This window comes from Pseudopodoces humilis, chromosome 1 (assembly GCF_049639895.1).
Source record: "Pseudopodoces humilis isolate 2021_Gansu_Grassland_sample_001 chromosome 1, ASM4963989v1, whole genome shotgun sequence".
Classification (NCBI taxonomy): Eukaryota; Metazoa; Chordata; class Aves; order Passeriformes; family Paridae; genus Pseudopodoces; species Pseudopodoces humilis.
This window is the reverse complement of record NC_142200.1, coordinates 63,371,185-63,499,982: the sequence shown is the minus strand read 5'-3', so window position 1 is coordinate 63,499,982 and position 128,798 is coordinate 63,371,185. Positions and strand designations below refer to the sequence as shown.

The 128,798-nt window shown below is 38.7% G+C and overlaps 2 protein-coding genes across 3 annotated transcripts; both read right to left on the bottom strand.

The window, feature by feature from the left end:
* Positions 1–8,944: 8,944 nt before the first annotated feature.
* Positions 8,945–32,898, bottom strand: CLPTM1L (CLPTM1 like). Its single transcript, XM_005517357.3, has 17 exons — positions 32,695–32,898; positions 31,695–31,795; positions 30,156–30,345; positions 29,234–29,376; positions 27,223–27,301; positions 22,963–23,080; positions 22,402–22,496; positions 20,792–20,876; positions 19,349–19,452; positions 17,870–17,935; positions 16,815–16,865; positions 16,092–16,174; positions 14,260–14,294; positions 13,917–13,972; positions 13,791–13,835; positions 10,582–10,697; positions 8,945–9,476 (listed from the first exon to the last, which is right to left on the bottom strand). Exons 1-17 carry the CDS (start codon positions 32,866–32,868, stop codon positions 9,398–9,400), a joined length of 1,620 nt encoding a protein of 539 aa, XP_005517414.2. The 5' UTR covers positions 32,869–32,898; the 3' UTR covers positions 8,945–9,397.
* Positions 32,899–39,505: 6,607 nt separating this feature from the next.
* LPCAT1 (lysophosphatidylcholine acyltransferase 1) lies at positions 39,506–104,670 on the bottom strand. 2 transcript variants are annotated; one of them, XM_005517356.3, is made up of 14 exons: positions 104,513–104,667; positions 98,900–99,042; positions 97,099–97,313; positions 87,387–87,499; positions 86,013–86,073; positions 83,676–83,734; positions 78,820–78,854; positions 76,284–76,338; positions 72,690–72,772; positions 62,048–62,173; positions 56,305–56,458; positions 55,342–55,440; positions 51,312–51,450; positions 39,506–47,039 (listed from the first exon to the last, which is right to left on the bottom strand). In XM_005517356.3, exons 1-14 carry the CDS (start codon positions 104,627–104,629, stop codon positions 46,855–46,857), a joined length of 1,584 nt encoding a protein of 527 aa, XP_005517413.2. In that variant the 5' UTR covers positions 104,630–104,667; the 3' UTR covers positions 39,506–46,854. The 2 variants fall into 2 exon arrangements, with proteins under 2 accessions (XP_005517413.2, XP_087909359.1); XM_088053233.1 differs by lacking the exons at positions 39,506–47,039; positions 51,312–51,450 and adding an exon at positions 54,102–54,905 and having other exon boundaries at positions 104,513–104,670.
* Between the last annotated feature and the right edge of the window lie 24,128 nt (positions 104,671–128,798).

Below are 128,798 nucleotides of genomic sequence, written 5' to 3'. Positions count from 1 at the left end.
GATTAATACACCAAACCCTAAAAATACCGAAGTAGCCCGCCCTGTTTTTTTTTTCATCAAACTCATGAGTGAAGAAGCCAATCACTTGGGGTAGTGTGAAACCTCCTACTCCAAATTTGCCTTAGTATCTGAAGACTTCATGATAGAAAACTTGATACCAGACTGTGAAAGGGATTTCAGCAGAGTCCTGGAGAAATACAGGTATCTAGGCATGTGTGTTCCAGGTGAATAAGTAGAAATCCTCAAATTATAGCATGGTTTGGGTTTGAATGGACTTCAAAGGTCGTCTAGTTCCAACCCCCTTGCCATGGGCAAGGACAATATATGTGAAATACCTGTGCAGTAACAGGATTAGGGGATGCAGGGAGAAATACAAATTGCTCAGCCAACACTGTTCCCATAAGGAGTCCTGCCCCTGAGTTCTATCAAGTGTTGGAAAGACATGAACATTATGGTCATCTGGTTGATATATGCTACTTGAATTTCCAAAACACCTTTGCAAGGAAATGTGGCATGACACATCACAAATTAATTCAATGAACCCAGGACTTCTGAGTAAATGTTTGGGCAAGATGGAGTTAGCATTCTGCCATGCAGGGTGAGGTGACCGTCTTCTACCCAGGCTTCACAGATAGGTTGCTGTGAGTGTCCTGCAGAAATATAACAGAGTTCTCTCCTTCCTAAAGATTCGAGAGTACCTTATCTTTGAGAGGAATCATCCAACAGATCCCACTGTGGAGAAGGTTATTTTTTTCAGGGGTGTCACTGTGGAGATGTTAGTGTCCCCATGGTCATGGACAGTCTTGTCCCTGGTCATGGTGGTGCCATGCAGTGAGTAACTCTCACCAGTGACAGGGACAGACGTGTAGAAATTACTGGTCTGCTGAGACAGAGCAATGTCTACCTTCCATTCCTCAAGTGAAGCCTCTACAGACTAGGGAGTGAGGTCAGCATCCCACTGCTCAAGGAGGACTGGCCTCCTTTCCTACTCTACCAATGAATTTCTTCCTGGGAGCAAAGCAGCTCATCTCGTAACATCAGCATGGCTGAGGAGTCAGCTCCCTGGCACCTTGTGACCTACAAGTTGAGGCATTCCTACATCACTTCCAGTTCAGCACTGCCTGCTTGCCAGACTCTTTCAGCCCTTAACAGAAATAGGCACCAGCTGGCATTCCCAAGGGAGGGAGAGCAATAACACCAGGCTTCATGGGACCTCAGTGGGGCTGTAACTGAAATATTGCACTGCCACTGCATACTGAGAGGCAGGGGATTTGTAGACAGTCTGAATCCATCAGTATCTCCACCTAGGGTAGGGATAAAGCTGATGCCCTTGGTCCAACCCCTGAAGGATCTATTTGACATGTATTTCCCCCCATTTCTCCGTCACTCCAAAGGTGACAGCACCTTTAAGGCAGAATGTTGCCTGTGGCAAACACATGGTTCACCATTTCCTGTGAGAAATTTGTTCAGGAAGTAAGAGAAAAAGGAAGAAAAGGAGGTTAATTAATCTCTACCAGCTGCTGGCAGGTCCCAGCCTGTGCCTCTTCCTGATGCCTGCTTGGTGGCAATGACCACAGCAGGGGGAGAGGGCTGCTGCAGCCAAGCTAACAGGGGCTTTTTCCCCTTTTTTTTCACAGGTACCACAAGTTTTTCTGTATGTCTACCATTGGGCTAGGGAGACACTTCAGGAGGGAGAGAGGGAATGAAATAACATGGGAGAAGAAGAAGGTTGCTTTTTTTGGCTTTTGGGTTTTTTTTTTGGAGGGGTGGCAGGATGAATAAAGAAAATAATAGAATCACTGATATATAGAATAGCTGAGGCTGAAAGAGCTCTATAGAGGTGTCTAGTCCACTCTGCTGCTCAAAGCTGGGTCACTTAGAGCAGATTGCCAAGTACCATGCCAAATCAGGCTTTAATACCCTCAGGGATGGAGACTCCACAACCTCACTGGGCAACCTGCTCCACTGCTTTATCACACTTTAAAAAAAATAAAAATCAATCATGTTTAAATAGGATTTATTCTATTTTAATTTGTGCCAGCTGCCTCTTATCCTGATATTGGATACCACTGAGAAGAGTTTGAACCCATCTTGTATTTATTCACTTTGATATGATCCCCACTGAGCTCTTCTGCCTTGGGCTAAAAAATCCCAGCTGTCTCACAATCTCCTCATATGTCAGATTGTCCCACTTCCTAATCACTTTAGTGACCCTTAGTGGAAAGTTCTCTGTGCTCACTACAATATATCATATCTCTCTTTTACTGGGAGCCCAGATCTGGACAAATAATGGGATCACAGTTCTCCTCAACAAATTTTATGCTTCAAGGCATACCTCACCCACACCATGCTTTAGAACCAGTTTCAGTGAAAGGGAGTTACCCTGGGAATGGAAGATGATAGTGGAAAGATAAAAATTAAACGCTGTTTTTATGGTCAAGCAACAAAGTGAAAGAAAATGAGATGTTATGTTTGAGATTTTATCCAACTTCAGTAATGGCCATTTAAAGAAGCAAGCTTTCTACAAATGTGCCTCTATTTTCAAAGCTCCATTTGAAAAGGCTAAAGGAAACTCTTACAAGAAATGTCACAAGATGAAGAAATAAGGGGTCTTTCAAAAACCTGAAGCTGTGTTCAAATAGAAAAGTGAAAAACAAATCAAACAATATCAGATTAGTTTGATGAATAACTTCTCAAAACTTAAAGAAACATGAAACATCAGAAGTGGAACAGCTTGCCAGGAAGTTAATAATGAAATAATAGAGAAGGAACACTTAGGACAATTGTGGCAATAGTGAGGAACTTGAGGCTGGCTCCTGTGTCAAATCTTCACACACAGCATGAATAGTCTCAAGCTTGAGTACTGTGAATTTTGTTGTTTCAAGAGGAAAGAAATTTTCAAAAATCAGTGAGTCTCTATAATTAGACGGTAATCAGCAGTGAGTTTAAAGGAACTCAGTCATTACCCATGTCAAGCCAGAAAGTTTCTATATCACAAGCTATGAAAATATGTAACCTAACATCAAGAATCCCAAAGGATATCATGGGAACTACTTAGCAGTAAATTTGAGGACTCAGCTGTGAAAGTTGACTAACCTGTAGTAGAGAATGGATTTAGTAGACACGTGGATAACTATGGCCCATTGGAGGAGTCAAAATTACATCTGCTGATGACATTATACAAGGGGACATTCCTTTGGTCAATTCAGGTCAGTTGTCCCAGCTGTTTCCACTCCCAGTTTCTTGCCCACCCCAGTCTGCTCATGGTGGAGGCAGAGTGGGAAAAATAAATCCTGATGCTGCCCAAGCGCTGCTTAGCAATACCAAGACGTGGGCGTGTTTTCTGTTAGTCACAGACCCAAAGCAGAACACAAACAGATTGCTTAATAGAAAGATAACTCTGTCCTTGCCAAACCCAGTACAATTTGTCAGAGTAAGACCCCTGTTTGGCCCATCACATCCAACAGTCTGAGTCATCACTGTCTAGGAGATCTTCAGCCAGTGTGGCTGATCTTGGTGCCAGTCTCACTTGAGGCTATTGCTTGAGACAGATCATACAGTCATGTGCCTCTAATCAAGGACATCCCTTCAGCTTAACCAGCTGCTCAGTGTAATCCTTTTTTACAGCATCCATCATGTGTCATGTCTTTTATCTGCTGTGGAATTAAGCCTGTTGTGACAGTGACTTGCTCTCTTTGTTGGCTTGCATCTGCAATCTTTGTTTTCTTTCCAGTGGTCTTGGTAAACGGAGATGTCATTTGGTTCTCCGGCTTGCCCTGTGCAGAGGGAATGTGGTGTGGGGAAGCAAACCATTTCTAGCACTATCATCACAATTACCAGACTTACATGGGTCTGGCTCTTCCCATGTCTGTTCACCACGACCCTCTGGACTGGGATTCTCCCTCAAAGATGCAGTGGTCTCTTCACCTCTTAAATGTTTTTTCCAGGCCACTGTGTATCTCTCACTGTGATGGTCCCTGAATGCCATCAGTCTTCTAACACCAGCCCCAGACTTACTGTTTGATTCAGCTTTTCCTTACTTGCCTATTGCTCCTTAAAACACATGTTCAGCCCTTCCTTTTCTCCCACATTTGCCTCCTCAAAGTCAGGTCTTAATTGCATCAGATATACTTTGTGCCCATTAAACACCGAACTTTTCTATTCTATTTAATAAATGTTCAGTGCTGCTTTTCACACATCAGTCCCAGTATTTCCTCTCCAAGCTCTTTGATCCTTATCTCAGCCTCTCGGCTGGCAGCCAGCGATGCCCAAGGGTATCACATTTGGCTCTTCCTCAGACACATTCTTCCTCAGGTTTCATACTCCCTTTCAGTACTAGTGAGTTTGAGAGGAAATTAATTTTCCATGCGCTCGTTTTGGCTGGGGTAGAATTAAATATGGTCATACTGGTTATTATGTTTTGAATTTGTGCTAGAAAGTGTCTTGAAAACACAGAGATGTTTTTGTTACTGCTTAGAAATGTTTACAGTGTCAAAGCATTTTCTACTCCCTTCACCAGTCCACCAGTGAGGAGGCTGGTGTGCACAGGAATTTGGGAGATGGCACAGCTGGGAAAGCTGACCCTAACTGACCCAAGGGATATTCCATATCATATAGTTTCACACTCAGCATAAAAAGTTGAGGGGAGATTGCGGGGTGGGAGAGAAGGTGCTCAGGGAGAGACCCATTCTAACCCCCTCTTCTATAATATCTCATTAGTGGGGAAAACTGGCATTTTTCATTCCCAGTTGCTCCCTGGTTACATTTGGCTTGTGATTAGCAGGACCAAAGCATGCAGATGAACCACACCAGTGAAACACCTACCTGGCTTTAGGCTGCTTGACACAGACTAACTGGGGCTAGAGACTGCTACAGGAAAATAATGCCTGGTAAAAATGTTCAGAGTCAACTTTTCAAAGTCCAAAATAAGAGTAAGATAGTCCACAAGTCTTTGCAGGTGTGCAAGAAATAGGAGGACAAATCACCCTAAAGGCAACCATCAGACCTCTCTCTTAATATGGATTGTGGAGCTGTAGAGGAAAAAAGAGAACCTTAGGGGACAGAAACTGAGAGGCAACTACACCCAAATACATACATAGACTCAAAACTGCTTGCAAGACTTATTATGGGTACCATATGGCAAGAACTAAAAGGACACAGTACCACTAAGCTGTAGGCACCAGGGGAGAAGATATCCTACTCTTTTAACCAAACATAGGCAGGCATGTTGGCCCAGTGTTGAAAGTGCCTTTTGAATCTATTTTGCTCCTTCTGATGAAGGGGATTGGGGGGGGGGGGATAGTTCTAAAAAGAATAATTAAAAAAAAACCCAATGAAACCAGGATTTTTAGGGACCCACTATAAAAAGGAGCAATAAGAAATAAAATGGTTTAAAGAAAAAGCTGAAGCAAACTGATTAGCTCCAGATAGCCTTAAAAAGGAGACAACACAGTTCTCCATTCATACGAAAATTCTTAAATAGAATTATAGAGTATGTTGAGTTGGACAGGACCCAACAGGATGACCAAGCCCAACTCCTGGCCCTACCCAGCACCATTCCTAAGATTGACACCATGTGCCCAAGACCATTGTCCAAACACTTGAACTCTGTTACACTGGTGCTGTGACCACTTCCCTGGGGAACCTGTTCCAGCGCCAGCTGCTCTCTGGGTGAAACACCTTTTCCTGATAGCCAACCTAAACCTCTCTTGACTCAGCTTCACTCTGTTTACTCAGGTCATGTCACTGCTTGTGACAGTGAAGTGATCAGAACCTTTCCCCTCACAAGGAAGTTTTGGACTGTGATGAAGTCTCCCCTCAGTCTCCTCTTCTCCAGGCTGAACAGCCCAAGCTGCTCCTTATAAAGCTTCTCCTCCAGTCCCTTCACCATGCTCATTGCCCTCCTTTGATGCCAACAGCCTAATGCCTTTTTTCTATATTCCTGTAACCACTGGAAAAGTGCATCAATCCTCACACAGGACCAAACTTCTATTAGTGGGAGAGGGGGAACATTTAGAGACTGTCATTGGGCATGTGGGGAGGCTGAGCTCTTTCTGGCTCCATTTCTCAATACCTATAGTTACATTTATTCACTCACTCAGATGGCTTTACAGGACTGTCAGAAAAGCATAAGCATTAGCATTGTTAGAGTATAAGAGGTTGTGCTGGTAGTGGGCAGACTCCTGAAGTCCCTTCCGCCCTGTTTTAGATTGTACTATAAGGAAAAGCTGAAAGCTGTAATGTAAAGGGTACCACCATTACCAATAAATTGCCACGTTTCACTTCTTCAAGATGAGATTTATCTTCTGAAGGAAAAAACTGGAAAGCATGGTGATTGCAGACAAACTACAGAATTATTTCTTAATGCTTCTGTTGCTCAGCTGTAGGTGCTGTAGCTGAGTTACTGGAGTGTCATTTAAAAGGGAACATGTACTGGTGCTAAGGCTGCAGCTTAGCAGTATCCACAGCCCCTGCTCCAGAGGGACAGAAGCACAGCAGAGCAGACTTCTTGAGCTCTGCTGGAAAGAAAAACCTGCCTGTGCTGCTGCTGTTTTGTAAACCCGTTTAAACCAGTTTAGCTCCTGGGCAAAGAGTCACAAGGGTAGAAGGTCACCTCCTGGAGAATAGCAGCAGGAAATGATAAGCAGGAAGCAGCAGGGTATGGAAGTGAAGAGCTGTGCAGGAAGAGAGCATAGTCTCTGTCACAGCTCAAAGGCACTGTGCCATGGGCCACCTACACCCACAGAGTCCAGGCAGTTGCCTTTTGTCACTTATGTCCTTAGAGAATGAGGACTGCAGTGCTGAGTTCTGGGCAAGAGCAGCTTCCAGAAGCATATGATGGTTTTCTCAATTAATTCTAAAACAGCCCCAACCCCAAATCACAGTCATCTTTTAATTTCCACAGCCATTACAAGTCTAATGAAGAGGAGAATGTGAGATGGTCACCTAGTTGCTTACAACAGTAAATCCCGTTAGAAGTGAGGAAGTTTTTAAATTACTCCTGGGACACTTAAACAGATTCTAGATATTGATTATCCAGCATGAGCTGTCCGCATACAGAACCACATTTTTAGCTGATTACAACCAGAAAGTTAAAACATGTAATTCAGTATCTGCAAAGTTACTACTTACAGGTCTTTTACCACTTTTCCTTCCAGAAACAAAAGGTAACTCTTTATCCTGTATGCCAAGTCTTTTATTTGGAAATGGAATACATAAAACAATGACTTGAACAGGAAAGTCGTGCTCATTTTAAAGACTTAAGGTGTTCTAATTTTATATGATTTATGATGATTGTATAGGATATCATGAGGCCAGTGTTAAGAAATACATGACAGAAAACCAGTAAATTCACAGTACATGAAAGTGCAAAAGCAATTTTTCAACAGCTGTGTACAAAAATGAGCAATGAAACATCAGAAATACCCAAATATGGTATTCTGGACTTTGAGAAGCTACCCTAGAAGAATCAGTGACTTGTTTTGAAATGGCACAAAAAATGGAATGCGCTATATGCATTCTTTATATCAGGAAAGCTTTTCATACACATTTAACTTAATGTGAAATATTAGTTTGCTTAATGGCAAAGAGCTTGTTCCAAACAAATTCAAAACAGGTACAAGATAGAGCAAATGCAAACCCCAGTTTTGCATAGACTTACTTAGGTGTGTGTTTAATGCTAAAATCAATGATCTGTAGTTACAATAAACAGCATAACAAAACTTTAACATTAACAGGGGATAAATATTCACTTCAAGACTCCTTTCCATTCCCAGCAGTGTGTAAGGAGGATTTCAGCATAGGAAAGACTGTAGTCTGTAGCAAAACACAATGGGCAGGCACACTTCTTTTTCTTTTTGGGACCCGAATATTTATACGTTCAGACTTTTGAAGTATCAGAACTGGATAAAATCTACTTCACAAAGTAGTTACAGACCACAGGAGCTTATCTGTGTTCTTCAATGTTATTCAATGAATATTTTCAATTCACAATAAATTGGGGTTAAACAGCCTTGCACAAACAGCATGCAATTTAATTAACGTAAGCATCATTATGGTTTATTTGTAAATTTACTGACCAAAGCAAAACTAGAACTGGAAACTAGAATTCTGCCTTCTGTATTTTTTTTAACTGCACTTTATTTGCTGCTGAAAATAATGCACTCTGTATTTCACTTACTGTTACTAAGAAACTTGTTTTTAAGAATCTTTAAAAAAATTTAAAATTTTTCTAACCATTTTTAAAAGTGGTTTCTAGATATAGCTGTGGAGTTTGGATTTTGGAATAGTAATTCAGCCTGATTATTTTTTGCAAATTTGAAAGAAACAGATGAAAATACCTCCCTTAATGAATTCTATTCCCAGGGAATACAGATTTTAAACTGTATGAAAGGTATGAATTGTTCTTTACCAAGCTATTTTTTTTTCTCTTCTCTGTATCTTTGTAGTTTGTTGAACCTATACTTGAGCAAAATAATTCCATTTGAATGATGTGTGGTTCATTAAAAAAGTATTATGGGGCAGCAAGGGAGAAGAATTATTCCCTTTGAAACATAGCAGAATTGCCTAGTAGGTCACTGTGGTACCAAATGATGAAGAATTTAAGAAGTGTTAAGAGACTTTCCCAGCACATAACAATGATTTGTATTACATGAATACCTGATATGCCAAGAAATCATGTTTGTCCACAATGGAGAAGGATTTCTATAAACTTGCATACATATTGAAAGAAATCAGGTTACAGTTTTTTCACACCTTCATTCATTTTAAGAAAACTGAAACCCTCTGCCATTTGGTGGGCCAAGAAATTGGTGGAATTTGAAGTTTAAAAGTGCCATCTAACTTATCCTATATTTCCAACAACATATTTTTTTTAGCTAGGAATTCATGATTTCTACAATTTCCATTACGTCCATTATCAAAAGAGAATGATTTGTAAGTAGAATATAATCCAATGTTATACCTTTTATTTTTGACAGTGCCCAGTTTGGCAATAATCCTTGATTCTGCTATAACACAGTATCTTGTTTTTTTCAGTTTTCAGAGTGTAGTGGCACGGGCACCACAGTTCCATTTTGTGAGTTCTCTTAAAAACACAGATTTGGATCTTAATTACAATGGTCAGGATGCTTAGGTTTTCACTGAAGAGAAGCTGAAATGCAGGAAGTTTATATAATGTCATCTGGCAGACTGTAGACCTTGTGAGGACAGAAAAGGGTCTTGAAAGAGGAGGGTATCAAAACTAGATTTTGGCAATATAGAAGATGTGTTGTCCATGTAGTTCTGTCATAAGTTTTAAAAATACTCTTATTAAATAAGTTTTTCCTTCCTTAAGACCAGATAATACACAAAGCAAGTAAGAGTCCAGGGGTCAGAATCTTCAGTTCTTAATTATTCTCTATGAGCTTTTTTTTTTCGACTTTTCTTCGTAAGATTCTCCATACTCATTTACTCTGCTCTTATCCACAGGATAAAGCCTGGCAGAAAAAAACAAATCTTTAGTTACATTACAGTCTCCTATCTGAAGGAATTAAGTAGGTCAATGATGCTTAATTTTAAAAGTGAATTTCTTTGTCATCGTATTCTCTATTTCCATTTGTGGCAAAACCCAACATCTTTAGAGATTTGTACAGACATATCAGCTTCTTCACAATATGACTCAACCACTTGTGTCAGAACCTCATAAGAGACATATTAGTTCCCCTAAAGCTTGGCTGGAGTCTTTTCCCAAGTAATCCAAACTACCTCAAACTTCACTATGAACAGTATTTTCTAAGTAGTGTATACATAGTGCATTCTTTCTCATCTGATTTTAGTTACTTAAAGAATCTGAAACTCAACAGGTACTCAGCTTACAAGAGAACCTGATAATTTGTTTTTGCAAAACAGATGAACAGAAAAGCAGAGCAGGGCAGTCCCCCATCAGACAACACCCTTCACTACTGCCCTGCATAACCCTGGAGAGCATTTCTCAGACATTGAGCATATGGAGATGGGGCCCTCAGCAAGGGTTAGAAGCCCAGAAATCCTAACTGGGTTTGTGAATACAAGCTTAGGAATCTTTCTCCTTCCCCTTACTTCAGGTATTTATGTCTCACATTTGATTTGTGGGTTTTTTCGTTTGTTTAGAGTTTTTTTGTGTTTTTAATTTTTGTGGTTTTTGCTTGGTCTTTCTTTTGGTTTTGTTTCTTTTAGGAGGTGGGAGGTTTGTGACTTCCAAATCTGGTGAAAAGAAACCTGTTGTGGGGAGGGAAAAGGGGTAACTGACAAAAACTCTGGAGTACTGTGAGAAGAGGAATTTTTTGACTACTCTGTATCACATCCAGGATTACTGTCAGGTATGAGAAAATGTTTCTGTTCCTCTTATTTGTATTGAGATCTCCTTTGCAGGGTGCCCTGCTCACCATTCCCTTCACTAGGCACATACATAACTAACATTATCCAGACCATACTATACTATAGATTATCACAGTATAAAACTTCTGCTTCAAGTCTATCCCAATCTATAGTTCTTTATAGCAACAAGACTGCAACCATCTAGAGCACTGTAAAAGACGTAATGAGTATTAAAGAAAGTCATACCATCTTTGGTAGAGATAGACCAGGAACACAACATCATCTCTAAAGCATGCCAGCCTATGAGATGTTGGCATAGTGATGATAAAAGCAAATATATCATCAATAAAGGTGTTGAATGCCTAGAAATAAAAGAAAAGTATACTTCAGCTGGCTGTGAAGAAAAGAAGTCATCAGTCTTACAAAGTTCAAAGCTTGCTATGTTTTTCTGTGGGAACACAGACTTCTTCCATATTTATAACAACACTTAAAAGGTTATGCTGCAAAACTAATTAATGCAAATGTTAAAATGCCTCCTTTTAATGAAGACCATACTGTCTACTACAGACCACAAGTTACAAGTAAAAAGGAAGTAGGACTGTTTCAAGTAAGTGAGAGTATTGTCATGGGAGGGGAAAAACACAGACTCAATTTCAGAGAAAAAGTCAAAAGACACTGGAAAAACCCCCAGACTTTTGTTAATTCATTACTCAAATGGCAAGATTTACAAAATGTCACTTCACTTCCATTTTCTCTAGAATTTGTGTAAAAATTTGTTAATTTATTGCGCTTAAGAAGATTAACTTGGAAAGGCTTTAAAGTATTTTCAGTGCTTTCCTGGAAGTAACCACTTGTTGAATAAGGCATGGAAAATTTTCTAAACCGTTTCAAATCAACAAGGCGTACTAGAGACTCTATTTCTGCAGCAATAATGAAAGGTAATTTAACCAAAAGGCAACTTGTCTGGATCTGGCTCTTGGCTACAGGGAGGTTGAACACATCAACTCTTACAGTGCACCAGCTCTAGTACTCATGTTGCAATAAACTGTTTCAACTCACTAAAAACATCAGGAAACAAATATTCACTGTTGGGTTAACAAACTGAGTTAGTAATGTGGCTCCTTTCAGTTTAGCAAGCTGTATGCTAATCCATACTATAAGAAGGGGGCAAGTGATATAAACACAAAACTCACCCTACAAAATGAACAAACATTTATGTGATGGAAGAAAACACCAGCAGAAAATGGGGGTGTTGGACAGAAAAGTGTTCTGGTTAGTTACAACAGGAGAGCTCTTTCTGTCAGGTCAAAACAAATCCATCTATCTGAAGTGACTCAGGAATATAGCTGACACTTCTCAGGCCTGTGCAAAGATTTGTCATGGAACAAAACCTAAAACCTTGGCAAGCTGGAAAAGACAGCCTTTCCAAGTCAACACCCAAATGATTGATCCTACAATGACGATGGGAAAAGCTAAATGCTCCATGCTTCAGGTACATAGGCAGTCTTCATAAGCCGCTGCAAGTGAATGCACCAAGGCAGTCCATCCAATAGTGTTTAGACTGAATAATTTTCTTTAGAGATTACCTCACTTGAGGCACTCTTTAATAACAATGAAGGGCATAAATGTAAAACGCACAGAAACTGGAAAGTCAGAGTTCAAATTAAAGGAAAAAAAATGAAGCACTCTAAAACAATGATCACAGGTGAGCCCTCTAGACTCTTCTTTCCACTTAAAGTGAAGAAGAGAGCAAGCAACTTTAAATAGCCATTAAAAAAATTAAAACACTCCCTTCCAAAGCTCTCTAAATTAAACATAATTAAAAACAAAAATAGACTTCTTTCTCCACACACACAAGTCTTTGTTGTGGGTAGCCAATGGCATCTGAACAGGAACCATAAATGCTCTGTAAGAAAAGGGAGTTCAGCAAGGTTGTGCTGATTTAAAGGTTATTTGCTTGAATAACCTCCCTCTGTTGTTTATTTAACTGCTGATGTCTCTGCTCAGTTATATTCTTTGGTGAAGTAGAACTGTGAAATTACTTCACCAATATACCTTTTACTCCCTCCTCTTAAGAAACATGCTGATTTGCCTAGTATATGCCTGAAACAGTGTTTATTGTCATTTTTATTTCTATTTCCACATCAAACACTGCTTATTTGCTATTCTACTACCAGCTACATTTCAATCTGTTCTCCTGGATACACCCTGCTTCCTTAAAAACAGTAAGGCAGCAAAAGGTTGCACAATTGCTACAGGCTGATAGAAATGGAAAAGCTTTTGAAGTCTCTTTAGATGTATGTGTTTTAGTTCTTTTGTCTCAAATCTTCTGTTCAGAATTGGATACCATTTCTTGAGCAGTTTAATTTCTTTAGCAGTTCTTTAACACTGTTTCTTTTAAAATACAGATGTTCTGGACAATTTTAATATATCAACACAAAGGAAAAATGAAAACATTTATGAGCGGAAGCACAAATAAAAAGGGTACATGGTGATGGCATCAGGGTCTTGATGATCCCAGCACATCCAGCCAGGGTTTCTCAGGACACAAAGATTGGGAAAACAAAGCACAGTACAAAAATCCTAATGACTGGGATGAGTGGGAAATGATAGTCAAAACACTATCAGCTCTTTAGGGGTACAAGAACAAAACTAGCATACAGTTGCTAACTGAGGGAGAACATAGGAGACATGGGAACTCAACAGTGGCTGTCCTTTGTTATCCATATCAGCACATGGAACCCTGACTGGGATACTTAGGTCTATCATCTTGGTGTTTGAATACTATGCAAACTACTTGGATACACAAGTGGATGCTAGAGGATATACAGCTATCAAAAGGTTAGTGAGCTGATTTTGATTTTAAATAAACTCACTTTCCCCTCCAAGGTCTGCTATTGAGCTTGGCTGCAGCACTGCATTATTTCCTACCAGGGCAGTCTAGGCAGTGGGGACACCACAGTGCAGCCCCTCTTCACCCATGGAACAATCCCTCTCACATTTGCCCAGAAGCTCACAATTCCCACCCTCTCACAAACACTGTGTGCATTACTTCAGTCTCTGGTAGCTCCTGGAACCTGCCAAAGTAAGGTCTTTTTGCATTCCTAACTCCTTCTTGAGAGCTATCCCCTGTCAGTGATGCATTCACATCTTCTTAAAATGATGCATTTAACTAAGACTGATAAATTTATCTGCAGGACCAACATTTGCACTCATGCAAGATAGCTGACAGTACAAAAGGCAGTATTACCATAAAAACTAGGTGCAAGTATTCTCATCATATGGAAGTCATTATGAAAAATGAAAATCTGTGTGGTTTTTTCTTTTTTAAGGACAGCTGCAAACAAGTTTAGTTCTTAAAACAAAAAAAGTACTGACATCCTCAAGCTATTTATTATTAGGCTGTTTCTTACAGAAAACAATTTTCAGAATTACTGCATGCAGCTTTAACTTACTTTGTATGTGAAAGCCTTCCATGGTAAGTGTGCAACAGATTTCATCTAGAAATAAAAATATCAAATTGTAATAAGGTCTGGAAGAAGAGACTAGAAAAATAGACTTCCATCACTTTTCAATCTTACCTTGTAGTTTACAAATAGTTGGGGCAGCATAAACAGGAATCCAAAAGCATACACTCCTGAAGATGAAATATGGAAAACAAACAAATGCACAGATGTTCACCACACAATTGTAATTTTGTAATTAGTAATTTGCACTCATTCTTTTCTAAAGAGTGAAGTTGCATCTAATTCTTTTGTTCACTTTGGGTTGAATCTTCTCCCTTTTCCAATCACTGTGATAATTTAATAATAAGCTACTGCTCTGTATTACACTGATCCAAATTATAGCAATTAATATTCTACTTTTAAGTCCTGGCCTTCATCTGAAGAAATATGAATAGAAAAAAGAACAGAAGGGACTCACCATTGACAAAACTGTTAATCAACCAAGAGTACCAGCTACAAACAAAGAAGAGAGTACAGTTATATTTCTCTTCAGCCAAAATTCTATCACATCCTATGCACCACAGTACACTGACTACTCCAAGAAATGGCTATGTTACAAATTACTCCATGCAAGAACTAAATATGTCACATCTTCCTTGGATTAGGAGGGGCTTCAGAGAAATCGATGCTTATCACTCTATACAAGAAGTTTTGAGAGGTTTATCACCTATTTTTATACTTTTATAGACCATTTTAAGACTTATGTTTCAATAATCAGATAACTGACATGAGATATGTGCACTGTGTGTGTGTAATACTGTGCACTGAACCCTGACTGTATTAAGGCCTGCAAACATAACATTGTATTCTAAATATTAAACAGTCACTTAATATGACAGTAAGGACTAAACAAATTTCAAACAAGTACCATTCAGTGGAAACCACAACAGTAGGTACTTACAAAAAAAGTAAATACAAGGAATCTATGTTTTTTCCCTCCTTACACCTAATAATCTTCCCAGATGTTCAATGGAGCACAATCTTAAGAAAATAATGGTAGTGCTACAGACAGTGATCTAATTCCATACTTCTGCTTTGCAATCCTGAGAACAGTTAATAACTATCATGCTCTGGTTACATAACTTAAAATTAAACTTGCACTGCTGTGTTACTTGCACATTAATAGCAACATGACAATTGTAGCAACATTTCAGTAATCCACAAACATTTAAAGAATGCATCAAAAAATGTCTCCAAGATTAAAGGATAATCCACTCCTAACATTACTTGTTCTGTCACATTTCCTTACCAATTTAACAATGGCAAGAATTCTATTATATGAATTGTTTTCACTTCTTTAAGGTGCAGCTTATAAAATACCTGAAATACAGTCTTTTGGAATACTAAACATACTCAAGAATTTTGTCAGAAAAGCAGAATTTTAAAATGCTGCATATTTGTTACATATTACTTACTAAGACAAAAACCTTTTGAAAAAAACTGCTTTTCTAATAGCCCAGAAATTGCCCCAGTTTCTCCTATGAGTGTTACAATTCATCTATGCAGCAACAGCTAAAAATAATATTAGGAAAAACTACTGCTTGTTTTCTCCCATCCCCTCTGGGTCTAAGGACTATAAAAAAATGCCTACATGACCATCACTATGCTTGTGTTTGCAGGTTTTTCCAACAACAAAGTCTCATGGCTGCACACTTGCTTGCATCTCTCCACCACAAAATGAACCAGCTGTTTTGAGTGAGAGGGGACAAGGGTTTCATTTGCTCATGAAATATTGAGTGTCCAGCTCTTGTTGAAGTATTACTATGTTGCAGGAAGTCCAGGGCCCTAAAGGAATAAAGAGCCCTTTCTCAAAAATGCTTTTGCTTGCTTGCCATTGTAGCTATCATATTTAGGAACAGAGAAGCCTCTTGTTCAAAGCAAATAATTTTGTGAAGGTTTTTGCTTCTCTCTGCTATTGGACAGGTTCAACCCCTGAATTCCTTTCATGTCTCCTATCACTGACTGGTCCTCTGATCATCAATGACAGCTTTCTTCCCCCTCTTCTGATTGACATGTATGCAAGCTATTGAATTATATGCAAAAGTAATATCAGGTTACTTGTGAAATACAACAGCCTGTTGCTTACAGGATGTTAAAAAACCACCTAGATTCTTCAGCTTTAGATAGACAGCATAAGGAAGTTTCCAGTTCCTGGCTCGTGCATCAAACTAACAACTGATTTCCATAACCATGTAGAAAAAATGGGGAATGTTTCAATTCCATATAAGATCATTTATAGAGTTACAGTACCTTTTGTATTTGACATTCAGCAAGGAGTAACCTGCACCTCCAATACACAGTGGATAGAGCAAATATGACAAGTATTTCATAGCCTAATAGACAAGGAAAACAGTTTGTTAGTTCACACTCTATATGAACAGATTTTTCATGGCATTAAATAGAAGACAGCCACATAATCTTTCTCCTGAAAATCTTTTTCTATTCCCAAATGTCTGCTACAATTCCCACTATGCTTGCACTTCCAGTGGTGGTGGTGAAAATTCCAAAGCCCAGTTCAGACAAGCAACCACCTTAGATAGTGTAGGCACCAAGAGACGGCACAAAGATCAGTGTCTAAAAGTAGCTCCCTGCTTAACAACAATGTTGTCACCTATGCTCAACTCCTTTCAGAAATCAGGAACCACATGAACTTGCCTTCAGTAAAAATAACAAGCACAAATACCAGCTTTCAAATTTGTGAGTGGCAACCCTTTCAGACCTCTCTTCACATCAATTACTTGGAATTCTGCTTTTCAGAGCAATGCCTCAACCAGATTGAACAACTGAAAGAACTATTTGTTTCATAAATTATCAGAATTAATTTTCACTATCTGATCATCTACACAATGATGATCCACTTGACAACTGTGAGGATGTGGAAAATACACTTGCAGAAAAAAAGAGCAAAACAAGTCAATCAGCACGTAACATATACGGACTTTGTAGATCAGAAGTGATAGGATTCCCTCTTACCTGGGCATCATATTCTTCGGTTTTCTTTTCAGAGTCATTGTATGCACCAAACTGCAACAAATATGAAAACCATAATCACATCAGAACATAGGGGGAAAGCATTTGCTGTCCAACTTCTTATATTAAGAAGGTAACAAAGCTTTTAAAAGCTTCTATATAGGTGAGTCATATATTTGTCCTGCGCAGCCTACTAAATATAGGGTAGGCAAAAAGATTCACCTTTAACCTCATATTTTACACCAAACTTCCAGGACTTCTTTGCTTAGAAAAATGTTGTTGAGACAGCAGAATTTGCAAAGCAAAAGCAAAGTCAAGTAGCTAAAAATTTGTCAGACACAGGAAGCATTTATTAAAAGCCATAACCATAAAGAGGTCAGTTTTGGATTATCTCCACATGTCCAGAAATTCTGCCTGCTTAAACACAGTTCCTTGATTACTGACACAGGGAGAAGCAGAGCCACCAGTCACACCAGACACATAGACTTCAAGCAGCACAAAACCCCAGCACTTCTCGTGAAGAAACACTGAGTATCAGACAACTGATTCTTCTACCAACAAGATAAACTTTCAGTGTAGACTGCACTTTGTCACTGCATGTTCTGCAGTCTCAGCAATTCATTTTACCCAAAAGAATCATCTAAGAGTGTACTGTCTGCAGAACATGACACAACTGCTAGTTCCACATTGGAGAAGTTACAGGTTCATGAAAAAGCCAGTTTCTTATTTCAAAACATGATGTCACTTAAGAGTGCCTTTCCAACATAGGGGCAGCAGCACAGTCCCACCTATACAGATTTAACAGGACTGACAGAGAAGTTCTGAAGTTTCTTGCATCATAAATACATACAAAGAGCTGCTTCTTCTAAAGAACTCAAAGAAACAGGTTTGTAAATGCTCATCCTGCTGTTGGATTAAGCCATTCATAGAGAGATGCACACAAGAAACTTTTATAATTTAAAAAAAAATTCTTCATTTCACTAGAAGCCAAGTTGCACAGTAACTTGGAAACGGATGACTCAAGAGTGTAATCATTAACAGGGCAATGTCTACTATACCTGAAATTTGGGTCTCAAACCTTGCCACCTGATTGTCATTTTCAAGGCCTTCTTCACCTTCCAGAGCTGTGATTAGCAAAAACAAAACATGCACATGAAAGATTATCATCCAAAGGGACATCTTGTGAAGGATTCAGATAATTAGAATCATGATTCCAGAATACCTATTTTAGTCACCCATTGCATAAAGCAGTAGCAGCCTGATTGCAGCACACACTCCTGGGTCTACACAAACTGAATGCCATGTTATCAAACAAGTACAACATTGTGATCCTGGACAATTAAGCCTCTTTATCAGATGATGTAGTTCAAGTGAAGTAATGTAGTCATTCCAGGATATCTGAATTGCAGTGCTTAAGTGTGGTTAGCAGCAACATGCAACCCAGGGCATTTAGAAAATTTCAGTAGTCACCTGCCAAGCAAGTTTTCATGTCCCTTCGATGAAGGTGCCTCAGAACTCCTAACAGTGATTAAGCTGGTGCTTACACGGTCATTACATTTCAGTAGTGGACTACAAACAAAAATCAGTGAATCTGCTGAATTATTTGGTTACTTACTATATTAAGTATAGTAAGTTACTTAGCTGTAACAGCCTGACCCTAATACAAACCAAAAGTTTCAGTTGACCTGAAAATTTGCTCATGTACCCACATTGCTATACAGATTTGACAACTTAGGCAATGCAGCTCCCCAGGAGAGCTACACTCTAGTGAAGCTTTTTGTGGACAAGGCTCATTTGTTTAACTTTAGATACACCAATATTCTCACCCACCATATATTCCAAACAAAAACAAAAAAGGGGGTGATAGTGTAAAGATGAACCTTTACTGTTATCTTTGATACAAGAGAAAATTATTTTTACAGAATCATTGTCACTACTAGTACTACATGAGAAACAGGAGTTAAGTCTAAATTGCGAATAAGTTCCTCTTAGCAGGCAATTTCCTCTGAGATGCACAGTCTGTATGATTGTTGTCACTTTGAGACCGCTGTGCTACCTGCAACACACTGACTAGATGTGGACTTGTGGAATCATGTACAGGCAGCAGTTTCCTCTTTCCCCTATCACCTCAGTCCTGGCACTCAGAATGAGCTGATTGGGGACATCAGGACTGAGATGATTGGGGAAGGAGGCAAAGGGCACACAGCCTGCTCTTTTGACAATGCTTCCATGCAGGCCTGTTGACATGGTTATACTCGCTTGGCCAGGAGTGAGGCCTATCAGGTGATGTGATAGGTGGAACCTCATCATCATTCTGTGTTTGGTTTCTACAATATCGGCTGGACCATCCCAGAAAAAACTAATACTTCCAGTTTAGTTATCTGATCAACGGACACAATTTCCTCCGTCACTGAAAGCCAAGGACACGTGAGCTACAGCAGTATTTTCCAGTAACTAATTTAGCTTTCTTTTTCTATTATAAACTATGCATGTTGCTGCAAATACTGGTATCTGGTGCTACAGCTTTAAGAACTCACCTCAATCACTGCACCCACACCTGCTGGGATCAGTACCAGTAAACTTGTTTGTTCATCCAAAAGGAAAAGAAATATTACCACAGTACTAAAGCACCGCCAAAGCACTAGACAGAAAAAATAAAAATGGAAGGCTTATTAATATTTAAATGAACAGCTGAGATGACAGAAGACTGATGGCCTATTTAGTGCTATTCTGTCTTACACAACCTAAGCATGAATTTCTTCTGTGTACATCTTGATATATCTAGTAGTCCTAGAAACAGCCAGTGATCTCTGGGAACAAGAACATTTTATGCCGTCCTTATCACAGGAGATGAAATAAAATTGGAACATTTAATGAAGAATTCTGTACTGAAGCAATTCAGCAACATGTGAGTACAATTAGGAACTACATTTATGATTCTTGTGTCCAGGAAGCTGAAAGGCTGCAAGACAATATAATGTCAGTATTCGAAACTCATTTATTATTTGTAAATGTTAAGTCTTTTGAATTTGACTTTACTGAGTTTTGAAACTGGCAATTGACTCTTTATTTCTGAAATTCCATGGATCATTTCAAATTTTTATTAACTTTTTGGCATACACTTGCCAACAGTAGTACAACTGCTTTAAAAAAACAAATGCACTCTCATAAAAATTGTATATGGGTTCACCACACAATAGAAACATGTTTTTCTTCATAAATCCGAATGCCTTCTTTTTTCCCCTTGGGACTGATATACCTTACGTGTTTTAATCCATCTGTAAATATGACAGAATTTGGGATAGTCTCAGAGGTCAAGTGACTCCAGGTCTACAATTTTGCTTCATAATCAAAATTGGAAAAAAGCTATTGGAAAAACCTTCATCTGTTTCTAGGACGGCAGGCATAGATCACTATGTCTCTCTCATGTTTCCTATACACAAATCAAGTCAATGCCCCCATGCTGTCCCCCACCCCCCACGCCAGGAGCCTCTATTGCTCCTGTTTACATCAAAGCCCAAATCAAGCAAGAGCATTACAATACAGCACTTTCCACCCACAAATATTTTCCAACCTGCAGTTATCTACAAGGAACACAAGGAACTTGCAGAACAGCATTATCTGTGAAAGCACATTCTCTCCACCCACAGAACTTTTTCTGGTCTTCGTTTTTTTTCCCAAAGTTCTCTCTGTTCCTTCAGCAAGGAAAACATGGTAACTGACTCAATATTAATCTAATTCCCAATTCCAACACAGTCAAACCTCAGTAGTAACATAAGTGCTTAAACTCAAGTGACACCTGAGCACAGAACTAACAAAGTTAGAACCATCTGTGTAGACTGTTGGTCATCTCTTCTTTGTACAGAAGTCATCTCATTTTGCTATCTCCGTAAACCTACGAAGTGTCAACTTAGATCAAGACTGGAAACACACCAGAAAACAGACAGCACACAGACAACACTTGGCATTCTAGCCCATACCTGCTTTTGTAGACATCCCAATCATGCTCCTCTTTTTCTTCCAAAAACTGATGTCATTTTTAAATGCAAGGAAATCAAAGAGAAGCTGCAAATAGGAACAAACATACTCATTTGCTTGAAACACGCACTATTTACAGACTGAAAATGTTAACAATGCATTCAACATGGTATTAAAAAAACACCTGTTTTAGCAGCTTCTGAAATGAAAATTAAGACTGACGAATAAAAGCTAAAAAGAAAAGTTGCTACAGAAAATCCAGGCTCTAAAAGCACTGCAAAGTGACAGGATATATTTCAAATACTACCACTGCAATGCTGCACAAATCAGTGTTATGCAAAGAAAGAGACCCAAGACAGGGTAACTCATCACAGAAGTTGAAGAGTGAGGACTGTGAGGAACCACACATCTCCTTGAGAGAACAGGGAAAATCATAATAAATTAAACTAAAAATGCTCTGTATTGGATTGATAGTCAATTTACATTTGGATAATATCAAAACTTTAGTAAAAAACATCCTACAATACAGCAAGCTAGGTTTCCTCTGTATTTTGTCACTATGTTGACCTAAATTTCCAGGACATTTTAGAATTCAATTTATTTGTACAAAGCTTTTTTATTTTCTTCAGTATTTTCATTTAGTATAGTTTTTGGTATGTCCTTTAAGCCTTCACCATCTAAAAAAAAAGTAAAAAAAAAATGAAATGCAGATTCCATAAATTCTTGCACCAATGGACTTGAATGAAGAAATTTTCAGTTGTTTTGGTGAGATTTGTTTGTTTATGGGAGGGGGTTGTTGTTTTATTTGTTTTTTTTTAATTTTTGGGAAAATGATACACAAAAGAAAAAAGTATCAGAAAAGCCTGTCCCAGTCTAGAGATACCTTGCAACCTGATAAACAGAGTGGAAAAGTTAAATTAAAATGTCATAGAAATCTAAGGCTTTCCAAACAAGTTAACTGTATGCAATGTGAGTATAAAGAAACATAACATTCCAAGTTCTTATCTCCCCCAGAGTATGGGAACTGTTGAGTATAACTGTAGATTACAAAAATGTTGCCAGTGTCTAAAAAAAGTTGTTCATTTAAACCAAGGTTCAGATTTATGCCAATGCTAAGAAAGGGACAAATAACAAGAACAAAAAATAATCATGAGTGCTCCACACTTTACAGGAACATTTTTGGAAGCAACTTATATCAGCTGATCTAAGTTCCTCCAGGGATTAGAAGTCAGACACAAACCCTAGTATACATCCCCAGCTATGCCACTGCAGTGGTAAACCTTGTGAGAAGTCAACAAAATTTGAACCAATGTTGACAGTCATACTAATTCTAGGGGCTTTGGTTCAATTACAACATAAAAAAAGTGATAATGAAGGTAAAGTTTTATATTTAAGACTGCGAGTTTCTATATAATTATCTCAATTTTCTGCCTTATTTAAGGTTTTTATATTAACTCTTTATTGGAAATAAGCTGACTTGTTTCCTTTGCTCTACTGAAATTACTGTTTTCAAGAATAATTCTTAATAAATGAAACACCTGAAAGTCAGACACATGCTCCCTTTCCTCTTTTTTTTCATATTACGTACTTCCTAAAAACAAAAACCACTTACATGGAATGCTGCTACGAAGAATGTCAAAGCCAGAAAGTACAAGTTAGTATCAACAAAAATTCCTTTTACTTCATCTGCATCCTTTTCTGAAAATCCTACAAAAAAAGAACAAGTCACTGTGCAAAAAGTGCCAGATAGTTCATTGCTGTTATGCTCAAGTCCAGTACGAAAGGAATCTTATGTCACCTGCACAAGATCTGTTAAGGAATCATAAATCCAAAACACAATGGAAGCTTTATTGATAAGATCTTAATCTACCTATATATTGGAAGTTATTTAGCTTGCCATAAACAAAACCCATCAGTTACAAGCCTTTAACTTATGCAATTACAATCTGTTTTGTAATGTTTTCAAAACAGTTAATTCAGCTCTGTATTCTTATTCCCTACCACATGCCAACATATTTTTATCTTTGACTTAAGGAGAAACAACACAAGATTTGTAGTATTAAATCTCTTTACCAGTTATCCAGAAAAAAGAGTGTCACCTGTGCACATGAAAGAAACAAACTGAGGGGTTAGTTGGTGTTTCTTGGCCTAAAGTCATTGAAGGTAAGCATACCAAATTGCTGGAGGGAGTACACAGCATCCTGCATGTGGATCCAAAATCGCAGTTTTCCAAGAGATATTTTGTCATATGACACTGTAAGAGGTAGCTCTGTTGTTGAACGATTTATAACCTGCATTTCAAAAAATAAATGTTTCATTTTTAATAGCAGAAAAATAGCAACAACTACTTCCACTCATTTTAAAAAAAAAGTGATTGTATCACACTATAATTTAACCACACTATTTCAAGAACTGTTTTTTAAAGGGAATAAGATCTTAGACTTCTATACCATGCTTGATGTTTTTGTGTTTTTTCCAAGAAATGTTAAATTAGCAATTTGTTCTGTTCAAGTTCCTATAGCAACCTCACTGCTCATGTATACAAACGCCTGAGATGGCAGCACAAAGGGGTAAACGTGTGCTTAAGATAATTCTTTTGACAGTTCTTCTATGAATGCATATACTAAGATTACCTAAACTAGAATATTGTAAGAAAACCCAACCAACAAATAAATTGTATCCTTAAGGCCACAGCCACAAATTTATTACATTGAGGCTGATTTTGAGAGAAATTGAAAGGGTGGGGAAGCAAGATAATGCCACTAGCTCAGACTAGTGAAAACACCACAGCTAAAGCTAAATCAGACAACTTTGGGGTCTGGGGTATCAAAAAAAACTTCTTCCTCAACACCAAAAAAGAAATCTCTGCTAATCCTACTGTATCATCTACATGTTACTTAAGATGGAAAAATAAAAAATAAAAGAAAATTAAAATAATTGCATCAGTTCCTTCTGCATGATAACTGTCCATTATCCAACTCTCAAACAGGTTTAAAAAAACCAAAAAAAACCCACCTTGTCCTCTCAGATGTTAGAATACTCAGCAGTTACCTCAGTACAAGTTCAGGCAGTATATTTTACATTTCCAAGGTTAGCTCAGGACTACAGATTGGCAGGCACGCTTTGCAGGAGTTCAAGATCTACTGCTTCAGGCTCCTAATTACTCCCAATCAAAATTCCCATCTCAGACCTGCTACTCTACACTGCATCTGTTTCTACAGTAATTAGTTAGCTGACACCTAACTGCTCTGAATGGGTTGCTTCTGATTCTTGTGACACAGAGCACAGTTTCAGGCTCCTCACACATCAGTCAGATGTAAATTGAGGGCTTCGTTCATTCTCCCATTCACTCTTTCCTCTAGTGAGTACAAACAAATCTCAATTTCACCACCCTCCCAAGACCCTGTAAGCTTTTCAGACAGTGGCAGAACATACAGGCACATGAGGGAGGGGAAGGGAAGCTGAGAAAGTTTTATGAATACAGCAGAGAGAAAAGCTTGAGAAACCAGAACAGTGTCAGGGATCTCGGAATGGAATGGAACAAAAAATCAAGTGTGGTTAGAATTGACTGTAGAGAACACTGTCAAGATTCTACAGCTGTTTACCAAAAATTATATAAAGATCTTCCAGACTGCTTCTCCTTTTCAAAGGATTCCTGTAATTCAATTAGTCTCCTTTCAATTTCTCAGTCTATCAAAAACAGTATTAACATTAATGGGGAAAAGAATTTTTATCTGTGGAGGATGAACAAGTAACAAAAATTTGGCAAATGCCTGGGTGTGGACCTGATTTTTCTGCGCCTGAGAGAATTACAGCCTGTCAGTGGCTGATCTGTTCCCAAGGAAAAGTCTCTTGAGAGTGTCTCAGGCTCAAGGTCTATCTTTGCAAACAATTTCATTTTCTCAAAACAGTTCTGTACAGCTGTCGTTAGTGTGTTTTTCTCTTGTCCCATCAATGGGACAAGAGGTGGTGTTCACTTTTCCAATTATGTTAAACCTGTAGCGTAATATCTACAAAAAGGCTGAAAAGTTTGGGGAATTGGGGCCTTTCCTAGCAACTCGTTTTGGTGTGGTGCATAGAATCCACACTTCTACATTGTGTCCAACAGCGACACCTGGGTACGCAGCATGTGGCAAATGCACTCTCCACAGAAAAAGAATTACTACGGAGGAGTTAGGGGTGAGGTGGGGAGAAAATCAGATTGCAATAGAAGACAGAGACAGGAATTCTCCAACACCAAAAGCAATCTAAAATAAAGATATGATTAGAAGAATGAATTCTTTCTCAACAAACAACTAAAAGCCCACAAGTGATGCCTCACAACCTCGATGTGAGTGTGGCAGTTACAAAGCTTTTGAAAGCTTTGCAAGGAATGACCAAGTCCCTGCAATACAACCTACTCTTGCAGTATCTCATCAGAGCATCACACGTTACTTCTAGCACTCTACTTAATCAACACCACAAAACAGTGTGCAAACACTGCGAGTAAGTTCAGTGGTATGAATTTTAAAATTATCTCTTTATTAAATTCTGTGCAATCCCCAAAACTCCAGAATTTAAGCATATTTAAGAACACGAGGAACATCTAATCTCTAGACTGCAGTACTTACCACAGAAGACCTATATCTTGATCAAAAAGAGTCAGTTGACAATCTATACAGCCCAGGACAAGCAGGAAAAATGCACCCTCAGCTCCATGATTTTAGGTCAGGCACAGAAAACAGACACTGTGCCCCCATTTACAGTCAAATGTTAACCTGGCTCCACAAAAGCTGTATTACCTCATTTCCTCATTCTTTCCTGCTCTTCACTTACCCCTTATTCTCTCACAGAATGTTTACTACAAGACTACAATGTTTACTTTCTGCAGGGCTTGAGAGCAGTTTGGCCAGTAACTACTGAGACATCACATAGGCCAGTGCTGAAGGGGAAGTTTGCAGTTTTAGTAGAATAGTTTTTGCAGCACTTCCCAGGACCTTTAATGACTTTCTAAGGCAGTGAGTTTCAACAGCATTAACTGTGGCATGCATGACAACTGCAGGGATGTCATTAGTAATATGAGAATGCTGAATTTATTTGTAAACAGGGTACATGACTTGACCAGTTAGAAGTTCATATGAATGTACTGAATTGGACTGGATGAGCTGTGATAAAACATTAAAACAATGTTTTAAGGACAATGACTACTAATAAAGACATTACAAATGTATATATAAAGAAATACTGGACAAAATTATCTTCTATCAAGACATGTAGCAAATGCTCAGGAGTTTATTTTGCTGTACAAATTCGGGGTGTAAGGGACGCAAATTTGTAAAGATTATCCTGAACACAAAACAAAAAAATCCTTTGTCTGAGCTTAAGTGATGAATTGGAGAGACAATTTAGAAGGTTTATGGGAAATTTACATCTACAAAGGCTTCCCAGGGCACATTCAACAGTTTTGAGACATTCCTCAAGACTGTTCTTCTCAGTAACTCCAGTTGCCAGACAGTGCAACTGAAAAGAAGTGCAAGGCTTAACTAAGAGCTGCTAAGATCAACATTATTTAGACACATGGGACTGCCATGCGTAACCTCTAGCAAAGGAGCTGCATGATTTTCTACAAGAGAAGAGTTGGGGATAAACTAAATACAGAATTTTTTATTTTTTTTTTACTGCTGGAGTGACTGAATAGTAAAGCAGGTTGCCCATAGAGGCTGTCACCTCTCCATCCTTGGATATAACCAAAACTCAACTGGAAAAGGTCTTGAAAATCTCACTCCATGTGATCCTCCTCTGAAAGGGGCACTGGACTAGCAATCTCCAGAAATCTCATCAACTTCATCCTTCTGTACTTCCATTACTGAAGTTTCAAAGTCCTGATTTATCTGAGTGCACAAAATCATCGGATGTACTGTAACACCAAACTTCCAGGTGCTCAAGTTACTCTAATGTGATAGAGAGCAACACCAAGAAATTTAACCACAAGTGAATTTTGAGGAGATAGGAGAATAGCTACTGACTTAAGTGCAGCTCCACTATCAGCTGTAGAGGTTGTCAATATGTCTAGAAAGTATGAGAAGCTACTCTGGGATGCTAACACAACTTCTTCATATTAGGAAGTCAAACTACTGAGGAGACTGCTCCTGCCACTGCTGGTGCTACATTAATGTCCTCCATATCCACCCAAAAGGCAGAAGCAGCGAAGTCCAAACATATTTGGTGGAATACAAGACAGTGACTGACAGATACTTCAGAGGGAAGTCTCAAAACCCAGATCCAGCTTCTGCAGTTACCACAGTAGGTCACATTAAGTTAAGTGGTCATTGAGTCCTTTTGTGCATTTACTTTTTCATGACAGCAAACAACCTATGAGAAAATTTTAATTAAAACAACATTGAAGATCACTGTTAAAATTGTTAAATGTAATTAAAGGTATTCTATTACTCACCATCAAATCTTTCACTCTGTTGCTTAGCTGATCAATAAATAATATTGGAAGGTAATGCACTGTCTTCCCCAACTGAACCCTAGGATGTTTAAACATGGATTTTATGACTGTAGTGATCTAAAAAGAAAACTACTTTTATTCAAATTAGCACTCATTTATCACTTTCAGATCTACCCATGTAGAAATTTCCCACCATCTTTTCAGGCACATTTTCTTTTAACACACAGAAAGAAATTAGCCTAGAATCAATCTTTCACTGAAAGACACCGGTATTGAAAATTTTTTGTTTGCTTCCTCTGTAGAAAGACAGAATAAACAAATAAAAATAGAAATGAAATTGGTTGTGATGATGCTGAAGCTTTTGTATGACCAAGGGAAATTTAAAAGTCTGTGGAAGAGAAACATGCTGAAGTTTACTGCCATATATTTGTATCCATTGTTTCAAATATCCTCCTCCTACTGTGAATATGACACCGGTGCACCATCTCTCCCCCCATTCATCAGGGCCTGGCAGGACATCAGTCTCAAGCTCTGGCCCACATGAGACCATGAATGTGATGGCTGATGCACAAATGCGAAGGTCACGTACTACTGCAGGGACTGTACAAGGAACAGAAATCTTCTCTGCCATCTACAGAAGCTCTCGTTTGGATTGCTTTTGATTGACACCTCACCAACCTGCATGAATCCAGTATAAACTTCCTAGCCTTCAAGCCCTCTATCAAATTGGTTACCGTAAAGTTATTTAGCAAATTATGACCTACAAGCAATTGGTTTGTCAGCATCTTAGAAAAGTATTTAGCCAATGCCCTAACAGAGATAAAATCTTTAAGTCTTCACTAGAAAGGCAGTTATCTACACTGTGATGTTCTTGGTAAAAATCCGAGGAAGCAGCATGATGGAGATTTTTAGAGCCTGAAAGTTGAATTTTAGCTGTTGACAAAAGAAAGAAACATCTATGCATGCTAAGAAAGACTGCATACTAAACACACAGTGTGCAACAGTAACACTGAAAAGTAACTGAGGGTCAGAAATACTGCTTGGTTATTTAACTGAAGTGATTAAGATGTCTATGTAATAATTATGATTAAAGCTATTGTTAGTGAAGTTGCAGCAGGTTATTTCATATCCAAATTATTTTCCTGTATAATGCAATAACAACACAGCACTGATGCAAATCAACCAGAAAAAACTTCACAGCCCAACAACCCCTTCTTGCTATGGGTCTAGCTATTCTGGCTGGCAAGCTACTCCAGAACGCCAGGGCCTGCTGGTTAATCAACTACTTTGGATTTAAGAGGGTACTTGTAGAGAAAGGCATCAACACACAGCACCACAAACCTACACAGCACTACTTATATGCTTGATACTGGAAGCGATTGAAGCAAGCTGTGAGCAGAAGCTACTGCCTGCACCTAGAGGCCTAAAAACCCATCCCTGTTTGTTAGTATTTTCTTGAGTAAAATGACAGAACGTAGGAACACACACTGTCAAAATAAAATTAAGCAAATCATAAAGGGAGAAAATATATCCTAGGTGATCAGCTGTGCCTCTTCAGCACTTGCAGTTTGTAAAGTTTGTAACTTGCAGATGAAGGATAATTAGAAAAGGTCAAGGGATGGCAATTGCTCTGAAGGCCAGAAGGACAACTGGAGAACAAATGGATTTGAAGTCTGCTGTAGCATTTTACCTGTGTCTTTGTAGTCCTGTTTTGCCTTACTATGATAACTCCACACAGAAAAAGTATTCTAAACTCTGTGCTGTCCAGGAAGCAGGTATCTCCAATAAGGCTTCTGAGTATGTAATATCTTAGCAGCAATTTGTCACTACCAAAATGCAAGCATTAAGATCATCTGTTCTTGTCTCTAGGTACCCATTTAAACATAAAATACTAAATACTAAAATACTATATATATACATACTAAAATACAAGAAGGTCAAGGAGGACTTTTGAAGAAATGTGCCATAAGTTTTTAATAACATATCTGACAAAATTAAGTCATTGACTTACATTTTCATGTAACGGTGAACATCAGCAGGAAGGGATGATCCATCAAACACAAAATCTTCCACCATGACATTTAAGGTCAGTCTTGACCTCCAGTGAGAGACAGGCTCATCCAAGGCATTGGTGTCTTTTTCTGCTTCAATTTGCTTTTAAATAAGAATAAAAATACATACTGCTAACCAACACAAAATTTTGAATAGGGTAATAATATAACTCACAGAATCCAGGGAATCATTAACTATATCAAAAGCCAGAAACCCACTAAGAAACAAAAAAACCCAAAATTTACCTTAATTTTGACCAGATTAAGTATTTTGCTCAAATACAACAGAATGGATTTTAAAGACCCACCAGAATCTGACACTGAAAAACTTCAGTGTCCACTCACTGCCTGATTCATTAAGAAGGAATATTCATCTAATTAACCTTCATACCTTGGGAACGTGGATAGTAATAAGAAAAAATCACTTTGAAATTAGGACTGTAATCTGATGCTACTTCAAAACAGTCAGAAGGATGTGGATGATCAACCAAACGTTATCAGTTTGTCTTCATATCTTACTGTGCTATTTTACAACAGCAAAGCATATTATTTTACATCAATTCACTATGGAAAGCAGCACCATGCATTTACAGAGCAATATAGTTTTTTGGTAGAAACCAAAAGCAATGAATCCTTGAAGTAATTATTGTTAACTAGGGAAGTGCTTTAATAACTACCCAGCATTTTAAAGAGCTCTGCCTCTGCTTTGCTGAGTGTTCTACTATTAACATGATAATCAAGAAGAGGATTTTGATTTTTTTCTTTCTGTTGTATCATCATTAGTATAAAGATGCAAGCACAGCAGATATTAACACCAGAAGTGTCTATAAAGCAAATTACTTATTTTGCAGATGTTCTCCTATAGATGGAGCAGGCACCTACCTGTGTGGCTGATTCACCAGTGAGCAAATGAATCTCTTCTGGCTTGGGGACCATGTATGTGGTCAGAGGGCTTACTATATGCACATGCTTATCATCATACCAAGGCAAAATGCCAGCATGATGAAGAAATACAAATGCATATAATGTGCCATTATTTCGGGTTTTCTTTGGTACAGAGACATTCACTGTCCTAAAATATAAAATAAACATATAAGATGACATAACACATGGTGAAATATTTAGCTATTACTAAACACTTGGGTTCCCTGGAACACAAGAATTACTTCTGGCTATCATGTTCCATGGCTGGATGGGGTCATTTTTTATACTCCAGTATATATCACAATATATTGATTCCCAAAGATTTACTATTTACTATTACATTAAGATAGTTTAACCTTTTTTATCCTAGATAACACAGGACTACATCATCAATTCTTTTGTTGCTTTCCCCCACTGACAGGTCACAGGGCCAAAATTATGACTGCACTTGTTAAAAAAAAGCCTCATGTGCTGAAGATACATCACAGATCGCATACACAATACGAAGTTTAAAAAGAAAATCACAAAGTTTTGCCAAGCACTTTGCATTAATAAAATATCTTCTCAGCTATGGCATGCCAAGCACAAAACTCTAAACTGGAGCCCCAAACCATGAAGTCACTCCCCTTGTACTAGCCAAGAAATCATCCTACTTGCACCCTTGCATAATGCCTCCTCTCTTCCTGTAGTCTCACTCAGCTTATTCTGCTCTGAATACTTTCAATGGATTAACAGACCCTGTCAGTAAAACAGTTCTTATAATGTCTCTCAAAGATGAAGTTCAATGTGACCTAAACTGCAACCAACAAGTTCTTTAGCCATAGAGAATGAAGAGAGTAAAATAACCTTAGAGACGACGATAAGAGTCTAGAATGCGGCAATTATTTTAAACAAATAAACAAAACAAAAGTGAGACAACAAATATGAAAAGCAAAACAAGTAATTCCAGTCATTTTAATTGTTCAGAGGCATATGTAGAGTGCGGTGTTATACTAAAAAGTTTCTCTAAGGGCATAGTCTTGGCACCAATATCCTTTCAGAAGATCCTCAAACCCTAGACTATCAGAAAAGAAGGTTTTATTGCGTGATTTTAGCAGAGAAATAGTTATGGAAGAGCATGTTGCTAAAACACATGAAAGAACACGGTTTGACATCTAAGTCCTGTCCCAGGTCTGACACCAGAGCAATGAAGAACAAAACAAAATGCGTAGCCAGTGTCCTACCTGTGTGATTAGAGGCAAGTCTCAAGCATTTCCAGGCACATTTGTCTTCAGATTTTCTTAATGGATAGTAATTTTTACGATTATGAGCAAGGCACACTTCTGCAAAATGTTTGCCTGTATGGCTGAAAACAGCACCCTGATCCAACCTAACCAATAGTGAAATCTACCTTGGCTTCATGCATACTTCCATCCATGTAACTCCTAGTTAGGATGCACGCTTCAGAATTCAACAAAGAACTCTGATACCTTGCATACTACTGGCCCAGATCCTTACCTTTCAAATTTGGACTCAATATCAAAATCCTCCACATTCAAAACGAGATCTATATTACTCTCAGCACCAATGCTTGACCGTGTGGTAGTGTACACACTTAACTGAAATCAAAACACAGCACAGAGAAATTAAGAGTATGAAAACAAATTCATGCATCACTATGTTTTGGAGCATAGGTCTGTCTTTCAGCTTCACTAATTCTCCCAGCTGCAGGAATGTTGTATACGCAGGAAACGAAAATAGTGTACTTAAGTCTTTCAGCTCCTTTTGGGGGCAGATACACAGTCACTAAATACATTTTAATGGGATGACCTGTTCTGGAAGTTGAAGGAAATGGAGCCATTTCATGGAACCACAAATCACGTCAGTAAAGGAAAAGGTCTCTGTCAGGGCTGGAAAGGACCTGTGGAGATACCCCCAACAAGGCAGGGTAACACAGGAAGACATTTAGTTTGGTTTGGAACGTCTTCAGACAGGGAGACTCCATTATCTCCCTGGGCAGCCTGTTCCAGTGCTTTGCCACTCTCAACATAATGAAGTTCTTCCTCACACTTTAGTGGGAATTCTTGTGTTTTAGTTTATGGCCATTATTCCTCCTCCTGTCACCAGGCACCACTTAGAAGTGTCTGGCACCATCCCCTTAGCACCTATCCTTTGAAATATTTATATGAATTAATGAGATCCCTTCTCAGTCTTCTCTGGACTAAACAGGCCCAGCATTTCTTCCGCAACGCTGCTCTAACCAGTACGTGCGTGGCAGCAGGAATATGAAATCAATAAGAAACACGAACCCTAGTCCTACCCGTGCAACAGCCAAGGGAGCCCTCCCCACACCACCGAGAGGGCGTGGGAGCGGCTCGCCCGGGAGGGAGCAGCGACAGGAGGCAGAAGCGGGGACAGAGGGCACGGACAGTGACAGAGGGCAAGGGGCAGGGACGGGGTGGTACCGAGGAACCCCTGACTTGGGCAGTGCGCCGAGGGCCGTGCCCGCCCCGCTTACCTGAAGCTTGGGCCTCTGAGCCAAGTAGGGCCAGACGCATCCCCCGGCCGCGCCGTCCGCCGCCGTCGGGCAGGGCCGCGTGTAGACGATGCCGTACATGACCCAGCAGGTGTGCGCCACGTACACGGTGAACACGCCCACCACCAGGCTGGTGAAGGAGCTGCGGCTCAGCATGGTGACGGTGCCGATGGCGGCGGGCGCCGCCCCCGCCCCCCGCCGCAGCCCCGCTCGGGATCTGCCGCCGCCGCTCGCGCATCCCCCACGCGCCGCCCGCCCCGCCCCGGCCCGGCTGTCCGTCACTTCCGGCGGGCGCGGGAGGCACCGCCTCCTCCCCCCGCTCCCGCCCGGCAGTCGCTAGGGGGCGCTGTGTGCAGGGCCCGCCCCCGGCTGCGCTCAGGGCCTGGATCAGAAGGGTAAAGATAATACTGGTGATAATGATGATAATGATGGCAACCAGAGTCACTCGGGATCCATGCGGTTGGAACAGGCCTCTGAGAACATCAAATCCAACCTATGACGTCAGCTAGACCCTGGCACAAAGCGGTGCTTAAACACCTCGCAGGGATCCATCATCCAACTCCATCTCCCTGGGCAGCCCATTCCAACATCTAATCACCCTTTCTGCGAGGAAAGTCCGCCTAAAGTACAACCTAGACTCTCATGTGCAGCTTAAGACTTTGTCCTCTCATCCTGTTACCTGGGAGAAGAGGCTGACCCTCACCTGGCTGCAGCCTCCTTTCAGGCAGTTGTAGAGAGTGATAAGGTCCCCCCAAGTCCCCTTTTCTCCAGGCTAAACACCCCCAGCTCCCTCAGCTGCTCCTCACTGGACTTGTGCTCCCGACCCTGCACCAGCTTCAGTGCCCTTCTCTGGACTTCTCCAGCACCTCCGTGTCTATCCTGAATCGAGGGGCCCAGAACTGGATACAGCACTTAAGGTGATGCCTTAGCAGTGCTAAGTACAGGGGGACAGTCACTGCTCTGCTCCTGCTGGCCACACTACATCTGGCACAGGCCAGGAGGCCATTGGCCTTCTTGGCCACTTGGGCACACACTGGCTTATATTCAGCCAGCTGTCAAACAGTTCCCACAGGTAATATTAACAGCAGCAACAATAATTGTTGGAATAATAACAACAGTAAGAATAACAATAAAAATACCCTTAGTCTAACAAAAAAATTACCTTTGGTATGCAGGCATAGCCTGCAATGTAGTGCAATGTGATGAAGAAAAGAAGTCGGGGAAATGACAGGAGCAACATTTCAAGGCTCAGGGGTCCTTAGCAAACTGGTCTACTGGAAGATGTCCCTGCCCATGGCACAAGGATTGGAACTGGGTGATCTTTAAGGTCTTTCCAACACAAACCATTCCTGCTGTACTCTGCACTGGTGTGGTCTCACCTCGAGTCCTGTGTTCAGTTTTGGGCACCATAATATAAGACAGAACTGTTAGAAAGGGTCCAAAGGAGAGCAATGAAGATAGTGAAGGGCTTTGAGGGGAAGCCAAGTGAGGAGCAGCTGAGGTCACTAGTCTGTTTAACCTGGAGGAGACTGAGGGGAGGCCTCATCACAGTGTATAACTTTCTCATCAGGAGAAGAGGAGGGACAGGCATCACTCTGTGGTGACTGCTGAAAAAATCCAAGGGAGTGGCCTGAAGTTGTGTCAGAGGAGGTTTAGGTTTGGTATTAGAAGAAGGTCCTTTGCCCAGATGGTGGCTGGGCACTGCAATCAGCTTCCCAGGGAGTGGTTACAGGTGTCCAAGTAGTGTTTGGACAGTGCTGTCAGGCACATGGTGTGATTCTTGGGGATGTTCTGCACAGGGCCAGGAGTTAGACTCTATAATCCTTGTGGGTGCCTTCTGACTCAGCATATTCTGTGATTCTGTGAACATGAACAAGCAATGAAGGATGGGCAGATCCAGAAGGGGAGTGTTTGGTGCCCATTCATGAGCTGAGGAAGCAGCCCCTGAGAAGCACCAGGCTGTCAGTCACACTCTGCTCTCATAGGCCTGAGCTACCAAACATTGTCCTTCAAGGGAGCTGGGAAGGCTCTTCCCATCCCTGTGCTTGGACTGAAAAAAGAGCGTTTCTTGTGGTCCTTGCATGTCTGTGTGTGGGTCAAGCAGAAGAAAGTGATGATGTGAGTACTTACCTCAAGTAAGCACTCCTCAGCTGAGGAGCTTGGGCAGAAGGTACCCAGGGGCAGAAGAGACACAAGCGCGAGTTACAGCTAACTGCCCCAGCAGCTCAGTGAAGTGGCACATCCAGGAGTTTCCTTGCAACACTGAGAAGAGAAAACAGACACTTGGGTAGGTGAAGGGCATTCAAGCCTGTCCTGGTTTCATCTGGGATAGAGTTAATTTTCTTCCTAGTAGCTGGTACAGAGCTGTGTTTTGGGTTTAGCATCAGAATAATGGTAGCACACTGATGGTTTGGTTGTTGCTTAGCAGTGCTTACCCCAAGTCAAGGACTTCAGCATTCTGTGGCCTGGCAGTGAGGAGGTGCTGGGAGGTAGCATAGGTGCCTATCCACAGGGATATTCCATGCCACAGAATGTCATGTCCAGTATATAAACTGGGGGGTTACTGGGAGTGGCTGATCACGGCATCAGGCAGCATGTGGTGAGCAATGGTATTGTGCGTGAGTTGTGTTTCTTGGGTTTTATTCCCCTTTCTCTTTTTTTCTTCTATCAATATTATATTATTATTATTATTATTATTATTAACAACAACAACAACAATAATAATAAACAACTTTACTTAAACAACTTTACCAGCTAGAGTTAATCTACAGCACTTCTTTTTAGCATCTGATATGGGGCCCAGCAATAATGACAAATCTGACTAGAATGCATTAGAACAAATACAAGTATTCATTATATTAGTTTCGTAGTTGCTGGTCATAATGTTTACTTATTTGCTCTCAAAGTTGGTGTGCTTTTTCTTAAAGTTGCATTATGTGTTACCTCACTTGCAGTACGTGTTCCCTCTTGTGCTGTTTATCACCCATGGGAACAGAGACGAGGTTATAATTTTGTACTTTGCAACCCTGGTTTAGGATATAATGGAATAATGTAACGGCCATGGAACTAACCTGGTGTTTGTACTCAGCACTGCTGTCAGCTCTGGACTTTGGGAGCCATCTGTGAAAAACTATTACTAATTATGCCTTTCACCTTTTCTCCTTGGAGAATCAATCCATGGAGGAGACACCTTCTAAAAATTATTGCTGTGTGTCCTGCATGTGTTCTAGGTCTGGTGTAAGGTCAAACAGCTATTTAAAAATCCTACCCAGAGACGTGCCCTGGGACTGGATACTTCCTAAGTGGCAGGGTGTAGAGGTGTATTGGGTTTGCATGGCCAAGTTTTGGTAGCAGGAGAGGGGCTGCAAGGGTGGCTTCTGTGAGAAGCTGCCAGAAGCTTCCTCCATGTCCACTAGAGACAATCCCTGGTAGTCCCAAAGCTGGGCATGCTGCTGGTCAAGGCAGGGCCAATTAGAAATGGTAATGCTTCTGTGATAACATTTAAGAAAAACAAAAACAAAAAAACAAAAAGTTTTTGGGCAGCTGTAATTGGAGCCAGAGAAAAGAGGGGTGAGAACATGTGAGAGGAACAACTATGCAGACACCAAGGTCAGTGAAGAAGGAAGGGGAGGAGGTGCTCCAGGTACCAGAGTTGAGATTCCTCTGCAGCCCATGGTACAGCCCATGGTGAGCCAGCTGTGCCTCTGCAGCCCATGCAGATCCACAGGGATGCAGATATCCACCTGCAGCCTGTGGAGAAATCTGACACCAGAGCAGATGGATGCCTGAGACAGGCTGTGACTCCAGGGGAGGCCCATGTAGAGAGGAGCCCATGCTGGAACAGTCTGTCCTGGAAGGACCGACTGCACCCTGCAGAAGAGTGACCTGTGCTGCAGCAGTTTTGGGAGGATTGTTGCCCACGGGATGGACTCATGCTGGAGATCTGCCAATTTGGCTGATCCTACCCAATCAAAACTTTGATGTACTTTCATGTGGAAGGTGATAAAGTTCCTGTAATGCATGTAAAAAATACTCCAGTATGTAAAAAATGTAAAAAATACATGCTCTGCCAATGAGGAGGTGCACAATAGGTTGGAAGGGAGCATGTCCAGGGCAGCTGACCAGAACTGTCCAACGGGGTACTTTTTACCACAGAAGGTCATGCCCAGTATATAAACTGGGGTGAGTTGCTGGAAGGGGCTGATCACTGCACAGTGAGGGGCTGGGCATTGGTCGGGGGTGGTATGTCGTTATGTTGTGCATAATTTGTTTCTCTTGAGTTTCATTCCTGTCTCTATTGTCACCTTTTTCATTGTTATTTTATCTTATTTCAGCTTTTAAACTGGTCTTATCTCAATCCCCAGGTTTTTTCCTTTTTTTCCCCCAGTTCTCATCCCACCAGGGGTGGGGGGAGAGTGAGCAAGTGGCTGCACGTTACTTAGCTGTCAGCTGAGGTAAACCACAACAATTCCATCACTGGAAATTAAAGAATAACATTAAGTAAAACACTAACAAGTCTTCCCTTGAAATCCTCATATCATGCTGAATGTCTGTCATTTCTCTGGTGAGCTTCCCAGTGTTTCACTTTTATTCTTGATACTGTTCATATTAATGGTTCAGCTTACACTCACCACACCTCAGAGGATGCCTTTTTTCCACCCTCCATTAGCAGTTTTTCAGGTATATATGTCTGGAGTTTCTTGTCTGTTTCCTGGATAAAAAAAAAATGCAGCCAGAGCTAATTCAGTCTAATTTAGACAGACTTCTTCTCCTGGAATTCTGAAGCACCTTTTCTGAATATTTTTTGATCTTTGTTCTTCTTTAAGCACATAAAATAGAACTGGAGACAATATCGCTGTCACAGAGGGATATTGTTTTTTCTCTTTCTATTTTTACCCCTTTCTCCCCCTTTAAACCCCTGTATTCCATCCTCCCAGTCAGATAAACACTCTTTTCCTATACACACTGACACAGAGAACACACATCAACAAAGCATGCCTAAACATACATGGACTCAGTCTTACTCACAATTATGGTTTGTATCCTTTCCCTTATTGTAAACCCTGTTGTTAAAAAAAAAAGAAAAACTGGAAAGAAAAATCCAGAGGAAACCAAGTTTTTTTGTTTCATTTTTTAATTTGGCTTCAAGCTGAAAATTTAATTTACAAGCCATTCATGAGGACAATGTCCAGTTGGGCAGAATGAACCATGACTGCGTAACTGCACTCAACACTTGTAGTGTATCATTTAGGTCCCATTCAGTAAATCATTGTACACCTTCTATAGCGGTTTAAGCACCTACATCATATGCTCACTTCATCACACCCTATAGTCCATTTTAACCTATCAGACAAGTAACAAGAGAAGAATGCTCAAATTGAGGTATTTCCTTTAAAAATTTACTGATCACCGGCATTCAGAGGTAATGTTAAATCATATAGTTTTAAACATTGAAAAAATGTACAAAAACCAAGTTCATTTTTAAAAAATATTATCCTTAGTCTTCCATGCATGTTAATAAAAAATATAAAAATCAAATTTATAACACTGAGGCTACACTTTTTGTTTTGCAAAAGTATTTCCACAATTGGAGCCACAAGGTATGGTCATCTCTAGTACAATACTTGCTTTTGCTCTTCTTTTTATGAAGCAGTCAGTTCAGTGCAAAGGTAATAGTCTATGTACACATATCATTGGAGCCACATGAGGGAAATTTACAGCAGAAAATATGCATTTAGATCATTATTATCCAGTAGCACTATATAGTTACAGATTTACACTGCACATCCAAGGGCTCTTACAGTAAAACCTTTTTTTATTTAAACACACCAGGTCTGTTTGAGCAGCCTTGAAGCCAGCAACAGAAGTTGTACCACTGATGGAGCAACCACGTGAAACCTCACAAGTGAGTTCCTACAAAACAGCTTCCTGCTCTGTCAAAACAGGTTTCCAGCAAAAGCATCCTTTTCATGGCAGTGCCTAACTTGGATTCAGTAGCAGTACAAAAAAATTCCAAAATGTGATCATTTCAGTGTTAACTTTTTCAGTTTTGCATTTCAAGTTTCAAGTGTGTTCAAAAGCATAGCAATCTTTTTTTCCCCCAAAATATAAAAATGATATCCTCAATGCAAGTTTAACAACAGAGATCAAAATTATTTTTTTTCTGAGTTATTTCTCAGCGTGTTGATTACTCAATTTTACTTTTCCAAAAAAACATGAACTAGTACCTGTGATCCAATTAGAAATGTCTCACACACCTGGAGAGACGCTGGGAATTATAAAAAAGTTTAGAAAGTGGTCCCGTTGAATGGATGTCAAATACTTTCAGCACAATGCTGCAACATTTAAGTAGTATAGTACATAATACAAGGTTAGCTGATGCTTACTCTTGGTCCTCTTCCAGGAAACAAATTCTACCACTTCTAAAGAAATTCACTTCTGACTTCTATTTCTAACATTGCTGATTTACATGGACTTTTAATACCCTTAGAGCAATCTGAAAAAGCAATATAAACAAATCACTAAACACAAACAACTATAGAGACAAGCAGCTGCAATGGGTTTGCTTTTTGTCTAAGTATATACAGTTGCTAAGGAGACATGTTTAACTTAAAGGAATTCTAATTCACATATTTAAAAATACAATTTTATTTTTAGATGTTTACTTTAAAACTGCTTTTGTTGTCTGGAAAATACAGCACTGGCTAACCTAAATGTCGTTTTTGAAATATAAGAAATATTTTGATTGAAGTTCATTATAAAAGGAAACATAGGACAAAAAATATATACTTAGGCCATAAAAGATCTTTCAAAGTTTATTTCTTTAGCATTGAAAATACAAAATTGTCTTCATGCTGGATAGTGAATAAAAGACATGTATTTGGGTTTTCCCCATATACATTCATAGACTTAGAAACTACCTATTGTCAGATGAATTTAATTTCCAGTACCATGGTAGGATGAAAAGTGTCTGAGTGTCAGCTTCTTCAGTATCCATGAGGAGGCTTTGTTTTCAATTACATTTATAGATCCTGTGTTTGTAACATGGAAGTGAACAGGCTTACACTGAAAGTGATATATATATATATATATATAGCAAGTCAGGAGTCAATCCAAGGTTTCACTGTAAACTTCTAATATTTCTAAATTTAATTTCTTCTTACTCACAGAACAAGGAGAATCTCATAAGCTCTTTCAGACCTCCTGTCACCTGGACAAACCTGCAATAGTTGAAGTGTATGAAAAGAAAAAGCAGTTCTGTACCTGATGGCAGGCACAAGCTAAAATAGTACATGGGCTTTTAGTTTTGGGTAACATTACCAGAAGAGGACTTGAATATTCACCTGCTGCTCCTGGCTCAGGGAGAAAAGTCCATGAATGTCACTTCAGCTTAAGAGGCAGCAGGGTCTCCCTCTGGCTGCAACAAACCTACAAAGAACAGTCAGCACAAGCAATAACTAGGGATACAGAAAACTGAATTCAGCAGCCCAAGAGGCAGAAAAGAGCCTTCTTTGCTGTGGGAAAAGGCCAGTTGCAGAGTGAAAGCTTTGCTGCCATGCTGGGCACACATGAGATTTTCTACTTGCTGGTTTGGGATCAGAAGTCCAGCCTGATTTTCCTTCAGCTGACTTCGGCTCAGAACTGGCACTCTTAAATAACACCCCATTGACAGTATAGAGTATTACAGAAGCGATGACTTTTTTCTCTTGCTTCTAACATTTTTGGTCAAAGTGAAAAAATTGAAATGTAACACTCTATCAACAGATTATCATACAGCACCTTTTTTGAGATGCTCAGGCTATCTCAAGTGAGCTCTGATATTCATATGGCTCTGTGCAACTTAGCTCAGAATAAAGCATGATAACTGTGTTAATAAAAAAATACCCCAAAGAGCTAAGTTGTGTAACAGGAATAACTTACTGAGGTGCAATCAGTGTTAAGGTGATTCTACTGCTTCTATTCCCAGAGACCGATCATCTGAAAACTGTAAATACATCTATACCCCAAGGCTGGCCTGCACAGGAGTACTCTGCTCTGCCATCCTGCTAAGGAAAGTGGAATAAACAGCCACTACCATCACACTAGTAAAATCACCAACTAGTGAAATGATTTTGTATAATGAACTTGCAAGACAATCTAGGCAGTGTCAACTACTGTGCAGAAATGTCTCAGCATATCTCACAGAAACATAAACCCTCTATTTTATAAGCCTCTTATATCCTCTGCTCTCTTGGTATCACCCACTTCAGTTTAAGCACATTACATATGATAAAGCACACCACACCATCCGGGGAAAAAGAAGCTGCTTTCTACAAAACAAATCACTCTTCCACTTGAAGAAGTCAAAGTAAATATTATCTTGAAAGAAATCTGAAATGCTTCCTAGAGAAAGAAACTCTCTCAACTTGAGCACTATGAGATGCAGGAAATACTCACAGACTCAAATTCAAACACATCTAAAGGATATCCTGTTTGCTGCTGAGTTTTCTCAGTAGTTTCACCTCTGTATTGCCATTTATACATGGTTTGACCACAAGATGTTGGTGACTAGCACTGTATACCCAGTTCCCCACCATAATTATTCCACAGAATGATCACCTTTGTGCCTCTGAGGTGGTGCTGGAGGGTTTTTACCTGTAAGAAGATCTTACAGGATTCCTATCATGGTTTGAATACTTTTCTCCATAATTCAAAGAAAAAAGGCAGGGTGAGAAGATGAAATCTCACTATCTACACTGTGAGTGACCAAGACATTACTGGGATGTTGCAGTACCTTCAAGTTGCTGCAGTACCTTCATGAAATCACTCTCTGAGTAAAGACCGCCTGGCTTAAATACTACCTAGTCAGGATAGCAAAATTATCTGAATGACCATGTCAGCCTTCCTGCTTATATGTGAAACAGATATTGCAGTTTTGCTGGACTGACCAATCAATAATTTAATTATTTAGTAACTAACTCTTACTTCCTATTTTGTATTCTTCCTTTTTTTTTTTTTTTTTTTTTTTTGTAATGATCTATTCAGGATAATTTATTAATTTAAGTTTTCCTAATCAGCTGAAGTTCAGATACCTAAAAATTAGCAAACTATTTGAAGTGCCTGGTTCACAGGGAAGTTTTGTGCCTCAATATGGTTTTAGGACCCAAATTTGAATTTTACTAATGTAGAACGCTTGACCAGTGTATTTATCATTTACTTTTTCTAGAGCACTCATGAAAGCTCTGCTAGAGGAAAAAAACAGTGACTTCACATTAAGTCGAATGCAACATTTCAGAAAATCTTATGACCCACACTCTGACCTAAAGAAAAATTGAACTTAGTTGGTTAGAGCTTTTAATCAGAATTTTGTTTTTCCTCCAGCCTAGTTTAGTCCTGTAACATACACAAAGCTGTGCTTACAGATTTTTTTTTCCTGAGATCACAGGATCTACAGCATATGCAACTACAGTTCTGCAAGTAGTATTTTTTCAAATCAGGGCAGGTTTGTTTGTTTGTTTTTTTAATTTGTCCTTTAATGAGAATACTATTTTTGAATGTTATTTTGAAGGAGCAGAGAGCAGGTGACTAAAACAGTTATTTAAAAAGCAATAATTACCACATGATAATATAAAAGTAGGAAAAACAATTCAAAGGCAATACCAAAGATGAACTTACCAGGGAACTCATAAATAAATAAAGCCACACCCACTTTAAAAATTCATCAGATGTTGAATTGCAACAATGACTTTTCCACAAAAACATTTACTGCATTTTAAGAAGACAAAAATACTCCAACCACCCCTAGGCCTAAATTAGCTAACAGAGGTATTCAGCTTGCATGAAGATATTAATAAAGAGCTCTGTGTGACACTTGGCTACTTACTTCTGGCAGCTGTGTCACTAAAGAGGTTGCATCACTTCCCTACTGCACACGTGTCCTTTTCAACCCCTGTGACCTAAGGATTTATACCTTGAAAACGGGATTAGTAAATACACAGGTCTGGTTGCTATTTATCATACCTAGATCATGCTAGCTACAATAAATGCATCAAAACATATAGTGCAATCAATTAATATAAAACTAAGTGTACAGTCTAGTTTCTGCAGGCAGCTTATAAATTTCCTATGAAGCATTTAAAATTTATCTGCTACAGCAACAGACTCCCCAAAAAATCTTTAATAACACTTGCCATACTTTGCTAGAGACAGTGGTTTAAACATGCTTTGCACCTACTAAGCATTTGTTTGGTCTTAGTGGGGTTTTATTATGTTTGAAAAAATATAAATGAAGCAACAAAAAAAACCAAACCAACCCCCCAAAACTTCAAATATTTTGGATTTTGTAGTTTTCTGGGTTACGTTAAATATTTGTTCAGGCATGTGAGAAGAGACAACCAGCCTTGGCTGAGTATCTCACTCAATATGTAAAAATTCATTCTGGGTGATGCAAGAACTCTACTGGCAAGAGATGACAGTGTTACATAAGAGTACAAAAATCATCATCAGAAATGTCAAATGCCTCACACCCCTGGCATTTTCTGTGTAAGGATCATTTAAGTTAAACAGTTGCAAAGAACCAAAGTAATTTCTGCATATGTCTCCTTGTAAATTTAGAGGGTGTTTATACTACTTGTTTAAATATAACCATCTGCCTATAAAATCACTATTTTAATGGAAAGCATCAACGTTTGGTGAAGGGGAAAGGAAGTTTTCACTTCTACTCTGACTTTACATCAAGTCACAGAAACTTGAGTGTTACAACCCAGCTGCTGCACATTCAGATGCCTCTATAAAGGCTTCTCATTGGGAACTACTGAAACACTTCTGCAGTTGGGGTTTGGCCGATGAGTTGTAACAAGTATTGCTGCAGTCATGTGATGTGTTATGGGCCTCGGCCCTCCAGGGCCTGAGTTTACCACCCTGTGGTAATGCGGCTTCTCTCTCACTACAAGGCAGTCTAATATTATACACTACAAATGCTAAAATTAATGGAGTTGTATTAATTAATCTCAACTTTTGTGACAGGGTATGTGATCTAACAATGTTTCCATACAAGCTGATCCTTAATCCTGTCGTTCCTCCTATTATATCTGATTCAGTAGTTTCTCAAAAGAGGGAGAACCACATTTCCTTCCAGAATCTGTTTTGTCTTATGCCTTTTTTTTTAAATTATTTAATCCACCAATTTGTATATGAGTTTTAATCCACCAAGAGTACTTGCTTGTGACTTGTGTTGATCACCAGCCTTCTCCAGCAGCAGCTCTGGACTGAGGTCAGTGGTACACTGGACTTTCAGTGCCTCTTCACCACACAACGTGGCACCTGTTTAATGGCCCATCTACTACAGGCTGCAGTGCCTTTCAGTGTACTCTGTACAGCTTAGGTGCACACAAGTACAGCTATTACACTCACCACAATAACAAAACACCTCAAATAAAAAAAAAAGTCAACAAACTGATGGGCTTTCATAAAACAGACCCCCAAGTTACTCAAGCCATACGTGCAAATTAGACGCACTCATATTCAGCCAACTTCAATCAGCTTTCTTTGCTCTTTCACAGATGTGGTCAATGTATCTCTTCCTTTGGAGCTTCTCTCACTTCAGAGTTGTCCATGGGTTTCTAAGCTCACCTCTTTCTTCTCTTCAGATACGTATCGGGGAAGTTTCTCCTTCCCAGCATTCTCAAATTCTGAAGCTCACGTACAAAGCAAAAGTATCTTACATAGCCAGCTTGAGCCACGTGCCGTATTCTTGTAGAGATACAGTATGCCCAGACTATGCCTGTCTTCCCTCACATCCTGTAATAACTACAGAGAACAGACCTCAGGGACATCTCCCTGTAACCCTGGGGTGTGATCAACAAAATCAAGTGTCTCTACTGTAGCTGTCTTCTGTTTTCAAAAACTCCAGTGAAGGAAGGCAGGCTTTTCACCACACCTGAAGAAACCCTTCTCCACAGCTTAACAAGGTGTATTGTAAGAGACTTTTCCTAATGCTTAACTTGCCTTTTCAATTAATAACCAGCATCTACCATTCTTGTGGAGAAGAGTGTTCCTATTTTCTCTATAGCAACTTTTTCCATATTTAAAGACTGTTCACATCTCCCTTCAGTCTCCTCTTCTTTGGATTAAAGCATACTTTTGATCACTTTTTGAGTGCTTTTTTTGCCTTCCACACTTTATTCAGTTACACCCGTCTCTCTCAGGTGCCCCAATATGAACAGATACCTCAGGTAAGACCTTATCACATCTTGGTAATGTAGAAATACCACCCTGCTTCTCACAGGCCACATGTTGATGCATCCCTCTATCACAAACATCTTCTCTGCAGCAATGAGTTAACAATGCTCAGTTTGACTTATTCTGTGCCATCCCTGCCTCAAGATATAGCACACTAATACTCACTCCCTCTTCTGTGCAGCTGACTATTCCTAGTTAAGTGTAGTTCCTCATCTGCCTTACTTTTTCAATCAATTTCTCCTATTTTCCATGATCAGTTTTAATTCAAATCTTCCCAGACAGTCTGCTGCTGCCCTGTGAGCTTGGCTTTTGTTACCTAGATAAATCAAATATTTAATTATTACCTCCACATACCCCCATGAAGCATATTTTCTTACATTTTTTCCTCCTACCCTCTTTATTAAAGCCAGTTCCAGTTTGGAGACCTGCCACATACAGTTCGGGATTTCTAAGGACACATTCCAATACCCTAATGAGCTTTAAAACACCTCCTGCTATTTAAGAAATAGTTATAAAAGCACGTGGTACAAACAGATGTCCTTAGCTAAAATTATTCCCTTTCAAATCTAGCTTTAAATTCCTTTGTGGAAGACTCAAATCTCAAGTTTTCCATGCACAAAACCCTACAAAACTAGTCAGAAATGACTTGAAAAATTTTTTTCTGGAAGCAGAGATGCCATCACAGTTATTTTGCGACAGAGTCCTCCTTCCTACTCCTTGAGGCTTTTGTCACATTTTCTAATCAATGAAGCTCTGTGGCTTAATAATAATAATAATCTAGATTTTTCTCTGAGACCTCCAGTAGCAGTTAAGGCATCTGGCTTTACAAAAGGAAACATAAGTATTACTAATACAAGTTTGGTATTTTTTTAACACTTCTAAACTATTCCAAGCTTCATATATGTTCTATGAAGTATATGTAATGTTGCTATAGAGATTTAACTAGCACTTCTTCAGGATGTTCTGAAACTTGTTCCTGGCTTGGCCTTTGAAGTGACTGCAACCTTTTCCAACTTGTGCTGATACACCAAGGTTTGCATGATGTATTCCATGCTATGTTATCTGTACAGGCTTGCTACAGAAGAAACCTGTGATTCCTGATAAATCTAAATCACATGTAGCTCTGTAAACATCTCCCATAAAATGTTGTGTGGACATGATTTGAGCTGGTTATAAGACAAAAGCACAAATAGTTCAGTTATGTATTTTCAAGCAGTATGTGGCATGTCAGTTTGGAAAGAATTCATGTTTAATTGCATCCGGAAGATTACAGTAGAAAAGTGTTGGGGGGTGAGGGGTAAGGAGCCTTTCCTTTTCATTCTACCATGGAAAGAGAAACAATTTCGTCATTCAGCAATAAAAATAAAAAGTAATCCTTAGCAAGTTTTTGTATTACTGTTTCCAAACTGTTCACTGAAACCAAAACAAAGGGCCAAAGTATGCTTGCCTTGCTCAAGAGAATAATCCCACTGAAATCAACAAGACTGACTATTCAGATATGGACAGCACAGTTTGGCCCCAGATAAACATCCCCATAACTAGGGAAAACACTAATCACCAAAGTGCACTTTACACCATAGTAGCTACAGTTTCTTTATACATGCACAGTTTGTGCGACACTTTGTACATGGAACTAGCCAATGGAATATAAATAAGTTGTGCCGCTTCCTTTTAAATATGAACATTAACAATGAAGCACATTCACATTTTTGCCTTTCAAAGATCTTTTCAAAAAAAATAAAAACACCCTTCCCAAAGTAACCTGGAACATGTTGTTAAATATAGCACATATGATTCAAAGGATGGTATTCAGGTAGAACTTTCACACACAAAACTGATATTTGTTGTATAATTGGAGTGACTTATGAAAATCCCAAGAAAATACAACCCTCTCACCAGGAGAGGAAGGTAACAGTTGTAGTGTTAATTTAGTTTCTTCTGCAAGGGCTTCTTTCGATCTCCACTATTGTCAGGGCTGAAGTCAGTACAGATACCATTAGGTGCAGAAAGAGATGAAGTCTCCAAGCCGCTCTCAGCTCCCATATGATCAGCATAGAGATAGTCTTCTGCAAAGTGTGGGTGCAACACAGCAAATGTGTAGAAGTCATCTAAAAAAAAAATTGTTGTTGCACAGAATCAGCTCTTTGAAACAGAAGGGTGCTAAATTTGAATACTTACACATATATAATCACATGATTTCTTTGGAGAAAAATAGCAGCAGTTAACATAATGCTATCCCCAGTGCTTGTTTTAGCTTCTCAGCATAAGTTTACCATATTCACAGAGCTGAGATGCTGCAAAGAGTTATCTAAGCCCTCTGAAAACACTTCAGGCCAGAGATTAGCTGTATGAAGGGTAAACAGGCTCAGATTTGCATTAAAATGCATGATGAGCACCACATGCCCTGACATAGCATTTCACTATTCACTGGGGAAGTACAGAAGCCCTCCAGCTGAAGATCACTGAACATCAAGTGTAGTCATTTCTTAAATTCTTAAAACTCTGGCAAACATGCCCTTTAATGCTTTGCACTCATAGTTTGCTTCAACCTAACAGCGGCTGTCATTGCTGCCTTCCGCTTTCAAGATTTCAGTATTTTAAAAGTCCCAATATTTTATAGAATAATATTGAGGAAATAATTTATAACTCAGGAAAAAAATCCTGATTTTAATAAGATGATAAGAAAAACCAGATTAGTTCTTGGGGGAGTGGGGAATCCTTAGCATCAAGAAGTAGCATTTTGTGTTGAAAATCAGACACTGAAACTTTGTCTCAATTTGTCCATATGACTTTTTTCAGACAGGATTTGAACACAAGATACCGTACAGGATCCAAGCAACAAGAAGCTATTCTTATAATGTAAACTGACACTAGAAAAATCTGGGTGTGACTGTTTTCACTGATTCAGTCACCTACAGTGTATCACACACCTCCCACTCAAATTCACTGTGCTATCCCAGAACTCATGATCGGATGATGATGTGAATTCCCTGAAGTGCAGAGCAGATGACACCTGAAGAAGCCTTTCAAAGGAGTGAAGCCCAGTTCCTCCTACAACTAGGCTGGTATGGAAGAAGGGAAACACTGCAGCTTTCCACTCTTTGCCACTCTGAGGTGACATGATTTTTCAGTACTGCAAAGGGCAAGAAAGAAAGGGAATGCCATATGGCTCACAGGAGTACTGAAATTGTAGGGCAACCCTGCCTCCGAACTATTGCAAAAGGATAGACAAGGAGAAGGCAATAAACGTAACTTTATCCTTCCCCTCACAAAGAAGTGGATACCCTTTATCCACAGTTTATATGGATCTAGAGCATTCTGCACCTGTAACTTCAACAAAAGTTGATGAAGCTTAGGTCATGAAAACCAACATTACCATCTATGTTGAAAAACTGTACCACAGGCTGATGGATCATATAAATGATCAAGTTTTCAGGAGGAAAGGGGAATCCAAACTCAACAGAGTAACATTTTGGATAGATCTCAGTAAGCTGACATTTTGGGTCCTGCTGAAATAAGTCCTGAAAGTATTAAGGAATATTTATTGAAGTTGTGCTCAGCAGAGTACAACTAAAAGTGTTTGGAATCCCATTTGCCTTGTACATCAGAAACGTGAAGAAAGGTGATGTAGAAAGAACCAACTATGCCAGCATTACTTCTAATTACAGGTCTCATCTTGGAGCTCAAACTGAAAGCAACTGTTAAGCATTAGACTGAAGGAAAATATCAGCTCAGTCATTAACCTGGGGAAAAAGGTGATTTTGCTTCCCACCTCTACTAAAAACAAAGATACATAAAGGAAGAAAGAACTCAAAGCAGAGTTAAGACTCATGTCTGTATCTTTGCATTAAGTATGCATATGTACTACAAGAACTTCAAGAACTTTTTCTCCTACCCTTGAAACACCCTCCTACTACTTGATGCTCCTCCTGGAAGCTCTATGTTCATTAATCTTCTCTAGCTTTTGTTTCCACTAAGCTAAATAATAGGATAATCCTGTGGTTAATATATAATTATTTTAAGAAAATAATTCTTCCTTCCCTGATTCTTCATCTATACAGATAGTCCAAATACGGCCAATTCCCCCTTTTTTTCTGGCTACAGCAAGCCAGAAACTAGTCTTCAGAACATTTTCACAATCTGAATTGTCTATCAAGAGCTAGTGGAGAGTTTCCTAGAATTTGACATGCCCTCCTAGAAATTAGAGAACCTAACCAAACCCTCCAGAATCACATTTTAAGTCTAATAAATTTTGCCTCTGTCTATATTAGACTGAAAGGATAAGCTTTGCAATCAAAGTGCATCTGAACAACTAAGCCAACTGCACACTGCTTATAAGAACCGATATATAAGATCTCCAGTGTGCTTTCAACCATGCAACAAAAATCCAGATTTCCAGCTCTTCAGATTGGTAATTGTCAATCTAGTTACACAATCTTGATTTTGTTCTTGGCTATTCTGTTTACCTGCAACCTGAGCTTTTCCTCTGGCATGAGATCTGTGGCTTCAATTAGGTTGATACTTTAGGTATTTTATCTTTCGTTCTTATAAGTAAGACTCAATATTCCTGCTTTAAATTCCAACACCCTAGAAAGGAGATTGTCAGTAGACCTCAGCTGTGCATATCCAAAATAATGTTATTTCCACCAGATACAATGTTTTGATTTCTGTTCAGAAAAAGCAGAATTTTTCAGAACCATGTATCTTCAGAACCATGTGGTCTGCAAGTTTATTCACCTCTCCTTTCTAGTAAGTAAGTGCAACAAAATGAGCATGTATGAAGTTCCACATATTCTCAGGAAAGGCGAGAGGTTGAATATTGATGGCAGCAACTTTCAAGACAGAAATGCAATACCAAAAGTTTATTAGCAACTTTAATTCCCTAATCTAATAACTTGGATATTTACTCCAACTATTAAACTTTCAGATATGTTAAAAGGACATGTTTCTACTATAAAATGAGCACTTCTCTCAGAAAAAGCACTAAGGAAAGTTTCAAAGAAATTATGTAAACACCGTCTTACTAGCTACTTTGTGTTGCATCACAAAAGACTATTCTTGACTACAGGATATAAAATAGTGAAAATGAGAGCCAAGCACTCCAGCAGCCATTGCTGTGATTTGGTGGTCCAGATTTTCTTGTGATGGGAACATACAATGACCACTTAGGGGAAAAGTGCAGATTAAACACAACTATTAAAGATGAATATTAAAAAATGAATTCTTTGGTAACTCACATGACCTGGTCTGAGTTCACTTGCACATGACTACAAATTTAGCTATTCTCAAACAATGAAATGTGCCAAAATTAAAATTCTGCTATGCTTACACCAGTTTAAGATTTGTGCTGGTATTTTTGAAGCTGGTGATTGGGAGGTGGAGGGAAGAGCTGAGTCACTGCACATTATGAGTTAGAAGATGAGAAGCAACATAACAGTGATAAGTAGGAAAAAGGCAATGGGCAGGATGGATGTGGAAATGCTGGGGATGTGACAGATAAGAGGCACAGAAAGGAAAGGGGTAATACAACAGGAAGGAAGCAAGGAGACAAGACAGTAACCAGGAAAAAAGGAAAGGACAGTGACAATGATACTGATTTCAGTAACTCTAAAATATTAATGTATTTGAAGCTTTACATACGTAATGTATGATTGAAACAGAGGAATTACTAGTGTAGAAACTATGATTTACTATCACTGATGTATTATTTTGTAAAATTTTTACAAATTAAATACATGCTGATTATCCTGAGGGAAAACAATTAGAACAGGGTATATCATAAGCACCTCTACTGGAGATACTTAATATATTGGCTATTAACAACTCAGTTCATACTCAAATGATGCAACTAAATTTAGACCCTTACTGCATAAAGCATAAAAATTCTGAAATAACATGTAAGTACTCTGACTCCCAGCACAATCTATTCACCCAGGTCTCAATTTTTCAAATGCAACTTTCTCGCCTCCATTCCACCTACATTACAGACTATAGAATAGGAAGCCTGGTTAACCCCCTCATTTCCTACTCCCAGACACAAGAGACAAAACAACAAGAGAGAGCTAAGGCAGCTTTCTTTAAAAATACACATTTGCATACATGAAAGTCACGGAACAGAATATGTTGAAGGAGCTAATCCTTATATTATGTGATTTGATGTGGAAGGGAAAACTGAAAACATGCAAACGTGGCATTTGATACCAGAGGTGAAACTTGTTTTTCCAAATGAAAATTGACTTTGTTTGCTGTGCTGTTATCAGTATTGAAGTCACCAAGCCAACTAAAAAAGGTAGAGTTTAATAAAAATGTAACTGCTTTGTCAACATGAGTGCAGGCAATTTTGACATTTTGTGACAGTTAAGATGCGTTAGAAAACTTACCATATGTAATCTTTCCTTTTTCTTCTTCATCTACAGCTCTAAAAAGATGTGTAACATCAATTTGTGACACGCCCATGGCAGTCTTGAGAATACAAGCTAAATCCTCTTCTGTTACAGTTCCGCCTCCTGACTGGTACAGCTATGAATCAAGACAGCAAGATAAATCATTGCAAAGCTGAATGCCAACTCCTATGAACAGCACTACAGTGAAATAAAGCAAAATAAAAATTTGGTATCAGAAATTCTAGTCACTCTCAGACTGATGAGATATATTAAGGATTTCAGATTAGTCTGGGTAAAAAATATCATCATCAGTTCACCTGTGTATGCTTAGAAAGGAAAGCTTGCTATAATCAGAAAAAAGTCCTGCGTTTACATGCCTAATCACTGGAATTACCATGATGTTCAGTGACAAGCCTGTCAAACACTAACATGTTTTGCAAACATATAGCTGGGAATAATATTCAGTCCATTAGGCTACATGTCTAAACTCCAAGACAATCTATAATATCGGGACATATATTTAGGTTAGCCTAAATCAGATACCATTTCCAATTGGTCAGGTGTAAACCTCAAGATTCCTTTGACCAAAATCCAAAAGCCAGCTTGCAAAAAATTTCTGTATCTAAATGGTATTAATCAGGAGAATCCTACTTCATACACCAGTGATGGGCACATAATTTTCTACAAGTATTTATTCTAGAAAACAATCATATGCATAATCTTACATTCTAAAGAGTTACCTCACAGAGTTAGCTTTACTATTGACAGATTGATAACTAAGAATTGCTCACAAACTCATTCCATCTTTGCATATGTACAGTGTTTTAGCCTGAGAAATGAACCTGAATACTTCAAATCATCTGCACCAAATTATTTTTTCTTCATTAAGCTTTCTTAAAATAACTCAATTTGCCTGTACAATGCAAAGTGAAAGATAAGAGTTTTTGAAACATTTATGTCTCCTTTTCAAGCATGATAGCATTGAAAATATCAAACCATGTAAAAAGTGCTGTTTTGGAAACTTCCTTTTAATTTCTCTACATCATTGGGAAGGTGGGAACTGATGAGATTGAACAAAACAGGCGTAAGCATGTATTTTTCACACAAAAGCTGTTGCCACGAGACAGCACACCTTAGGGGAATAATACCGAAGTTCCATGGAAGATATGCTCAAACCAGGAATCTCACCTTTTGCACCCTGGCACCTAACCTGCACACTCTTTCACAGGAATAGGGAAAAGAACAAGACATTTCTTTAATAAAACCTGCTACATTTTCACAGAACAAGTAGATAATATTGGGTGGTCAGTATAAACACCATATTGACAAGATTTATAACAGCCTTTAGTTTCTTTAGCAGCTTGGAAGAAGTAGTACTTAGAGTGCTGCTCTTAGTCCAAATGCCCTGCCAAGGCAGGGTCACCTAGATAGCCTAGGTATCCAGAGGCAGGATAGGAGTGCATCCAGGTGTGTTTGGAATGTGTCCAGAAAGGGAAACTCCACAACCTCCCTTGGAAGCCTTCTCTGGCACCCTCAACATAAATAAATTCTTCTTCATCTTGAGGTGGAACATCTTGTAATTTAGTTTATGGCCATTGCTCCTCATTCTGTTATTGGGCACCACTGAAAAGAGTCTGGCACCATTGTCCTGACACCCACCTTTGAAGTACATACATGCATGAATGAGATCCCCTATCAGTCTTTTGTGCAGACTAAGCATCCCCAGCTCCCCCAGTCTCACCTCTTTATAGAGATGCTCCAGATCCCTCATCATCTTTGTGACCTTCACTGGACCCTCTCTATTCCCCCCTTGTCTTGTGCTGAGGAGCCCAGAACTGGACACAGCACTCCAGATGTGGCCTCACCAGGGCCGAGCAGAGGAGCAGGATCACCTCCCTTGACCTGCTGGCCACACTCTTCCCAATGCACCCCAGGATCCCACTGGCCCTCCTGGCCACCAGGGCACTGCTGGCTCATTGTCAACTTGCCATGCAGCAAGACTCCCAGGTCCAGGTCCTGTTCTGCAGAGCTGCTCTCCAGTAGGTCACAGCCCAGTCTGTGCTGGGACTGGGGCTTTTCCTCCCCAGGTGCAGGGCCCTGCACTGGCCCTCATCGAGGTTTTCTCTGGCCAACTCTCCACAGCCTATAGAGGTCCCACTGAACGACAGCACAACCTTCACATCTATTTCCCATTCCTCCTAGTTTTGTATCAACTCCATATAATGATACTATTTTTCAAGTTCCTCAGTCATATACTAAACACTTTAACTTTGAAAACTTGTAGCTATATTAAATGTTGCACTTTTCCTGAAAGACCTAGCACATGGCAGAGGACAGCACTTGTTCAAAGTCATACACTCATGAACTAGCTAGGTCCTTCAATGGCTCCAGGTAAGCTGTGTGAATATCTCATCGTATGTGAAGTCAGGACAGGAGGTAGAAAAGAATTAAAAAAGGTTCTCTTTGCTTTTTTTAAATCCTAGAATAAGCAAAATTTCCTCAGCTTGAGACTTCTCTTAACCCATTCACCATCACCAGCAGGATAAAATAAGCCGTACCTGCTTCCCCTTGCTGAGTACTTCCCCTTCTTAATAAATACATAAAGCTTCTTCGCAGTTTTACATCTAACTTTGTACTGTGTAGTTAACAAAGTGACTCCAAATTACATGAGTTAGAGAGTGAAGCAGATAATGAAGAACAGCAGTTTTTCTAAGAAACAGTTTAATTAACTTCAAGTGCTTCCAGAAAGAAAATAACCATCCAATCTGAGCTTTTCATCCTCTTAAATTATATACTTATATTGCACATTATAAAACATGACAGTTAAATTAAACAAAAAATATCTCCCCAAACCCCCTCTACATTTACTTCAAATTTGTTCATTTTAGAATGAAGACACAGAACTGACCAAACAGTACCTGACTATTTTTCTATGCCATTTTATAGCTGAAATGGACTGAGTTAGGCCAGAGACCTTTCTTTCTGCTTTTCTCTCAGAGGCAGCAATAAATGCATCTACTAATGAGAGATTTCCCACAATATTTGTAGGAACCAAATATTTTTGCTCCTTCCTTGTTTGACAAATTTATTGGATTCTGGCCAAAAGGTAAGAACGATACATGTGAACACTAAGCATTCAAAGGAGTCTCATTTCTTCAGCAAAACGTAGTTAAAGTCGTCATGCTGAAGAACCTGAATACAACTACATAGAAAGTAAGGCTGCAGTGTAGCACCATGCAACTGAATGCTCTGAGCACAATGCATTGTCTAGAGAAGACAGCATCAAGACTTAGCACTTCTCAGTTTCAGTAACACTGAAGACTATGTGAATTCAAGGCAAAGGGAAAAGATGATGCAGGATGCAGCAGAGTTCGTATGTTGAAACAGTAAAATTAAAGAAATTAATTTAAAAGTAATTAATCAGAAACCCATTGGTTAAGCATTGCTGCTGTCACTTTTCCAAGAAGCTCGCTTTAACAATCTATGGTGATGCTACAACAAACCACTGAGGCTAGAGCAAGATCAGGAGCACTTCTGGGAACCATCAAGTCTGGGCAAAGACTGCAGGACCACCACACATACATGGTAGGACTAAGGGAAGAAAATTTTAACAAGAAAAAAGGAGATAAAAATAATCTCTATTAACACGTAGGAATTATTAAAAAAATACTTTAACAACTTGAAAAATTAGATTTGTTGAAACATTCTAAGAGCAGCAAGTACAATTCAGCAGACTGTTTAGAGGAATCAATACAAAGGACTTGAGCTTTCAGACTTAATTTGCTAAAAAGGATTCTACCAGAGTTCTACAAAAAACTTAAAGCAGCAAGCTTTCATAATTTTACACAACTTACACTTGCAATGTATTCCCTATTAACACAAACTCTTAATCTAACTTTCCGTTAATATTATTTTAAAATGTAATTAAGTATTAAAAGGAAATGTGGAAACTTCTATTGAGTCTAATGCCAGTATTAATAGTTTCTAAAAATAAGCAAACTATATAGAACAAGAAAATGCAGCTTACCTGAAATGCCAACTGAATTGTTTCCAGAGTTTTGGATGGCTTACAGACAACTGACAGAGCAATGACAAATTCCCGAATGTCAATTACACCATCTTCATTCTGTGAAGGAAAACCTCCCCTCAAAATAGTGCAGTGTCTGAGAATTTTCATAAATAACTAAGTTGCTAAAAATGCAGAATACTCAGAAAGATTGTTACATGTGCTGTGACAAAAAAACAGTCTCACTGAAATGAAATCACACAAGGACAAGAACCTGGGTGAAAGCTCTGCAGATTCTTTTCATAGCCTCAGTCAAAAGTCACAGTTTAAATATTCTTGGAAGACAGTGCTGCTACTGTCACCCTTCACTCGCATATTTAAGATTTTTCCATTGAACCATCTGAATCACTGGGCTGAAATTAAAACCAGAGAATCAGAGGACAACGCACCCTAATTTAAGCACTGAATACATGACATCTGCTCCAAGAGAGAACACTGTGGACATATCCACTTCCTGGTCCAGACAGCACCTCATCCAAAGATAATAATCGTCATTTCCCCATTCTGACTGATTGCCAGAGGAATGAAAAACTGGCTCATTCACCAAGATCCTTCAGGTTTCAGGCCCATAGAAGAACAGATCATTTATTTACAAAGTAAATGAAATATCAGCTAACAGACACTGCATTCAGCTCCAATGAGCAGCAGCAGAAGTCTAGCCTGACCCTACCCTTCCTCCTCTTTTTTACATCTAGAAAAAATACAGTTTTTGTCCAGGTGATATACCTTTTAAGTTCTACCTGAAGGAATGCTTTATTTAGCTGGTGATAGGTGCCCTTACCTTGCTGAAAGGGAAGTGCTGTAAGAAATTTTATGGTGAAGTACTCAGAAATCAAACCTCAGTGAATTCAATTTACACAGGAGTAGGTCAAAGTGAAGTTTACCAAAGGTAGTAAAATTTTTAAACTTAACGTTGTTTCTTACCTCATCAAAAAGTGAAAACATACTTTCTAATGTCTGAGAAACTGGAAATTCCAAGTAGGCTGAAAATTCTTTGAGATCAACCTTTTCTTTCTTCATTTTCATGGCACTTGCAGCATATTTATTGAGATCATCTTCAAGTGTTTCTGGCTTCAGCCTATAAAGCATATTATTTTTGCACATTTTAAAAATCAACCTAGCTTTAACAATACATATTTCAAAATATCAAATGAAAAAATGGATAACAGTGTAAAACATTACAAAGTCTGGATTAAGAATTATTACACAACTTTATTATAAAAGAATGTATTTCTGTAATTTTAAATCTCCCATTAGTTCTCAATTTTTATTAGGAATTACTACAAGGGCTTAAGAAACGTGGACAAACTCATGTCCTTCAGTCTACCTTGATTACAAGCCATATGTGTAATTAGTTCAACAGGAAGAAACACAGTCTAGAACTAGCTAATAAATTCCAAGCATGGAGAACTAGGTGGAAGTTAGGTCACCTGAATATGGCTGTATTGTAGGACAGTAACATAAACCAATTATGTTTCCAAATTTACTAATGTCACTGAACAGGAAGGACATGATGCATCTTACCTAAAAAAAAATTCAGGGATTACGTAAGAGTGATTATACTGTTAATCCTGTTTATCGGTCCTCATTTTTCACATTCAGTCTTGAGTTGGACACCATTATGAGGTAACCTAAACAAAATTCTTGCAGTTCCTACAGTGACAGAATTTCCTCAGTCCTTCCCCATTGCAAAACCAGACTTTGACTGATGAATGAACAGCTTTATACTTAGGTAGATATCTACTGCATGGTTGTTGGTTAGTTGTTTGCCTAAGTCAAGCTTCCTGTTTTGCCTTTGCTAAAAAAAAAAACCCCAAATAACAAAAACAACAAAAAACCCCCCAAACAAACAAAAAACCCATACAGCCCATAAAGACCAAACAAAGCCTTATTGAATAATCTTACTAGGGATAAAATAAAGGGTACTGGAGGTATGATGAAAAGACAAGCAGCTTTCCCTCCTAATACAACATCAAGCAGATCTAGATCACGTCTACTCTGAACTGATTTGGGGTAACTTGGGTATCTTTCCACTCAGAAGACAAAAGATACCAGTAAAGTCTCCTACAATGTCCTCCTGCAGTTGCCTGCTTTGCTGCTTGCTGCTGCAGGCAAGGAAGAGTAGTAATTCACACAACTCAAAAGCTAACACCAGAACTGTTCTTGGACTGCAGCTGGGACTCCTCAGCAGCTTCCTCTCAGTAACAAAAATGAATAAAATGCTTAATAACAGCATTCTGAGTAGCTTCTGAAAAAAGATAAGAGCATTTCTGATAGGAAGATGATCTGATACATCAGCTCCAGAACTTGATTGCTTGCTGTAGTGACCCTTCCTAAACATCACAACTCTTAAGTAAAAATTCAACTCCCATGTTGTCTGTTGTGACCTATACTGGCTTACCGATATGTACGAACTAAACCATGCCACAACCTGTTCTTTCTGGAAGACCTGAACATGTAAGAATTCTTCCAGAAACCCATGGCTCCTATAGAACATTCACAAGTTCTTCATTCTAGCATTAAAGCATCTGAAGATTTAGTCCTAGACAGTGTAAGAGTGAGACAGCCTACTGCAAACATTCATTTTTCTTGATCAAGTAAAAAAGTAGAAGGAACAATAACAAAAAAATCCATAGAGGATTTGAGATATACCCAGAACTCATCTTCTCACATGCAGGATTACATGCAAGAAGTGTCCACTGATAATACATCCCAGACTAGAGGCTGAAATGGATTTTAACTGTAGCACAAGGACAGCTGGCATCTAAATCCTCCCTTGAGATAAGCCCCCACTGACGCAGAATATGTAGTGTAACATTTGTCTCTAAATCAGAGAGATTTTCTTTGCAATTAATTGTCTTCTAGAACTGATGGAGCACTCATTTGGCGAGTAACACTCAAGACTTGCAAGATCTCTGCTTCACCATTAAATAAGCCTGAAAAGCTATAGAAGCTTGAAGGCAAAATCTTGTACGGGAAGTAACACAGCTCACCACAGATCTTACAGGCATCTTGTGGTTTATATTTTGTAAATACAGAAAGAGATGTGAGGCAATCTCAAAAGCAGTATGTGGATCAGTGAGGCAAACTGTTTCAACTTCAGTATGACTGCATTGTACTTCTGGTAATGCAAGGTGGGCTCACTTCCCTCTAGCCCTTCAAAACCAGAAAATAATTAATATGTTGATGACCATAAGCTGCTAAACTGAAGTCTTCAGAAGCCACGTGCAAATCTCATAATGGATTCTGAACCAATATGAAAAGGTTTGAATGTCCCAATTCCTTTACAATAGTTACTTTTATCCCAATGGAGGCCAAAAATTATAGAAAGCCAACAGCAAATGTCTTCCCTCATGAAACCATGCTTGTTGGCTTAATAGTTGCCATGCAAGATCTAGGCTTTATGATATATAAAATTATTTTCTGTTGTGGTGTTTTGCTTCATTTTTCAGGTCAGTGCACACTAAAAAGAACAAGAAGTATTCCTGAATCCATGAAGATGGAAAGGACATTTTTCAAGATTAACAGCTCTGGACATTGAATTCTTCACAGCAGACTTCACAAGGAAAACCAGATCCCTGAAGGTAGAATATTTTACAGCATAATTATCACTATTTTTAGCAAGTAAGCTAGTTTTAGCTGTATTTGACTATTTGAAAACAAGCTCATTTCTTGCATGCTGGGAATCTGCCAATAACCTTCTAGTGTCTCAGAGAGCTGGAAGAACAGCTGGATCTTGTAGCTAGCTACTGTAAACTGCAAGCACAGAGAAATATGCCCTAAGCCAGAAAAGCACAATACATTCACTTTAATGTCTGCTGACATACTTCTGTGCAACTTCTTGCCATCATAGAGCAAGTATAGTGCAAAAAACTGCAAAACAGACCTTCTTGAATACTCTTGGCATACCCTGCCTTGATCCACAAAAGCAGGGGCTACCATGGTTGGTATTTGCTGTCATGCCTGATCCATGATCACCTCCTGTAGTAGAGAGCATTGCTTTTATCACAAATTCAGATGGTAAACATCCTCCAGAGCATTTCCCCTTGTTGTAGATGACCTCTGAGCACTCTGAAGTCACAGCACAGGTAATTAGCTGTGAGGGTTATCACTCTGGGGATACAAAGTTCTGCCTTACAGTCTGGACTACCATTTCAGGCACACATGGAAAGCAGAAATCTGCATTGTTGTCTGGATGGTAGAGGCTGTTGAGCAAGAATAGACAGGCAACAGGCCTGAGGTCCTTGCAGATCTTGGTAGCCTACAGCTGATTTGACTAAAAGGATACTCATGGTCAACTTGATGATGTAATATTGGGAATTAGAACAAACAGAAGCTTGAAACAATAGGAACAAATCAATTCAAATCAGAACTCAAGGATCTCCTTGCAGGCAACTACCCTAAAGCAGCTCATAAGAAGTATCTCATAAAAAAACAGAGACTAGACTTAGTTAGCTGTATTAACACTTCCTGAAGAAGATATCCAAAGAGGTCTTTAGTAAGGCACAAAATCCAAACAAAATTCAATGGCCAGAACATAGCAATAGATCCAGTTCAAGTAAAACTAGAGATTCACTTTAAACAGTGGGGTAATTAATTATAGATTAATTAAATGAAGCAGAGGATTTACATTGTATGAAAAAAGATATGAAAGCTATAACATAGACTGCACATAGTTTAGCAATTAGCTCGTTGGTCACATAAATTATCAGACTGAAGAGAAACATGACTCCTTGAGGAGTAATGAAGGCACAATTTGAGAAGATAAGTCTATGATCAATTGATCTCATTGATAAAGCAGTCATTTTATCACAGAGTTTGGTACAAGCCAGCTGTACAGCTCTGTTAACAGAGCCCAAGCACATCCTTAGATGAAGCATGAGAACTCAGTGCTGTGCCTGCATGGATTCTGGACTGGATCCCATCCAGCTGAACACAGGCTAACTGAATTTTACAGACAATGATAATGAATCCTGTAGACACAATGTGCGCAGAAGTAACTCTTCAGTACAGCAAACTGAGGTGTAAAATTGATTTCAAAAAATCTAAACCAAAAAGAACTCTGAATTTACCTTACTATAGGAATCTTAAACCTGGGCATTACCTCGAAAGTACGTCATTGCTCAAAAACAAGTATTAAGACTGAATGAAAAATCCATTGGATAAAATTTACTGTTCTAGTTATTTAGGGATGCTAGTGGATGATCTTAATGCCTCCCTGGCCTCAAAACCTTTGAATAAACAGCAAAATGACTACATTATTATCAAGTATGCATTAGAGATGAAGTCATATTACAGTCTTCATCCAATTGTGCCAGAAAAATACCGTCATAATATCCTTCTTATTGGCACATGCCCAGATTCAGAGAGGATTATATTTCACCAGTGATTAATTGCTCATACCAGAAAGAGAACTTCTGGGCTGCAGTGAACCTCACTCACAAATGCATGTAACAGTTTCAGAGGCCAAAACAAAACCCTAGAAAAGCATAATTTGAAAGAACAGCTTTAAATTGAGCAGACAGAAGCCAGACAACTTAACAAGAGGATTAAACTGAATCCTGGGATTATGAACTGCATAATAAGAGACGTGGGTGGTTGGTTTGTTTTGTTTTGCTTGTTTTTCTTCCCTAGTAGTGTAAATGCAAAGCCTTTTAAACAAAGTAAGACTCTTCCCTTAGAAGTCTCTCCTATCCTAATGGAAGTTTTTCAGATGGAAGTCCTGACAATTGATTAATACATGCTTGTCTTCTGAATTCATGATGTGTGCTGTCCTACATTCTTTATTCTCCAAGAGAGCTTTTTCTTCTTTATTTTCATTTATGTACAGAAGCTGAAGGAAAAATTAGTGAAAGGAAATAAAATACACAATGGAAACATTAAACTACACTCTGTACTTTCAGGCGATGAGACAAGAAAATGAAAAAGGGTGTTTGCATATTGAGAGTTAATAGGATGAGGCTGTACATTTAATTCATGGTTGCTCAATAAGATGACTGAAGAAGCAGGAGAAAAATTTGAAAACAGCAGCACAGTCTACTATTTGGTTTATGTAAAATTTTCAGGTTTGCTGAGGTTTTTTTGAAAGGTAAAGCCAGCAGGAAATGGCACTATGGGAAGAAAGAAGAGAGGACCCACGCCACATGCACTGACCTACAGCTGCATTAGAAAGTCCATCTGGCAGTGACCTGCTCAAAAGATCAACCACCACCTTCTCAGCGAAGGGTGACCCCTCTGTCCTCACTATTACAAGGTTAATCCAGTCACAAGATTGCTATTGTCAGCCCTTGTTTTCCCTCCACAGATGTCTCCATAGGAAATGGCAACTGACTCTTTAACTGTATCAAATATTGGGAATCCCACAGTACTCCTGATCCTCTTCATAAAGTGTCTTCTAGCTCAGGAATGAATGCTTCAGACTCACTCTGCTCTCTTGTCAGATGGAAAATAAGAACTTTACAACCTCCTCTAGTCATTGGGATTCAGGGGTGCTGCTTGAAAGTTAAGTACAGTATTGTTTCAATTTTATACTGGTGTTTCCCTGATTGTGTGATGACAACATTCCATATATATTTATAAATGCAATATTGTTACATGATAGGAAAACTATATAAACATAGATATACAATAAATATGCACCTTACATATAAATATTGTATATGCTCACCCAAGGCTCCTCACAAGCTTTGCAAATTCTAAAAGACACGTATCTGAAGGTAGACGAAGCTGTCCTTCAGCCAAAGCCAGCTGACAGTCTTCAAATGTGTAGTCTGTCACTGAAACTCCCAACGCCCTCAAATAAACCAAAGAAACACTGTAAACAAGACACTCCAAGAAAACTGACCAGAATAATCACTTTTTTCACAGCAAAAAATCCTATAACAACTATGCTCTCCATTCTGAAAAAATATAAGGACAAGCTCATAAAAGTAAGTTTACACAGAGAGAATGAAATATGGTACACGATCCATTGCAGAGCATCTGTTTTGACTGAGTCAAAATATGCAAGAACACAAGGCAAAAATTAGGCAGTGTAAAGACTTTCATAGATGTATTTCATATAAGTAAATAATTAGGGTTTCAAGATTTTTAATCTAGAACACAAAAACATATTTATTAACAACTGTGTCCAATATTTTTATTATTATTAATTTATTGATGTGTTAGCGCAATCACCTGAGCAGAACAACTATTACCTTCAACGAATCTTATTATACAAAAGGCAACACTTCTTTATAAATAACAGCTAGAACACAATATATAAAAACAAGTAGAGTTGACCTCTAAGCAAGCAAGTTATTTTTAAATGTATGACATAAGAAAGGTAGCAAAAAAAATACACCCAAGCCTTTATTCACCAAACAATTTAGTATTGGTTTTTGCTCCACTTATAACTCGATGCTCTGTAGTAATTGTAGTGCCATAAGATAATTGATGGAAATCCTGATATTATAGCTGCCCTGCATTTGCTGTGGCAAAGTTGAGAGAATGACAGTGTGATGTGAAAGAGGCCTTTAAGAATTCAGTATACAAACATAAGATACAATTTAGAAAGCCAACACAGCTCCATATAAACTACTCATCTGCCACATTTTTTATTTTACTTTATTTTACTTACTGTAATAAGGAGAATTATCTCCTTTATGCAGTCTTTTTTAGTTTGATGAAATCTTTGCAAATTTTTTTTTATTTACTTACCTTCATTCTTTTCATCTACAGTTTGTCTACCTTACTGCTAACGACCTTTTTCATATGGGAAGTTAATATACACTAAGGCAAGATTGATGCAAAACCCTGAGGCCCGCCACAGTAATTTTTGCTTTGAAAACTCTTGTGTTCAATTCTATGCTTTATTGTAAATAGCTTGATCTGTAATGGCAGTTAGCTCTTATGCAAATAATTTCTGTCAAAGTCTCTTCCTCAGAATCTCATTCTAAGGCTTTTGAATACCAAAGTAAATAACTAACATAAGCCAGTTCTCTTCTGTCCACCAATTATCAAACTTCAGGAATTCTGATAGATAGACGTGCACTAAACTTTAAAAATTAAAAAATTTAAAAAAAGGGTTTCTCTCCTCTTTACAGCTGAGAAAGTCAAACATTCAGGAAGAACACCTCACTAATAAATATTCAAGTTCAAAAGTACCAAATATGGCAAAAAAATAGATAGTATTTGTAAGCTATGCACAAAACAAGGAATTAGAAGGTAGTGATCTTCGCTGAATAGCCTCCCCCTTCCTAAGAAGAAACAACAAAGAGAAAGGAACAAAAGGATAAAGCCAACTAAACCAAATGATTTAGGTACATAGAAAAGTCATTTTAAAAGCAGTGTTGAAAATTAGATTGTCTCATACTGGTGATCTAAGCAATTAAATCCAGCTCCTCCAAAATTTTCTCTGCTTGATCTCTTTATTTCATCAATCCACTCCTACTATGAAGTATTCCAGCAGTATTTTTCAAACAGTAAACCACCTTAATGGAATGGACAAGATTCTTGTGATACCTTACCCCAACCCCATCCCACAGATGGGGGTTAACATAGCAACAAATGTGTAAAACATAGATTAAGAACTCCCCCATGCTGTGGGGATTTAAATCCATTTCCAAGTTCAGCCTAAGAGATAGGTATTGTGAGCAGGTCAAGACTTCTGTTTTATAGTATTCAATATAGTGTTGTATTATACAAGATGAAATCACTGGTATTTTACAATACAAAATTAGTTTTCCTCAAAAGAAGAAAAAGGAGTGGATGAAAGAAACAGAGTCCATCCAGCCAGTTGAGATTACTTCCTATTCCCCTCTTTTTTACTGTCTGTGCACTTGATCATCCCTACAGACATCCATGTCAGCTGTCTCCAGCAAGGACATGCTACAGGCAGTACTACCCAGTGCAGTTCCATAAAAGAATAGGGCAATAAACAAAGATCTAGCCCAGCCAAGCACATTACACCAAAATTCATCAGCTCTCCAGGCCACACTAGGTACAGCATGCAACAGAAATACAGGAACTTACAGGCGATCAGCTGAAGCACATGGGAGCTACATGCAAAAGGAGAAGCTTGTTAAAAATAAGTTAGGAAACTGAAAGAGTAAAGTGTTCCTCTATTGGACATATTAGGGAATCAGGAGAAGTGATAAGACACCTAAATTCTGAAAGGACAAAAAAAATAAATCATTGAAATTGATTAAAGGTGGCAATTAAAATAAAGAGACTTTTAAGAAACAAAAGAAACTCAAGTGATCTCTCGAGGGAAACAGGGAAGATGGACAAGTTAAAACATAACCATAAGGTGGCAAGCCAAAGCAAGAAACAATAGCTTGTTAAAACCAAAAGCAAGATGCTTTCCCAACACATCAAAAGAAAGATGACTAAGAAAGATCAGGGCACTCAGCCTGCGGGGAGGGTTGAAGCTTGACTGGCTGCCAGCCCAGCACCAATGCCAGATTTAAATAACTGTTAAATAATGGTCCCCAAATACGTTGAAGGAGCCTAGCCAAAGAGGAATTCAAAAAAATCTCCAAAACAAACAGCCAACAAAAAAATCATAACCAAACTTAAGATACAAAATAAATTCCAAACAAAAGCCGGGGTCATTGCAGGTTCAGCTGAACCACGAGGGGAAGCACAACCTGCATCTTTTTATAGCTCTGTGCACCCCTTATAAAAGAGGTGGTAGTTGGACCAGACTTATATTGCTATCAATAAAGGAAAATCCCCACTACAATTAATACCTACATGTATGTTCAATGTCAACATATACATAAAATGGGATTCAGAAAGACAAAAGCAGATTCTCTTGTTCACCTGCTGCAATTTTCTTAAAAAAACAAAACAACTTAAAGAGGGTACATATACATCCAGACTTTCATAATAACAAAGATCAAGTGAGGAAGGAAAGAAACACTTTTGCTCAAAGTTCAATCATAGAATCAGCCAAGGCCAGATAGAGTTCAAGGGGCTCTTGAGTTCAGAAATAAAATCACAACCTGTACAGGGCTAACAGCTTAAAGCACCTTGATGTCAGCTCAGAACGTTAAGAAACTGCAGCTGAGGGAACATATAAAGTATAGAGTTCATTATATATCCTAAGACTTGTCAAGTTTTACATTTTTTAGAAAAAAGTCTGGCATATTAGAGTTCACTGTAAGGCCTCAGTACAACTGCAACTCAGAGGATTTTTCTAAAGAACAAGTTATCAAACTATTCTAAGTTATCCTCCAGGGCAATCTTTTTCTACTTCAGTTGGGGAAAAAATTCAAGTAGAGATGCAAATCACAAGTACAATCCCATATTTTTAATAAATTAAAAATAAAACAACTTTTCCCATATCTTCATTTGAAAGTATTTCCCTGCACTCTTTTCTTCACATTACTTCTGCTTTCACTCTCAGTTAATGTGAGCCTGGCCTTTTTAAAAGTCCAGCAGATTTATATCTGACATGAATGTCTGGCCTGACATAACTTGAGACTTTTTTCCTTTCTTGCCCTCCCCAAGATGCTGGCTATTTACCCATCATGATATCACACTACATGAAGTTTCAAAGTCAGCAAGTCGCTTGCAAATAATAAACTCAAATGAAACAAAACCCCAAAAGCTTTCCTGCAAACCCAATCTGTTAAACACAAGAGCTGTACTTGTTATATCCTGCTTTCTGACACCAAGCAGCTCCCTATGTATAATATTTGTGCAGTCAGAATATAAGATGAATTATTAACTTCCTCATTTTCTGCATACCAATCCACTATGCATGCAAAATGCCAAACGTGAAACAGAATGTGACTGCTGGAATATTATGTAAAGTGAGAGAAAACAGTACAGGTTATATTGTGACATTTGGAATCTACATTTCAACAAAAACATTCTCAAAATGTTTTACATTGTGCATAAGCAGAACTGTGAACTAATCAAGAGAATGTTCCAAAGGCTGCTCAAAACCCCTTTAAATCAACTATAATCTTTATCGGGTGATGAAATCATTAGGATTGTATCTAAATTGGTATTTTTCTACATTATGGGATGTTCAGCAAAAAGACATTCAAAACACAGTGGACAAATAACTCCAATTATTAGTAGCCATCTGTACATAAACTTCCTGAACCAGAGACCTTTTGTACCACTGTTTCGGAATCACTAATTAACCACATGTTTTTTACAGTATATCTCAGCTCCGATTAAGTAATTTTATCTGGTAATGAATTTTGCCCATTTTAAAGACTTATTCCATTTACTTTCAGCTGATCTGCTGTTGAGTGCTTTCCATCTCTTCTGCTATGAAAAGTAAGACTTCCTTTAGTATGCTTTTTCAGAACTGATGATTTTCCTGACCTCCAAAACAACCCTCCACTCTTTTTTTCCCCATCCTTTCCCAAGCTGAAGAGCTGCCAACTATTTAGTTTTGGAAGACCAGAGTAGATTGTCCCTTTTTTATCCTCAGATTACTACTTTGTGACATTCTCCAAGCAAAAGAAGGTCCAGTCATGAGTCTGAAGTTCACATAAGGAATCTATTATCTCATAATGGTTTAATTTTTAGACAAAAAAGAAGCTGCCAACAGCTGTATTTCTGCCTGGTGTTGTTTGAAAATGGGTCCTGTAATTGTTGGTCTTGTAGACTTGCACATCACAAATCTTCAAGGGGTAAAAAACAAAGGAGGCTCTCCTCGTGTTGTCAGCATTCAAAAACCAGTTAAAACCAGACTGTTGCAAAGTATTGCTTAACTTTAAAATATTTATTTCTTCCTTGAGAAAATAAATGTAGCAAGAAGCTGCACAGTTAGCCTTGTTCTGTGACTAGGTTCTCCAACTGCCACACTCGCAGTATTCACAGAAATGAACAGAGTGCACAATATGTTTCTCATGTCAATTTTTGTATATGGCCTGAAATCCAAACAATGCGCAGAATCTTTCAAGTGGGAAAAGACCTATGACGTCATCAAGCCCAACCTTTGACTGATCACTGTCTTTTCAACTAGACCATGGTGCAATGTCCAGTTGTTTCCTGAACATCTCCCTGGGCAGCCCATTCAGATATTTAACAACACTTTCCATTAAGAAATTCTTCCTTATGTTCAACCTGAACCTCCCCTGGAGCAGCCTGAGGCCATTTCCTCTCATCCTATCACTGGCTGTGTCAGACAAGAGGCCAACCCACAGCTTAGAACAACCTCCTTTCAGGCAGTTGCAGAGAGCAATAAGGTCCCCCTGAGCCTCCTTTTCTCCAAGCTAAACAGCTCCCTCAGCCACTTCTCACATGATTTATTCTCTAGACCCTTCACCATCAATGCTTCAAATGGATGCTTGTTAATTCTGGCACTACAGTAATTCCACTTATATTGATGCTTATGCCTTTGATGGTATAAAAATGCCAAAAAAACAGTTTGGATTTCAAAGTTGAATGCTGAACATCCAAACAGTACCTGTGCAGAATCACACATGGAACTTCAGACAGCAGAGGCACAGAGCATAGAAGTTTATCCAAAGTTAGATTCAACAGGCCACCGAATACAACATATAGCCATGAATCAGACCAGTAAGCGACTGTAAACTCACAACCTCAAGGCTACTCTTTAGCAACCAGCATTACTCTATCACATATACTGGCAAAGATCACATTCTGATGTCAGAGCCTGCAAGAAAAAAAAACAAACCCTGATTTTGACTGTGTAGAAGATGACAGAAGGGAAGATGGACACAGAAGACTACCTGTAATGTTTTTTTTTGCATTCATCAGCATGCTGGATTAAAAGTACTCATTTCTCAAAAGCAAAATGTAATGCTCATATGTCAAGCTGGTAAGTCAGTGCTTTAACTGTATGACATGCTCCAGCATAGGGAAAGTGATCCTGGCAAGTACTTGACAGAAAACATCAGGAAGACAGATGTTTCAAGTTTCATGTCTAACACGCTTAACTTTAATCAATTTCAGCATCTACTGCAAATATAAAAACACATCTTTAAATGTTTATGTAAGTGAGGAAGAAAACAAAATGGAAAAATTCAAACTGTGTATGACATTTTACTATTTCTACAGGAAGGCTGCCTTTCTGGGCTCACCAAAACTCAGAACCCCTGTGTCACATGTTATTACAATGCTGAGTTTAACAGTCAAAAGATCTAGGAAAACAAAATGCTCAGATCACGAGTACTGAAAGAACTTTGGTTCTGAGGTGCTTACAGTTTTGAAAAACAAAGAGGTAAAGGTGTCTGGTTTCCATCAAGTTTCAGTCTCAACATCTGCCATGTGCAAAAAAAAAAATTAACATATTTGCAATATTTTGTCTTCCATTTTTCCCCAAATTGTACCACCACATTCTTCCCTATTTTAAAGATAGTCTTTAACAGAAACTGAAAAAAACCCAAATTGTATTTGCATGTTAATAAGTGACCTGTGGGTCTGTGTATCGTCATTTAGTCAGCTTATATCTGTAATTACAGATTATGAGGTTACTTTAGACTTGCACAAAGAACCTGCAGTGTAGATTTTCACAATCAGATGCCTGGATTACCACTGGCTTATCTTTGTACGAAATTAATTTTTGCAATTAACTAGAAGCTAAGCTACTGACATACCTCTTTCAAACATATCTGAATCCTAAAGAACAGCAGGGTAACAAAACTTTTTATTCCCCTCAAAGTGGGAGTAAAAGTTATTTACTTTTTCCTTCAAAGAGAATTTCTATACCCTAAACAGCACTTTGATTACAACTAAGAGATGTCTTTCAGAATGCAGTTGTTAATGGAAATTAGGCATTTAAGAACAGTAACAAATGGGTACAACCCCACAATGAAAAGAGGCAACTAATTTATTTCTTTAGGGGAAAATACTCCAAACAAAAATATCACAGAAAATATAATTCTTTAAATAGCTATCAGTAAATTAGGAACTATGATGCAGCAAAACAACACAGAAAGGTAAAAATGGATAAAAAGTTGCAATTGATGCAGCTAAGAAGCATAAGTTTTTAAAGCATAATAAAAAATACAAAAAATAATATAACTACTAGCTAAGGATAGAAAAATTGTCATCAGACAAAAAAACCCTCTGTCATGTGTAATACTTTACATTGGGAAACAAGATGACAAATCCTATGAATAATAGTAAGTATTTCCCAATGTTCTAAGAGATATTTCCTCTACCACTGAGAAATTTTTAGAAATAAATACTTGTGATGGTGAGGTCAACTGATTTGTTCCTGTTAATTCTGGAAAAGCTGGAATTGAAGTCTCAAGTGGTTGACAAGTTTACAACACTAACATAGTTCCAATAAATTATTATTTATTAATTTGAAGATTAAAATAAAAACACCAAGAAACAACATGGGACAAAAAGATTGACACTCAAGCAGAAAATATAGAGAGGAAACTGTGGAACTCGATAAATTAACAGATCAAAATGACCCATGTTGACTACCATCAACGTAAGATGATAATAGTTTATGCACATGAAGATCAAAATGATGGTTTTGCTTAAGTAATACAAAAGTAAGGCAACATAATATTTATCAACATGACATTTCTTAGTAGGGTGGTTTCAGAATTTTGTTAGAGCAATAAAGAACACATGAAGTGAACTAAAGGTCAGAACAGCACCCCACTTTATTTATTTTAAAGAGAACTGGCCGAGACTGTTGCCATATTTAAAAGCACTCAACATTTTTAGTGATTTGAAAGTGATTGTAAACACAGCTCCTGATAGCATGTTGTGGGTGACATGGGCATTGACTAAACTGAGTAGGAGTCAGAACAAGGCCAGAAAGACCAAGCAAGACAGACTCACTCCAAAAATACGTTGTATGAGAAAATTAAATGTGAAGCATATCGTTAAGGTGTAAGTAGGGACCATATTTTAAGCAGCAGATTAATCTATTCTGCACATACCCTTTGTGTATATTAGGAAAATGTCCCAAAGGATGGCAAGCATGTTCAGCAGCTGTGGCTATACTATATGAGTGGTTCCAGTTCTGATAACACAGGCACACTTTGGGTTTCACTTTTTGGGCAAATACATTCATCCAACGTGCAAGAAACTAATGTCCTAAAGAAGCAAACTTCTGTGAATGACAGCATCTCCTTAACAAAATAGTTTGTGTTCACTTATACCTATAAATTGAGTATCTAGAGACCACCATCACTCACATCTGTGTCCAGCTACAGAAAAGCTAGTCAAATATAGGTAAACCAAAAATTCTTCAGAGTCAACAAGCAGAAGCAGCCTAAGATACAGTCTTGTCAAATGCTTTGTTCAACGCTAAATAGAAGCTGTTTACAAATCAAGATTATTGTGAAGGCAAACAATTTCAAGAGCAGAAACTGTATCTATTGCTGCACTCAGGAATTTTATCAACTCCCTCTGAAATCAAGAGTGGAACACAAGGTTTCCACAACACTGGCTCTAGACTCACATTATTACCTGGGAGTGTCACCTTTGATGCTGTAAAATATCCAGTGGAATTAGACTCTTCTGCCAGAGAAATGATGGGGAGGAGGGGTAAGCAGACATCTAAATAGATCCCAAAAGGACCTCTTGACTACAAGATGCTACATCACTACTGACTCAATCCTCAAGAAAAGCAAGACAAATCTAGATGAAGCAGTAATATTGTCCTTTATCCAGCAATGCAGAGTGCAATGCTAGCACCCAACAGCACCCGAGGTACTTGAGTTGCCACTACTACAGTTCCAGAACAGCCTTGACAGCATTTGAGATGGAATCTACTGTACCAAAAGCTGCATGAATAAACTGGGAAAGTCTGGAGAATTGACACAAGAAGAAAGCATCTGGAAGTGGTCATAAGTAAATAATTTTTAACTATGTTGATGTTAACTGGTCTACAGTTATCCATGGTATCCAGGCATCAACATTCTGTTTCATTCCCATCTGCATTTTAACTTCAAAACTTTGATATCCAAACACATTTGTTTTCCCATTCACATCAACACAGCATCTACAGCCCCTGCCTCATCCCAAAGCAAGTATTTTTTGACATCTCTCATTCTGACAGTCTCCCTGTTAGATCTGCATTCCTCTTCTATGACTACAAATGCTTAATTCTTCAGGGCTGGGAGAGAGAAACATAATCATGTCTTTCCTTTTCTAAGTGCACTTAGAAGGGAAAGCTTGTGACATGCCAGTTGTCAACTTTTGTAGGCTTTCAAAATTTTTCCTTATAGCACACAATCCCTGTTATCTAATTAGAGCAGAGTTCAGAATGAAGATTCAGTAACGTGGCCTTCTACACAAAGTCTGAGGACAACACTTGGTGATGGTCTTTAATTAACAACAAAAGTCTTTGAGGCCAGTGCCTCAAAGATTTTTTGATTCCAAGACAAGATGATTCAAACAAGTCCTTTTGTTCTTTTCTCTTGTGAGAAATGTCCTTTTGTAGAATGGATCTATTATTATATTATCCTCCCAACATCCTTAAGGAAACTCACAGACCCAGGTTCAAACAGATAAGAATTCTCACTACCTACAAAATGGCCTTTGGCTTAAATCAGAAACTTAGAAATGGAAGAGAAGTTAGAAAAAAGAAATTATGATTTCACAAGTTCTTTCAAAATTGGGATTAGGAAAATACATAAACCTATCAAGAGTTATTGGTGATCACAGGCCTGAGGGTTCACTGTAAATATGGAAAAGAGTTATGTACTGACTAATGAAAGGTTTACTGAAAGAGCAAAAAAGAAATGTAAAAGACATTAATAAAAATGCAACAAAAGAGTGAATGTATTAAATGTTGCCTTTATTATACTCTATAGACAAGTGTTTTATCTGTCAACACATTAAATTCAATTAATTTGCATTGTATCAGTCCTCTGTTTCCAATGGAAGTAAAGCCACTTAATGTGCTTATTTCACAGTTTGAAATAGCCACAGGGTAACAATGGATACATGAAACTATTCTTAACCCTGTTAAAACAGTCACAGCTTAAAATGACACCCCAATAGCACAGAATTCAGGTACATTAAATTTCCTAAAACTCAACAATACCCTTCCCCCTAAAGACTAAACACTCACTGGAGCAAGCAGAACTGGCTTATTATATGGAGGCATGTTTAAAAAAACCCAAAACAACCAACCAGAAAAAAAAATTCCAAACCCATCAACTCCTACACTTCTTGCTGTATTTGTGGCTCCCTGGCCTCCTCAGAAGGGAAAGTAACTGCTGTGTAAGAGGTCTTGTGGACATTCCTGCAGACTACAAGGTTCTTTGTAGGCAGACAACCACACTGCCTGGATTTCATAATATTTTCTTCAATCTAAACTTAAAACCACACATCTATTTTATGCAGAATTATAACATACTTACTCTGCCATTACACGTCTGACGTTATTGGCATACAAGACTGGATTTTTTCTTTCTTCTTCTGAAGGAATATACACGGGTAGAAACTGCATACAGAGAACTGAATTATACCAAAAATATTTAACATTTTAAACGATCTCTTACAGCACTACGGTGAAAATTGTATACAGTTTGTTGCTATTCACAAAGTTACATTAAGACTACAGAAAACATTAAAAATTAAACTTTTAAATGCTAAAGTATATGTCATACTTCTAGAAATTCATATAACATTAACTGCTTATTTCTTACCGCATGGAACCTAAGCAGAGTTTTATCTTCATTTCCTAAATGGAACTCAGAATTTTAAAATAATTTAGAAGTAATACCATTTTCTTGCATAAACCTCACTTACATCCAGAATTGTTCAGCACTTTCTAGATAACCAAAAAAAGAGCACACACTAAAGGAATATTCCTCTAGATTAGGCATCCGAATTTTAAGGACATCAGGTACTTATTGTTCCCCCTGCACATTTTGAAATCATGTATGACTGCCTAACGTACATATGACAAGTGTTTTTATTATCTGCTGTTGGATGTTTTGAAATTTTTTTCCCTTAAAATGGACATCAGCCATTAACACTCCATTGAAAGAAAAAATCTAAATGAATGCAGATGACCAGAGAACCAAAGAACAGTTGATGTTGGAAACAGGAAAATTAAAACAGAACTGCTGGAGAACCACAACAGAAAGGGCAGCTTTCAGAACAGCATGGCCTACATTAAAATATCTTCCAGTGTATTAAGCTGTTTTTAAGTGTCCATTGAAAAATTACATAAGCCCCAAGATCATGGCCAATCTCACCAATAAGAACCTCCAAAACATTTAGTTCTGCCAAGTAACTAACTTCTCAGATGGGAGGAACAAGAGGGGGTTGCTCTGATGACCACTCCTACTCAGTACCAGACAGACAGCTCTCTTACTAGCACAGAACAATGGGATAATTTATGCACTAAGAGAGCAAAATTATCATAATCCTGTGTAAAGCCTCTGAATTAGAAAACAAAGCTGCAAGAAGTTTAGTTGTAGCATATGTAATTACCTATGGGTAGTGAAAATGGGAATTATGACCCAGAAATTTCACACTGGTCTTTAAAATAGAAACTAACAATTGGGTAATGTTGTTAGTCTCTATTTTAAAGTTTATAATTTCAGCAAATACTTCTCCATAACCATGAAGCTAGCTGTGTTTTTAAAATTATATAACAGTACAATCAACGCTACCCAAACACTCATTGGATATTCATCTGAATATATTTTATTGAATTTATTTTGTGTTTTGCTGAATTTTCCCTATATGCCCCATTGCAGATGAAAACATATGACTCTTCTCTTCTAGGTTTACATTACAAGCAGGTACAGCAGCCTCATGTAATACACAACTTCACAGTCTTTGTGGTTTTAACAGACACGGAAAGACTGTTCCTTCAACTTTCAAACCTCATCCCAGTTATTTGAGTTGCAAATGGCTATCAAGTAATTTGTCCAAACACAGGAGAAGTTTGAATATGAGGTGATTTCAGAGGTGTTCTACGTGTCTGTGCCTAACTCAACATAAATAGCATAATCATTTCAACATCACTAACAAAACTAAGAGAAGAATTCTCAGCTGCTGCAGACTGTCATGGATGTATGAACACTGAAGTTGACAGGTCAGTAAAACAAACAGACATGAGCCAAAAAAAACTACATGTGCAGATAATCATATATCCTTTCTTCTTCCTAACATTGCCAGCATGCCAGTTCTAAGTACAGGATGGGTGGATGGGCCAATATTTACAAAAATTTATTATAAAACCTACATAGATGCTCACTTCTCCATACACAAACTGAATGACACACACAATATGCCAGAACATATAATATATGCAGAGAAGCTCAGACTAGCTAACTTTGGATTCTGATTGCTGGCTGTTAAACCTTACCAGCTATCATTTAATCAAAAAACCACTGAAGCTGTGTTGTTTTGTAGTATGTCTCCCTGAGTTATTGGATCATCAGCACTAACTGTGGTATCCAGGCTGGCAGGGATTTGCCAGTATCTCTGTGTTGATGGAACAGAGCAGGACAACCAACAAGCTTCAGAGACCAGGGAAAGAAATATGACTTTGAACACAAAACAACTAATTTCTCCTGTATGTTACCAGTCCTCATTGCACTTCCTTACAAAAACAGATTCAACAAGTAGCTCTCAAGTATTCTGCCTCATACTTGAGAGCAATCTTACAAACAGGTCTGCTCCTCTATCACCTGCCAACTCCAGCTTTAGTATGGAATATTTCAGAAGGTCACTAGCTTTCTTCCCCCAAGAGCTACCGAAGATCATAGCTTGTTATGCAAGATCTGTAAGAGCTACAGAAACTCAACATCTGCTAGCAGCTGCTGCCTCAAAAGTCAAGAAAGCTCAGCAGTGTTCACTCCTGTGTGTAAGAACCCATTTTACTTGCCTAGGGCAGAAAACCATGCTCCTGAGATAGGGTAAAAATTCTGCCAACCAGCTGGTTTGTCTTAGCCCTGCGTGAGCAGTCACTCCCTGGCCCTTCTGCAAAACACAGGCCACTTTTCTGGAAATTACATTTGTTTTTTATTCAACTAAATTGATAACACAAACCACAAATCTCTACAACACATACAACTATTGAGTGGCTGGTATTTTGCAAATTCATCAATTTTGAGAATAACTGATTGCAAAAATAAGCAAACACAGAGCAATGACAAGTACAGTGATTAGCATGCAATCTATGTTACTATTGTAACAGTGTATGTAAACATGCAATAGTTCTTCCTACTGTTTTACCCTGCCATCAGTTCCATCTGTCAGAGCTAAAGAGATGCTTTATTATTCAAAAGGCAAAAGAACTGCGGAACATCTGTCAAATATCCTATATGACACTTTTGAAATATGTAATTGTCCACAAAAATGTAATTACTCTGTGTAAAATGAATAAGGACAAAGTTGAAAGGAAAGGCTGTAATTGTTTCCACATTTTCACTGCAATAGTCTTCAGCCTTAAAATTATTTTTCTCCATACAAAGTTAGGAATATAGATAGATTATCTTTGTATTTTCCAATTTAACATTTTGAACACTACAGCTTAATAAAAAAATTAGCCAGACATTAAATAACTTATGTGGCCTATAAGAAACCACCTACAATTTTTCTCTACAAGACAGTCCTTAGTTTGTATAAGAGCATTCACACACTTGAATGTCTAACATATAAAGTTGGTAGACTACTTAAAACAGCCATCAGGCCATTAGAAGACAAGAAATTTGTTCTCTAAGGACTCTTAAAACTGAGCCAGAATTTTACCTACTCAATTCAAATCAGTAAAGAAAGAAAGCCTTATGCCAACTGGAAAACTGTATTTTGCTATTCCACTTTTAGACTATATTTTCAGATGCAGAAGCCATTTGTCTAAAATATAAGTGGTATCTTAACTTGTTTTTACAGACATACATACAAGATTTGAATGCAAACTTTTACTGCAGAATTAAGTACAATATTATGCATTCTGCAACTGCTCAGAATACACTGGAGTTTTTTTTACTGACCTCGATTTCCACAGAATTGTGAAATTGACATAAAGTAAGCCACAGAATTTCAAACCTAAAAGGGGAAGATAGGGAAGGATGGAGGAAAAAAAATTATATGTAGTGAAACTGTAATACATTACGGTCCAAAGTCTTCATATAGCATCCTACTTGTAAGTATGATCATATTCAGAAGCCTTTGAAAGTACTTCTACATATTACATTCTGTAATGTGGAAAAAAAGTAGTTTACGCTGAATTGGCATTTAAAAAATAGTCAAAACCAGGAAGAAAAACAGTGAAAAGTAATATATGCAGTATGTGTTAAAGGAAGAATAACTGTCTCAGAAAAATGCTGCATTCAGCACAGAATTGGCAAGATTAATTATGTAACCACAGATTTTATCACTACCTCAGTTTGGAATCAAAGTTCATTATACTTCCAAAGTCAGTTAATGAAATGCAGTACGTGTGTTTTAATAGCCTAAGATACAAGATAACTGGAATCAACTTGACCTTAGAAAGCATTAGGATTCAAATCCAGGCAAGGATTTAGTAAACCTAAACTAAGGAGCAGTGTCAAGTAGCCACATTTTCATACAGTATCTATATAGTTACAGCAGTCAATCATTGTGAGGGGACCAGTGGTCAAAATCCTCTTATGTAGATAAAGCACAGCTCCGAGAAGCAAAACCCTACTCATTTTGTTATACACCCATATAGGGTTGCAAAATATTTCCCCCTCTTCCTTCTTATTGAGCTTCCAACACATTAAAGCAAAGAAAATAACCAGGAACAATGAAGTCTGGGATTTGAAGTTTACGTTCCCAAAAGAAACACAAAAGTCTGGTTTCTAGATCCTTGCTCAAGCGCATTAAAAATCCTCAATAAGTTACAAGTAAACTTTTCTCTCTGTCATCTCTGTAATCCTAAAAGACTAAACCCTGAATTTAAATAAAAATTTAAAACTGATAGAACCTGTATCTAACTCAACTACAGTCATTCTTTTTTTTCAAGGTGGACTCAGTTGATCTGCACTGAATACTGTCAAAGTAGTAAAAGTGTTACTTTCAATGAGTGTAAGAGTGTTCAAGTTTGCATGTGACAAGTTTTCAATCCATCTGACAAGCTACAGCACCTTTAAACAAACAGAATATTCCTACATACAGAAACATTTCTAGATTATGTTTTGGCTAACTAAAACAGAAAAGATATGTTTGCTGAGAAAACGAAGCCTGTTATCAGTCTTAATAGTATTTTCTGCTATGACATCACAAATACATTTTAGGTCACCCAGGAGAATTAATCCTAATTAAGCCAAACTGTAATTTAAACTGACCCAGTCAATTTGTATAATATCACATGCTGCTGCAGATTCTGATTCAGCTTTAATTTAATTTAATTTTATTAGCAGAGGTCAACACTTCAGAATAAGGGTTTTGTAGAAATGATAGTGATTTGAGGCAACACACAAGTTTCTTCCCTTTTCCTCTGTGCTCCTCAGTCCTTAGTTGGGATACTAAGGTGGAAGTAAGCTACTCAGCTGTCTCTTCTATGGCTGAGTTACATTTTTACAGAATTGCAGTGCAAATGCAAGGGAAGAGGTAGGAGCTCATGAGAACAGAAAGTCCTTTATGCAGCAAATGCTGCAGTGTCTATATGCCTTATATACAACCATGGACTCATCTACTTCCAATGTGACAAATTAATTGTAAGCTGAACCTTTGGAAGTGATCAATGATTTCCTCAAGTCTCCAAATCATGTCCTTAATTAGACCTGGTTCCTAAGTGCAAAACTTAATTGACAAAATTCTAAATTACTTGAATCTTGGCTAATCCCCGTAGTTTCCTCATTACGACTAAAACATAGGATCTCACATGGGACGTTCAAAATAATACAAAGCCTTAACCACAGAAGCCAACTCCCCTTTGTTTAGGGTTCAAAATTTGTGGTTTTCATCTTCATCTAAACATTTTGGAATTTCTACTCAAATCCCAATGAGAAAATAAAGCTAAAAATTTTGTTTTAAACAAGCAAGAACTGCTTTGCTTAATATTTTATATTACATGAATTTGCCAAAGAACCTCTAGAATAACATTTTGTTTAAAAAAAAGGTTGAAATTATATTCAGGCAAGATAATGGAAACAGTATGTCCAAATTCTTTGAGTGGATTGACTGTTTTCACGAGAGTAGACCAATTTCAAACAATAGCCTTAGATTTTATACAGTATGATACCAAATCAACTTGCAGTCAATAGAATATGTCGAGCAGAAGCAAGTTGCTTTACTTCAGGCACTTGGCTAAAAAAAAACTAAAACTGAAATAAAAACCTAAAATTCATTCTGCAAACCGACAGAATCATAACAGCAGAAGTACTTTGTTTCTACCTGGAATCCTCTTAATGACTATTAGAATAATTACAGAGTAACAGATAAAAGATAAATTAAACCCAAAGAATAATCAAATAAACAGCAATTGGTTGACTATGTAAGTCATATAAATAAAAACTAATTGAGGAAAGCAATGATAAAAGCAATAAAACATTAACCACTTACGCTCCTGGCCCTTGCCATGTCCATGTGATTGTGTCCTAAGAAAAGAAGTGTGACATTTGCAATTAATTATTGTGCTTTCAGCTTTTTACATTGCACACAGCATAACTAACAATATATGACTGAGAAGTTTTCATGGAAATTCTGTGCTTCCTTTGCAAAGTTCTTAACCCTGTGAGGAATCAGCCCATCTTCTATACAGCTATGTGGCCAAAATGAACACTGTGTGAAACACTAAGAGAGGACAAATAGCAGTAAAAGAAGCAAACAAGATGCAAATAGCAAAAAATGGAACAGAGACCTGTAAAGGAACATATAACAGGTAGTAATATGACAATAAAAGTCATCCCATTTTTAAGTAATACTAAGAAATAGCACAGGAAAAAAAGTTCACTACTTGGAGATGTGATTTAAGTGTACAAGAAAGAATTTAAAAACCTGGAAATTAGTTCTGTTCTAACTGGGAAAAAGAGTTCAAGTCATTACTGTAAAGACAAGAGGACTCATTAAATTCAGGTTTCTGAAAGACCTGATCAGAAAGCTATTTTTTCAACCTATTGAACACTTTCTAGTTCAGTTCTATGCTACAATCCAAATCTATTCTAGAGGTTTCAGGTGATCACATGTGCCATTGACCATGAAAAATCAAGTTAAACTCAAGTTTGAATTACCATTTAGAGCAAAAGGCTACCAAAAGTAAAAATAAAAGAAAGCAAACCCATCCATAAAAAGAGAAAAACATTGTTAATGATAGAACAACAGCTTGGAGAGTAAGGTCAATATGTCACAAAGATCCACTAAAAATTTAAAACTTGACATTTAGCGATTATTTCCAATCAAACAAAATATAATAAAGGATGAGTCCATCTGCAACAATCAATTTATCTGTATTGAAAAAACCCATCTCCATGTAGTTATCTTTCAGAACTATAATGTGCATAGTTTTACTGTTACACTATTTCTGGCTATTTTGATGTCTCTGATAACACTACAAGTAAACACATTATGAGGTTTGTCTTTTTCCCCTGAGGAGCTTTCATTATAAACCATGAGAAACCAGTGTAGATAGCTGATAACTTATCTAGAGACTTGATCTGCTTTACAGAACACCAAGCACTATACATCTCCAGCTCAGCTCTCTAAATTGCAACAGCACAGAGGGAAATAAAGAAAAATGTGATCACCACAAAATTGTCTGGATCATTGAACAGTGCATAGATATTTTCAGAATCCAGCCTCATGCTGGCTAGCTGGCAAGTCAAACTTAAGCAAGCCACATATCTATCAACAATCCTGCAAGAAATTCCCGATGTGAATGTCATAGTGGAGAGGCATGCTTTTTCTTGTAAGAACTTCAGGGTGCCTCAGGGATAATGGCCAGAAATGCCATCTAGGGGAAAACAGGATTCTGATCTGCAAGAGGCAGATCCATGTTATAGGAGACTCCTACCAGCATAACCAATATCTTTATGATAAAAACAACAAGCAGACAAAGGGAAGTAGGATTTTTCCTCACATAACTAAGTTTTATATTTATCACAGCTACCAATGCTACTGGACAGCATTCTCTTTGACAGCATTCTGAGTACACTTTCAAACTACTGTATCTAAGTAATGAATACTTCAAATTGTGTGGAAGTACATAAAATGATACAATAGCTTGGCTTGAAGGGACCTTTTAAGGCCATCTATTCCAACTCCCCTGCAATGAGTGGAGATGTCTTCAACTACATCCTGCTGGCCAGAGCTCCATCCAACCTGACCTTGAGCGTTATCCCCTCTGTTATTTCCCCTCGGCATGGGAGGAAACAGGGAGAAGAGCCATCTTCCACAGAGTGTATTTGACACAAGAAGATACCGAGACTCGTATGCCAACCTTCAAACAGGAGATTGGCCGTGTTTTTACAGGTTCAGTTAACCCTGATATACCAAAACTGGGTAAGAACTGCTGCCAAACCTCTTATCAAATAGCACAGTTACTTGTGGAAGACATTTGGACATAAAATACATTTTAAATGGCTCTGTAATATTTAAACAGGTATATAGCTTATATATTTTCATAATTTCTTAAGTAACAACACTCTGACAGAAAATTCAAATGAAGAAACAAAGAGAATAAGTAAAAAATTATAAAAAGGATTGCAGTAGAGAACCTATGGGTGAAGACATTAGAGCATTTATTCTAACTAGAATACAGGTAATAGCTCTCAGGCATCCAATACCTAAAACATTACCAATCTAGACAGCTAGTAGCAAATATTGACTTTCAGGTCTAAACAACATTTATAGCCTTAAAATTTCTTTCTGCTCATGTATCAAGAAGAGCAACATGCTAAAATATTACTACCAAAAAGCACTGATAGAGGACCAGAGATATCATCTAATACAAATAGTCAAAAGCCCCAAGATGATTGTTATTCAGGGAGCAACTCAACTATTAAAAATATAAAACAGAGTTCTTCACAGCAACCAGAACTAGATTTATTTGCTAGAAAAAAACTTGAATTTACTTCTTCACTTTTGCCATGTTTCAGCACACTGCAGAACAGTGGTGCTTTCCCTAGCTCTTCAATAGACTACAATGAAATAAACATACCAGAGTGCAGACACCTACTACATTCTCCACAGGCTCTGATCTCAAAAAGCCTCTCAAAACAGCCAGATGCACTCAAATCTAAGACTGTCCTCACCTATGCTGTGGAACTAAAAGCTCTGAACATAGATCAGGCAATCTAAACAAAACAGTGGGGTGACTGAACACAATGTATATCTGGAGTTCACTGGCTAAGCAAACATCTTAACATGTTCCTTTCTAAACTAAAATTATACTATGCATCAGTCAAACAAGACAATAAATAGAAAGCCAGGGACATTTAAAGTTAAATGCTAAAAATGGTATGTTAGTGTATGAACACCAATATTCATTCCCTACTCTGTTCTTACATGTGTTGTGGTTTAATCCCAGCTGGCAACTATGCACTATGCAGCTGTTTGCTCTCTCACTCCTCCACTGGGGTGGGCAAGAGAATTGAGAAGGAAAGGTAAGCTTTGCCTTGCAGGTTGAGATAAGAATAGCTCAATAATTGAAACAAAATCATCTAACTCCATATCATAACCATAAATCCATAACCAAAATAAACCTCCTCTTTGTGTACCACATCATATTCCTTCCGCCTCTCCTCCTTCTAACTCTGATACAAATCTTCTGCAACCCCTAAGCTAACGTAAAAATAAAGCATTAATAGCAATTATCATCTCTGCCATTAATGCTTAGGCCTTTGGAAGGTCTCTAGGAATTAGATCATAGAAGGTTAAATGACTCAGTGAGGCACTGAAAACTAAGTGTTTCACAGCAATTAAAAGTAGTAGGAAAAAGTAAAGTCCCATACACAAACTCATGCCAGCTCACAGTGGATATATATATAACTAGTTACAATTTTTTATGACATTTTTGCAGTAACAAAAATTATGAAAATTTTCATTTATGTTTATATTGTTTTACCTCAACATTAAAAGTTCACAAATTTCTGTTAATAAAGTGTTAGGAGCATTTACTATTGGTTTAAAAACATTGCATATTAAGTACTACAGGCAATAATGACATTTCAGTATGCACCTGATTTTGAAGATACTTACAAAATAACATTTGATAGCTTTATACTGCTATGAGCTTAACAGTAACAAAAAGTTACAAGGCATATTAAGGATGACATAAGCTATGAGCATATTTGCCATTTTAAATGGCAGTGCCATCAAAACTTCAAACTATTTTTAGAAAAGAATCTTTCTTCCTGAAAATATAACGATTATGTAATGAAAAGTCCCAGGCAGCCTGCTACTATGCACTTGATACTATGCAAGCATATCAGGCTGCTATTTTTGTCACAGCATCTGCAAAGACAATTTTTGGGTTTTTTACTGCAAACTATTTGCCATTACACCTTGTCTCAGCCAAGAGCAAATGGTGGTCTGTGTAAATTAACTTTGCTTGGATCCTTTTCTTTTTTAATCAAGCACTTGTTTAATATCAACCTGTAAATGACAGAAAGAACAATGGATGGAAATATTTGTAAGCTACTCAGCTACCAAGAAGAAACAAAATTCTTCCTTAGAACAAGGGTTATTATTTTTGTTGTTGTTGTTGTTAATGGTCTAGTCAGAGATCTTCTGATGTGACATGCATGAGTAAAAGAGACCAGGTGGTCCTTATTTTACTTCTGACACACTTGACACCCTCCCTAAGTAACTTCTACTTCAGAAGGGGACAGACTGGACATGAAAATAGCCCCAGCAGGCTCAAAAAGAAACTTCAGATATTGTAAATAAGCACTATAACCTGCATTTTATCTGAATGTAATTTACATTGGAGGACTGCTCTAAATTAGCTAATTCCTTAGCCAAAGGCATGGTGAATGTAAACTAGAGATGACACTTCATAAAGGTGCAGAGATCCTCAACACATTATCCTATACCATTCAGCCAGTCACAGGAATTCGTGACTAACACCCCCAAAGGCAGGAGATGCAGAAACATCTTCCAGCAATAAATGGCATTAAAACAACTCTCCAGCACACACTGGAGGAACAAGGAGCACTTTGGAACACAGATCCAGGGCAGAAATTGCCATTTGCTTCATAGTTTGCGGAGTGCTTCTTGTAACAACCTGAACAACTTTCAGCGCAGAAACATTTAAACTGTCTCAGTTAAGACTCCCTATATTGCATGAGACTTAAGAAATACTTAACCAACAATAATTTAGTAATGACTTTTGAATTTTTAAACCTAAAAGGTTACACAAGGGCCAATGCACTTAAAGGAAAATGCCCTGAATTTCCAATGACACTGCAAGCTGAACTTACCAGTTTGTTTGGATAACGTAAAACAACCGGCTGCACAGGAACCCCAGGAATAAACGCTCCTAGAAGGCACATATGATACATAATTAACTTATAGTGCATTTTGGTAAAGAGCAAATTTACTGCAGCAAGAAAAAGTTATACAGCTAATGGACTCCTAAGAAGTAGCTGATGGTGAAAAAACAGGATCTGAAAGTAGCCTCAAAAGTAACTAAAAAGCATGTACTGGAGAATGACACTGTATATCCACCTTTACAGCACACAGGCAATTAAAAATGTTTGCTTCCATTATCTAAATTATCCTCTAGCACTTACATATATTGTCATTTACACAAGTCAAAATACACATTTACACAAGTCAAAGCTAAGAATTCAGCTCAATAAATGAATAAAAAAATGAGCATGCACTAGATGGTTAAGTTAATTTATTCCCTGTGGTCAACAATATTTGACCTTAGGCTCTTATGTAAAATAAGCTTTCTACTTTTATCTGAACAACAGAAATTTATAGGCAATTTATCATTTCTGAAATAACAGAATTAATGTCACTTCTGTTCTGTAGCTATGGAAAACCTAATAGTTATATATTTAACTAGAGCTATATTGACCTAGAGCTATTATTCAGAAGCATTGCTTCACTTCATAGGAAAATTAGAGTTCTGATAAATAAGGAGCACAAGTTCCATGTCATTTTCTAAGCATTTTCTTGGTTTCTAATACAAAGATTGGGTAAGCATGATAACTATCTTGTTCAAGACTTCTCTTAACATATCTTTCTCTCATGAAGAAATTAAGATTTTCACTCAGAGTATGTTATTCATGACAATTTACTAAGGTCTCCCTAATGTTCCAATTAAAATTAAGAATGGAAAAATTGAAGTACACTGTATTCCTGGCATAAAATTTGTGTTACAAAATAACTGTCAAGACATAAAAGGAATAATTTTTTACAGAGTGTAAACATCTTTGAATGAAGTGGGCTGTGTGGAATCCTTAAGAGATTTGGAGGCCAGTGGTACCTTCTGATCAGTCTCAAAGAACAGTCTAAGCAACTTTTGAAACAACCCAAAGCTGACAAAAGCTGAGTGGTAGATGATAACACTATCATTTAAACACAAAACCAAGAAAATGTGTAGTGAGAGCAAGGAGCGTAGGCCATGTTAGTAGAATGGAGAAAGGCATCCTGATAGAGTTAACTTGAACAGAGACCTAAAGTAATGTGATATAAGTGAGGAGTTCTGAGGCAAAGGATTTCTGGAAGGCTGGATGGATACAGAAGCAGGTTTCAGTAGGAAAAGTGAGACAGTCAAGAGGCGGACAGCAGCATGTACTAGACCAGGGCAGAGGAAGATAGAGTGAGAATGTAAGGATGAAATACATGGCACCTGGAATGTCTATGGCACAGAGGGAGGGCAAGAAATCAGGACTTCACATGAAGGATTCAGGCTAGCTTTCAAAGCATGGTCAGGATTCAGGTGGAGAGAGGAGAGCAAAGAGCTACAGAAGTGGATGTTTCCCTCATCACCATTTATTCATCTAAAAAGGTAAGAGCTGAGAGAAAAGCCTGAGATTCCTTCAGCCAAATGAATCAGTGCAAGGAACCACAATGCTGACTCACTGCAAGATATTCTAAGAGTGCTATTTAAATTGCAAGCCAAACAAAATACAAGACACACAGTAAGACCAGAAACTAGGCAAAAAACTAGGAAGTCAAAAAAACACATTCACAACTGCCTTGCTCACTGAAGCTTCTTCACTGACCATCTTCCTACCTACACGATAAAGGCAAGTTTACATTAAAGGTTAGTGGTTTACTGCAGTACCGTCATTTATTCCTACTGGAAATGCAGTTTACAGCTGCAGCAATGTTCAGTGTCACACCCTCTACTAATCTGATAAACTAAAAAGGGTGATACCACTGAAAAGAGCTTAGAACATGGATGTTACATAAAAAATACACTATAAAGCTTAAGGCAGCAGCAAGTAACTAAATGCTGCGTGACAGACCCAAAATAGGATATGGAGGGGGCAAGAAAGAAAAAAAAAAAAACCAGCAAAAAGACACAATCATAAACAAAAACCCAGGAAGAAACATTACTCTTCCACCTCATATGCATCTCAGAAGTCAAGAAAAAACCTGAATTATCAAAATCATTTTGTTCAGTGGTGGAATTACAATCTTCCTGTAGCATCAGAAAATTTATATTCCAATTTCACCTTACTGCGAGGTTTTTAACTCAATTTCTGCAACAGCAAGCAAATTAAAATGCAAGTGGTATTTCAGAAAATGAAGATACAAGGACATTCTGTAGAGAACAGAGAAATGAGCATAATACCTACCAGGTTTGAATGTAATTAGACAGGATCGGTTTGTGCAAGTGCCCTCTGGGAATATCATTATCTTGAAGTAAAAAAAAAGTTGACTTTTAAGAACTATTTCAACGTGAACTTATTTATAAACACATCTTTTCAAAGCTGTTATTAATTGATTACAGCAAAAATGTTCTCAGGGAAAAACAGTTCAGTTGGAGCAAAAAAGAAAAGGTGCTAAAGATGTCAAGTAAAGTTCTACCTTAATAGGAAAATTATTTTTCTTTATGCCTCTTTTTTGCTTTCCAATAATAATTATATTTATTGGAACACTGACAGTGACCAGAAACACTTGTTAAGTATGAGTATTTTCACTGGAGATATTGGTGCTGGCAAAACTATCAGTTTGTTTTGTACCAGAAAAAAATTCCTGCTCCCAGGCTACCTGCTTACAGGCTAAGAAAAGACAGTTATTTTCTCTTTCCCAAATGACAGGGACTGAAAATACCTGAACAGATTTCTAGGAAAAAAGAAAAAAATGCTTAAGTTGAACCAATTCAGCAGAAGAGGGTAGACAGTACAAACACAACTCCCACCCCAAATCCATATCATAAGAGAACAAAGCAATGGACTAAAATTAACCTTACTAGTTTTATTGCCCATTCTGTCCTAGCTTGCTTTGAAATCTAATGATGAAAGTCATGATGCAAAAGCTACATATCACCTGTCACATTGCTTATAGCAGTTTATAACATTTTTGCAGTCCAGTGTGCAGAGGCATACCCACTATTAGCAGCAATAATCCCATAACAAACATACAGTACCCTAATCTCAACAAAAATCATAGGAATGCTTCAAATTTGCAAAATAATCACATGGTTCTAGGAATGTGAGATCTTAAATAGTCATCCATTCCTTCCCTAAACAGCCACATTTTAGGTGCAGAAAAAAAACCCCTGAGCCACTTATTTTATCCATGCCTTAATCACATATTTTAATAGATGTAGTATGGGAACATACGAATTTTTCAGGCTGCCTTGCCCAACATCACATCAACAATGGCAGTGCCAAAATCCTGTGAAGAGTGAGAACACACAGTGCTTCCCCAGGTATTCTGATGAGCACTTCATTTTTTTTCTTCTTAGAGAAATTCCTCACCTGCTGTGGTCTGTCCATTTAGTACCACTTAAGAGCTGTAATGTACTTACCCAGTTTCCCTTGAAACACAATCCAGTGAGAGACAGATGACAATCTTACATTTTATCTTCTAGAAAGAGGGAGTGGAGGAAACCCACACACCACCCCACACCATCTAAAGCCACCCACAATGAAAGAAAGTAAACTGCATATCCAAAGCCTGGAAATGCCAAATACTATCTCTTACAGAGTAGCAGAATACAGTACCTGTGGCCATTTACCACCAGACTGGGCACGCCTCTTTATCTCTTCAACAGTTTTCCTGCGAGAATCCTGGTCTGCCCGAGATACAAATACTGGTCGGATATATTTGATCAGAGCTGAAGAGGAGGGAAAACAAAATCAAGGACCAGCCCTTATTTTCCTTTTGTTTGAAAAAGATTCCTCCTCCCCCCCGCAATTAGTCCTCTGGACAAAAATTTTTGTTAGAAGAATGTAACTACTTTACTACATTACACTGTAAAATCAAATACTCTGCTGAATTATTGCGGCTTTATCAAAATATTTTCATAAGTTTCTGTGAGGAAAACAGTTTTCACAATTTTGGCATTTTGTACTTTTTCAATTTTTAATGGATCAATACATACAACACAGATAATGTAAAACATGATGCTACATATTATGCAGTTTTCTGCAACCATGCAACTGTGGCTATATACAGACCATTTCCTCCTTCCACAAAAATCACAAAATCTATCACAACTCCCAGCCCAGCAAAGCAGCAGGAATCGCCCTGCTAAATAAGTGCTTGCAAAAGACATCCTGTAAGTCAAACTGCCTCTGTCTTTTCAGCTTTTGTCTTCTATGACATCTCAGCTCCACTAACGTTACACCACCAAAGATATTACATACACTGATGTTGTTTTTTGTGAAGAATCAGTGTCAGCAGAAAAGGCATGCTCCTTTTCTCAGTTGTCACTTGTTTGCCTGTTCCTCATACCAGATGAATGAGATCTCAGACATCCTTTTCCTGGCTCAGTGAGAAACCTCTTGTACATCGCCAGACACAAAATGAACATGAACAAAAATCAGAAATCAATCCACAAGATACTCTCCATGTATGTCTGTCACAAGGACACCAAAGACAATTTTCAAAATAATAAGAAGCCCATACAGCCCTTTTGCAGTGTCTGAAAGCACTACAAGAGAAACACCTTCAAATATAGTGTTTCATGCCTTCATTTAAGCAGGTTGTCTTTGAAAACCTTTTAATAATTTTTCTATCATGTAATCTTACTTGAGGGTTCAAGAGTCACTAAAACATTAGCTATTCTACTTGCCCCAAATACAGTATTCATTTTTCCAGCCACTGTGAAGGGAGTTCACTGACACCGTATAATCTGCTTTTGTCAAGGACAGACTTGCTACATTAACGGATCAGCCAGTGCTTAAAGTGTGAAGAAAAAACAGTGTAAGGAATTACAGCCCTGCACTCAGCAAAACCTTCTGGTTATGGTGTTATCCTACTGGAAGTTTAGCCACCAACTCACCAAAATCCTTCAGTTCTGAAGGTTCTGAGAAACTAATCTGTCAAACCTTACAGCAAGTTCCCAAACATTCAGCCAGCCTCTGGAATATTATCCAACAAGTTGTCACAGCTCAGGAGACAGCGTATCAGAAGTTACCTTACTCTTGTACTTTTCCTACGTGCCTGCTCTTAGACGATATCTATAGAACAATGCTTGTCAGGGGAGCAAAGATGGCCAGCTTGGGTAACTGCCAAGGCAAGGTAAAAACAAACAAAAAAGCCCCAAAACAAACCACAAATAGACTAACATTCAAAGAATAGGGAAAAAAACCACCAGAACAAGCAATAAAAATAACAAAGGAAACCATACTTGGTATCATAATTGTTTTCTTCTATGTGATCCTACTCCTGAGTTTGCTCCACTGTTGTAAATGCTATTCCATAGCAAAAACATTATAAAGGAGAGAAAAATATCCAGCATCCCTAGCCTTCACTTGGAAGTTCCTTTTACATTAGGCCCAAATGATGGAATTTAGGTTACTTCAGGCCAAAGAATGAATAAGATAATTCCAGAACTTCCAGGCTCTTTTCTGAGGACATGCTGAAAGCAGGGTCTTATTTATAACACATGAAATTAAGCAAGCAGACAAAGCAGACAGATTTTTCTTTGGGCAGCGTGATAGAAAACATTGGACTACACTGATGTCATCTGTATATGAAAACCGTACTGGCAAGTAGTGCAAAACTGGGAACTTTACTGTTACAGCCCTTCCTAAAGCAAGCTACTGTAATGTTACTAAGCTCCAGAAGAACACAAGGTGAGTTATCCTACGAATAACAATGGCACCACAAACAGCAACAAACCGCCCTGTGCAAGGAAAAATTACTGTGATATGCCAAAAGACAGAGGCAACTGAAATCTTAGCTTCTTATGGATTTGTCCTGCTGAATTGTCCTGTTGAATTAGCCTATTAGGGTGGTTTTATTAAACCTTACTTCCTTAGACATTGGACTAAAAAGCTGACAGAATTCTTGTTTTAATATTAAACAGCAACTGAAGATCCTGTGAGACACCAGCTACTAGGCCCTTAGTGGTTAAATCCAACAATTTAAGTGAACCTGAAACTCTCAGTTGTCAGTAAAAAGCTGAAAATACACACCAGAGGAAGGCTAACTCAGTAGTCCTTTCTTAACCACTTCTGAAAACGGAGCACAAGGCTACACAGACCTTTACTCTCATCACATATTTTCATGTTCAGTAAACACACAAATCTGAAAATTCAAAGGCTGTACCAAGTCAATCTGTGCAAGGAAGTCAAGAGCAGGGCCAAAGGTCTGCAAAGAGAAGCTGAGAAACATACCAAATACGCAGCCAAGATGAGACTGTGGTCAGAAGTCAAGTTGAAACACAGGAAGACAGTATTTAAGGTAGTGTGTGATGCAAGGAACTAGGCAGGACTAGGGCGAAGCCAGGCCAGAAGTAAATGCATTAAATGCTCCAGACAGCTGGCATACTCAGCAACTAAAGGAAACAAGTACAACTCTGCAACATGTTCAGTAAACAGAACATAATCATATCCTTCTCTGATCAACAATTTAACTGTCCAAGACTGGCTGTAATCAGGTAGTGAAGACCACAGCTCAAGTGTTCAGAGATTCTGAAAAATGTGCTTGTCCAGATCCTCTCATTCTATTAAAACCACCCTTGAATTATCAAATCTAGCGAGCAATGACAGACAATCCATCAATTCACAAAATTGACCTTGTGAGTGTCATTATTTCAGCTTTTTCCCTAGCAGTGTCAGTCCTATTTCATCTAGTCACTTTAATTCCCAATTTCAAATCATACAAGGCGTCCTGAGGACAGTTGACATGCTGTATTCTACCTCCTTAGGCAGGTACCTGCAACTTAAATAGTGCTGCCAGTAAATCATTAAAACCTCTGCCTCTCAGGGCAGCCAGAATGCCCCAGACACTCTAACCAAATGCAAGCCTGCAAAAACTCAGTATTGCTTTAATTAATAGCAGGGCAGCAGCTCCAACGATTTCATAATTGTAACTCCCATGCAATCAACTTCAGCACCAGCTCAATGCATAAGCAAAACCCATTTGTTTCCTGGTAAGCTGAACACATACAGTTGGTGCCTTTAAACTTCTCAGGACAACAGCAGGAGAAAAAAAATATTTCCCCTCCCTCTGCGCAGGCAAGTATGTGTGAGGAAACCTTGTTTCAATTCAAGGCACAAAGCGCTGTGTAACACAACAGCAGAAAGTATTGTAGCAAACCATTTATACTGGCAACATCACCACTGGTTCCGCAAGGCACCAGAGAACACAACAAGCTATGGAACAGCAAGGTGGCATTACATACCATTCTTCTAAAATGTATCCATACACACATTTTTGAGTGGGCAGTTACATTTTCACCACAGTAGAATCAGCAACAAACAAAGTGACAGCTGCAAAAGCAGAGAATGCTGAAGTTGAGGCTTTCACTCGGCCTCTCTCCCGAACAACAGAAAACCCCATCACTACATTCCCCTAAGGGAATCCTACAGAGGCACCACAACTGGCTCTGCTTGCCTTTAACATGGAGGTAAGCTGTACAAGCAGCCTGCAGTGGGATATCCATTTACAGTATCTACTCCACAGCTTTTTTTCTAGTATGGAAAAAATACAATTATTTTTCTAATAGCAGTTGACATGTTGTGTGTTCTGTATTTAGGGGTACAAAACCCATGAAGGACTACAGTTGAAAAGCGCTATCTTGGGCTTAGATTTCAAGAGTTGCCTTACTCAAATGTACATGCTCGCAAGGTTCTGAACTCTAACTTACCTAATGAAGTAAAATCTAATATGAAAACTGCTCTCTTTTCTGTACAGAAATCTGCAAGAGGCTCAAAAGTCTTCTGATAGTTAGAGGGGGAAAAAAAACCATTATGGTTCTAGATTACAATTACTTCCTGTGTATATGGATACAGAGACCTTAAAAGTGGAAAAACTCAAGAACACACACACACACCAAATAAACAAAGTTCTATGAATGCACAAAACTCCATTTAACCAAAATTAGGATCTTTTGGAGTTGGAATTACATTGTCCTTACAGAAGTAGTGTTATTATAGTCACGATACTCTAAGATATTTGTAAAGCTGGTGGTAGTATCTTATTTTATATATACTTATATATAATATATATACTTATTTGACTGAAGTATGAATCAACCACTGAAGATAAATGTATGTCAAGAACAACTTCTCCAAGTTTGACTAAATGCTTAGCAGACGGACCACCTGACTGAAGGCATGCCAAGTATTCATGGGATAGAGGCAGTATTAATTGGAAAGTTTTCCTTCCTACTTCCAAAAAGGCAGGAAACAATGCAGCCTATAGGACAAGGAAAGGTCAGTAGTGGGAAGTAAATAATCAGTGTCCTCTCTAGCTTTAACAGAAGTAAATCCTGTGGTATTTGGGTTGGTCTTTCAAAATGTGATCTATTTCCTTTAAGGATTTCTTAAGGGACAAAGACTTTTTTATCTCAGAGATCTCAGTTTGCTCTCACACCTGCAATACCTGTATGTATGAGGACATGGTTTAATGTTTTAGCTTTCTGCTGCCAATCTAAAAAGTATTTAAGGCAGGCAGCAGCGTTGGTTTGAAGGTTTCCTATGTACTGCAGTTTGTAACTTCAATAAATGATATTAACTAGTGATGGTGGTTCAAGCATTCCAGCTTGAATTTTTACAGAATTTTCCAGGACTCTAAGCCATATGATAAACACATACCTATAATACACAGGTGACAATGCAAACATTTTAAGTCTCTCTTAGAGAGCTTCTATGAGACTGAAATCTTGCTGGACCATCTGGGTGCCCACAGTCTAAAGGAATCATTGGCTTTTGAAACGGGGTTTTACAGGAGAAGATGAAATAGGGAAGTTTGACAACAATTTCAAGATGCTCCTCAGAAATGGGGAGCTCAAGTGTGTACTCAAGGCAGGCTACAATGCCAACATAGCATAGGATGCTGGCATTCATCCTGGTGACCTCAGTGTTTAAGCCCCTGATTTACAGTGCACAAAAGAGAAGAAATCTGTAATGACTTCACCTTAGAACAGGTTTTTCCATAAGGAGTTTAAGGACTGCTTTAGTGAATCTCAGAAGTGTTTAAATGTGAGATTCTCACAGAACTAGAGGTCTACCACAATTCTTTTCTTTGTGTGCTTTGGAAAGGTTGGGAGGGGCATTTGGGATGCAGGACTAAAGGATTAGGTTGCACAACAGAGCTGGTGGGTAATTTGGCACCTTTTAAGCTTTGAGATGAAAACATAACCAGCTACTCAAGCATAAATACTTTCCCCTGAATTACTTATTCTCATCTTTTAGTCATGATGCTTGAGAAAGGCCTATAATGTACCTTCAAAAAATGAGCTTGAACCAATTTTCATGAGTTTACTAGATGTGGAAAAAACCACCTACAACAGAATTGATACTTTTATAGGACTGTGTGATTCTCCCTTTCTCTGTAGGTCTGCTGTGTTTTGCCAACCACAAATTACCTCCTTTCCCTTTATAAACTTAGGGTGACATATCATCCTGTAAATTTCACAGGTAGCAACTCCGTCTCCTGTTCAGGGAGTGGTGCTGGAGATGTTGAGAAGTTGGCTAAGGTTCAAATTAACTTTTCACTTGTATTTAGTTTCTAGAAGTTCAGACCATTGAAAATGTTTATTCATAAAAGCAGTCTAAAGTCCTCATCAATTCATATTTACTGATAATGCCTTTTCCTTCTCAGTGAAGCATTTCTGCAGCAGGACAAATCATTTCAGCAGTGAAAAACTACTTTTAACCAGGGTGCTTCAACAGCCAAAAGTAAGACAGTGAAGTGCAACTATCCAGAAATTATGCACAAACCTTGTCCTGACTTGAAGTGAGATTCAGTAGACAGAACAGGAAAGTTTAAGGATCTGTACTGACAAATTGATCTGACTTCTTCAGACCATGTAAGGCATAACAGACTCCTACATGTTATTTTCCCACTGTAAGACTTAAGTAGTCCAGCAAAGTTCACATCTCCAATCTACCAAAACCCTGGACAGTTACTGTGTAGAAACATACATCTTCCTTCAGTATCATGACATATTCCATCTGTTTGGCATTCTCTGGTGTCCAGATACTGGAGGTTTTTTTTTTAATGATTGAAATATCATTTATATTTGGGTAAGCAGTTCCTCCCCAGAGTTTGTTAACCTCGTGTGTGTGTGCCAAATGGATAATTTTCTTCACGACTGACCACTGACTGAAGAGTTCATAACTCTTCTCCCAGAACCAAAGAACATTTTTAAATCTTGTTTTCCTAAAAAGGATGAAGATATCTGTAAGAGTCACAAGACGTTAAGTCTGCTTCTGAAATTGGACTTTGCAAACCAGGAGAGCTACCTTCAAGTCAGAAAGCAATAAAAACCCCATACACAAACACAGCCGTGGAGTACTTCCAATCCCATAAAGAACAGGCTTTTAATCATCTGGACTTTCAAGAGGATCAGAAACTTAATATTCCATGATTGGCAAACTAAGGATACAATAATACAGGCAGCTGTTCCAGAAACCTATTAAAATACTTGCAGAACCAATCTTAGTAACCATTTAGCAATCAGATCATTTTGTGCCTGCTAAAGCACTTGATCCCTCTGGTATACAATGTACCATGTCTCAATAAACACATTGTCATGACATCAAAAAGCCAATTAATTTATAACATACTTGAATGCACTGGATGAGGATGTACTCTTCACCCAGAGTCCTCATCCTTGGAAATTATCTTTAAGTTTCCTCTGTCCCTTCATTTTTTACATGTTTAAGTCTTCTCAGATAGTTAAGTGAATGTACTTTATTTAATGCTTCCCAGAAGATTCAGAATAACCATTAACAAGACTCAAGAGATAACAAGGTAAGGATTATCAGTGACTGGCTCCAAAACCTTATAGAAGATGGTATACCAAGCTTGCAAGACTGAAAAACTGAAGAACACATACACAATTATGACTTCTCTGGGAGAAATTCTGGGATGAATGTCTAGAGTGTTGACGATTCACCAGGCAATCCGATAAAAACATGAGCACATTATCATATAAGCACAAGAGAAGTATCAGTGGTCCGATGACATTAAATGTATTTTTTTATGTGTGTGCAAGTAGAGAGGTGGAAATGACTTTGGGATTGAAATACTAGATCAAAAGAGAGGATAGTCAGCACTACTGCTTCACAGAAACCATCTCCCAAAGCAGTAAAAAGAGATAAATAAATCAGTTTTACTGGAAAGTTCTCATTTATTTTTAAGCCAAACTAATCAATACAGTGATTACTACCTCTCTGTTAAGGTCCACTTACTTAAGTAAGACAAACCCCTTTAATTAATGTTGCTCATGTAACTGTCCACCCCTAAAAACAAAAACAGTTTTTGAACTCTTATTCCCAGTTACAACCTTTGGTATGCCTCACTTCTGTGGCATTTTTGTGAACCCTTCACAAGTGAGTACATAACTTTTGTGGCTGCACAGCATAAAGCAAATGCATATACAAGACAAAGCACTCATTTGTTTGACTGCACTGTACATTCCAGTAGTATTCCATCAAATCACTACATGTTCTCTTTTTCTGTAACTGGTTTTACTCACATATGAGCTAAATGAAGTGAATAATTTTTAAAATGTATTGTAGGAAGTCTAGACTTTCAATGGAATCCTGTAAAAGTCACCTCAAAATTAATTAGATATTTAGAAAATAGTCCAATCTACTTAATAGACATTATTTGTATTACATTCAGGGGAACTACAATCTCCATATCCCTACGGATTGTTCTGGTTCCCACTGATCTACTACGTGGGATACTTAGCCATTGCCAAATGCCATTCTGCCATTTCATGCCACTGCAGTAGCACAACATGGACTGGAGTCACCTCATTTAAATTGGGTTCTCCAGACAGACCACTTCCAAGTCAAAGGGAGCTCCACACAGACTACTTTTATTTTGCGGAGCCAGCAATTATTAAACAGTCACCTGAGATAAAAGATAAATCAGCCCCTGCTTTTATGTCTGCACTGCTCATAAGCTGGCCTGGATACACCTATGCTGTACAGGACTGCCAACATGCTGTCTCACAACAGTATCTTCTTTCAGTACTGAACAAGGGAGTTCAATTTCTTTTTGTTTTCACACTATGCTTGTTTGCATACAACTTGTTTTCAAAAACACATGCCTGCCTGCATCCTTTTTGTTCAAAGTATCTATTAATTTTTACGTAGATTTTTCACTGCCACAAATTTCTAAATCCTGTTAGTAAGATATTTAACAAAAAATTAAGATACAACTACCCATCTGGCCTGGATTTTACCTCATACAGGCAGACTCTTATATGATGAGATTCCTTAAGTGACTTCCATATCTGACCACTCACCCTTTGCAGCCATGTCTCAACTTCTGGTTTTGAATGTGACCTTAAAAACACAGTCTAATTAAATTTTAGAAGGATGTCAGCACCAACAGCCTGATTCCACTTAGTTGCAAAGGAACTCAAAGCTTTTGTTTAGACTTTTAAATTTAAGAGTCCTACTCATGGCCAAAGTAAAATCTTCTGTCACTTTTATACTACCCATAAAACTCTACACAATGATACACAGGATATTCTTTGAACTTTGCTGGATGCTAGACACAAAATAGTGGGCTTCTCCAAAATGCTTCCACACAGACTTTGGTTAGAAGTCTGCAAGCCTAAAGCTTACAGAAATTTTTATGCCTGTCACAGCTGCACCAAAAATCACAGGTGTCTCTCAAAGATTTGTGAGAACTTACATGAATAATTCCAAAGATAGTATTCAAGCACTACTGACTCAGGCATCTGCTTTTCTCATAACCAAACCCAAGTGCATGACAATCTGCTCTTGTGCTCATCTCTCACACTCCGCCTGAAACAAACTTATTGATGCATGAAGGATTAGCAGCACTCCCTTCAAGGCAGGGTAGCATTCAGAGCAGACCACATTCCTAAAACACACCTCTGGGAGGGCACCCCAACTCACACCAAGTCTTTGTAAACTTTCTCTCTAGCATCAGTCTTTGCTTCCACAGCCCCATCCTAATTTGCTTTTCCATCTGGCAGGTCTTCAAATGTCAGAAGTTCACTGCAAATTAAACAGTGAACTGTATATTGCTTTGACTTCATACAGGGATTCAACTTTGGTGAAAGTGGAAAAAGAACATTCCCCTCCCACTCCTGATCCAATTTGTTCTATTGACATTCAGAGTAGACCAGTAAAAAAAACCCAAATAAATTCTCACCATACATTACAGCAAAATTTCCTTTCTGTTTCAGTGCTTCTCATACACACACAGTGAACTTCCTAGGCAATCTTTTTAAATTGTTCTTGAAAAATGAAGTATCTACCAACTTACTTCCCCAAACAGGAATATCTTTGCTTTCTGCTTTCATCACAATGGAGGCGAAGGTCATAGTTACTGGAATGGCATCAAAGTAGGAAGAATGGGGAGCCACTGTTAATATTGCTGCTTCTGCTGGCAATGCCCGTCTGCCTTTTATATTTATCCAGTGGAATCCACCAGCAAGCCACATCATTCTCATTATTGCTTTCAGCAAGATAGCCACTATCCTGTAAAGAGTTGGGAAAACAGTTATGTTGCCACAGGAGCACCTTAAAATAATGAGATGAAAAATTGCATACATGACAAAAGTTCAGATAGGATATGATGCTTAAAACAGAGCTGGAATACTGCACACACTGTTCTTCTCTTTCTCAGCTGATTTAAAACCACTTTCAAGGTAAGATGCTGTTCAACTTCATTTTACACCTGAGCACTAATTTATTCTTGTCTTCAAGATTGACATTTACTTCATCATTACTTTTATAATGCAATAATAAACAGATATTTTGTAATATTACACAATATTTTGTATAAACAAAATATTATGTAGTAATAAACATATTACAACTGTTAAGTTTGTTTTACACAATGTCTAATAAGGTTTTCTAGTAACACCTAGAAACATCTGATAAATTGAATCCTGAAATACGCTGTTACAATATTGCAGAATACACTTGCCCTGATTCTTGGTTTCAAGTTTACCCAAACAAAACAGGGGATAAATATAGGGCATAGATTCTCAACTACAGGAAGGCCTACAGAATACATATAAGAGCTCTGGAAATACTTTACTTTCTTTCCTTTCCCCATCTTCTCCTAAAGTGATTTGGATTTTTGTTTCTTGTGGATTTTTTTTTTTTTGTGGACTAGGGAAGGTTTTGGGTTTTTTTGTGGAGTTTTGTTTGTCTGCCTTTTTAAACTGTCTGACAGTCATGAAAAGAGAAACTTTGAACAGAGTACAAAAATCAAATAGGACAAATTGTAACACAAGGATTAGAGGCTGGAGAGCAGGGTAACACTGAAAACTGGATTAAATGGGTAAGGGAAAATCTAAAATGATTCAAAATAACTGTATGCAAGACTGAAGGCAGCTGATTATTCCATTAATTATTATACTGATATCGCTCCAAAAGAAATGTAAAGCGACATGCCTCTGTGGTTCTCAATCTCTTTCCCTCCTGTGATGCAAAACACAATCAGCTCCCTTCATGCTAGTGCCAGCTCCTAATTTTAAAGTTGTCTATAGAAGAGGTGATACACCCCTCCTCTCCTGCTCCTCAAATAGCAGTTTTCATGGATGGGAGGACGCTGTCTTACATTCTACCTTAATTAGCATTGCAATATCAAAGCAACCACAGACTTTTAGTAAGCACCGAAGTATGGGGCAAGCCTTCAGAGAATCAATATAAGTTTTGTAAGTTTACCACAGGTTAGAAGACAATGGGGTGAAGCACTTTAAAACAACAATTTAGAAAATGAAATCTGGGCACATTCCATAGAGTCAACCTTCATAACCAGAAGTTGACATTACAGGAATAAATGCAATTGAAGATGCCACAACAAAGCTTCACACTACATCCTCAACAAAGATAAGAAAACAGAGATTACCAGTGCAATTCTCAGATCACCTGGCAAATCAAAGAGTTGAGGCATTTCTAGTTTTCCACCTGAGGAAAATGTTTAATAACTTTTATATTTTTCTTTTGAAGAGAAAAGTGGTATCTGAGACAGGTAAAAGGTGTTTCCCATCTCCTCTATTTCAAACCGCTGAACTACATGATTCTCTCAGTATTTCATCAGATCAGTGACTCACTTTCGCCACCAGGAGAGGGGCTTTTCAAGCTCTTGCTCGTCAGATCCCATTGAAGCAATGAAAGCAAAAGGCCAGGCCAGCAACATCATAAAAGCAGCAAAAAAGAGTCGGATAGGAAACAGAGTCAAGGTCATGAAGGCAATCTGCAAAATAAAAATAATAAAGAAAGCATTATTCCAACACAATTTCAAACTGAAAAGGTCAGTGATTCCTAGAAACTGATACCATTTCTTAACTTAATAATATCTAATGGTAGAAACAGCAGAATACTATTCAATTCCAGATATGCCAGATTAGGTTAAGAAAAAAGCACACTTTTCACTAGCACAATAGCTGGGAAGGACGAATAACGAGGCATAAGGTGCTGTCTCATGTTGTGCTTAATCTGATGCATCTCCAGGCTGCTGTGGAAAGATTTATTCATATTCTTCTCTTCCCTGATGCAGTTCTAGTCATCATGCAGCTCACTTTCCACTTCCTCTCACTTCCCAAAACAGCTCAACAACTCACTCTGTAGATGCACAATCTGTAAATCTAGGGTAGGTGTGGGGAACACACAGCAGGAGAAAAGCCCAAGATACCAGCCCACTGCAGTTGGATTTTACAGTGATGGTTCAGACTGGCACCATCATCTCATATCAACCACAAGCACACTCTCCAGAACAGGATTCCAGTCCCTACAGAGACTCTCCTTTAGTTTGCAGAGGTGACAGAAAAAGGAATACTTTTTTTTTTTAGATAGGCTAGTTTCCCAGATGAACCAGTAGAACTTCACACACTACAATGAGCATCAAAGTTACACCAACTCACACAACTCTGCATCCACAGACAAGACCACCAAATGTTGGCAGCAAACAGAGGAGCATCCTGGAGATGAGAGCAGCTTCCTTCTAAGTTTGTAAAATGAGGAGGACCAGCCAAGAATATAAGAATATAATATTTCTTATAAGAAATAAGTGAAACAAAATGCAGATGAGGACACAGACCTTTGGGATTCACATCTCCTCCCTCCCTCTCCTCCAAGTCTTCTACTCTAGGGCAAAGCTGAATGGCAGGTGACTGGTAGTGAGGTATTCCATCCATTGACTGTATGTACCAATCCATTGTACCAAAGATCATTTTAGTGCCACATCACAGAAAGAAAGCAGAAGCTGCATCCATAATGCCATAAAAGATGACATAAATGTGCAGAAAAGGTCTCTTGGTCTTCCAGAGACAGCGAGGATGGTAATGGCCAGCAAGAAGCAAATGCACCAGGTCTGGCTGTGACACCAGCTTCTTCTTAGCAGGCAGTAGTTCAGTACCTGCTCACACAAAAAATTTGACAGGAGAGAAAAGTGTATCTACCTCCAGAAGATTAGGAATCAAGAAAGGTGCTAACACTTGAATATATTAGTTCAGTCTTTATCTATGTTCAGACATCTTCCCAGGTAAGAAAGCTTCTATCCTGTAAAACCTATGTACAGCAACAGTGTCAGACAGAAAAAAATGAGAAGATCCACTGACAAAGACCATAATGCAGAGACATACACTCTGTCTCTGACCTAATGTGGGTGCTATTTTGGCGATCACAGTCCTACATATTTGGGAGGTTCATAGAGACATGTCTTCCATTAAAATTACAAATTCTGTTTGGCAACAAGTAATATGTAAACACCTATGTTTTGAGATACATTTAAAACCCCCTAAAGGTCCACCCAGAGCTGTACTTTGAGCAATTCAGCTCATGACCAAAGAAATCTCAAGAGGGGGTTGACAACAGCTTGTTTAACATTTGCCAGTCTACAGCACCCAATTCAGTTTTTCAGAAGCTGCAGTGTATACTGTGAAAGACCTATGGACAGCTTGTAATAGAAGGCTGCCCTAGGAAACTGATCTCCATTCTTCCATCAGAAGGACTTAAATATGATATAAGGCAAGCCACTTAAACAAAATAGGCATCATATGTTCTCCTTGTTTAGAGAGACTGCACTCAGATTTAAGCAAGATCTCGCAATGAAGGTATAAAATATGAACTCAAGTTTCAAGTTCTCCAAAACATCTGGTCCTATGCATCTAAGCACAGAGCAAGAGAATGACAGAGTACCCTTGTTTTCACTTCTCTAGGTCTGTTTCCTATATTGAAAACCACTATCGTAGCTCTCATGCACAGGGAAGCTGAAAAAATGCAACTTTACCAATACCATAAGAAACATCACTAAAACCAGTCTATTTCCAACAAAATTCCCATGACTTGTTACAAAGTAGCAGTCACAGTACTGAGAAAGGAAATACTATTTGACATGGTAGAGGTTTTGATTTTTCTTTTACACATATCAGGTAGAAATTACATCCTGCTCGACACTTATACTTCCTCATGGTTATCATCCCTACAGCTCAACTCACCAAATATGACAGTGAAAGAGCTAGGAATCCATCCCTCAACAATTCTCTCACTGCCCACTTTCCCACTCTGCAAGGTCCCCAGCAGACACATTCATGGAGATAAATACAGGAGGAGAAATTTTCCTGTGCAACTAAGCCAATCTAAGAGATGACTGCTGTGAAAGAGTGGTCCTGTTCACTCTCTCCTCAATCCTCCCCTTGAGTCAGCTCTAGCACTTATGTGAGCTAGCAATGAGCCAATATAGCTCATTAGTGAGAAAAAACAGCCATCCCAGCAAAAGGAAATAATCAGAACACAAAACCTCAATGATATGCTGGTTTAATGAGCCAAATCAGCTCACCAAGCACCAAATGAACACCAGCACTGATGAAATAAAAGGGCCAGAACACTGGAAGAAAGGAAAATGGCATTGCATTATGTTTTGAAGTAGCAGGGAAAAAAGCTACAGATGCTTAGTGACAGCTCCAGTAATGCTTCTGTCTGTTCTGCAGTGGTAACAAGAATCAAGAGCTTGGACTTACATGACAGCAGATGTTAGTATGAACAAAATCCATGGTTAATAAAATCATGTCTGTCTTTCCCACAGAAAGTATCTTTTTATCATAGTAGTGAAATAAAACAGATAGTTTCAAGAATGACCCCTATCAGAGATCAGAGGCCATGAGCCGTAATTTCTACCGATGAGACACAGTTCTGAAACAGTCTTACTGCTTTTATGCTCTCGTAGTCTCCCAGTTTTTATAAAGTCAATGAAAGATGGTGTGTAGAGTTCTTTGACAATCAAAAGGATTACTTTTTACTGTTTTTCTTTCTCCTCGTGGTTGTTTTTACCCTCTCACTTCTTACCTTCCTTTCACTCCCACAATCTCAGGCTGGAACATGCTAAAAAGCATCTACTTTTGAGCTTCATTAATGAACAAAAAAGCTAATCTAACCTCTTGCAGAGTGCAAAGATAATGAGGCTATCTGGCAGACCGTCAGCAACAGACACCAGACCATCGGACAAAGGCGTCTTTGTCTCCCAGTCCCATGGGTTCCCTACTTCTTGTACCTACATTCCTAACCTTCCTCGACAGCCCGTGCAAACCCAGAAACCCTCGTTAGATTCACAGGACAGACAGAAAAACCTGTGACACAATACATGCCTACAACTGAGCAGGAAGTGAGCTCAGCTGCCACAGTTCACACCGAGCCCTCCAAGGCTGTACAGAGGAGAATGTACACTTCGGTAATTCACCTGGGGAGCTTTTCTTCTCATGCGGAGCAGTCCCACAGCTCTGCTTTAACAGCTTCTGCCTCAAGCACAACTATTAATCGGTGAAGAGGCTGGAAAAGCATGATTAAGGCAAATCAAAAATCTACCACAGTTCTGTATGCTAGCTTATGGGTTTTTTCCTCCATAAAATTGCAGCAGTAGGACTGAAGGGAGGCTGGGTTAAAGAACTCTGCTGCCGTATACCACTGAAAGACTGCTCAAGAAGCAAGTCTGAGACACACTCTTTACTGAGGAGGCTGTTCCTTTGGCCTGTGCACTGTGACAAACTACAGCAGTTTAAACACATCTCATCTTCACTGAAAAAACAAATCCTTGAAATCCATTGGCAAGGCTCACATGTCACACCTATGAACAAGGCAGCCCACACAGAAAGCAGGTCTGTTCCACAACCAGTCACTTCCCTGACGAAGCACCTCAAGGTCTGTCAGGACTAACATCAGAGCAGCAGCTCCTATGAGACTCAATACTGCAAAAACTGTAAAACAGAGTTTGTTCTCCTCTCCCAGCAGTATTTTTAAAATCTCTTATAAATAACCAAGTAGAAAGAAACATTAGTTGCTATAACTGGAGATAATCCTAGTCCACATGAACATGTGCTATCTTTGCTTCTCTCTGCTCCCTAAAAGACTTCTACCTCATTAATTGCATATTAACTATGACTTCAGGAACAAAGTATGGAATATGGAAAGGAAATCTTTACAACTGTGTAATTTATTGAGGAAACTCTAGATATAAACTAAATTAAGCAAATGACAAAAACCTTTTCTCCCTTTTCCAGCTCAAGCAACAATTTATGAATAACCACTGAATACATACTGGGCAACTTAATAAAAAGTGAAAACCTTTTCTACTGGAGTATACTGTAAATTCCTGGGCTGCCCGATATGAGGCACATTCTTATGTTTTTTAAGTCAGGCTATACATATCTTATGTTAGGCATCTGGGCAGCAACAGGGCAGTGCAACAACAAACTTCACTCAAATGCCAATCAAAGCTGGATCTAAAGTGCCTTGACCCAAGAGGTTCAATATTAATGAATCATAATTTCCAATGTTAACAGGTACTGAGGGCTGTCAGGCTCCCAAAACAACAGCTTTATAAAGCTGAAGCACAGTGATGGCACAGTGGCAGAAATGGCCAGCCCTTCATTAGGTGAGCCTCTGATGGTATTTCTTCCTCCAGCAAGTGACCCAGATCTTACCGAAAGCCTAAGACAAGGGCCATGCCCTCTGAATACTCAACCACTTACTGTTCACTATGGGAGGCGAGGCAGAGGCACGGCGGGGGGAAAAAATCCCCCTAAAACTAAACAATGAAATAAAAAGCCACGCAACAGTAAATTTGCATTTTAATACCGCTTCCTGTAGTCTCGCAGCTACCTGCACAATACCTAAATTACGCCGCTGGGACTATTTACCCAGAGGCAAAACTTCGGCTGCACCGGGATGTCTCGGCCCAGGTTAATACCTACCTTAACGCTGAAGAAGAACGGCTCCGCAGGGCTGCTCCCCCGTCCCCCATTAAAAAAACCAACAATCTACAACACAAAAAAGCCCCCGAAAACCAGAGAAACGAAAAAAAAAACCCTCCCAAACCTCAAAACGCCAACAAAACCCATTAAAAAACCCCAAAACAAACAATCAATCAAACAAACAAATAAAAAAAAACCAGCAGCTTTTTTTGCCTTTGAAGAAGGCATCGGAGCACAAGTTGAGGCGCACGCCCTGCACTACAGCATCACGGCCGCCCCCAGCCCCCCGCCCGGCCGGGGCACGGCCGGCCCCGGCCGCTGCCTCGCACACGCCCAGCACCGCTGCCCGGCCCCGCCGGCTCACAAAGCACCGGCGGCGCGGAGCCCCCGCCCGCCGCGGGTCGCGGCCCGGCAGCCGCGGGGGACGCGCGGAGAGAGGCGGCGGCGAGGGAGAGCGGCCCGGCGGCCACACGCCCCTACCTTGGCTTCCTCCAGGGGGCTGAAGCGCAGCTGGTGCACGAAGGGGCTCCGCGGCGGCGGCCCGCGCTCCCGGCTGCCGCCCGCGCAGCATCCCCGGCCGCGGCTGCTCAACTTCATGGCGGGGCAGGAGGACGGGCGGACGCGGCGCGGGAGAGGGCGCGGGCTGTGCGCGGCGGCGGCCGCCGGTCCCGGGTAGCGGCGGTGCCGGGCGGGAGCGCCGAGTGCGGGCGGCAGCAGAGCGCTCGCCGCTCAACGCCGGCCCCCGCCCTCCCGGCCGCCCGCCCGCGCATGCGCCCTGCGCGCCGGCTACAGCGGCTCTGCTGCGCGCCGCTTTCCGCGTCGGCTGGGAATGGGAAGCGCCTGGGAATGGGAAGCAGCGGCGGCAGCGGCGGGGCGGGCGCGCACCCCTCCCGCCCTACTTCCCTCCGCCCACCTACCCACCCTCGGTGCAGTCCCCCTCGGGCATGCCGGGAGCGCGGCCCCGCCTGGCGGTGTGAGGGGCACCGCCCGCCCGCGCCCGGGGGCCGCGCCGGCGCCACATCCCCCTCGGGAGGAGTGGGGGATGTGGTGGGGGTGGCCGCAGCGACCTGCCGCCACCGCCGCGCAGGTGCTGGCACCTCGCTCGAACCCCCGAACGGGGATCCCGCTGGGCGTTCGGCTGCGGAGGGGGATTTAGAGGAAAAGGGGCACGAGGAGGGGCGAGGGGAGCCGCTCCGGGCTGCGGGTGGGTCTGAGGTGCCGCAGATGTGGTGGAGCGCACGTCGGTGGTGCTGGATGAGCATCGCCGCCGTACCTGGGAGAAGCCAGGTGCTGTGCTGGCATCACGTGGTGGGAATTGGTGAGGTCCGTGGGGAAAGCTCTGTTCCAAGCAAACCTAGACAGTTTTTAATGAAGTCTGGCTAATTTGCACCGTGGGATCTTGACAGTTAGCTGAGAAAATAGCTAAGTTTGGGGTTTAATAAATCTTTAAGTGGAAGGAAATTTATTATGAAGTAAAGAAAATCATTCGTGTTCTGTCCATTTTCAGAAGACCAAGCTGGATGACTAGGTACTGCTCTTGACTGTTTTAACATAAACCACAGGAAGAACAGTAGAATAAGATACAAAAATGGTTTGATAAATGGGTAAGATATCCTTAATGTCAATCAACTTGACTTTCATAGCCTTATTCAGTTACACAGGTAAATTGATAAAAGTAATTGCAGGAATATCAGGGCTTCTGTTTTTAATCTAGCAGGCTTAGAACTGCAGAATGGTCTCTGGGTCCTTTGGTTAATACCATATGTTCTTCTAATGGCTAATGCTGTTGAACAGTCAATCTGTTAAAATAGTTCTGAAAGATCAGTAGGGTTTTCAGAGGCTGGTCTTCATGGTTTTGGGGTGTGCAAGTTTCTGCAGGCTCAACATTTTCAAGCTTTTTACCGGAGATCCAAAATAAACTCACTGTTAATAAAATCTATGGATGTGCTAAATGGTAACTTAGTAAACTACTGTGAGAGCAACTGCAGTGTCATCTGGACTGCTTAGTAAAATTAACACTTTCAAGCAGCCAAGTGTGCTGGCCAAATTTACTGCCAAATTTTCCAGGAATACAAGCCATGCCTCTGGAATGAGAGCTTATGTCTTAGAAAAAGTTGTCTAAAAATCTTGTCAAGCAAACTGTTATGGGTAAGGTGCAATGTGTCCAGTCTGCCTGTTGGATGTACTACCAGCATTAGTGTGCATTCATGGGAACTGATAGAACAAGGTGTGTGGCTCTTGACATTAAAGACCAAGTGGTGCAGGAAAGACCTGCCAGAACATTATAGTAATGGAGAAAGTCTCTTACAATGATATGTTCTGAAGGCAGTATCAATTTGTCAAAAAGATCTGCAAGATTTGCTGTGCTAAAGCTTTTTACAATGGAAGAAAAGAATATAAAGGAAGACTTAGTGGTCGGGAGCTGAGATAATGTAATGCAAATGTAATGGTTTTAATCACAAACAAGCTCCTTAGTTCAGTTTGGGACTTGTAGGAAGACTTACTGGCCTGTGGTGAGAGTATGTGACCAAATGATCCCTTTTAATCTTAAACTCTTGGAAGTATTTTAGCTGCATTCCAAGCTGCCGTCACCTTTTTTCGCTCTCCAGTGACTTCAAGCCAGTTGCTAGTTCACCCATACGGGGCTGATTTCAGTAATGAATGACAGATTTTTTTGCAGAATGAAGGAGAGACTCTCTCTAACAGGGCCCACGTGTAACATTGCCAGGGAGGAGTTCACTGCAGCTCCCCTCAGGGATCTTCCAGTCTCTTCGGTCTGTAAAAGCTGTCCTGCAGGTCAGCAAAGAGGAGGTGGTGGCCACTGGATACCCAGCACACGGCCTGGCAGAGCACTCCAGTGCACGCCCTCCTTCCCTACCTGGTAGGTGTAGGACACAAGGTACAATGAGCTTTGGAATGGCTTTAGCTGTGAGATGTAATCAGGCTTCTTAATTTCTGCTGGTTGTGTTTTATTTGTTTTCTAAAGCCAGCTTCCAAAAATGATTTATTATTTTTATTCGCACCAGAGCTTTTGGTATTTGTAGCATCTTCCTCAGCTATAAAACCTATTGAAGTATAAGGCACCTGCATGGTCCTTTGGCTCTTAAACCTTTGCTATTAGAGCACTTGTTCTGTATTACTGAGTGAATGAGCAGTATTCTAATTTTTATTACTGCTTTCATGGGTTTAGTCAATCCTTTTCTAATTAGCACATTAACACCTAACAGAGTTTCCTGGAGACTTTGTAGTTTTATAGAACTCATTTGTTCAGGAGGAATAATATTCCAAGAATTGTAATTTGATAACCATCTCCTAGCCTGTTTTAGAGGCTGTATGTACATACACGAACTAGTAGGATGTTAAGGGGTGCTTTCTTGGTTTCTGGTTCTCATTTGTTTTTTTCAAAATTCTGCTGTGATCAGTATAACTGAAGACAGATAAATTAAAAAAAATGTACAACCTAACGGTCTTAAACTTGCAGGAATGTGTTTCCCTATCTCTGTAGTCCCTTTAATCTGAAAATGTAAAAGATGAATGTAAGCCCTGTTTCTTGTGTAATAAAATTTGTGCAGTGAAGGAGCTGAGCATGAGCCCTGGAACACAGGCAACCCCATGGCAGGACTTGAATGGGAAAGGCAGGCTAGGAATCTGAAAGCAAACCAGTTTGGCACATGATAAAGAGAAGGGTGAAGGGACCGGTCTACATGGCAGGCCAGAGTCAGCTACACACAACAGTACTGCTTACTTTGTAGTGAGCTGGAAAATTTATTTGGATCCTTCCAGAGACACACGATAAAAAACTGGCTCGTGGAATTGTATTATATGACCCTGGGAGAATGGGGTTAAGACTCTGCAAGCATGCATAAAAAAGGGGTGGTATTTTATACTTATAATACACAGAACCATAGAATTATTTAAAAAAATATGGATTATTTTTATGAATCAATTTGGAGCTTGTATAAAGTATGTCTATAGTATTGGGGTTTGATTGCTACTTTTTTGTGCAAATCACTGAAGAAGTATAACTGATGTTGCTTCCAAAGCTGGCATGTGCTACATAACTCAGCTAATATAGACTTATAAGGACATAAGGGGAGGTGATGAATTTATTGCAGGATTTATGGAATCTACCTTGTGTCACAAGAGGAGAAAATGTGTGATACATTATGTTGGATGTAAGTGTATTGTGATTCAATTGGAAAAGGAAATGTTGAAGCTGACTATCATGAGAATAAATTGCAGTAAGCTCTCAAATGATCTCCTCAGGGAAACTGTGGAACCTGAAACCATTAAAATGAGACTACAGAACCATCTAAGAGCCATTCTACCCTGAAAAAGCTCTAATTGGTCCTTTCTGTCATTCATTTATATGATTTATAGGGAGCTGTATAAATAAAAGGACTCATGCATAAAAAGCATACAAATATTATGAAATCTGCTTCTTTGAGCCTTGAAGTACAAAAAGGAGTGTTCAGTATTTAACAGCTAAACTGAAGTGGTTTTCTCAAAAATAAATCAAATAAGTGGTCATAAAAAGCAAATATATTGACCGCAGCCCTGAACTTTATTTCAAAATAATAATAAAAAAAAATTCTTATCTAGGAAAAGTCCTTGCTTTGATTTTTATGATGGTCCTTGACCTTGATGGCCATTTGGTAGAATCAGCTGATACCTATTCAAGCATGATTCTGGTACCCTTCTACCCTTAAAACAATTTTTCTACAGTTGATTTCACATGTTATGTAGGGGTTGTTTTCTTTCTCTTTCTTGTTTTTTCCCTTATGGCTTTCATCATAAATCTATTCTGTGTTTAAACTAGGAAAGTTTTTTTTTAAATATTTGAAAAAAGATAGTATTTTGTTAAGGGAAAAGGCATAAAAGTTCATGTTGAATTACTAGAAGTAGTACAAATTTTTGCAATGAAAATGCCCTAACATTTTTCTTCTGATTTGTGAAGAAATACAGAATCTATCTGACTTTTTTGAATCAGGAAAGGAATGGCTGGAGTTAGTGGCAGGTCTATGGGAAGAAGAGCAGTTTCTTGCTTTGGTAGTTTAAAAAAAGAAAGAGATCTCCCTCATTCTGAAATTATTAGGAAATGTAGCATAATGTAATTCAGAATTTTCAAGAAATAATTGTTCTCTTAATACCTATGTTTCACCTCAGCATTCATAGTATTATAGTTCACACATGGCCGTGGCTTCAGCATTGCAAAGAACCTCCTTAGTTCCCCCCTGATGATGGCCTCTCAGTAATGGGGCAAGAGCAGGCTGATGTTTTAGGTGTCACAGGCTCTGCCAGGTGCTGAGCTCTCCACACTTGGTGCACAAACCCTGCCCCTGCACACTACTGGAAATCCCCAGCCTTATGAGAGTGAGTGAATTTAAGGTGCAGTGTGTGCTGATTCATCCTTTCCCCGTTGAGGAAATGAAATTTTGGTCAGCAGGGGCCTTGCTCACCTCATTCAAAGGCTGATTTAAGACTGTGGAGCAAATTGTTGTGCAATGTGAGATCTGCCTCATACTTGATCAATTGATCAATAGTATTCCAGTCTGTCCCATGTATTTTATTTCTCTCTTATTTTTGTTAAACTAAAACACAGAAAAAGGAGTCCACACTAGTTCTGATAATATGTCAGAGACATCTAAAAATATTTGATTCTTAGCGGTGGTTTAGATCTAGACTGAACTTCTCTCAGTTCCTGCTTGGAAAACTACATCCTTGTACATAGCTACACACACAAGGTGTGAAAGTTGGAAACAGAGCACAGATAAAAGGAATTAGGTATAAAATAAAGTAGCAAATATTTTCAGTGCTTCACTGTGATTGTAGCCCTCTATATATGTGTTCACTTCTTTTTCATGTTTATATACCTTCTCCCTCTTCTCTCTCTGAATGTCTTGGCTAAAAACATTTTTTGTTTCTAGTTCTGTCAGGAAATGAAACAGTATGCCTCGACATAAGATAATCTTGGAAGGTAGAGAATGAAATCCTTGACTTCTTATCTGTGCTTTCTCAGGTACATACTGCAGGTGGTTTGCATACGTCCTCACCAAATTCTACAGATGTACTTGTGCTCAAAAGAAGGAATATTTCTCTGCTCCCATGTAAATCCCATGCCCAGGTATATTGCAGCTAAAGCTTCATGACTGTCATGGTAATTTCTGCAAGTTAGGACACTGAGTAAATACTTCCTGTCTTCCAGATCACATTATATAAAGTAGATAAGAACCTCTAAAGCTTTCTGAAAACTCCACTTGTGTCTTTGTGCAAATATTGCAATATCTTATGAAAATACCTTTTGAATTCCAACATATTTGAACTGTAGTTTGCTCTTGTTCTCTTCCACCCACTTCCTATGATTTCTCATTTCTAAGTTATTGTACTTATTTACAGAGTTCTTGTATTAGGCAATCTTTAAGGAGTGCTACATTAACTTTATTCAGAAGAGGAGGAAAATGGTAGCCGAAGATTTATTTTAGGAAGCTTTATTCATAATTCACATAACAAATAGTCATAGAGATTGCTGATAAGATGAATCAAATTCATATAAATGATATCACCAGAAGTAGTATTCATGAAATGAATACCACGATCCAATTGCATTCAACACTCTTTTCCAATCACATGAATTCTTAATTTATTTTTTCTGAAATAGTATGATACTTAATATGTTTTAAATATTTATTTACTATAAGCTAATAACACTGGCTAAATATGCAAAGCGTAATATACAAACATTTTATGCTTTTTGGAAGTGCAAATAGGATGAGCTGCCAAAACATCCCTGGGCAAAAATGTCCAGATTCAATCTGTTGCCTTGGATTTTAGGGAGGCAAAATCACAGCCTGAAGCCAAAATAAGCCCATATGGGAGTCACAGTGGTGCCAGCAGCCTTATGCCCAGCTCATGCCCCTGCCCCTGCCAGCTCCCTGGCAGCTGCAGCCCTCAGATGGAACAGGATGAGGCAGAAACAGGCATCCATATCTTTCATACCTGTATACTCCCCCGGCTCTGCCGGGGAAAGGAGTGTGTTAATGTTGCTGGGGAGAGCAGGGATACACTAACTGGTCTCCAAATACTGATCTTCCATGGGGTCAGTAAAATCCAGGGATTCTGTGAAAATACAAAATATGGCTCTGCCAATGTGAGTGTTTTTGGCTTCCACCAGAACCACAAAGGGCTTCACCTTTATATCTGCAAGTCAGGATAGCTGAGAGGCAGGACAGGACACAGGGACAGCAGACGGAGTGGCCAGGACAACCAAGTGAGATGATAAAGAGCTGCCAAATACAGATCCATTGCTTCAGGATGCGTCATGGACTATGTCATCCAGTGGAATAACCTATCTAAATCTAAGCATATTAAGTTCTCCAGTGAGTTTATTAATGTGGGCTAGCACCATCTGTTTGGTGATGCAGGGCATTTTATCTCTCATTAACATGATACAGCAGTTAAATTTAGATAGGCTCTTCTATGAGCTCAGAATTACTGAGCTGTTCTTCGTGCTATGAACAATTTCTTGGTGCTGGAGAATAGTGGTTAGTTAATATGACTGATTGTACCTAACTTTTCTACAGCTTTTCTTAAATTCAAGATCATCTTGCCAATAAAAAGATGATTCTCTGAATAGAACATTTTGTGTTAGTAATATTTCAGAAGAAATATTTTACAGCAGGGGGCCATGATGACAAACAATAAGGTTCTCTATACAGAGTGCATTAATTTGATGTGAAAGTTTTAAACTGGGTCAAGTAGTAATGGTCACTTGAAATGATTCAGTTGTAAATTGCACAGTCCTGTTCTATGCTAATCTTGTATAGGTTAGGTTTTAACACTTTCCATTGGCTTTTGACAAAAGGTAATTGGTTTTTCTATGTCTCTTGTGAAAAGTGGAAGAACATGGCACCAAGTATCTAGTTTTCAGTTTGCAGGAGCTCCCTGCTAGTGACTTTTGATACACTCATAGTATGCCATTGCTGGCTGGATCAGATAGTTTTCCCAGAACTTTGATAAGGATGGATAGATCTTACAAAATCTACTCAGTGGCTGAGAAGAACAGTTATAGTGATGGTCCACAGACCAGCCCCCATTAAACAAAATATCTTAGACAAGCTTTAAGCTCTTCTGTGTGACTTCACACAACTCCACCCACCATTACCAGTAATCACAGGTCAGCCAGCAGAGGATTTGCGAAAGCAGCAGGGAAGATTATTGCCCCTGTGCCTTGCTAACAATACAGACCTCCTCACATGCCAGGAGGCACAGGTAGTTGCATTGCCCGTGTGGTGGCTGTAGCCCCTCAGCAGAGCAAACCTATCTACATCCTTTGATTCATGTGCTGTAATTCTCTGGCTCACATCACAGTGAGCCAGAGAGAAGGGGAACAGTATTCAGAGATTATGAATTTATTAAGAGGGCGAGATCATCAGCCCAGAATCAGATGGTCCTCCCTACCCAATATTTAGGCTCCAACTCAAGTCACAAACATGGCTCTCCTGTTTGGATTGAGCATGGGACAGTCCTTTGCAGCTTGAGTGAGATTGTTACCAAAGGGTCACAGCCTCATAAATGGCACTAGTATTTAAGTGAGGTTTCAGACAGAAAACAAAAGAATATTCTGTGGTCTGGAAAAAAATGTCTGGTGAGAAAATTGGAGTCTAATGTATCATGTAGATTCATAATTACAGGCACTTAAGGAGCTTGCCAGTGGTAGATGACTCTAACCCTGCAGAAAGCAGCATCATAACAAGATCCAGTGACTGGAAGCAAAGGTAAAAGCATGCAGATTCAAATTAATTTGGAGAATATTAGATTTGAGAAAAGGCTAGTGAAAAAGTAATTAAACATTTACAGGCTTATTTTCAGATGCTTACATTCTCACATTAGCTGTTGTAGTAAATATTTTCAGTCTTAATGGAATTAAAAATTCATGCAAAAGTCACTGTCTGGGATTTGGGGGCAGAAGTTATAGAGATCATTGTAGGAGGTTATATGGTGTTCTGCTTGAATGGCCACTGCTCCAGAAGTGGTGGACTTTACCTCTTTGACTAATGAGTTAAACTAATGAACTGCACAGAAAATCTCCCCACAGCCAGGGACTTGGGCAATGGTTGCAGTCAGCATCAGAGACAAAAAGCTAAGTGTGACAGGTCACCAAGCTGAAATATATTTCAAGGCTCATCTACCCTAAAATTCTCAAATTCACTATCTGAGGCCTGGGTGAGACTGTTCTTGTCGCATGAAGTGTTTGTGAAAGTCAGGGAATGGCAATGACTTAAAACAAGGTTTCTCAGAAAACATTTTTTTCTTCAGATACACTGCTGCTATAGTGTAAATATTTTTTTTCCTCCTTTTTAACTACTTTTTGGGGTCCCTACTTGTGTCTCTTTTGAACCATTAACTCACTGTCTTCTGATGACTGACATTATAAAGAGAATCTTTTATACTGCTTCTCAAAACTGAACCATGCCAATAAATAATAATAATAATAATAATAATAGTAGTAGTAGTAGTAGCAATTTATATATATATTCATGCACACAGATGCATGCACATCACACTTTCAGTTCTTGGTCTTGGTCTTACATCATTTACCATATAGGAACTGGTTGCATGCAGGTAATTTGTTGCCACAGACCACATACAAAAGCTATCGTTTCACATCTCCTTTCAAAAAATACAGGTAAATTAACCCACAATGTCTTGTGTTCTGTGAACACAAGAAGAACCCCAAACCTCTGTTAGATTGGCATGTCTTCACTCAAGACTACTGCTTAAGGCTCTTTCCTCACAATAAAGAACCCAAAGAGAGTCAAATGTGTATTTTGCAGTAAAGATGCACTGAAAAATTGTACAGTAGGCATTTATTTTATTGGTAAATTTTTTTAGCCAGTTGTTATATCCTGCCACGTTTAATTTTAAGTCAGAGTGTGCAGCTTTTGATAACTAAATCAAAACTGTTTTTCATCCATTAACATTTAAGTAGGGGCAGCATTATTCTGTAGCAGTGAATGGAGGAGCGGAATTCTGCATCTGCATGTGGAAACTCCTGAAAGGAACAGAGTCCAGAAGGGGTAGCACAGTGCATATATGTCCTCCTTTGATGGGTTTCAAGTAACTGCCAGTTCCAGTTATCTGGCAGCAGTCATCAAAGAGGCTGCAAACCCATCTACATTGACCTGATAGTCATGGGAGGAGGCTGCCTGGTCCTTGAGAGCACTTTCAGCTTCAGGAAAACATGGTAGGCCTGTGCCATGTTTTCATCACAGGCTCTTCAAACCAGGGTGAATCAATCCAACAAGTGTATGTCTGGTGGAAGGAAGAGGTTAAGAAACCCCATCAGAAAGCTGGATGGCTTTGTAAGTAATGGAATGAGTACAAGGATTTCTGCTCTGGAATAGAGACCAATGTTGTCTCAAAACCCCTTTGCAATGAGGTGAACATAAGACACCCCTGTTTGCCACAATGAAAGGTTTTTTATTGCCATCTCTGCAACCAGAAATACACCATTGTAGCAGTGGTTTCAATACTTTTTCTATTCCATTGGACAGGAGAATGCAGCCTAACTATTTCTATGAAGGATATATGCTGGAAAGGACAACAGGAATACTCTGACCACTGCTATCACTTCTCCTTGCTCTACCAAGTGCTCTGCAAGGTAGCACTGGGCATGAGAAAAGACAGGCAAAGGAGGAAACACTCAGTAGTGAGAGCCATAAATCTGGGAGAGGACCAATTTTTATTTTGGGTAAGGTTCTGAGCACTCAGTGTCCATGATGACTCCCTTTAAAGAATCATTACCTGGTGAAGAGGTGTGGAGTCTGTAGCATGGATTCAACAGGGTAGGGCAAAGTGGGCTTCCCCCATTAGTCACAGAGTTTCATAGAAGGGACATCTGCAGTTCAAACTTCCAGCAGCTCTGTCTCTCTCTTTCTTCTCTATATCTTGCTTATTCAGAATAGGTTAAATGGATCTGTCAGACTCAGCCTCATATTTCTCATTTGCCTGTCGGTAGAGATTTCACTTATGGTCAGCCATTCCTCTCTTCTAACAAAGTAATTATTAAAGGCTTTTGAAGCCTGTAGAGGAAAACAAACCGTCTTTCTCTATTAAGAGTGATAAACCAGTGTTACTGTAACTAGACATCTCTGTAACTCCTAGTTCTTTCCATGAGGAAATTCAGTGTGTTGGATAGATGAATCTCACCAGCAGCCCACATGACTATGTAATCTTTCCAAATGCATTGCAGCACTGTGGACTGCTCCTTCATGATGGCAGTGTGGACCATTGTCAGAACAACTGGTTTATCAGCAGTGTTCCAGTGACAGCAATTGTAAATGGTGATTTTCCAGATATCACAGGAAAATCTTACATCCTGAAGAGAAATCTCACTTTAGTGGACTGTGGCAGTACACTTCTGACACAAAAACTGTGATGGTGCTGCCAGCTGCTGGCCTGTTCCACCCACCAGAGGAAGCTGTTTTGAGCCAAAGACAGGCAGTTCTTGCAACAACAACAACAGAATGTCTCTTTGGGGAGACTTCATACTTTGCTCAGTTTTAGCTTCTTCCATCTTATAATGCACATGAACCCAACTCTGCTGCACACCAGTGCTATCTTGGACTGAACTATGTATGTATTTTTGGTTCTGTACTAACTCTTAACTTCGTATTCCTATCTTGGAAAGTGATGTTGCTTAAATGCTTTTAAGTGGACAGTTTTGAACTTTTTGAATCTCTCACTGGGAGATACTTTTTCCTATCTTTGATAATTTCTGCATCTCTGAAATGTCTCCACTATTTCAACGTCCTTCTATGTATGTTGTTATTCCAAGGAGGCTGATAAAAAAGCTGCTTTGCTACCAGATGGAAGTGTGTACAGGAGAAGGTATCAGTAAGTGTTACCCAAGTCAAAAGAATTAATGCCTCTTGGTAGGTGAGGAGAGCTGATGTGGATCCATACTGCAGTATCTGCCAATGGAATAGAAAAAGTGAATGTCTGTGAAGAGCATTATTTAGGATATTATTTCTTTTTTTCACCTGTCAAAAATGAAGAAGATGTTAACTCTTATGGAAATAGTGGAGGAGATAAAAAGAATAGCAGTAAGAATGAAGATGATCAGATAAAGAACTTGCATAATGTATGCATATAGATATTTTTTCCTAAAGCAGCTTTCTGAAAGATGGGGTTTCTGCATGAACCTGCTTTGCAGGAAATGTTTTAGAGGCATCTTAACAGGCTTTGTGAAATTTTGTGTCTGAAGACTGCAACACGAGAATGAAGCAGGAAATATGCTTGTGAGTGCTTAGCAGGTGTGAGGAAAGAGCAAAATTACTGCAGCCTTGGGATCTAGGAATGTGGATTGAGATCTACAAGATGCCACTTCGTGGCTGTTGGTTCACCAGCTCATGAAACAGCTTGTTCCTCCCCTCGCAAAGCATCAGGTTAATCTGTTTATGGCTTTCCCAAGGCTAGGAGCACCATCTAGCGGAAACCTGTGCTGGTTAAGTAAATAACCCTGTTCTTCCAGGACAAGAGATTTCGTCTTTAGGCTAGAAGTGTATACACTTGCTTTTGTCCCTATCTACAAGCACAGGAGAGAAATTTAGGTCAAAAATCACAAATCAAATGAATTATGAAAGTGTTTCTATTCTATCCTCATTCCTGCTGAGCCACTGTCGCTATCAATTTTTGTGTCCACTATAAAAATATAGTATCACTTTGGACAATCCTTTATTTTTAAGTGCCGTGGATTCCTCACTGCTATACTTAGAATTTGGTGGTTTTATGTTCATATTACAGTACTCAGTGTCCTCACCAGTTCCCTTAGAGTCAGTTTATATGCCTGTAAATATTTGAACTATGACAGAGGGGTGCAGAAGAGTCTTATACAAGGGTAAAGTCTGCGTTCCATGAAAAATCAACAGAACAGAAGACCATAACAGAAATTGGAAATTATTTATAGAAATAAACAGTTATCCTTTAAATTCCTTTGCTTTATCTGTAGTAAATTTTGACATTAAACTCTCAAAGCCATCTCCTGAAGTATGTACTTTCTAACATTTATGAGAATAATTTTGCACTGAGGGATAAAATATAAATAAGTAGATGAAATGCTCCAGGCTATAAAAGAGCTATATGAATGTATGGAAAAGAATATGATAAAGATCCCCCAATTCTTTACTGTTTTCTCATAAAATGGTGAGTAGAGGACTTTCAATGAAGGTGCCAAGTGACCTATTAAAAGTAACAAAGATGAAGTGCCTCTATACACAGTTTCTAAATAGAGTTTGGAATTATTGTTGCAAGACAATATGGAAACCAGTTTAAAAAAAAATGGGATTAAGCATATTTTTGGAGAATAAGCCTGATGTAGCTCTCAAACTCAGTAGTTTAGCTGCAGCCCTGGAAATCTCCCAGCTGCTGCTAACTGGTTGGACATATCAGTCTTAAGAGCAGAGGAGTAGCTGGACTGGTACAGATCATGGGCTAACTAATCCATTATCCTGTCTCCAACAGTGTCCAAAATCCTGTGGCTTGGGAACAATAAAAAAAAAAAAAACCTATAAAATACTTCCTGTTTAAACTTTCAAGCTTCCCCAGGTGTTTCTTGAATCTGCTGTGGTCTCTTTTGCAACACTTAGGACTTTTTAAGTGCTCCTGTAGATTCTATTTGAGGTCCATCAGACTTCTTGAAGCTGCAGCCTCTTAGTTGAGAGGTTTCTCTCTGTCTGCCTTGTGGTGAGCCACTTCCTTTTGTCTGTTTTGAGCGTGGCTGCTACTAAATGAATTTTATGGCTTTTGCTTCTGTACTGATCAGGACAGGGAACAATCAGTCCCTTTTCTGTTCAGGATATTGCAAAACCACTCACTGTGAGCCCTTGCTGTCACCATGTGTTAGTGGAGAGCTGCTCCCAAGCTCTAACTCTCCTTGGTGCACAAGGGCATGATTAAATTCCAGGTGATTCAGGGGGTGTTTTCTTATCTGCAGCATATGGCAGACTGCTTGGGGCTACTGTGGTCCTTTTCTCTGCTCTTCTCCTTCCCTGATCCTGCTCCTGGCTGCAGGCTCCTGTCTCCTTGTATCAACATCAATGCAATTCAAGAGCTGTGCCTGTGAAAGTATTGGGATGCTTTGAGTTGCATTACTTTAATTTTCAGCTGTGGAAGTGTGGTGCAGGGATCCCTGGGCTGGATTTTCTCAGAATGGGCTGAAACAAAACCAAATGGGCTTTAAACAAAAAAGCACAGGTTGCCCAGTGCCGTGTCTTAGGTCAGAAACTCTTTAAAACCTGAGAGAACTCTGCAGGAGCTTTGTCTTTTACCACAGAGCCAGAGGAGTGTGGGGTCCTGGGGAGAGGGCTGGGGGTGCACAGGCTGCAGAAAGGCAGTGTGTCCCAATGGCTCAGAGCATGCTCCTGGGGCCAAGAAAAATAAATCTGCTTTTGCAGTGGACTCAGACATCCCACACTTAAACAAGCAGGATGATACAACATTTCTCTATTTTGCCATCTCTTTATAAATGGGGTAACTGCTACTATCAAATAAATTATGTTTTCACAAACCAAGAAAAGCTTCTAGACCAAGAGGTTTGCTTGAGACAAGCTGGAAACCTCATCACCAGTATTTGTATAATCTTTTTTCTTTCTTTCTTTTTATTTTTTTAATTTATTTTCTTTTTTTTTTTTTTTTAACTTTTGCTTTGCTTCTCTGTTTCCCTTCCAGACTCTTTCTTTCCATAAACTTGCATTATCTGCATTTTGTTTCCTTCCAGCCTTAAGCATTTGCTTTGCTGTTATGTATGCAGCATAAAATAGTGTGTTAAGGATGGGAAAGTCTATCTTTTGGTGAATTTGGTGTATCCACCTCATTGATGTTGTTGCAGCTGAGTTGGCTGTCTTGGGAATGGAGTAGTGCTATTTGAAACAGCAGCTGCTTTTGTCTGAGCCTCCAACCTTGTAAGTATGAATTGTGCCTGTGGCAGCAAAATTAATGGCTAACATAAAAGGAGAAATACAAAGCAGGTGGCCTCTTGAAAAAACAGCCAGAGCTGCAGGACCACATTTGTACTACAGAGCACATAATCAGCCATGCATTTTCTTTACCCAAAGTATTTTTTGTAGCCCTTTTCTGTAACCTTACTCCCTACTTGACCTGCAGTCTTCCCAGAGGCCCATCCATCAGCCTGGGGAACTTGATATTAAAGTATAATTAAGATGAATGCGTTCAGACCCCAGTAAAAAGACTGCAAAACCCTGCAATGTTGCACTTGTCTATTAATTTGTATTTACTGTTCAGATGTTTTTACTTGTAAAAGCAGCTGAGACGTAAAGACCCCTATTCTTGAAAGAATGTGGTGCCATCATGCAAGGCAATATATAGTTGAAGTTTTCATCTTCCTTTCTAATTACAGTGAGTGATGTCTCTTTGTTGATTCAGCTCTGTGTTTCACTAAACTTGATCAAATACACTAAAAATACATTTTTCAGAGAGGAATTAAAGGCACAGAGATCAGGGAAGCTATGAATCTGCTTCCTAACATCTCCATTTTTTCTAACAGATCTACAGTCTGACCCACTACACCAGAGGATCATTCCCTAACAATGGCACAAAATATGAACCTCATATTTTAAAGAACTTTTAAAAAACCCTGCCTTTTAAGATAGGCAAAGGGAGCTACCTAGGGGTTCTTATGTGAGTAAAAGCTGACAGACTGGGTAATCCATCTGAATGGGTGATTAATTCACCTAAGTCTACATTTTGTGATACACACTGATATTACAGAACAAATTATTTGTAACATTTTGTAAGTACTAAAATTAATGTTGTATGAATTTGTCATTTCAACAGAAAAGTTATAGATTTTGTGTATTATAATTTCATCTTGTTAATGTAAAAGAAGGAATTTTGCTTTCACTGGCCTCTTGGGAAGCAAAAAAATAGTGTATCTAATTATCTGAACGCTCAGGAACATAAAAGAATAGCAAGTGGTGAAATTACAAATCTGTTGGAACAACTCCATGTTTTCTGATTAAACTCTATTTCTGGTGGCTCTCAGCAATCATGTTCCTCCTATGTTCATAGTAATTGCATGTGTCAGAGTTGAGGCCTTGTGTAAACTGTACCAAATGAGTTACAATTTTAATTTAGAAGGAGATAACTGTATTTGCCCCTGCAGGCAGATTGCATCGGGTCAGAAGTTTAAAAACGAATAAAAAAAAGAGTAGGGAGGAGGCTGGAGGGTCTCCAGGTTAATAATAAGTAGAAAATCTAATAAGGCTTTCATTACAACAGTTGAATTTTAGGGGAGGGAAGGGAAGAAAAATGCAATTTGCAAATATGAAGCCAAAGTCTTACTTGCATGTTATCCCTGTGTATAAGTGCGCATTTCTAACTACATGTGGGTATGTTTGACATGGTTAAGAACTATTTCTGTATTTTATAGGTAAAAGCTACCATGCACTTTACTTCTATGCTACACTAATGAAAAAATTTTAAAAAAAAGGTTTTCAAAAACTTTCAAGCTCTCAAAACCAAGTATATTTTTACTATTTAAATTACCTTCTCAATCCCTATAATTGCATAATCTTTCAAATTGCTTTTGGCCTAAGAAATACAGCAGATAGTTTTCTTAATGCTGTGTTGCATTTTCAAAAGGTTAATGTCCTCATGAAGAACAACATTTTTTTTTCAGTCTAAATTTTTTTTGTTTTAAATTTTAGTCAAGGCTACTAGAAATATGTTTGAATATGGCTATGAAGCTACACTAATTCTGTGTATATTTGAAAGCAATCACTTTAGCAATGATTAGATATTGTTAATAATTTTGTTTAGTACTGAGATATGAAGGTTGTTTTTGTCTAACCTTCCATACAGAAAACTAGGCAGGCCCAAAGGTTGTTTGAAAAGAATGAGGTCTTCTTCTTGAAAAGAAAAAAAAGAATTTGTCTACAGCCTCGCAAAACTTTCTCTTTAATGAGCCTGCTTCAAGCTGATTCTGTGTTTGTGCATGTTTCCTCTTCACTTGAAATAATCTGGTCATTTCCCAGAGTGATATTACAAGAAGAAGCCTGTTTTGTACCTGCTAACATTTTCTTTATAATTACCTCATGATAAAGCTGTATTTCCTTTGTGACTCAGTGCAGGATAGAACTGTAGAAGGGTTTGGATTAGAAGGGACCTTAAAGGTCATTCAGTTCCAACCTACTTGCCATGGGCAGGGACATCTTCCACTGTAACAGATTGCTCAAAGATCCATCCAGCCTGACACCGAACACTTCCAGGGATAGGACATCCACAGATTCTTTGGACAACCTGTGGCACTGCCTCACAACTTGAAGAGTAAAGAATTTTTCAGTTAAAAGCCACTCCCTCTTGTTCTATCAATCCATGCCCTTGTTAAAACCCTGTCTCCAGCTTTCTTGGAAGCCACCTTTAGGTACTGAAAGGTCCTAGAAGGTCTCCCCAAAGCTTTCCCTTCTCCAGGCTGAATAGTCCAAACTCTCTCTGCCTGACTTCATAATAGTGGTTTTCCAGCCCTTTGGTCGTCTTCGTGACTCTCCTCTGGACTCACTCCAATAGGTCCATGCCTTCGGTCTGCTGAGGGCCCCAGAGCTGGACTCAGTACTTCAGGTGGGATCCCAGGACAGTGGAATAGTGGGGGAAATCACCTCCCTTCACCTGCTGGCCGTGCTAATTTTGATGCAGCCCAAGTTATGGTTACTTTGAATAGTTAACTTGAAGACCATGACAGATGGATAATCAGCTACTTCCTCTATTACCATTTTTCAGAGGTAAATTACCCTCCCATTTAAAATATTCTGACTGTTTAATAATGGGGATGACAAGATTTAGCTTTCAACCTTGTTATTGGTGCACTTTACACTGCTGGTTTCAAAAACATTTTAATACTTGTATTAGTATTTTTCCATCACAGAGATGATTATACTATGTAATCACTTCTCAGTCTTCTGTTCGGTATGTTAAAGTCATTGAGGTCTTAAAGTCTTTCTCTCTCAATTCTTAGAGGCATTTTTTGCAGTTCATGAATATTTTTGAACCATTGCAGCATCTGTACATGCCCTACAAATGACAGTGCAATACTTTCACTACGTTTCTTTGTTTGCAAGGAAGTGTGGTCCTTGTGATTCTTTGCTATCCATTTTAAGAATACCCTATAAAATGTTTTCTGCTCTCACTTCAGTTTGAGGTCTCTTCCTCACAGGTAACAGATCTCCCTGGTCTTTGTCAGCAGCAGCACAAACAAGTCGCCTTTTCTGCAACGTCCAAGACTTCCATGAATGCTGCAGATGAATCTTTTGGCTGTATTGGACCCACTGCTCCGTGACAGTGTTTGAGCTGTCAGAGCTCTGAGCAAGACCATTCAGTCAAGACATATAATGTTTTATTGAGAACCTTAGTACTGAACTCATGTGTTTGGGGTTTGGTGGGTTTATTTTTGTGGGTTTATTTGGTTTTTTCTTCCCCCCCAATTCTATTAACTTGTATTAATGCTTCATTTCTTTGTTAGAGTAACCCAAATCATCTTCAGCATGTAGGAATACAGCATGCAAGAAACAGAATCTGCAAGGAGTACAGGACATAGTAACATCATTCTTCTCTCCACAAATGAACTTTGTGCATCTTTTTTTTTGGATAAGGATGGTGACTAAAGGGGATTGCACACAGTTACTAGGACATTTCATTTTTTTAAAAATAAGCTGTTCCTCATTATAGTGAAGTCAGGTCTTTCATGTGCCAAATCTGAAACTTCAAAAACGTTTTATCAGTAATTATTCCAAAATGCTAAAAAAATTCCAGAAACTAGTACATATAATTTGGATTATAGTCTTCATTAGAGTTTTCTGTGACATGTATTAGTCAGCCATGATTATAAAATTTGAAAAAGACTATGGAAAATTGATAACTGAGCACATCTCCCACCAGCATAATTGCATAAATATATCACAACATATTTATTTATCATGTCTATTTATTTTTTTTGGTTTTGTGTGTCACTTTTGAGCAGGATGACCTAACAATCCATCAAGAATACTGAAGTCTATAACTTAATAGTTTGAAATTGATTGTGGTACTGATTTAATATTTGAAGAAGGAGGATAAGACAGTAAACAATGTGGGCAGACTTCAGCTCATTTTCAGAGAGAAGCTTTAATGTAGTTTTGTGCCAAAATGAGCCACAGATGTAAATGCACTCATGCATTTTAGATAAAGGAAAGTATTATTCAAACTGAGGGGAGTAAAATCAATTATAGGTTATATATTCCTTAGCAAACAGTTCTATCATTTCCAATTCAGTCTCCAATAAAATAATTCCTAGGATAACTTCTTGCTGGCTGAAGGCAGATGGAAATACTTTAGTCTTTTGACAAAAAAAACCTCAATTAGTTCACAGCAGTCTCCTGCAGTGTTTTGTAAAGGGGTGGATTTTGCTAAAGCAGTATCGGATCCACAGAAAAATTTCCACCCTCCAATACTTAGAGAGAAAATCTGTCCTTTTTGGCTCAAAAGAAAAAAATGCCTTTGACATGAGAGTCATCTTGCATTTACATAATCAGACAGTTTTGTTTCAAGTATTCAAAACCAGAATAACGTGACAAATTACAGCTTTGCTGATTCTCCTGGAGTTTCAAAATTACATAATTAAATGTTTATCTTGTTCCATGTGGCCTGTTAGCAAACAGATTTCCATTGGATGTCCAACCTTGTGTTTCCCCAGAAATAAATAGTTTTTCAGCATTAGGAAACATTTATTAACAAATGTAAATAAGTTACTGGCAAAGACCCCCTTTCTGTAGATTTTAACTTTAATTTATACATGGGAAAAACAATTCATGGAACAGTCACATGCACAAAACCTTCTTGTATGCAGTCAGGTACTGTTTATTTTGATATTAGTAATTCTGAAAAATGAGCATTTGGTTAATTTACATGAGATGTGTATTCTGATTAAAGATGTTGGCCTTTGGTGGCCATAGTGACTTTACAAAAGTGAGAGAAGTAATTGCAGATTTACATCTGCCTTAAAATAAAGTGGAATCTTTCTCAAAGTAATGCTTTGAGTATTGAGTAGTGCAAAGTGGAGATATTTTCCGATTATCAACAACAAACAAAAAATTATAATGTATCTACTTTCATTGATGCCTTAAAATATTAGTTGTTTCTTTTAACTATGAACTTTTATTTGTTTACAGGTTTCTTTTCTGGAAAACAATTGTAGAATTTCATTATTTGCATGAGTAAAAATAATTTAAATTTTTTTCCCAGAACATCATACAAAATTACATTAAAACACCCTCTATTTAAAATATTCCAATATTTTGGGATTTTTGTTTTGTTTTGTTTTTTATTTTTGTTTTTTATTGTGTGTGGTTTTTGGTTTTGCTTGTTTGTTTTCTTTGCATTTTTTAAAAGAACTTTTAGAAATATGTAGTTAACTTTGTATAGTATAATTAAATATATTTCTGATGTTTTAAATCACTGTGATATACACACAATATGCTATAATATTATCAGCAAAGGATTTAAAAGGCTCATTATTCTTTCAAGGTGATTATTCTTTCAAGGTGCACTTGAGTGTTGCTATTTTGACATCATTTCATTACTGATAGCTCTGCCCTAAAATCTTACTAAAATCACAGAATATGCGGAGTTGGAAGGGACCCATCAGGATCATTGAGTCCAACACTCAACCCTGCATAGGACACCCCAAGAGTCACACCATGTGCCTGAGAGCAGTGTCCAAATGCTTCTTGAGCTCTGTAGGCTGGTGCTGTGGCCCCACTTCCCTGGGGAGCCTGTTCCAGTGCCCAAACACCTGCTCAGTAAAGGACATTTTCCTGATATCCAGCCTACACCTCCCCGACTCTGTTTCATGCTGTTCCCTCGAGTCCTGCCCCTGGTCACAAGAGTGAACAGATCAGCACCTGCCCCTCTGCTTCCCCTTGTGAGGTTTTGAAACAGCCGGTGTCCTCTTCATACACCCTCCTTTGAGATTTGAGTCCACCAGCAAGGAAAAGTGTTGCTAATTTTAGACCTAAGGTTGAGATGGGAGTGATAATAAAGAAGAGAAAAGGCATCAGTGTTCCACATCCTCAGCAGCAGCTTTTTTCCTTCAGCCCATCCTTTTAGTGCATACCCAGGGCCACTCTCAAAGCTACCACCCTCCCCCTTGTTGCCTACACTGTTCCTCCAGGCTAGGACATGATGGTGACTGCTTGAAGGAGGAAGCCAAGAAGTCTCTCCTGGCCTTCTGCTTGGGAGACGTCCAAGCAGCCACACGTGATCACTGCTAAAAGATACATATGAACCCAGAGCTGGAAAACACATTCATAGTTTATACACAGCCCTTTTCTCCTTGTCCCACCCTCTGACCCACAAATGGTCCCCACAGTGTAAATGCCTGCTCCTTTTCACTGCTGATTGATCTTTGAGCTCCCTGCCCAGTTATAATCTGCCTGTATTTTCCTTCAGAATTGACATGGGAGTATTGAGGAACATTATCGTGACAGCTGATCCCTGAGAGAGTTTATTAGGAAAACGCTTATTATCAATGAACCCTCATTAGTAATTATGTTTGGACAACCATCATTTAATGACTTTACAACCAATCTAATGTGAATAATGATTTCTTCAGTGATTTTTTCCTTAAAATTATGTGCATTACTAAACAGAAATCTCCTGGGACAAAGCTCATTTTTATAGTTATACTTAATATTAGAACTAATAAAAATATAATGAAATTCAATGCAGATTGAAACCGGACAAAATTAATGTGTTGCAATGTCAGTCTAAGGCTAATTTCTCTGTCCTTTTTGTCACAAAAAGCCAACAATCCCTGAAATCAGATTTGTTCACCCTAGAGGGAGTCACCAAGATATAAAATTTGTGAGTATGGGATTCTATCTTTTTGTAAGAAAGTCCCCACTCAAAATCACACTGCTCTATGCACAACACAAATATGATTTCAGCGTGTGTGCCAAAGTGAAGGCTAATCAATTGTCAAGACAAATTTTCACAATGATGTCAAATCCTGTTCCAAAGTAGATTCAGGCCACTCACTTGGATTTACCCCCAAGATCAAAATGAACTGACAACCTGGAGTCAATCACAATGTTTGTAACAGTGATAAGGATGACAAAAAAAAGGCCTTCTTCTCCTTTACTTTTTGCCTGAGATTCCTCACATACAGATTTCAAAAAGCCTAAAGCTGAAGAAAATGCATTATTGTGTTTTTCATAATGACTATATCCTCATCATTATCAAGTGATGGACAACAAAGACAAGATTTTATGTACACAAGAGCCTCTGTGCCCAAAAAGCTAACTTTTTTTCAAATATGAGTAGGTCTAGTAAAGAATGATGATTACAGATCTTGCATTCTAACATCCTTTGACTATAACAGCAATATAATGTCTGTGCTGAGATAAAACATTGTCTATACAGAAAAGTTGTATATCTAGACAGTACCTTTGTCTTTCGGTAACTGGCATCATTGACAAATGTACTCTTTTTCAAAACACATTAGGATAAATTTTCTCATTTTTCAAGACTTCTTAATGATATTTCTTTCTGAGAACCACTGAGCCCTACAATGGAGCCTTCTTGCTCATTGCTCTTAATTTTCATTAAATAAATTATGAAAGTCTTCAGGATATAATGCAACAGATGATGAGGCAATTAGCACAGATTGAAACATATAATAAAAAACTGTATTTGGAATGAACAGTCTCCTGACACAGCATACAAAGACACTTTCTCTAGAAGCTTTCAACAAAAAACCAAAATCTTTGTGCATGCCATTTATGGCATGTAACTTCTCTGTGCAGAGACTATTTCATCTGAATCAATGTAACCTAGTATTTTCACTAATTGTCAAATGTTCAGCACATTTCTTTCAGTCCAATGATGGGATTTCCTTCACTGACACAAATATTGCTGAGAGATCATCTGGAGAAGGAGTTGACTCAACTTAGAGCAACCTTATATGAGTCTTTTTCTGTTGTAGGCGTTGCTCCCTTCTTAGTGGTGTTTGTGTAGACAGCCCTTCTGCATCCCTCTTGTGTGCTTGGGAATACTGCTTCTATTGCAGAATCAGTCCTGCAGAATTATGGGTTCTGTGCACTACCCAGCTACAGCTATGATCTTCTAACAGTTTTCATGATATGCTTTATTCTTCCTGGGAAGGTTTTTGGCACTTTTTTAGCCTTCTAGAACTGAAGCCTGACATTGTCTTTTGGGCTTGTGGTCCCTCAGACAGCTGGAGTAGACAAAACATTTATTTTGCTCAGAAATCAGTCAGCCATCTCTGTGGCTTTCTTCACTGATGTAGGTTAGACAAATAGTCTGCAAGATGATATCAAGGGGAGAGTTCTTAACCTTTCTAGATTCCTATGATAGTAAGAACTAAGAAAAATGCTCTTGTTTCAGTCTCAGCCAGCTCAAGTTTAATAATATTTTATTCTTATTTTTGTCATAATGTTGAATCAGAAGAAGTATCCTGAGAAGCAGATTGTAACAGTCACAGCAAGGAAACTCTTCACTCAGATAGCTAACTTCAATGGCACAATATTTCCCTCAGGGAATGGGTCTTTTTTACAAGAGACATGAGGAGTCAGGAGTAGTCTGCTGTCAAATCAATCAAAATTCTAAGTTCAGCTGCAAACTCGTGATTTCTGAATCCTGAGCTGGTGTACAGTGCCTGATAAGTAGCAATACAATAAAGTATAAGTTGTAATACAATAAAGATAAACATAGAAGGTAGGCTTTTTTAGTAACGTTTGATATTTATGAATTCCTGGTTGTAATTGTTAATATGAATGTTTGAGTAGAGCAGCACAATTAAGATGTATGGGTGTAGCCAAGCACTGATGTTTTAATATAAAATCATCAAGGATTATGTTTAGCAGTATCTCTGCTTCTATTGCCCTTGGTTTGCCTCAGGAAATGGAATCTTATGAACAATTTTAATGAACAAACAAACAAACAAACAAACAAAGCCAATTTAGTTCAAATGACATTTATTTTGGGTTCAGTGTTTCTGAGGTTAGGTTTTTTTAGTCAGGCAGTGGTGTTTATTGCAACAAAGAATTGATTGGGTCATGTAGGGCATAGAGTACAAATAACAGTGTCATTCACCAATAGGTACCACAATTTCCTCCAACATGTACTGAACTCCTACTGGTCCTTCCAGCTCCAGTGGAAGAGAAACAGGAGAGAGTATCAGAAAAGCACACTTCGTTTTCATTTCTATATCTTAAATAAGCCTTGAGGCTAAGGCTCAAATGAGTGACAGGCTGGCTTATGTTGTTTTAGTCTACAAAAGTGTTTTATCAAATCGGCAGTGCTGTGTGTCAGTTATATGTGACCTCTGTATGGAAAATGTTTACACGACATTATTAACTGTTTTGCTCCAGGGTTTCCTTATGAATCTGCCATATTCTCTGCATTAGGAGCATGGCAACCAAGCTTCCCAGACCTCCAAACAATTGTTTGAAAATACACTCTTAGATATACTCAGAGTCTGATCAAGCACTTTTATTCAGATTTTTTTTGGAAAAAAGCTACTATTAAATTTTAACTTGGGGTTAACTCTGTTGCTTGATCAAGTTTCAGAAACTGAATACATTATTAGTTGCCAGTTCATTCTCCCCTACTTGACAGTAATAAACAAAGACAGATGATTATCCAGTGCAGCGATAGAAACACATCCTTCTCTCAGATAAATTCTGTATGGTGTTTTTCC

Coding starts and splice junctions, on each gene's coding strand:
- CLPTM1L (XM_005517357.3), bottom strand. CDS start 32,868: ATGCTGAGCCGCAGCTCCTTCACCAGCCTGGTGGTGGGCGTGTTCACC. Junction 23,081..27,222: donor ACAGAGTGAAAGATTTGATG/GTGAGTAATAGA, acceptor TTTGAAATGCAG/GTTATAAATCGTTCAACAAC. Junction 9,477..10,581: donor GTCTATCTCTACCAAAGATG/GTATGACTTTCT, acceptor TTTTTCTGCCAG/GCTTTATCCTGTGGATAAGA.
- LPCAT1 (XM_005517356.3), bottom strand. CDS start 104,629: ATGAAGTTGAGCAGCCGCGGCCGGGGATGCTGCGCGGGCGGCAGCCGG. Junction 78,855..83,675: donor TACGTTATCCAAACAAACTG/GTAAGTTCAGCT, acceptor TTCTTTTCTTAG/GACACAATCACATGGACATG. Junction 76,339..78,819: donor ACATGGCAAGGGCCAGGAGC/GTAAGTGGTTAA, acceptor TTCCCCTTTTAG/GTTTGAAATTCTGTGGCTTA.